Source organism: Dryas octopetala, chromosome 8, assembly GCF_963921425.1.
Source record: "Dryas octopetala chromosome 8, drDryOcto1.1, whole genome shotgun sequence".
In the NCBI taxonomy this organism is placed as follows: Eukaryota; Viridiplantae; Streptophyta; class Magnoliopsida; order Rosales; family Rosaceae; genus Dryas; species Dryas octopetala.
In genome coordinates this window covers 17,811,248-17,955,426 of record NC_141373.1, presented here as the reverse complement: position 1 = coordinate 17,955,426, position 144,179 = coordinate 17,811,248, and the positions used below count along the sequence as shown (strand labels likewise).

At 37.1% G+C, this 144,179-nt stretch overlaps 4 protein-coding genes, 1 long non-coding RNA gene and 4 other non-coding genes across 13 annotated transcripts; 7 read left to right on the top strand and 2 right to left on the bottom strand.

Annotated features, from left to right (window-relative positions):
- Nucleotides 1-12,362: 12,362 nt before the first annotated feature.
- On the top strand, nucleotides 12,363-15,160 carry UMAMIT22 (nodulin MtN21 /EamA-like transporter family protein). Its single transcript, XM_086254353.1, has 7 exons — nucleotides 12,363-12,597; nucleotides 12,679-12,741; nucleotides 12,862-12,978; nucleotides 13,070-13,316; nucleotides 13,540-13,698; nucleotides 14,474-14,625; nucleotides 14,806-15,160. The coding sequence occupies exons 1-7, from the start codon at nucleotides 12,389-12,391 to the stop codon at nucleotides 14,924-14,926; spliced, it is 1,068 nt and encodes a 355-aa protein (XP_086110479.1). The 5' UTR covers nucleotides 12,363-12,388; the 3' UTR covers nucleotides 14,927-15,160.
- A 17,407-nt stretch (nucleotides 15,161-32,567) lies between these two features.
- On the top strand, nucleotides 32,568-32,674 carry LOC147277725 (small nucleolar RNA R71). Its single transcript, XR_015124148.1, has one exon. It is a non-coding gene; the product is annotated as a small nucleolar RNA R71 (small nucleolar RNA).
- A 17,206-nt stretch (nucleotides 32,675-49,880) lies between these two features.
- LOC147277724 (uncharacterized) lies at nucleotides 49,881-50,799 on the bottom strand. The gene is given in 2 exon segments (XM_086255703.1): nucleotides 49,881-50,417; nucleotides 50,419-50,799. Coding segments are annotated over 2 exon segments (918 nt in total).
- A 10,056-nt stretch (nucleotides 50,800-60,855) lies between these two features.
- LOC147277723 (tubby-like F-box protein 8) lies at nucleotides 60,856-66,594 on the top strand. 3 transcript variants are annotated; one of them, XM_086254529.1, is made up of 6 exons: nucleotides 60,856-61,061; nucleotides 61,507-61,601; nucleotides 62,157-62,617; nucleotides 62,826-62,913; nucleotides 64,754-64,886; nucleotides 65,493-66,594. In XM_086254529.1, exons 3-6 carry the CDS (start codon nucleotides 62,270-62,272, stop codon nucleotides 66,202-66,204), a joined length of 1,281 nt encoding a protein of 426 aa, XP_086110655.1. In that variant the 5' UTR covers nucleotides 60,856-61,061; nucleotides 61,507-61,601; nucleotides 62,157-62,269; the 3' UTR covers nucleotides 66,205-66,594. The 3 variants fall into 3 exon arrangements, with proteins under 3 accessions (XP_086110655.1, XP_086110656.1, XP_086110657.1); XM_086254530.1 differs by having other exon boundaries at nucleotides 61,507-61,682; XM_086254531.1 differs by lacking the exon at nucleotides 61,507-61,601.
- A 20,215-nt stretch (nucleotides 66,595-86,809) lies between these two features.
- Nucleotides 86,810-86,896, top strand: LOC147277722 (small nucleolar RNA snoR118). Its single transcript, XR_015124113.1, has one exon. It is a non-coding gene; the product is annotated as a small nucleolar RNA snoR118 (small nucleolar RNA).
- A 2,334-nt stretch (nucleotides 86,897-89,230) lies between these two features.
- LOC147277721 (small nucleolar RNA snoR118) lies at nucleotides 89,231-89,317 on the top strand. Its single transcript, XR_015124112.1, has one exon. It is a non-coding gene; the product is annotated as a small nucleolar RNA snoR118 (small nucleolar RNA).
- A 1,795-nt stretch (nucleotides 89,318-91,112) lies between these two features.
- LOC147277720 (small nucleolar RNA snoR118) lies at nucleotides 91,113-91,202 on the top strand. Its single transcript, XR_015124114.1, has one exon. It is a non-coding gene; the product is annotated as a small nucleolar RNA snoR118 (small nucleolar RNA).
- A 15,399-nt stretch (nucleotides 91,203-106,601) lies between these two features.
- Nucleotides 106,602-107,903, bottom strand: LOC147277719 (uncharacterized). Of its 2 annotated transcripts, none has more exons than XR_015123909.1 (3): nucleotides 107,516-107,903; nucleotides 107,236-107,441; nucleotides 106,602-106,774 (listed from the first exon to the last, which is right to left on the bottom strand). It is a non-coding gene; the product is annotated as an uncharacterized LOC147277719 (long non-coding RNA). The 2 variants fall into 2 exon arrangements; XR_015123908.1 differs by having other exon boundaries at nucleotides 107,524-107,903.
- Nucleotides 107,904-108,504: 601 nt separating this feature from the next.
- Nucleotides 108,505-118,474, top strand: LOC147277718 (uncharacterized). Of its 2 annotated transcripts, XM_086254533.1 has the most exons (14): nucleotides 108,505-108,667; nucleotides 108,793-108,858; nucleotides 109,618-109,683; nucleotides 109,771-109,846; nucleotides 111,525-111,602; nucleotides 112,887-112,984; nucleotides 113,757-113,830; nucleotides 114,597-114,684; nucleotides 114,780-114,937; nucleotides 115,192-115,234; nucleotides 116,111-116,176; nucleotides 117,270-117,347; nucleotides 117,958-118,109; nucleotides 118,219-118,474. In XM_086254533.1, exons 1-13 carry the CDS (start codon nucleotides 108,569-108,571, stop codon nucleotides 118,060-118,062), a joined length of 1,095 nt encoding a protein of 364 aa, XP_086110659.1. In that variant the 5' UTR covers nucleotides 108,505-108,568; the 3' UTR covers nucleotides 118,063-118,109; nucleotides 118,219-118,474. The 2 variants fall into 2 exon arrangements, with proteins under 2 accessions (XP_086110659.1, XP_086110658.1); XM_086254532.1 differs by having other exon boundaries at nucleotides 117,958-118,474.
- The last annotated feature ends 25,705 nt before the right edge of the window (nucleotides 118,475-144,179 follow it).

The following is a 144,179-nucleotide window of genomic DNA, read 5'->3' as shown; positions in this document are numbered from 1 at the left end:
TCACAAATTTAAAAATGTAACACTTTTAGCCGATAAGTTTTGAAATAACGTTAAATCAATTGTCAGTGAACACACCAAATGAATTCTTAAAACATTTCTAAAGTAATTTAGTAAGAATTTTCCGAGGTCTTTCAAATTTTGTTTCCTTATAAAATCTCTTAAAATGAACAAAGTTGAATAAAAATTTTCAAATTTTTAAAGAAATTTGGGTCGGGTTGTTACATCCGATGACCATCTCGTATTGGGTGGAGTCGCGACGTCGGGTACATCATTATTTAATTTAAGACATATATATTTCTTAGTATTGTTTGGGTTTTTGACAATATTATTTTCTTTTTCAAGGCAAGTCGCAATTCCCGGAGATAAGCACTTTCGGGGATATCTATGCCCATCCCGACTGTGATGCGGCTAAGGCAAAACATATTAGTTTTTTATATTTTAATTTTTTTCACAATTTTTTTATATTTATCTTTAATTTTCTAATTGGTTATTTGTGTATACAACATTTTGAAGGATGAGATGGTAGCTAACTCAGGAAGATATTTGGAGAGCTTGGGCGAGCAAAACCCTCCGAGTACTCCGTTGGAGTTGATCCTAGTACCCGATCTCGATGTCGGACTTCGTATTATGATAGACTCACTGCATGTTAGGCCCGGTAAGGAGATATGCGGCATAGGATATGGGCGGATTCGTGACGTCTGGTCCTCCTCGTCTTCGTCTTTTTCTAAGCCATCTGCAGTCGTCGCAGGGTTGTCCGCTCAAGTGCAGAAGTTGCAGGAGGACCTACAAGCCGAGAGAGCGGAGAAGTAGGCGTTGTACGCTGCGTTGACCAAGGCGATACCTGGGTTTGTCTTGCCACCGTCCCGTCATCAACCGCCACCAGACATGAATGACGATGACACTACCGATTTATAATAGATTGACCAATAGGGTTATTACTACTTTGTACGGAATTATAATTTTGCTAATTTGTGTTAATATAAATTTATTAATAAATTTTGTGTTATTTAGTTTTTGGATAAAAAAAACTTTAAATAAAAAAAAAAACATTGGGCTACGAATTCATGATATTTGTCGCCTAAAGGTCACTTTAGGCGACGAATGATGCCACTTTGGGCGAAGAACATGGTTCGTCGCCTAAAGTGACCATTTGTTGCCTAAGATCTTGAGCGATGATTGGCTTTGGGCAACAATTTGAGGCGATGCATTTTCATCGCCCAAACCCTTAGGCAACAAAATCAAATTTTGGGCGACGAAAATGTTTCGTCGCCTAAGGTATTATTTTTTTGTAGTGACTGTACCTTTTTTTTCTTCTAATATATATTGCTATCAAGGCTTGAACCTAATTAGGTCTTGAAATAGGTTCGACCAATTCTATTAATTTGACTAATGCATGAAAAAGGTGAAGAGACCAAGATGAAATAGAAGTTAAAGATGCATATTGCATGCACCTCTGACAGCATGAAAAGGCTTGAACAATTGATGAATTTCCATTGATTGTTTTATTCAAACTTATACAATGGTAAGATCTAGATCAATTTTATTAATGTTAATTAGGAATTATCTTCACCTTAATATGATTTAAAATCTTCATTTTGATCTGATCTGATCTCTTAAGATGAAAGTGATTTCATCTGATTAAAGAGCTAGATATCTTATATATATATATATATATATATATATATTAGTCTCGTTCAAGTATGATGGTCTAAAAAATGGACAATTCGGATTCTAAAATTACTCATGTAGTAGGCCCAAAAACGTGATTAGCTTCGTATAAAGTTGATAATCAATTAACTCTATATATATATATATATATCATTAATCCTTTAGATATATGTCATTAAGGGATCGAAAGAACATGTATGTTTGTTTATATAAAGAAAATCACACATCCATAAAGAAAAGTGAGATATGGAAAGCAATAACGCATTATGTAGCTTTTATACATGTCTATGAAATGCAAGACAAACTTTAAATATTTTATGTATGTCTACCATCCCACAGTATAATAAGAGAACAGCTGAAAGTACGGCAGATCTCACTTGAAGAACATGATCAATATATAGCAACCATAACTAGATCGAGCAGTGTAGGAGGGTTTCTGTAGCAAGCATTTTTGCTTTTGTGAGAAGTACATACATTTGTTTTTATTAAAAATCATAGTACTATATGTAGATGTATTTAAGAAACACTTCTTGAAAAAACACATACTAGCTACTTCTTCAAGAAGCACTAAAAATGCTTTTATATTACAAATTCAGCTATTTTTGTCAAACTGTAACAAAAACACATCAATAAATCCTAAAAGGAAAATTTTATCAAAACGACTGTAACTGTACCCTATGTTGCAGTTCAAGATGCCAATTAATTATTTTCCAATTGAGGATACCAACTTTCGGTTTTGTTCAATAAAAGATTTTCCATCAAAAATTAATCACGTATCAAGCACATGACTAATTTTTGAGGGTTAAAACGTCTTTTTTTCTCTCAAAAATAATTATAAAAAATAAAAACTAAATACTAAAAGAACTAAACAATTTAAAAATAAAACGAAAAGAAAAGCAAACAAAAATAAGTGCAGAAACCCTCCCACACCCCACCTCCCTCTCCACTTTTTTTTTTTTTTCAATTTCTCCATAGCTAATACTTTTATGGCAAAGACTGTTCTATATGTACACCACCACTACCTATGATGTGTTGTAATCGAACATGTCTCTTTTGCTAAACCCTAGGACGGTGAACACACCCTTCACATAAAAATTGTGAGGATTTTGTCTACCAAAAAACAAGAATAAAAGAAAGTGTTCTTCGGGTAAATTGGTCAATAAAGATTCATATGTCTCATCTAAATCTTCGGAATGATCGAACGTAAAGCTTCTCTTTTCTTCATTACTATTATCCACCAATTCAAACCAACGATTAACACAGAAACCACGTTCTATAAATTAGGTAATCTGGACCATTATACATATTCTTTTATCTTTTCTAATTATATATTCAGACTTCTTGATAGGCCATTTTAAAGCATTCATGATATATCATAACAGCCAAAAACCAAAAGGCATGCATGTCCTCTAAGGGAAAAAAATTACAAAGCAACCAGTGGACAGATGTCAGCATAGAAACTGGATAGAATTATTGGGCGATCCACCTCTCCACTGCTGCATAATTAATGGTAGGGATCGATGTCAATAGTACTTCAAACATCAAAGCTTTTTCTAAAGTTTCAGTTAATGATAGATAGTTTTAGTTAATTGCTAGGACCACTTTCCAATATGATCTAATGATTTATTTAGATCTTTAATTAAGAATTATTCCAGTAAAAAAAATATTAAATAAAAAATTGTTTAACCATTCCATTATTAAACATAGTCCTTTTAGTAATTATTAGAAATAATATTATGTTCATATTTGTATTTAGTATTTTTTTTTTATAAGAATTAATGAGAATTTAATAAATAAATAGTTTGAATTATTAGATTGCATTAGGGATTGTGTTCACATGCAATCTCTTTTGTAATAATTAATATGTTATTATTGCCTAATAGATCTGTATAAGCATGGGAAAACCATCGAATTTCAAGATCATACTTATGCACGATCCCATTCTCATGCTTATAGGAGATATGACTACATATAATATATCAAACAATTAATTTCTTTTATAATAATTAATTCTTTTTATAAAGCTAAGAAGCACGTGTTCTTTTTAAGAAAGCATTGAAGGTAGTGACTATACTGGATACTGGCCTTAATTATGAAAGCCAAACAATCATTATATATGGTTCATAATTTGTTCATTGACTCATCATGCAAATATTAATGCTACAACAGTGGCAAGATCTACCAAGCAAATCCAATCAATATCCATGTAGCTGATACATACTATACTATTTATCAACCAGATTAGACAAAGTGAGGTATTATCAATACATGGTCAGGCTTGCGATGGCTGTTGGATCAAACCATATATACATGGTGTAGGTTAATTCCATCTTAAAAGATTGTGTGAGAGTTCGATCTTCAGTAGTAATCTTCTTTTCCTCCTTTGGTTTAGTGGAGTTTTATCGTCATCGGACATCAGCGTAGCCTAATTTAGAGTAAACATAATTAATTGGTGTCCACTTTCTTAATTTGTTTGTTATTCACTTATTCTATATATTAAAAAATCGAGCTAATTAGAAATACTTCCATTTTGGGAGATCCAATTTGATATTACGTACTTCATTTTTTTTTTTAAGAAAATTAGATATACACCCATTTTTTAATTTGCCACGTAGGATTATCCATTTTCTGTAGAAAATTCATTTGAATAATGCTATACTTACCACATTCTTATACCACATTTTTATACCATCTGACGTGTCATTATTTTATTGGACAATGTTTTTCTTTTTCTTTTTGGGTTTTTCTTTTTATTTTTTAGTATCCAATGTATGAATGCCATGTAAGTTGCCACATAAGGTGGTATGAAATTATGGTATAAAAATGTGGTATATGTAGCACTACTGAATTCATTTTGTGATTTTCTCTTTTACCCTTTGAGTTAAAAAAATGTAAATTTTATTTTTGTCAATTAATGCCTATTTTCAAGGTATTATCATGAAAAAATTTTGTAAATAATTGCCATTAATTTATGAAGTTGAATATTAAGATTTTTCATTTCTAGTTTTCGTTTTCAAATTTCAAAGTTTATTGCGTTTTCCAAATTAGTGTGTATTAACGTCTTATTTAAAGGTTTTGTCATTTATTTTTTTGGTAATTAATTCTCATTTATGTTTGACTTTGTAAATTAAGTATATCCTTTTTAATTTTGTTTTCAAATTTCAAAATAAATATTTTTTTGTCCAAATTAGTGTATTACGACCAACATTCAAAAATTTAGAAGAAACGTCATTTACATTTTCCAAACATCATTAAGCTTTCATCCTCACTTGTTCTTTAGGTTAACAATTTCAAAAGTTCAACATGACGTTTTTTATAGTGTTTTTCAAGTTTTTTTTCATCCTTACATACAGGTAAGTAACGTGTTATTTTGTTCTGGTGTTGTATTTGTGGTTTTTTTGATCTTCTTTTTCTTTATTTATTTTCTTCTTATTATATTTTTCTCCATCTTCTATCCTTCTTCGATCATCATCAATCTTCGATCTTCTTTTTCTTCCTCTCATCTTTTTCTTCGATCTTTTTTTCTTTTCAACACCAAGCCCTCCATGATTGTGGTTTTTGTTTTTCTCTTCCACATTTTTCCACATGAGTAAGTGGTGATGAAACCATTGGTATATATACCTCAAAAAGAGGTTGGTAATTATATGTACATACCTCAAAAGGAAGTTGGTAATTATACATTTTTCTTGACCTGATCGATATGTACGTATCTTCTTAATTTTTTGTCTTTTGTTTTATATACCTAAGTCCAAGGTATTGGTATTTGTATTTATATATCTTAGTGCTATATTTGTATTGTGTTGGATTTGTTATATTTTTATTAGATATTTCTGTTTTTTTTTTTTTTTACCCAAAGTGGAGCCTTACTGTGTTCATTTTTTTTATCTATATTATAGGTATATTATATGTATATTGGGTGTTTAATTTTTTTGTATTTGAGTGTGTATATGTTCATGTTCATAATTGGTAACAATTTTTTGTTTTAAATTGGATGTATGAATCATGATATTTCATCAATTAAAACATTCAAAATTAGGAGTAATAAATGTCTCAAATCATGGATCTTTAAATATTGCTCAAATTGGAGCAATAACATTTTTTGTAAATATCCACAAATTCATGCCTAAGTTATTATTTGACGTGAAAAAAAAAACCCCACACACATTTACCTACTGGGCCTACTCTAAAATAGGGTATTCAAAATGGTGTTATATCTAAAAGACCCTAAAAAACAAATTATGATCATGAACTAAGAAGTCACCCTTATAAGCTTCCATCATTTTGTTAGAACGTGTGATGTATTTAGACCAATTTCAACTTCAAGTACTTAAATATTCAATCACCATATGATAATTACATCTCCTATACGATCAAACTCCTCATCACAATCCATCATGTCATCATCGCCCCAACTTGTGAAAGGTGCCTCAACAGTTTCCAGATGTGTTGGCCAATGAAAATTTTCTCTCTTTCGAATACATCAGAGCAAGTTTATTGTTTATATTTAAAATTTAACTATCATATTTTAAATATATATTATATACAATTATTCTCTAGAACGGATGACCGCAAACTCTTTTGTTTTGGTGGATTTCCAATGCCAAGCGATTAGGATCCATTGTCGAAAGCTCACATTGCATTTTTTTTGTTTCCCTGAGCTCTTAGCACTAATTTGTCAGCTGCATGTTACGTTTTAATTCTGTGATTTTAAGCCTACATAAGTCATTCTACACCTTATGGAAATAAACTGTAGGAGAAAGGGTCAAAAACATATGAGGAAGCGACACCATTTGCTACAAAAAGCGATGGGCAATTTAAAAAACAAAAGAAACAGTGTCAAGCGCTCGGTGCCACTGCTGATCATTCAGCACCATAAATTCGAAAAAAAAAAAAAAAAAGTTTACAAAAATAATAAATTTGCGGTCTCTGCTCTAGATAATTTTTCATATTATATATGAGTTATAATAGCCCAATCAAGTCATTTAATTATATAATATTGAATAAATGTGAAATCATTCCTTCCAAATGACCCCAAGCTTCCCTTTTTAAGAGACCGGAGATTCTAAGTGTACCTTTTTTCTTCTCATTGGGTATCTTGTGTTTCTCCACTGTCTCTTGTTAAATAAATTATCTTCAATTTCTCATGTTAATCTTCTAAATTTTTTGAATCTAAATAGATATTACATATTGGAGTAATACTACTCTCTAATTTGATATTCAATATACTATGTCGTGAGATTGTAAATTTAACATCATACATTAAAATAAAAATCTACTTTGATCAATGATTCATGTTGGGAGTCAAGAGCATATTGACCCCAAATATATGTATCAAACACAATTAATGACATTTATTACAAAATCTTTCTTTATTTAAAATCTAAAATATTATCCATTTAAAAGGTTGCACGAACCACTCGATGACCCAAGAACAGGACGAATCATTCCCTTATGAATTTGGTGAGATATATCATTAGTTTGTCACAATGTTTGGGTGTACATATAGTGGAATGTTCCCCCAATGGGATTTTTCGCAAGCTGATATTTTGTCTAGTGCACACCCACTCAACCATCTTTAGTGGTCTTCAATTAATGGCACTAACTCGATGGGATGCCTAACCAGTCGTATCGCTCTTCCTTGGTTTTCATTACAGTGCACACATTACTCAAAAAATGAACAAAAACAAAATCAAATCCTTTGGAAATCAGAAGAACTCTCGCTCACACCACTCAGGAATTTTGGACACGTGATGAATAAACTCTCAATCAACCACACGTACTACAGTGTTGCTTGCCCTTTAGAAACTCAGTTATTTGTTTGAGATATTTTATCAAACACATTACTCTCAACTCTTAAATAACAGACCAAAAATTAAAGGACAGTACTTGAGCCACCTCACCTCTTAAAATTGCAATTTTGATAATGTCGCAGTATGATGGGAACCGTTCATTTTTTAGATTATTTATTATAGATCATTTTTGTAAAAAATTAAATCAATCGAAAATCGTTTGGTTATATAACTATTCTCAATTAAGTAGAAAAAATCAATGATTTCTGATTAAAGAGTGATTTTCTGACCAAACCGTTGATTTTTTCTATTTAATCGACAACAGTTATATAACCAAACAATTTCCGATTGAGTTGTTTTTTTGCAGAAATGATTTATAATAGGTGATCCAAAAAGTGAACGGTTCTAATTATGCACTGGCATTGTTGAAATCGAAATTTGGGGGGTGGGATGACCTTACCCGCAAGGGTGACCCAAGTACTATCCAAAATTTAAAGCACACACCTAAATCAATTGGAATAAAATGTCAATTGACCCCTTTCCTCTTAATTATGGTCCCTTCAGATTATCCTGGAAGTGAACTTGTTTGACAGTTAAAGCATTTTATCACACCTAATATTGTATTTTTTCCACCTGAGTCTACACAGATTAATTATATGGGAGACATAGAGTCTATTCCATTTTATGAGTCTTTCTTAAACTAAGACTGGTAGTGATTTAAGGTTTTTAATTAAGTTCTTTTATATTTTTTCTTTGATGGCTTTATGTTAGGTTTTAACTTCAAGATTTTGGGTTCCGTCCAAAATCTCGAAGTTAAAACCTAACATGCAGCTTCTACAAAGCCCACTCTACACCCTAGAAGGGGAAATACTCTTCAAATAGAGGGAAATACCCTTCAAATTGGGGAAGAACTTTATTATGAATTAACAGGATTTTCTTATAAATTATTATGAATTAAAAGGATTTTCTTATAAATTTTAAAACACCCCGGTCTCCATCTAAAAACTGTTTTTCTAAAGAACCTAAGTCTAATTATTTATTAATTATATAGGCTCGTTCATTGATGATGCTCTAATAATAGATTGATCCTGAAAGTGGACTTAGTTTAACAGTTTAAGCATTTTATTACACCCAGTAATATTGTATCCACATTAGTCTATACAGATAATTATTAGGCATATAGATTATGCTCTAATAATGAAACATGCATTAGTGCTTATGAATGGCACATAGCCATTTGCCTATATATAGTAGGAGTATGTGAATTGGCTTTTTGTCGCTAAAGATATTGCCTATATAAAGGAAATGATCCCATTTGTTAGTAGGAAAGCTTGGGTCTGTATCCCATCAGCTTCATTGGAATCTGATTAATTAACAAGTTCTTTTTTCTTTTTCTTTTTTCTATTTCTTTACTTGCTACCGGGTTTTGTTTGTTGAAGTTTAGAAAATTACATATTGTGGTGTTTGGCTTGACATACACGATGTACAAAATACAAATTAAGTTAATTATAACAATAGTCCATAAATTATATTCCGAGTATCACTTTAGCTCATGAATTTCATTTTAAAATTCTAGAGTCCATGAACTATTGCATAAGTGTAAGGGCTAGATGAGACATTGAATGAGGGAAAGGAATTAATTGTGAGGACGAAAATACCTCCGAAATATGGGACACGTTCGGCACATGGATGTTTTAGATAGAAAATGTAACATAAGTTAGAAAAATAAAATGACTAAAGTGATATTTGTGCATGCAATATATAGTTTATGGGCTTTAAAATTTTAAAATGAAATTCATAAATTAAAGTGATACTCGAGATATAATTCATGGACTACAACTATAATTAAATCAAATTTTTATTATGCATGTGTGGTGTGATTGAGTCAAACAGTACATGGATTAATTATATATATTAAATGACATAAAATACGTGTAGAGATGATACCAAACTTGTCGGTCTTGCTATCATTTTAATTAAGTTAGTATATTCAACTCAATTCAGGGCCGGATCTTAGGGGGGGCGAGCTTTGCACTCGCTCAGGGCCCCACCTCGAGAGGGGCCCCCAAACATTTTGGGCCCACTTATATATAATATTGTAATATATATTAGAGTTAATTACACTTACACCCCCTGAGGTCTATCGTCTTTTCACATACACCCCCTGAGATTTCAAAAATTACACATACACCCTCTGAGGTTTCAAAACTATTGCATATAACCCCCTACAAGAAAAATAAATAAATAAACAAAAAAGAAAATATTTGTATTAAGGTTGGACCTTACACCTTGAGTAATCTTATTAGGCCATTTCACCCCTTAACATGTCTTTTTGCATAATTTCTCATCATTTTTCGTCTCACTATAGGGGTTATATGCAACAGTTTTGAAACCTCAGAGGGTGTATGTGTAATTGTTGAAACCTCAGGGGGTGTATGTGAAAAGACGATAAACCTCAGGGGGTGTAAGTGTAATTAACTCTATATATTATATATATAATATACTAAAGTTTAAAAGTATAAAAATGTATATATGTATATTACTGCAGTGAATTTTTTTTTTGTTTATCAACGGACAAAATCAAGCCTCTCCTCGTCTTTTACTAGTTTTACGTACTTTCTCGGTTCCTCTCACTCCTCTCTCTTTCTCACTCAATTTTCAATCCCTGCACTCTTATATGTTCTATTCACACTCCTTTGTTTAGTTTCTCTCTCTTTTGTCAATTGATCTAGAAAAATGGGTTAACTTTGATTTCGATTGAACATGAATTACTAGAGAAAGTTGATTATGAAAGATTGATTGATAATTTTGCATCTAAATGTGCAAGAAGAGCATCAATATTCAAGTGAAATTTTGATTCAGGTTTGCACTCTTAAGATTATTAAAAGATGTTGGTAATTTATGATTGTATTTGCTTATTAGATGATGATTTTGTAATTTGATAATGCTTTTGTTATCGAATGCTAAGTTTTAGTTATTTTATTTATCGTATGCATTCAATCAATGAATTTTTCTTTTGTAATAATTTTTTGTGATATGTTAGACTCTTAAGATGACTCAATTTTTTATTTTTGCATAGGGTCCACAAAATCTCAGATCCGGCCCTGACTCAATTGATAATAAATAAAAACTCAAGATAGTAGATGTGCTATGATATAAGACGACATACCCGATGTGGGTTCTCAACATGTTTGAATCTAAAATCTATGACTTTTCCACCTAACTCTAATGCTAGTACTTGAACACGAGTTAACCGGAGATTTGATTAAGAAGTTACGGGAGAAAATTAAAAATGAAAAGATGAGAGTATGTCCAAAAGAATAAAAAAAAAAAAAAAAACACGAGAAGAATAAGATGGATACTTGCTAAATGCAAATCTCAGGGTGCTTCCTTTGTGCCATACAAGGCAGTACCAAGCTTGCGTGTGTAAAAATTCTTGCTAGCCTGCCTCGCTAAACCCTAAACCCCCCCCCCCCCCCCCCAAATATATGTAAACAGAGTGAGTGTACCTCACTTGCACGTAAATTTTTATCGATTTAAAACTTAATTTGATATTATTGTGATAAAAAATAGTTGTGAAGTAAAAACAGTTATGAAGAAAAATAGTTGACTGTTTAATAAAATAAAGCAATTGTGGGTAGTGGGTGTGCAATTTCTTTTTTAATTTTTACCTAATATTTCAATTTATAGCTTTACCTTTATAAATTATAGTTTTTATTAAAAAATTATTTTAGTAAAAGGATATTTTTGACAATCATTAATGGGTGAAGCTTGTAACACTTAGGGCTCGTTTGGTTCAAGTTTTGAAAATGTGGGAATGAAAAAATAGTTTTGTTACCATGTTTGGTAAGTGCAGACATGCGAAATGGTTTTCTGACCCACAAAAAATCGGATGCACCCGAAGGAGGGAAAATGAATCCCCCCTCTCAGCTTGGGTTTTGTTTTCTCTCCCCTTAGGTGTCTTCCGGCTTTATAATAGTATAAATATAGTTTTATTAAAAAATTATTTTAGTAAAAAGGTACTTTTGGCAAGGAAAATAGCTTTATTAAAGGAAAACAACAATAGAAAGGAAAATATCAATAGAAATTATTAACAAATTGCTTTAGTAAAAAGGGTGTCTTCTGATATTTTATAATAGTATAGATTTGTAAGATGGATCCACATGTGGTCCTTTAATATTCATGTGAAAGAAATCCTCTATTTATAAGTTTTTCATATGCATTTAAAGGAAGATGAAATTACAGATTTCATTCACTTATTTTATACCTAGTTCAATTTTAGTCAACGATTTTTTTTAAGTTCTGTTTTGGTCCACTAATTGTTTCACTTGTTTAATAAAAGTCTAGATTTGTGACTTTAAATTCTTTGGGTTGTGTTTTCTTCAATTATAATTGAAGTATAAGTTATATTTCATCATTTCTTAGTCATAGGAACCAATTTAGAGTATTAGAATCTAAGAGAATTGAGATTGGGTGAAATTTGAAAAATTGGCAGTTTTGGGTACCCTATTTTGGGGTCAATTATCTTAAATTTTAGAACTTCAATTTGAATGATCTTTATATGGTTGTAAAGAAGAGATGCATAGCTTTTAAACAAGTATATGTTTGCTGAATTTAGGTGAGATCTGATAGGATAAAAGACATGCTAAATTTGAGAAAACAAATCTGGACCTTTATTGAACAAGTGAAACAATTAGTGGATCTAAATAAAATTTAAAAAAGATTGTGAACCAAAATTGAACTAGATATAAAATAAGTGGACTAAATATGTAATTTTCTCTTTAAAGGAAAATAGCAATAGGGACTGAAAGCTAACCGAAAGCTTTCGTGCAAAGCGACTAATAAGAGCAACCCTTCTCTATATATTTGAATCTCCTAGTTCTCAAATCAGATGCAGCAAATGAAGGTTTAAAAACATTACATACCCCAACATGAAGAGTAGTTTACTAGGATCGTATGCTATGGTAATGGAGAGGCACAAGGCTTATCTTGTAATGCTCTTCATACAGTTTGTGTATGCAGGTATGGCCTTGTTCTCTAAGGCAGCAATTGCCAAAGGAATGAACCCTTTTGTGTTTGTGGTTTATCGCCAAGCTTTTGCCTCCATAGCTTTGGCTCCATTTGCTTTCTTCTTTGAAAGGTATATATTTAGTGTAAATTTTCATAAACCCACTTCAATTTAAGTGAATATTGTTTAATTTTTTACTGAATTACTTTGCAGGTCAAAAGAAGTTCCTCTTTCCTACACCTTACTCTGCAAGATTTTCTTTGTTTCTTTATTTGGGTATGATTATGAACTTGGTTTTGTGCCATAATTAATTCGAGCTCTCAACATTTCAATTATGTGCTCTAGTTTTGTTCTAGTTGCAATCATTCACACTGATAAATTTAAGTTTAATTTTAGGATCACCCTGAGTTTAAATCTTTACTATGTTGCAATCAACTACACCTCTGCAACATTTGCTGCTGCCACCACCACTACAATTCCTGCAATTACTTTTGTCATGGCAGTTTTACTAAGGTAATAATTGGCAGTTGACTAGCAAATGCTTCTTCTTTTGTGGATTGAAAATGAAAGAAACTAAAATGGGTTTTGAATTTTTTATCATCAGGATGGAAAGCATTTCTATAAAACAAGTGCATGGTGTGGCCAAGGTGTTGGGTTCTCTCACAAGCCTTTCTGGGGCATTGGTATTTGCTTTGGTCAAGGGGCCTCCCATAAGGTTCATTAACTGGTCTCCAGCAAATCAAAACCTGCAAATTAATCCACACTCATCTTCTACCAGAGAGGATTGGATAAAAGGTGCCCTCATCATGCTCTCAGCCAACATTGCATGGTCCTTGTGGCTAATTTTGCAGGTAATTCAATTTTTATACAATATTTTACTTTCTTAAAATACAAGAAAATTCTAACTCTCAGTTGTCTTTCTGCACTCAGTTTGCATGTACTTGAAAATTGATAAAATATTAATTTTGGACTGCATCAGGACAAACAAGGATAATATATTTTTCTCATACCCCTTGTTAATTTTGTTGGCCATTATACCCCTTGTTAATTAATTACGTGATCCTGTACTTCTAGGGTCCCATTCTGAAGCAATATCCGGCAAAGTTAAGGCTTACCACTCTGCAGTGTTTCTTTAGCTGCATGCAGTCAGCTTTTTGGACCATTGCAGTAGAGAGAAGGCCTTCAGCTTGGAAGATTGGATGGGACATTCACCTTCTCTCTGTGCTCTATTGTGTAAGTCATTTCTATCCACCAAAATTAACATAAATTCTTGCATATAACAGCTATATATACACAATATTTTTTCATCATATAAAGGGGGGCAGTCATATCTAGGCACAAAGCAGATTAGAAAAAGCAAAGACTATCTTAAAAAGAAGGAAAAAAAAGTTGGTTTGCATTACACTATAGGATGAACTTATCTAGATTGGTCAAAAAATAGGATGAACTTATCTCTTTCAGATGTAATTAGACCACTTTTGTTGCATTATTAGAGACAATGAGATATAAATGCGGCACTAGTTCCTAAGCCTTTCTAATATGTATATATATCAGCCACAGGGATTTGTAATAAGCTATTTAAACTACTATTTGGAAATTAGCTTGGGTTGATATATATATGGTTCCCATTCCCTCCAAAGAGATAGGATAATGACTCATTTTTTTTGACTTATTGTTAGAGTGGTCATCATCTAGTGATTATGAGATGTAACATATTGCTCCAGCATCACATCATCCATTGATTGACCATTGGTTCCTTCCTATGTGTATTAATGTATATTAAGCCTACAACTATAATTTGTAGGCATGACATATACATGCCCACACGAATATACATATAAGGTAATGTTGATCTCTTACCGGGCTGTGAATTTTAAACCACACAGTTCCATTAAGATCTAATCTAGTCAATAATTCATATTCATGATCTAACAAAACAAAATTAGTAAATACATGTACGTACATGTTTGGTTTCTAATTGGTGATAACATATGGGTCATGGCTTCAGGGTGTAATTGTGACTGGGATTACTTACTGGCTGCAAGTTTGGGCCATAGAGAAGAAAGGCCCAGTTTTCACTGCAATGTTCACTCCATTAGCACTTATTATAACAGCAATCTTCTCAGCAATCTTGTGGAAAGAAGCCATCTACTGGGGAAGGTCCATATATAGTCCATACCAACTTTATCTTATATCATAGAAATTATCTTTTTCTTGCAAAATTCTTTTAAAAGGAAAGACAAGGACATGCATGATCGGTCCATACTTGATTTGATTGTAACATTTGATCATGTGTAAAATGAAAAGTCCATATTCATTAGCAACTTTAATTTGTTGCAGCATTGGTGGTGGTATGTTGCTGGTTGGAGGTCTCTATAGTGTTTTGTGGGGAAAGAACAAAGAAGACCAAAAAAGCACAGAAAGTGACCAAAAGCTACAAGAGAACGACGAAGTCGTATAAGGCTGCATTGCGTATATCATTGGCTGATCATCTCATCTTTTGTAACCATCAAGTTCTAAAGTTGCTCTCTTTATTTCCTCTTTTATTTTTTCTTTGAGGTTTCGTCGATTCTAAATTTGTATTGCAATAGTTATATGTATATAAACGCTATAATTCCTATTAATTTATAGTTAATTTGGATGCAAGGTTAGAGTAAATTATATTTTAGTACCCCAAGTTGGGGTCATTTTTCAATTCGTACATTTGTGTTTAGGTCTATTGCTTTTAATTACTAACTTTCAATAACTTTTTAATTTAGATACCAAAATTAAATAACATTTTAAATTAGATAATAGTTGAAAAGTCAAACAAAATAATAAAGTAAAATGTATTAGAATTTACAAATATTACATCACATGCTACTATAATAAAAAAATAAAAATAATATTACATCACAAATATTACAATAATTTATACTATATTGTATTTAAAAAAAAAATCAATCCTGTCACAACTTAACTGTGACTGTTTTGGTAAATTGAAAGAGACAACTCACACAACTATACTATGTATTATTTTGAGTAAAAGTATTGTTTTGACCTCTATTTATATTATATTATAGTATAATTTCTCTAAAAAAAATTCAATTAAGTCACAACTTAAATGTGACTGTCGTTCAGTCACAACTAAATTTGAAGTTGTGAGTGTCGTACAGTCACAACTAAATGTGAAATTGAGACTACATTAGCAAATTTTCAAGATAATATAAAAGCCTCAAGGGCAATTTTGTCAAAACCTTATAAATTTTAACTAACATTCATCATATGTGGGGCAAAGGACAAAAATGTCAAATGAAAAAGGCTCAAATCAAAAGGGCCAACATGTTTGTGACCTAATCTAAAAAACTAGATTTAAATTTAGTAGTTCAATTGAAATATTATATGGTGTTCATGCTATACCAAAAAATTATTAGGATTTGGTATTTAGTCCTAATTTTCTATTTGTGTTTTAATCAAGGAGTAAAATTTCAGATTTTGCAGAAATCTCAATAAAAATTTAGACGAAAATTTCGAAGAATTTAAAATTTCAATACAAATTAGGCATAAACGACATAAATTTTGAATAAAACTTTACCATATGTTTATTTAACATATTATCTACTACATTGATAAAAAACATTAAAGAAACTAAATTATATAGTAGGTTTCATGTGATATAAGATGAATATAATACGCGCTGAAGGCAAATACTGTTAAATAAAATTAGTATAATGAATAAATGAAATTAGTATATTCTTTATACTCTATAAATCTATAATTTATACGCTAAATCCTAATTCTAAACCCTATATACTCTATATACCCTAATACTTTTTATACTCTATAATTTATACACTAAACCCTATATATTCTATAATCTATACTCTCTATTATTTAGGATATAGTATATGATATTAGAGTTTAGGCCTTTTAGCATATTTTTAATTATTTTTTATATAGAAATGTATTAGGGTTTAAAAACAACTAAACGAAACCTCAAAACAGCCAAATCAAATCCCAAACCTTTTTTTTTTTCTTTCCAATTGTCCAAAGGCCTCAAACCCCAATCAACCCTAAAGACTTTTTTTTTTTTTTTTTTCCTCTTTTTTCTTTTTTCTTTTTTTTTCTTTCCTTTTTTTTTCTTTTTTTTTTCTTTCCTTTTCTTTTTTTTTTCTTTCCTTTTTTTTTCTTTTCATTTTTTTCTTTTATTTCTTTTCTTTTTCTTTCTTTCTCTCCTTCTTTTTCCCCGTGACTCTCCACTTCTCTGGTCATCTTCCCTCTCAATCTCTCATTACTTCATTAGTCACCTTCTCTTTCTCTTTCCCTCAGTCAGTCACTCCCTGATCTCTTCTCTCAGTCAATCAGTCACTCATTCCCTCTCTGATCTCTTCTCTCTCCTCCCTCTCCCTCCTCGATCTTCCTCTCTTCTCTCTGCACGCCGATCTATTCTCTCCCTGCGCCGATCTCTTCTTCCTTTCTTCCTCTCTCTCTCTCTCTCTCTCTCTCTCTCTCGCAACGAGAGGCGACGAGGTTGGATCTTCTTTTCCTCCCATCTCTCCCTCTGGTCGCTACCTCCCTGGCTCCAGCCGAAAATTTTGCCAAAATTTTGAGAATTTCGAGAAATTTTTGAAATTTCGGCCAAATTTTTCGAAATATGTTTAATATGGTGTTAAAATTTTCATACCCCTAAAAATCAAAATTTTCGACAAAATTTCAAAATTTAACACCTTGGTTTTAGTAAATGGTGGTTAACTTCTAACGTCACTCTTATGTGGCACATGCAGACCCACTAGGCGTTATCTTTCTTTTTTCTACTAGGGTCGGCAAACTAACTGAAGAAAGAAGAAAGATAACGCCTCCAACTATACAAAAAAATAAAAAATAAAAAATCAACATGTTCAACCCATGCAAAGTTCTTGTTCAAGTTTTTATTTTTATTTTTATTTTTTGTATTTAACACAATCTTCTTTCTCCACCAATATTTCTTACATTTCTTAGGTATTTGTGGTATGATCAATACCCTGAAATTTTGTTAAAAAATTAATTTGGTGTTATTTGAATCTTTTAGTGATTTCTAGATCTGTATAGAATTTATTTGTGAATTATTTAGTGAAATTAGAAAATTACCTCTTTGCTTTCGGTTTTTAAAATGAACACGTACGTCATTTGTATAAAGTGAGACTGTAGGAAAATAATACTCGTCATTGGGAATCCAACGGTTTCAACGTGTGTCCATCGAAGTTCAGGATAAAATTTTATGAATTTATGAAGTTAGACAATTATTGGAAATCATTTTCATTTTCCAAAATTTATTTTGAGGGGTTTGAATTTTTATAAAAATTATGGAAGTCAAATTATTATTTTGAGGTCTTAGATAAACAATACACAATATTGAGACGAGTCCATAGGAGAAAAAGGAAAACATAGGAAAAAAAATAGGCGCTGACACATGGCGACATCACAAGCACATTTGGATCCAATGGCTAGAACCGTGCAGCTAGTACAGCGACATGTCACATTCTCTCGCTCCTTGCACACGATGTGACATGTCGATCTGTTTCTTCCTGGCCCATGTCCTCCCAAACTAAGTGGCCCACAAGCATAAAGCCAGCACCCTAAGCCCCTTCTGCATATAAGTTAATTTGGGGGTATTTGATGAACACTTGATTATTACAATAATATCTGTAGTTTTATGTTTGTTAGCATTTTATTTAATTTAAAATGAGCTAATTAGATATAATTTTCTATATTAGACCAAAGCCCGAATTATTCCTCATATTTGATTAATTAACTGGGCTTGGCCTTTATTTTTATTAATCATTCATTATCTTTGCTTAATAGAAATGAGGATATTATTATATTTGAGTTAATCTAAATAAGTTCAATACTTTCATTTACATGAGCAGGGTGTGTAGGTGACCTTTTGGCAATTGGGTTGGAAATGAAAAGCAAGAAGAAGAGGAAGGCTAATATATATATGAGAAATTTTATTCAATAACCATTTTAAATACCTGTTAAACTTTTTTGACCCCCTAGCCCCAAAATTAACTTTTATGACCCTTTTATCTGTGAAATACCCATAATACCCTCCATATAAAACTTTTTTTTTCTTTCTCTTCCCCAGCCAACCATTGCCCCTCCTTCCCTCCCCAACCAACCACTGCCCCCTATTGTTATCCTACCTCAAGTGCAAGGTTGTCAAGTTTTAGTATGGAAATGGAAGTAGGGGGTTGTCGTACCCAAGAGATTGGATTAGGATTTCAACGACAAACTAGATTGATTTTAGGGTTATAAAACTAACAAACAACCTACTATGAACTATGCAAAGCCAAGACTAAACATAATCGTATGTGCAAATGTGTAGTGTTGAGTTGTTGTTTGGTTGATTGATGATAAGTAACATTAGAATTTGAAACTAACAAATGGAAATACAAGCAAATTCAAGTACAAATTAAATTCAATGATGATGAAGGATTTGAGGTTATTAGGGGTAGGTTCACACTAACCCTCCCTTGTAACAAACAATGCAATTAGTGATTATGCCAAATTAGATAGATTAGATTCCCTCCTAACCCCCGATCAAGATAAATTATGGCACATCATTTTTCATGTTATCAACTATCCCAACCAAAGTGATAGGTAACTACCTAAGATTAATGTCAGAGCAAACTCTAAGTGCATAAAGTTCTAAGGATGAGGAATCCAAGCAATTAAAACAATCCAACCAAGGTACTTTTAAATTACCATGCTCTTATGCAACAAGCTTTAGAAACTAAGGATCTGTTTGGTATTTAATTAAAAAAAAAAAAATTCAAAAACATGGATCCATTTTTGAAATATGAGATTTTAAATTCAGTTTTTAAAATTTGAAAACTTGTTTGGTATGAAACTTAAAAATTGTTTTTAAATTTTAAACTATTTGAAAACTTGTTTGGTTGAATTTTTTTTTAAATAAATTTTTTTTTTTCCAATATGTTGTTTGTATAAGGATTTAGGCTTTAAAGTTTGAACTCAAGACTCAATACCCAACTCTCGAGACCCAAAATTCGAGAACCAGGGCCCAGAATCCTGGACCTGAGACCCGATACTCTATACACAAGGTCTGTAACCTAAGATCGATAACAAAATTTTATAGTACAAATTCTAGAATCATTCAAATAATACAGAGTTTACTTCAAATTAACACAAATTCAAGAATCATTCAAACATTCAAGATAACAAAAAGTTCAATTTAACACAAATTCTAAGGCCGATTATTAACATAGTCTAGCCACATACCTGGGGCTATGTGATCTCTAATATATTCATTTGATTTTCATCATTCAAGTCCATGTTTGCCCCTTCTTGACTTGCCCTCGAGCTTTCTTCATCTCCCTTGCTATAAGTTCTTTTCCCATTTTCAATGCGTGCCCCAGAAGTGAGAAATTCAATCTATAAATCTCTCTCATCATCATAATTTGGAATAGAATGAGTAGATGCATGAGACATTTGTCCAATGCCAGTGGTGTTGTTGAAAATCTCACCACGCACATGATAATGTGGACATCATTTTTTTGAAAACGGCTCGCAAACTTGTTTTTCTGTAAAGTTGAAACAATACACAATAAAAATATGTAAATAAAAAGCAAACACCCACCCCAATAAAAAAGGAATGCCAAACATTAATAATTTAATGCTCTAGAAAGAATATATAATATGCAATTTCTAAATAGTTTATGACACCAGGGATATATTGTTTGACAAGAGTGCAAAATTATCAACAGAAACAACTAGATATTGACACTATTAGATTAGCATTAAACCTTACAGTAGATTTCGTTGCATCATGGCAAGGCAACCCAACATCCAGCAACAAAAGGCAAATATTAAGAGCAGTTTTTGACATATAAATAAATTACAACTGCAGTAACAATATCAACAACAAACAATGCCTTTGCAGTATCATCAGCTAGCAGTCATGAAAGGTAATTTATGCATACCTTACTGTAGGATGCCCAAATCTCTTCGGATGCGTGAACTATGTTGGCATTCGGGTCCCACCCCATTCCCGTATGAGCCACAATCTTTGCAAATTCACGATGTAATTTACGCAATCTATTATATTTGGACTTCATCTTCTCACGAGAGTATCTCTTACCAAATTTAGTAAAAATGGAATTTCCTATGCCATCCCATTCATTCTTATCCAAAGTTGAGGTTTGTAAGCCCTTTTTTGCCGATTCATGCAATAAGTGAATCAAGTGCTCCTCAATAAAGGGTGGCCATAGAGCCGTATCATCAATGTCAAGGTCTTTTGTGAAGCCATCTCGTACACTCAATAGCCTAATGCAAAATACAAACATACAAAGAGACATTAACCACACTCAATCCCCTAATGCAAAAAAAAACATAATTATAATTTAGATGATTATCAAAACACTATATGAGAATAAAAGAGTTGAAAAGAATCAGATCGATCACACTCCAATATATTAATAAGAGAGTCACTATATTAGGCTCTCAGCATGCATGTAAAGAGGGCTGCTATGTTACTCGTAAAGAAGTCATGGAGGTATATGCCTATTTTCAATTCTTCGACAACATCAAAGATAAAGCAACACTAGCAATTGCAATGAAAGTAGCTCATTTCCAAAGGAAACTTTGACTGGAAAAAGAGAGAAAGCAAAATGAAGATTGTTATGTTAAATTTTAAAATAGTTGACTAATTACTAAATTCATATAATATGCATGTTGCTTTCTATCTATCTTGTAATGTAATGTATAATGTACTTGCAGGAAATAAAACAAATCAAGGAATTACGATCCTAACTTTAATTTTTGTTTGTTCTCTTATCTATATATTTCATAAATGTTTCAATAAGAAATTATATACTACAAAAAATCAACCCAACAATACTATAAGACTATAAGAGCAGTCAACATCCATTCAAACTCAACCTTTCAAAATCAACAACAGAACTGTGCACACAAGAGATATATCAAGGAATAATAGTGTACAAGAAATCATTTATATGCCAAGCACAATGACTAAAATGAAGAAATGAAATCCATGTAAAGCAGTCATCACTCATCACAGTCAATCTGTTACAAGTAATCAAAATATAAATTATCTGTGAACATTCAGATTTGATGTACAACAGAAAATATCTGTAGTCGATCAGCTCTTAGATTATATTTCTAACCAATGCTTTTTCCCATATAGGATCACCAACAATTCTATTACCCAACAGAGAGAATGTTGTCCTGATCACCAACACTTCTATTACTCATATAGGATCCACTACATTTATATGTCCTAGACCAATAATAATTTCAGATCATGCTGGCAGATCATGTAGAACACATAGACGAACAAATTTACATAAGGCAATGGACAATTACATGTACCCAACAACCAGATTGGCATAAGGCAATGGACAATTTTCTATACCTAGAAACCAAAACATAACCAAATGAAAAAGAAAAGGAAAATCTCATTAATTCATTGTTTCAAAAAACCTAAATCAGAAAATAACAACCAAAATTAATAGACATAAGAAAACCAAAAACCAAAACCCAATCTCAAGGTGAAAATCAATTTACGTTGATCTTTGAATTGGAAGAGATTGCAAGCATAGAGAAAGAGCTAACCAAACAATCTGCCATTGTTTGGTTATTTTCTCAGTAACCAAACGACCCAATTCTAGTGCGATAACCAACAGATCGAGGGAAAAGAGAGATGAGGATGAGGTGAATGAGCACTGAATCAAAGTGATTTCTTACATTTTGATTTTCTCAGTAAACAAACAATGTTTAGGTCAATGGGAGAGAGAGAGATGTTAGATCGAGGGAGGGATAAGGCTGATGCGAGAGAGGTTAGGTCGAAGGAGAGAACAGGTCGAGGCTAAAAAAAAATGACGAAAACGATGTTTAAAACTTAAAAATGATATCCGGGTTTTAAATACAAAAAACGCTTTTTGAATAGGGTACCAAACGCAGCCTAAAGGTTACCAATCTCCAATTTCTACATGACAACATTTCTCATATGCACAAATGGTAAATTCACACATACAAGTCGTGATCTTTAAACTAGCATAAGAGCATATATATCCAAAAGGGCATTTATATCACAAATCACAAAGTCATTACATGGTTGGGCTAGGGCTACATCCCTAGCCCCAAATCAAGAAACTACTCACTAGCCATAAAAGTTACAAACAACATCACAAATTGAAACATAAATAGAAACAAGAAGGAAAAAAAGAAAACTGTAGATGTTGAAGCCAAGCTCCCAAGGGGTGTCACTCCTCCAAGGATGCCCAAAATAGCTTCTTGTCCCAAGTGCCTCCAAGCTCCTCGTGCAATAATGGTGATGAATATGGTAGATGGATGTTGTGATGGTGTTTGGCTTTTTGGAGAGGAAGAGTTGATTGAGGAAAGATGGAGAAAAGAAATGATGAAGAGAGATGAGAAAAAGCTAGGGTTTTGGAAGATCGAAGATGAGATGTGTGTTTTTGAGATGAAATGATGGAATGAATGATGAAATAAGTGAAATTAGAGAGGATGGAGGGGGGAGCTCGAAATTGAGAGAGTGTTTTATGGTTTGGGTGAGTTGTTATGTCTAGAATATGTGGCTAGGATTAAAAGGAAATGAAGGAATAAGGTTTGGTTAATTCAAAAATGAGAATATTTCATCTTATCCCTCAATAGATGATCCTTAAAGGATGTTGAGATAGGTAAATGTTCTCTTTGTCACATTTAGAGCCTTCACATTGTAGTTTCTGAATTTTGCTTAGAATAGGCAAACAAAGGGGAAGGAAAGAGAGCATGTGATAGGCAATTACCCAAAATGGAAAAATGTCTTGAGACCACTTTATCCTTTTGCTGATAGGATTTCTAAGCTGTCTTTGGAGAGTAATTTGGAGGCCTTAAACAACTCCGAAATTTACGTTTTATATATCAATAGAAAGCCCTGGATGTCTTCGTTCCAACCATATATTATATGCCTCAATCCAAGCTCGAACCAAAACGTTATGCCCCACATAATGCAGCTGACTCAGTTCTCCTTGGGTGCAGTTTTGGGCTGACTTTGAAATTCTAAATGAACACCTTAAAAGTCTTCAAATGTCACGAAATTTAACCTGGAATAACTTCAAGGTGTTAGCTTCTATCTCCAATTGGATTCATGTTAAAATCTATTAAGGAGAATAAATGGTGAAATTTCTCATTTTATTGCTCGGAAGCTAAAAACACAAAACTAAATGAAATTTAAAGCTTTTAATCAAATGAACTCACAAAAACTAAGTAAGAAGAATATAAAAGGATGTGACTTTATGAACATATCAAATACCCCCAAACTTAGGTTTTGCTCGTCCTCGAGCAAACAAAACACATAATAAAGAAAAATACAAGATAGGGCTATGAATTTCATAAGCACAAAATATTTCCTAGATTTTCCTCTAGTGCTAATAACAAGACATGAAACACATGCTTAAGTGAGTGTGTGCATTATAAACCATATGTCAATTCAATGCATTCACAAGATATGCAATTCAAACTTGGATAACCAAACACTCATTGAAATGCTCTCTATTTTCACACAAGTATTTAAGGGTTAGTGTATGAAAGTTTGTATTAAGTGATTTATCTACCTAATTAACTTGAATAAATCCACTGTGACAAGGAAGGGATTATGCTTATTGACATGACAAATGTTATGCAAGAACCTTTTTGAATATCAAGGAGAGTGTGACAAGTAATGTTAAGACCTTTCACAATGGTTATTTAAAAACAAACGAAACTACTTAAATCGAACAAAAGAAACTTAAACAATGAAGCACATTTAACTACAAGGGATCATGCATGTGTACAAATGCCAATTGACTCCGGAAGACTAATGTGCTTTGGATTCTCTAAAGCTTTGGTAAAGATGTCTGCAAGTTGCTTTTCGGAAGGAACAAAAGTCAAAGTAAGAGTTCCACTCTCCACAAGATCTCTAATGAAATGATGTCTTATGTCAATATGCTTGGTTCTAGTGTGTTGGACCGGGTTCTTGGAGATGTCTATAGCACTTATGTTATCACAATAGATGAGAAAGGTTTTCTCATCAATTCCATAATTGGCTAACATTTGTCTCATCTAAATGAGTTGTGTACAACAACTCCCTGCTGCTATGTATTCAGCTTCAGCAGTCGACAAAGAGACAGAATTCTGCTTCTTGCTGTGCCAAGACACCAAGTTATTCCCGACATAGAAAGCACCACTGGAGGTGCTCTTCAAATCATCACTACACCCAGCCCAATCGGAGTCACTAAATCCAACCAATTTAGTGTTGGTATCATGAGTATACCACAACCCATAGTCAAGAGTCTCACTTACATATTTGATTATCCACTTTGTTGCAAACAAATGAGATTCTTTGGGATCACTTTGGAATCTAGCACACACTTCTACCGCAAATGCTATGTCCGGTCTACTAGCCGTGAGGTAGAGGAGACTCCTTATCATGCTCTTATACAAGGTTTGGTCCACTTGCTTACCACTTGGATCCCTATGAAGTTTGGAGCTTTTAATCATTGGAGTATTAGCCACTTTGGAAGACTCAAGCCCAAACTTTTTGACCAAGTTTCTAGCATACTTAGATTGAGAGATAAATATCCCGCAATCTTCTTTCTTAACTTGCAGTCCTAAAAAGAAATTCATTTCACCAACTAGACTCATTTCAAATTCATTAGACATTACATCAATGAATCTCTTGACATGAAAATTTGAAGTTGAACAAAAAACAATATCATCCACATAAACTTGAGCAATCAAGACATTATTTTTTAACCTTTTTACAAATAGGGTCTTGTCAACCGACCCTCTTTGATACCCATTGGATAACAAATGATGAGAAGTCTCTCATACCAAGCTCTTGGAGCTTGCTTCAGCTCATACAATGTTTTCTTCAATTTATAAACATCATCTCTCATGTGAGGATCCTCAAAATCCTTTGGTTGTTCTACAAAAACTTCCTCATTCAAGTAACCATTTAAAAATGCCCGTTTTAACATCCATTTGATACAATTTGAACTTAAGATGACATGCAATGGCACAAAGTAACCTAACGAACTCAAGTCTAGCAACGGGTGCAAAAGTCTCATCAAAATCAATACTCTCTAATTGAGAGTACCCTTGAGCAACAAGCCTAGCCTTGTTTCTAACTACATTCCCAAATTCATCAGATTTATTTTTAAAGATCTATTTGGTTCCAATGACATTTGTGTTGGCTGATCTTTCTACAAGAGTCCACACTTGGTTTCTCTCAAATTGGTTCAATTCTTCATGCATTGCACTCACCCTTTCCTCATGATTGAGTGCTTCTTTGACATTTTTAGGTTTAACAATGGACACATAACACACATGAGTAAGTTCATTTGCCATTTTTTTTCTAGTCCTAACTGGCTGGTCTATAGATCCTAGAATTACATCTTCACCATGGTTACATCTCACCCATCTTGGTTTTTCAGGTCTGTCACTCAGAATTTTGTCATTTTGATCGCTCTCTGACTTATCAAACTCAACAATTTTAGAGTCATCAGTAAATTCATCACTGCCTAACTTGGACTCATTTTTAACCAAATTATCCTCTTTTGGATCAGATTGAGGGAACAATCCATCCTTATCTGCAGCCATTTCAATAGATGCATCATGATCATCTATTTTCACATTTATGGACTCCATCATAGAACTTGTTCACAAATTGAAAACTCTGAAAGCTCTACTGTTCGATGAATAACCTAAAAACAGACCATCATCACTTTTAGAATCAAATTTCCCCAAATTTTCTCTATCCCTAACGATGTAACATGCACTCCCAAACACTCTAAAGTGTGTAACCTTGGGTTTCCTACCCTTTCATAGTTCGTAGGGAGTCTTTTTGGTTCCCGGCCTAAGGTAGACTCTATTTATGATGTAACATGCGGTGTTGATCCCCTTAGCCCAGAAATGTTTAGTAAGATTTTTGCTATTCAACATCACTCTTGCCATTTCAATCAAAACCCTATTCTTTCTCTCAACAATTCTATTTTGTTGGGGTGTTATAGGAGCTGAGAATTCATGTTTGATACCCATTTGACAACAAAATTCATCGAATTGAGAGTTTTCAAACTCAGTTCCATGGTCTGATCTAATTCTGAACAGGGTTAACAGACTTGACATACCTTCACTTTTCAGCAATTTCACAATCTTGACAAAATGATAAAAAGTCTCCGACTTGTCCCTAAGAAATGACACCTAAGTGTACCTAGAAAAATCATCTACCATGACTAGAATGTATTTCTTTCCACCTATTGACAAAGTTTGGACAAAACCAACTAAATCCAAGTGAACTAGTTTAAGTGTCCTAGAGGTGCCTATGTCTTTGACCCTTTTGTGTGGTTCTTTGGTTTGTTTCCCCATTTGACATGGACCACAAATAAAAGTTTCGAGCTTTCTTATCTTTGGTAGACCTCTAACAACTTCATGCTTAGACAACTTGTAAAGGTCATGAACATTAATGTGACCAAGTCTTTGATGCCAAAGAGAGCTAGTGTCATCAATAGCTCTATTGCAAGTATTCTCAATTTTTCCAACATTGCCATCAAATACATAGCAATCATCCCTAGACCTAGGGGCATTCAAGATCTCCCTTCCTTGGGAGTCAACAATTCTACATCCACTCTTGGACATATACACTTCACCACCTCATTCATCACATAGTTGACTAATACTAAGCAAATTAGAATTCAGCCCATCAACAAACCTTACATTTTTCAATTCGGGTATACTGAGAATGTGTACAACCCATTTTCCACTCACATAGAACTTCTCTCCTCCTCCTCCAAAAGTCACACTATTACCATCATAAGGAGCAAGTGAGGTAAAGACTTTCTTATCTCCCGTCATATGTTTGGAACACCCACTATCTAGGTACCAAATATTCCTCTTAGTGGCTGAAAAAGCGGTCAAGAGGTAAAGACCTTCTTATCTCCCGTCATATGTTTGAAACACCCACTATCTAGGTACCAAATATTCCTCTTAGTGGCTGAAAAAGTGGTCAAGGTTACTAGACATTTAGTGGAGCTCTTCACAACCCATCTTCGATGTGGACTTGACTTATTTTTGGGAAGTGGGGTAACAAGTAAGGCAATTTTGGTTACCTCTTTGAGTAGATTGTTCACTTGCGCTTGTAGAGAAATATTTCTCTTTGCTTCATTTGATTTCTTTCTTCTAAGTTTGTTGCAATTTGGTCTAATGTGACCCTTGACATTACAATGATGACAAACCGGGACAAACCTTGTTTTTCTATGTGAAGTAGAACAATCAATTTGTGTGACACTTGGTGTAGTTTGACTTGACTTAGAATGAGATGCATTTTGACCAATGTCAATGAAACATAGACCCTTTTTGACACCATGATCAGATTTTGACTGGATAAAAATTGTCTTTGTGTTAGATACACTTGAACTATTTTCACTAAAACCCAAACCGGTCTTGTCCCCATGATGCTTCCCTATCCTAAGCATCCTATCAACTTTTTCAGCCCTAATGTGAGCTCAACAATACTCTCATTTGCATCATTCACTTCTTTTTAAAGTTTCTCATTCAAAGATTTAAAGTAGATATTGCTCTCCTTGAGCACTTTGACTTGACTTTCTAGATTTTGTTTCAAGATAGCCACACTTTCTAATTCATTCTCTAATGATTCAATCTTCTCACTCAATTTCAATTTAGCATTCTTTATTTTCTGATTTTCTTCCTTTATGCTAAGTGTTTCGGTAAAAAGTAAGTCATACTTATCACAGAGTGTAGTGTAAGACTCATCATCAGGAGCAAATTCTGAGTCAGACCCATCATCAACTTGTTCAATCTCCTTGATTGATGCAACAAATGCAACGTCATCACCCTCAATGTTAGAAGAAGACTCATAATCATTTGAGTTCTCACTCTCACTCTCACTATCACTCCAAGTGATCTTCATGACTTTATTCTTACTTGAGGAATAATTCTTTCTATTATTTGCACATTCACTTGCTGTGTGACCTATTCCACCACAAGTGTAACATTTCACAGCTCTCTTGGTTGTTCTTCCTTCCTTAAAGTTAAACTTCCTCTCTTGTTTTTTCTCAAATGAATTCTCTCCTTGAGGTTTGAATTTGAACTCCTTGAAGTTGTTACCACTAGTCCTTGCTTCTCTCCCTTTATTTTTATGAATTCGCCTAAACTTTTTGACAAAAAGGGCAACCTCATCATCGAACATTGATGATTTTTCACTCAAGTTTTCACTCATTTCTTTGACACTTTGCAAAGCAATATCCTTTGACTTCTTGCTGTTCCTTTCATCCATTTCAAGCTTCATCTCAAAAGTTTTAAGCTTTCCTACCAATTTACCAATTTTGAGTTCATCCAAATTTTGGACTTCTTGAATTGCATGTTTCTTAGATTGAAATCTCTTAGGTAGAGATCTAAGAATCTTTTGGACAATGGTAGACTCCTCATAAGGTTTACCAAAAGACATGGCTTCATTTGTGAGGGCTTCCAACCTTTCATAGAACTCGGAGAATGACTCGGACTCTTTCATCCTAATTTCTTCAAATTTGGCATGTACCATTTGAAGTTTAAGTGACCTAACTTGTTTGTCTCCTTCATGAACTACCCGAAGCTTATTCCAAGCTTGCCTAGCTGTGACACAATGTTGTATGTGTACAAATTGTGAAGATGATAATGCAGTGACAATAGCATTTCTAGCCTTCTTGTTGGAGCTAGATGCTGTGATTTCAGCTATAGACCATTTAGACCTAGGCTTAGGAATTTCAATTCCATCTACAGTTTTAGTGGGAGGAATCCACTCAATAGTGAGATATTCATATGCCAACTCATCATAGGCATCAAGGAAAATTTCAAATTTTTCTCTCCAAGCAGCGTAGTTGCTGCCATCAAAGAATAGAGAAGAGTTGCAAGACCCTGCAACTCGATCTCTTTTCATCTAGACACATCTAAAAACCAATAACACCCTAGGATCTCTCTATTTACTTTTAGAACTTTTAGAGTTGCGCTCTGATACCAATTGAAAGTTTGTATTAGGTGATTTATCTACCTAATTAACATGAATAAATCCACTGTCAGTATTCGGACCTCAATTTTTATTTTATATGATCATTCAGAGACTAATCAAGCAGACACAATTTTGACGACACAGTGGTTAAAATCTGAAAACACAGATTGACTTGTAAATCAAAAATTAACTTATGTAACTAACACAAATCAAACACACCTAAGGATTGAGTGACAACCTATGTACTCAAAGGATCCATCAGTGTAGGCATCTCAGTGCTATCAACAACTAAAGTGGTGTGTGGGCAGATTATCCAACTTTCATTTAGCATTCAAAAGGTTAAGTTAACATGCTAAAGTGGAGTGTGTGATCTTGTGATACAATTTTCAAATTAATAATAAGCAACACAATATAAATGAACAACAAACATGGCACAAGATTGTTCACCCAGAAAACCACTAACGGTTAAAAACTGGGGGTCTTTTCCAGCTGACCAAACAATCCAATATCAAGGGTTTCAATACAAGCAATCACACAACAAGCTCAATCACTTTAGTCCTAATACTAAGTGGCAGCTTCTTACCATTATGCATCCTTGTGCAAACACCTTGAAGCTAGCAATCAATCATTCATGTCGTTGGCAGCTCCTCTTTGAGCTCTTCAACGCACGGCACCGATCGTACCCAAGTAAGTGGATTCCAATGATAGTGTTGTGAAATGATATGCAAATTTAGATTCTATAGAAATCAGCCTTCTCAAGCAAGAGACATGAAAAGGCTAATGGAGAATCCTTAATCTAACAATCTAAATGAAAGTGTTTATGAATATGTGAAAAGATTTAGAACAACACTCAAACCCATTCAGATTTTAGAGGAAAAACAAGTTAAGAAAATCATTTAGTTTTTGAAAATCAGAAACATTTTCTTACTTGAAAAAGGATGAGCACTCACACAAATTACCCAAGCTTGAACACTCAAGAATACCCACAGAAAAATATGCTCATCAACACACAAAGGAAAAACTGAACCGATACACCCATATACCCGTACAACACACACACACCCTCACCGTGTCTACCCAAGCCACGTGGAAGCCAATCAATGGCTGTCCACAAGAGACAAATGAAGGGCATATTTCTTTTGTTCTAGAGAGGTATCCTAGTACTGCTAAGGATATGAATGAGGAGCTGTAAAATCAGATATTTCTTTATTTTGCAAAATTCAGAAATGGGGAAGATGATGAATAGTGCTGAGGTGTGTAAGTGAGTGGCGTGAACGTGATGAGAGGCAAGATCTGATCTGATTGATTTAGTGAAGGAACCAAATCATGAACTATGCACATGCATGTTTAGAAAAACAGAAAGGGGCTTTAAATGAAATGGGCTTTAAGAAGCAAATCCCAAAATGGCCCCACTGAAGTGACTGTCACTTAAGTGTTAACCACTGTACGTGAAAAACATTGTCCTTATGTTCAGTGAATGACTAGTCAAAGAGACAAAAAACTATTATTTTCATGAAATACATGAAGTGCAGTATACCTTGGGTCTTTGTGCATTGTTACTTTATTCTTGACTTCTTAAATACAATTGATCTTGCCCTTAATTCTAGCCTAGAGCTTGTGAGTGATTAAATACAATTAAATACAATGATTTTGACAAGGAAAAGCCAATATATCAAATCCTAGAAACTAACAATGTATGCACTCAATGCAATGTTGTGCATATGCCTCCATATGCTTACTACTCAATCTCATTTGCACTAGTCATGCACAAAATATCTTGGATCAAAAGAACTTTTATTAGGTTGTAATGGGGTTTAGGGTGAGGGGTTAAAGAAATGAAAAGGAAAGATTATCACAAATTCCAAGAAACATAATGAGCAATTCTCTTGTTGAGATTTAAAAACTTTAAGGACTTTAAGATGTTTGCCAAAACTCAACCCTCAAACCATTCCCCCAAACTTAAACTAAAAACACTTTTTATTTCTTGAATAAAACTTTTTTTTTTATCCAATTTTTTCAAGCCGGACATGCAATTGTATTATCAAAGTTATCACATCTACACCCTATTTGACAGTTGGACATGCAATCAAAATCACGATTTTTTTTTGTTTTTTGCATACATAGAACACCCCCACACTTGTCTTTCCCAAAACCCCCAAACTTATTTTTTTGCAAGCACCTTAACATAACTTATTCTCATATTGCTCACTAGTTAGCTTGGAAAGGGTAAAGCTAGTGTTTAAGCAAAAGGGTATGATATTTGTAGTGGAAAGAAATGAAAGGCTAACATAAAGGCACAAAATGATAATCTAATGGATATAACATATTTAGGGATCATGCTCATTTGGCCATGGTGGATTCCTAATGCCTAGATCATTTCCAAGATGCATTTATACATGACACAAAACTTTGAGAGATATTAAGCAAGTTCTAGAGATGCAATATGCACAAGATTGATCACACATGAAGAACAAAGTGCTAGGAAAAATATATGCACTTTCATTAGGCTCAAAACTCACATATATGGCATAATTGGTTCACACAAGTCTTACTATGTTTCTCTCATTACAATGCACCAATTTGACAAAGTTTGTGTAAATAGATTTAAATAAGGTCTCATAACTCACTATTAACAAGAGAGAAACTTTTAAAACCTAAACATGTTCATTCTCTTCTTAGCCTTTATTAAACAAAATTAAAAATTTTCAACAAAAGTTACCTTTCTCCCACACTTGAATCTAACATTGTCCTCAATATATGTTAAAAAGTGACTTTGAAAGTTTTTCAATGAAAAATTCATGCATGGGGTGAAAGATAAACAACACACAACACAAAACACAACAACAACACATAAAACAACAAAGCATAAATAAATAAATTTAAAACAAGGTAAGGGTCAAGAAAAACTCCCCCTTGTTGATCTCCATCACTTGAATCTTAAGGTGGCATGAACTCTCATTCAAGTGCAAGACGATTGCAATTCACCTTGGAGATGGCTCCACTCTTCAAATCTTTAATCTCTTGAGTCAATCTATTGTAGAAGAAATTGATAATCATCCACTTGGTGAGACCATGATTAGGGCAACCATTTTCCATATCTTTGAATCTCTCCCATGCTTCATGAAATAGTTCATTAGGTTGCTCCCTAAATTGCATTAAGAGTTGCCTAAGAGCATTGGTCTTTGATGGTGGAAAGAACTTTTGGAGAAAGCTCTTTTGCATTTCCTCCCATGTGTGGATACTTGAGGCCGGCAACGTGTATAACGTACCATTGCTTAGCTTTGTCCTTCAACGAGAATGGGAAAAGCCTTAACCTCAAGTTGTCCTCATTAATTCCATTTAGTTGTACGGTTGAGCAAGCTTCACAAAATTCGGTGATGTGCAAGTAGGGATCACTACTTGTTATTCCATGAAAGCTAGGTAACAATTACAATGTACCCGGCATGATCTTAAATGCATTTGCACAAGGTGGAAGCACAATGCAATTAGGATGAGTGGCCAAAAGAGGTAGTGTAAAATCTCTCAAGGGTCTTTCTTCCTCTAGTGGTGGTGGAGATGGATTCCTATCCCCCATCTTTGCTTCCTTTGGAGGTGATTTTTCCCTTATCTTCCTTGTACCTCTTTCTCTTGATCTACCCCTTGTACACTCTATCAAATCCTTCCCACTTTTCAAAATAATGTGTGAACTTGAAGTGGTTGAGTTTTCACTCATACACCTATCAAGAAAGCAAGAACACTATAAGTCACAAGGATAAGAGAAAGAAACTCAAGATAGCATCCAATGTCAATAAAAGAAAAGGGTAACTAACAAATGTACACAAAGTAATAGACAAAAAGTGAAACAATTAAACTAAAACGCAACAGAAAACTACTTTATGACCTCTGCTCAGTTTTTAGTTTATAACTTTTAAATCGCTCTGATTTTGACGTTCTTTATATGGTTGGATTCAGGACGAAAAAATAAAGAACCCTATGCGGACCAAATTCGCAGAACAGCAATCAAACAAATAAGTTTAATCCATAAACAAACACTACGTTTTTTAACAAAATAAAAACAAATTTAAAACTAAAAATTCGAAATTTTTTTTTCTTTTCTTTTATACTAAATAAAATTAACCCTAAATGCAACCCAAACTTAGAATCAAAGTCCTAAGACTCCAATCCCTGGCAACGGCGCCAAAAACTTGTTGTTATCCTACCTCAAGTGCAAGGTTGTCAAGTTTTAGTATAGAAATGGACGTGCAATAGGATGAGTGGCCAAAAGAGGTAGTGTAAAATCTCTCAAGGGTCTTTCTTCCTCTAGTGGTGGTGGAGATGGATTCTTATCCCCCATCTTTGCTTCCTTTGGAGGTGATTTTTCCCTTGTCTTCCTTGTACCTCTTTCTCTTGATCTACCCTTGTAAACTCTATCAATTCCTCTCCACTTCTCAAAATAATGTGTGAACTTGAAGTAGTTGGGTTTTCACTCATACACCTATCAAGAGAGCAAGAACACTATAAGTCACAAGGATAAGAGAAAGAAACTCAAGATAGCATCCAATGTCAATAAAAGAAAAGGGTAACTAACAAATGTACACAAAGTAATACACAAAAAGTGAAACAATTAAACTAAAACGCAACAGAAAACTACTTTATGACCTTTGCTCAGTTTTTAGCTTCTAACTTTTAAACCGCTCTGATTTTGACGTTCTTTATATGGTTGGATTCAAGACGAAAAAATAAAGAACCCTACGCGGACCAAATTCGCAGAACAGCAATCAAACAAAGCAGCTTAATCCATAAAGAAACACTACGTTTTTTAACAAAGTAAAACAAATTTAAAACTAAAAATTTGAAATTTTTTTTTCTTTTCTTTTATACTAAATAAAATTAACCCTAAATGCAACCCAAGCTTAGGATCAAAGTCCTAGGACTCCAATCCCCGGCAACGGCGCCAAAAACTTGTTGTTATCCTACCTCAAGTGCAAGGTTGTCAAGTTTTAGTATGAAAATGGAAGTAGGGGGTTGTCGTACCCAAGGGATTGGATTTGGATTTCAACCACAAGCTAGATTGATTTTAGGGTTATAAAACTAACAAACAATCTACTATGTACTATGCAAAACCAAGTCTAAACATAATGGTATATTCAAATGTGTAGTGTTGAGTAGTTGTTTGGTTGGTTGATGATAAGTAACACAAGAATTTGAAACTAACAAATGGAAATACAAGCAAATTCAAGTACAAATTAAATTCAATGATGATGAAGGATTTAGGGTTATTAGGGGTTCACACTAACCCTCCCATGTAACAAACAATGCAATTAGTGATTATGCCAAATTAGATAGATTAGATTCCCTCATAACCCCCCGATCAAGGTAAATTATGGCACATCCTCTTTCATGTTATCAATTATCCCAACCAAGGTGATAGGTAACGACCTAAGATTAATGTCATAGCAAACCCTAGGTGCATAAAGTTCTAAGAATGAGGAATCCAAGCAATTAAAACAATCCAACCAAGGTGCTTTTAAATTACCATGCTCTTATGCAACAAGCTTTAGAAACTAAAGGTTACCAATCTCCAATTTCTACATGACAACATTTCTCATATGCACAAGTGGTAAATTCACACATACAAGTCATGATCTTTAAACTAGCATAAGAGCATATATATCCAAAAGAACATTTATATCACAAATCACAAAGTCATTAAATCATTGGGCTAGGGCTACATCCCTAGCCCTAAATCAAGAAACTACTCACTAGCCATAAAAGTTATAAAACATCACAAATTGAAACATAAATGGAAACAAGAAGGAAAAGAGAAAACTCTAGATGTTGAAGCCAAGCTCCCAAAGGGTGTCACTCCTCCAAGGATGACCAAAATAGCTTCTTGTCCCAAGTGCCTCCAAGTTCCTCTTACAATAATAATGGTGAATATGGTGGATGGGTGTTGTGATGGTGTTTGGCTTTTTGGAGAGGAAAAGTTGATGGAGGGAAGATGGAGAAAAGAAATGATGAAGAGAGATGAGAAAAGGCTAGGGTTTTGGAAAATGGAAGATGAGATGTGTGTTTTTGAGATGAGATGAGATGATGGAATGAGTGAAATTAGAGAGGATGGAGGGCGGAACTCGAAATTGAGAGAGTGTTTTATGGTTTAGGTGAGTTGTTATGTCTAGAATATGTGGCTAGGATTAAAATGAAATGAAGGGATAATGTTTGGTTAATTCAAAAATGAGAATATTTCATCTTATCCCTCAATGGATGATCCTTAAATGATGTTGAGATAGGTAAATGTTCTTTTTGCCTCATTTAGAGCCTTCACATTGTGGTTTATGAATTTTGTTTAGAATGGACAAACAAAGGGGAAGAAAAGAGAGCATGTGATAGGCAATTACCCAAAATGGAAAGATGCCTTGGGACCACTTTATCCTTTTGCTGACAGGATTTCTGAGCTGTCTTTGGAGAGTAATTTGGAGGCCTTAACCAACTCTGAAATTTACGTTTTATATATCAATAGAAAGCCCTGGATGTCTTCTTTCCAACCATATATTATATGCCTCAATCCAAGCTCGAACCAAAAAGTTATGCCCCACACAATGCAGCTGACTCAATTCTCCTCGGGTGCAGTTTTGGGCTGACTTTGAAACACAAAATGAACACCTTAGAAGTCTTCAAATGTCACGAAATTTAACCTGGAATAACTTCAAGGTGTTAGCTTCTATCTCCAATTGGATTCATGTTAAAATCTATTAAGGAGAATAAATGGTGAAATTTCTTATTTTATTGTTCGGAAGCTAAAAACACAAAACTAAATGAAATTTAAAGCTTTTAATCAAATGTACTCACAAAAACTAAATAAGAGGAATATATGGATCTGACTTTATGAACATATCACCCCCCTCGCCACCCCAGTTGTTGGCGCCCCCATTCCCCGCCGCTGCAGCAAACCCAGCAAAATCCATTGAAAAAAACCCACGTCGCCCAACAAAACCCACAAAAAAAAAAAAAAAAAAACCCTCGCATCCCCCCTCGTTGCCCTGCAAAACCCACAAAAAAAAAATCTAGAAAATGGTTGATTCTTTGAGAGATCAGATCTATCAATACCAAACAATGGAGAAGAAGAAGATGCAAAATTTTCAGATCTGAGTTTTTGGTCGACACATTGTCAAATTTTTGGTCAACACATGGTGGTGCTATAGCTGTAACACCCTTAATTTTCAGCTTATGTTAATTTTTTTACTTAAGCTTTACAACCTTGTTTTTAAGCTTTGTTTAAAGGGATTAACGATTTCCTTAACTTTGTTTTAACTAACCAAGACCTTTGATTGTAGTTCTAGAGTTTAGTTGCTTTGAAGTGAATTTTGGAAAAAAGGAAATTCTAGAGTTTGGTGATTATTTTATTTATTTTTATTTTTTCAAAATTAAATTATGAGAGGAGAATTTTTCATAATTTTTTAGGAAGTCATTTAACTATTTTGAGTCCATAGGATTTTTCAGGGAATTATTTGGAGTCCCCAGCTATTTTTGATGAATTTCCGAAGTTGGAAAAATTAGAAAAATAGGAAAAAGAAATAAATTAAAGTTTAACGTTGACTAGGCCGACAGCCTCCATGTGGCGCGCTGCCATTCGCCCAGCCAGGTTGACGAGGCTCCAAAGGCGTTGACACGCGCGAGTGTACGAAGACGTAGTGTGTTGCGTTACACCGGATCCGTCGCTCTTCTAATCTGAGCCGTCCGGATTCATTTAACCTAAGCGATCTCAGCCGTCCATTTCAATTGAAGATCGGTCCAATCCAGCCAACCCATTTGACCCGTGTGTTTTGAGTTGTGAGACAAAACGGGTAGTCTAGCCAGTTTATCTTGACCCAATTCGACTTTTTTCCTTGTTTTTGCACTTTTAGTGCAATTTGTCTCACATTGGAAACTCACAACTTCTTTCCACCTCCTTGTGCCTATAAATAAAGATCATTGTACCTCATTTCACTTGCACCATCTGTAACGACCCGACCCCAAGTTTAATTTGAACACCAATTTTCAGTTTAATTGTTGGATTTTATTTAAGTCTTTGGAGAGTAGTTATAGCGTTTAGAGGGGTGATTTAAAAATGAAACTTTGGTCAATATTTTTGAGATGATTAAATAGAACTTGAATCCCTGAACACATGGGCAAAAACGGCTTTTAAATCGGAGTTTTGGTGTAGATTCTTCTAGAAGGAGTATTTTAGTAATTTTAAACTCAACTCATTATTTTAAAAAGCTTAATTACACACACACACACACACACTCTCTCTCTCTCTCTCTCTCTCTCTCAGAATTCTCTCTCTCTCTTCCCTCCCGCTCACTCTCTCTCTCCTCTCCTGCACATCCCACTGTGCAACACTAGCCACCACCACAAAATCATGCCGCCAGCCACCTCCCTCTGATCTGGACTCACCGGCTTGATCCCCACAGGCCGACCACCACCTCCCCGTCACTCCCTTTGTCAGCCAGCACCCACACACGCGGGAAACATGCCAGAAAACCCACAACCGCCGTCCCTCTCTTCGCCGAATTCCGGCCACCTCCGGCCTCCATCCAACTCTTTTTCAGGTGGGTTTTCTTCCCTCCATGATGGGTTTTCACTCTTTTATGGCTTAGATGTCTGATTTTGAGAAATTATTGAAGATTAAATATGGGGGGGTTTAGGACCATTTCGAAAATTCCATGGGTTTTCCAATTGGAGGACTGTTCTTGTGGTTTTGTTGGACAAATTTACAATTTTAGGAAGTCCAATTGATATTTAGAATTCAGAAATTGAATGGGTTCTATTGAATTCTTTTTAGTTGGCTAAATCTGTCGTGAAAAAAGTCACTTTTAACAGCACAAGTGGTGGTTTCACTCCTCACTGCTTTTTCGTGAAAAATAAGATATGTTTTAGAGTGATTTTATAAATGGGTTATTGATTTTTGGCTGGTTGAGTGTGGTTGAAGAAGCCGATGTTGTTTTGGGGCGAAAATATGAGACTTTGCCGATTTCGAATTACTCTAAAACGAACTTTTCGACCGAAATAAGTCTTGTACAGATCTTCTTCTAAGTTTGAGATTGGTTTTGGATGTTTGGGTAATGTTGGTTTGAGCCGGGAAGCTTTCGGGGTAATGTAACGACCCGACCCAAAGTTGACTTTTAAAAATAATGGACTTTCGTCTTTGACTTTGAGCACGTTGAAAAGGGTCTCGAGTCCACGAGTTCGTAGACACGCGGCACGCGTCAATCGGAGTTACGGTTTGAAAGTTATGGGTGTTTAAAGCGAGGGGCAATTTCGTAAAATGACAAATTTGGAGTTTAAAAATTCAGATTTCTAGAAATTTCTCTCTCTCTCTAGAACACTCTCTCTCTCCTTTATATCTCTCTCTCTCTCTCCCGCACACTCACTTCTCCCTCTCTCTCCCCGACGCCCCTCCCCTGGCACCCTCTCATCTCCGGCCTGCTCCCCTCGCCGTCCGGCCAGGAGACGGCGACGACACCACCTCAGCCTCCCCCTTTCTCTCTCTCTCCTCCCCCGATCCCTCTCTCCCCGCTGGTTTTCTCCCTCTCGGCTGGCTCTCTCTCTCTTCCCCGTGACCTCTCTCCTCGAACCTCGGTCGTCCGGCGCCGGAATTCAGTGATCCGACCGGCGTTGGACTCGCCTCCACGCCGCCGACCTCCCAGTGGGGTCCGATCAGCCAACCAAGCCGCAACGGCGGCGCAGCGACGCCGTTTCTGAAACGAAGCTCTCGACGGCGACTCAATTTTTCCGGCGAGTTCGAGGCCGATGACCACTTGGGTTCTCTTCCCCAGGCTCCGGCGAGTCCAGCAGCGTCACTCCCTTGCTCCGGTGATCGCTCACGGCGGCGAATCGACGATACAAAAGCCGGCGGCTTCCGCCGTCGATTCCGGCGTTTCTGGCGACTTTTGGCCGTCGGTCCAGTTGACAAAATCGATCCCCTAGGTACGGGTAATCTTTCCCCTAAAGTGTTGAAGTTCAATTTTGAGATTTTAGAAATTCGATTTTTGGGTTTATGTCTATTTTGAATATCTTGAAATCGGACTCAAATTTGTGATGTTTATGTGCAATTGAAGGTTCTATTATTTAAGTAGGATTGTTTGGAGTTGAATTGGGATGTTTCTAGGTTTGTGCCGCCGCTGCCACCGACGGCTCCGCCACTTGTGGCGGCGAGTTAGGTGGTTTTTCTTGTTAATCAGCCTTCCCAGGACTCTTAGAGGCCAACCCTAGGGTATGTTTACGTGTTGGTGAGTATTGTGTGTAATTTGAAGCTGGGCAGCCACCGTGCGTGGTGGTTACCGCCCATTTCGGTCATTGAACGGCCAAATTGTGAAACCTGAATATTTAAATATTGGTTGTCTGGTCTTAACAGGTATACGGATTCAGGAAATATAATTCCCGATGCCGTTATGCTGCCAGATTTGGTATCCGAGCAATGGCACTGTGAAAGGTAGGATTTGGATCATGAGAATACATTGATGAGGATCTGAGGTTAAGGAATTAATTTGGAATTTTTGAGTTTGTCCCGGGGATAATTGCTGAATTAGGAAAGAAATGTTTATGGTCGAAGTAAATAAAGGATGATTAGGTGATTATTATACCGATTCGATCGAATTGAATATTGAGGAAGTATTGGTATGATTTGAGTGACAAACAAGTGAAAGGTCGTGAGTAGGAATCAATCTCGGAAAGGTTTCGGTGTAGATCGGAGTAAACAGTGAGTGGATTTTGTTTATGATTGATTTATTTATCCAATGATGATTAAGACGTGATTTGAGGAGAGACACCTCCTTTTGGATGAGTGGGTTTGATAAGGAGAATTTGGAAAAGAATATTTAAAGACTGTTGTGTAAATGCACGTGGTGACCGGTCGAGCCTGCTCGTACGGAGAGACCCCTCCGTATGAGATTGTGGCTAGGATACGAGCCTGCTCGTACGGAGAGACCCCTCCGTATGAGATTGTGGCTAGGATACGAGCCTGCTCGTACGGAGAGACCCTTCCATATGAGATTGTGGCTAGGATACGAGCCTGCTCGTACGGAGAGACCCCTCCGTATGAGATTGTGGCTAGGATATGAGCCTGCTCGTACGGAGAGACCCCTCCGTACGAGATTGTGGCCAGGATACGAGCCTGCTCGTTCGGAGAGACCCCTCCGTACGAGATTGTGGCCAGGATACGAGCCTGCTCGTTCGGAGAGACCCCTCCGTACGAGATTGTGGCCAGGATACGAGTCTGCTCTTACAGAATGACCTCTATGTGCGAGATTATGGCTAGGATTTGAGCCTGCCCGAGCACGGGATTGTGGCCAGGACATAGTCTACAGTACGGGTGCAAGTATAAGTGTTTTGAGATATCAGTTTCCAAGGATAAATTCAGTTCAGAGCTTGATTTATAGTTAAGGGGATTTAAAAGTGGTTTTAAAAGGAGATTTTTGAAAGTAGTTATAAAGCTGGAGGATTTCCAAGGACGAAGTGTGTGAAATTAGATAGATGGTTGTTGGGTTGTTGGTATTGCATGTGTTTGCTAGGACTTAGTAAAGTCTAGGCTTGAATCGTGAGGACGGAAATGATGGTGTCTATGCATTGAGGATATTAATTAGAATGTGAATGAATGAGGTTGAGGTTAATGGTTGATGATTAGGCAATTAGCTGAGCGGGGCAGCAGCGAGGCGAGACGTCGCCCTTTTTCGAGTACTACAGCGGGTGGCCCTAGTCAAGGATCATCCAAGAGGGGCAGTTTTATACGAGCTCTAGTGAGCTTACCGGGTTTGTTGTATAACTCGGTACACCATGGATGCGGTGTAGAAATTGTGTTTTACAGATTAAGCAGGCTGAGGAAGCAGTGGGGGGAAGACGAGGCAGTGGGACCCAGAGAGATTAATTTAATTGTTTTTACTCAGTGGTTTGTTTAAAATGTTTTTGACAGAATTATATTTACTTATGTTGTTGTGTATGGCTCAAAAGTAAGAGAAAGCAGATTTAGCAGTTTGATGTTCAGTATTTTCATGGACTCGAGGTTGTGGGGCGTTTCAGGTAATTGAGGAGGTGTTTGTGGGTTTAATTTGTGCGTCGTAAATCGTTGTGCCAGACGAGAGACGGGTGTGACGTTAGGTCTTGTATACACACACACTTGTAATGTTGTCGAGTCGAGACTAATGGTGTTTTATTATTTATTATATAGCGAGATGACCGTGGCTCGTGACAATCCAGCGGAGGATCGAAGTTAAATTTTCTCACTGTGAGTGGACCTTGATCTAAACAATTTATGTTTTCTATGTGGTTTAAATTCCATTAATTTTAACTTGGATTTATCTGGAGTTTTAATTTTAAGTGTCTCTCAAATAATCATTTATTTTAGTTATATACGCCTATCCCGGATTTCATGAATTTCACAATCAACAAACATCTCAACATGCTTTTAGACATAATTCATGTTAAAAGTACCATGATTTGCAATAGAGCGTTTAATTTCGACTTAGTTATGGAAAGATTGTTTATATTTCGTATTCTTTCATCTTGATGGTTAGTTGTACTTGTTGTGATTAGAAAAAATGCATATTATAATGAGTTTGGATTTTTAAAGAGAAGTTTGAAAGGAAAAATGAAAGAAATTGGGTTTTGGTTTTAAATGTGGTTACGATTTGCTTTTGGTTTACAAACCACTCGCTTTGTTACCCTCTCAAATTGTTGGATTGGATAGGTCTTTGGGACCCATTCCAGTACACACATAGGCTTTGGGCCGTGTGTCGGGATGTCTTGGCCTTTGGGGGCTGCTCTGCATGCACGTATGACCAGATGAGCCTGCCTCGAAAGTGGCTAGACCTTAAGCTTGCCTAGGAAGTGGCTAGATTACGAACCTGCCCTTGTTTCGAGTTTTCTCTGCATGAGATGTGGCTAGATTATTTGCTTACGAGCTCGGGTATGAGTGTGGTGTGTGTTATTTCATTTGTTTGAGATTTTGCGAAGTTGAGTTGTTAAAATGTTAAGAAGTAAATTATTGTATTATTCGCTAATTTTACCCGATGACTTTAAACTTATAATTCTAGCCTAGCGAATCTAATTAAAGAACTTTAAAATCTAGAGCATACTTGGTTTATTTAAATTATTGCATGGAATGGCTTTATCTGTTTAAGAAAGGTTTTTCAAAAATGATTTTACAACTGGAGGATTTCAAAGAGCGACGTGAGGTGTTAGAGTTAAACTTGACTTTCTTTAAAGATTCGTGAAAAGATAAATAACAATTATTTCTCCTTTTTAAAAATTATCCACTCACTGAGTTTATCTCACAATTTATTTGTTTTGTCTTAAATTGTTCCCCCCAGGCAGTAGCATTGGTGGAGGTCGAGCCAATCATGTCGAGGCATAACGCCCATTTTCTTTACTCGGATCTTGTAAGCGTCGCTTCCACTCTGAAAGTTCCTTTTAACTTTAACTGTAAAATTGTTGTAATAGAAGTAGTGGCTCTGATAACCATACTAGAACTTTATGATCATGTGGTTTTTGTTTGGGTCTGAGACCCTTTTTGGTTGTGGTAGAGGAGGTTGTGGTATATTAGAAGTGTTCTTTACAGGTTTATAAATTTTGGGTTAGTCCATTTTCAGGAGAGGTTCTGCAGAATTTTCGGTAGGATTTTCCTTGGATTTGGATCCCACAGGACCAGTCCGGATTTTAGGGCGAAATCGGGGGATGGTCCTGTCAACTAAAGTTTGAGAGCTTCTCACACTAACTTTGGTTTTTCTTTTCTCTCTAGAAAATTATTATTCGTTCTATTCTGGAGCAAGCTTATATTTTTTAGAAGCTCCCTTCTAGTAAAATATTTTGAGATCTTCTTTTAGAGGAGAAGACCAAAGCTTGGAGAGCTTAGTAGAGTTTAGCTTTGAAGGTCTACAACCGGATAAGTATTTTATTATTTATGCTTTGTTTATTTTTCTTAGGCTTTAATATTAGGTTGCATGCTTAGATTAATTAAGTAGGATTTATTTATTAATTAAGCATGCCTAAGTTTATTTTGGAGATTTAATTGCTTAATTTATTTTGTTAATTAAGCATGATTAGTTGTAACCTTAATTTAGAGATTAAGTTGAATTTAATTTATTATTCAAGTTTGATTAATTAGTGAAATATTTTAGAAAAATATTAATTAATTAAATACTTGGATAGTATTTAGGTTTGATTTATTCTAACCTAAATTAATTTGTAGAATTGCTTTGAACTAAAGCAATTAGTCAAGTGGTTTGACTTTAAGTTAAAACTTGAAACTAGAAACTAGAAACTAGAAACCCTAGAAAATAGAGTTTAGTCCACTTAGGACCAAAGTCTTTAGGGTTTAGGGTAACAAGATTGTGTTGAACTTAATTTTTGACTAAGTTGTCGTATTGTCGGACACTATGAATACCAATTACCAAAGGATTTCTTTGTGACGTGACAAAACGGCGATGAATTTGAGATGGATGGGATACATAGGCTATGTAAAAGAATATATGAAGAACATTGGATTCCAGATAGAGGGATTTATCCTACATTCTTGACTATGGACTCTTGTGTGTATTTGTGTTTTTAAATTATTATAACATGCTATTATTATGATTTGTTTGAGAGTTAAGGTAGCCTCATCGGTGACCTTGAGTTCAAATCCCTAAATCTTCTAGAATAATTGATCAGTATATTATGAGGAGTTTAGCCAAACTAACACGTGGCTACGTGTGTTTGTGCGAGACGGGGACCCACGATTAGAAGATGGAGTTTAGAAGACCCGCAGCTGCTCCGACAGCTTTTTCGGCAACCCAGGTATCGATTTTGGTCCTCTCTTCGTGCTCTTGCTATTGGGTGTGATGAATTAAGCTAATTGTTAATGAAATTAAAACCCCAACTGGAACCCACAGCCACCGCGCTTGGTGGCTGGGTTTGGCTGGCTTCACTCAATTTTTGTCTCCTTTCAGCCTATTAAACCTATATGAATTTATTACTTGCTTGACCGTTATGGTTGAAATTTGGCTTATTAAATAAGTCACATGATAAATTGTATTATTGTTATTGAAAATTCCTATAATTATAAAACTCATATGAGATACAGAGGAATAGGCTATTCTTTTTTTTAAATTTCGCTAACCAGAAGATGTTGAAGCTGCATAGATTATTTGAATTGTGCCCACTATCATCAACCAGGGAAAAAATATAGAATGGGCATGGGGTAATAATTCCATATTGATCCGAATCAATCCATACGCTCCCATTTTTAATAAGATTATTCAATTAATTGGAATGATATCCAAAATGGGTGTGATGGCACATTAGTTGCCAATTTGCTTTGCTAATAGAACAGATTTGTGATGGCATAACTAGTTTCCAGTAATGCTCCTTTTGAGCTATTTTCTATATGAATTAATACTGGCTATTGTCTTGGCATTTGACTTGGTGGTTTACAAGTCGTATATTTATTAGTGAATTAAAATGAGTTAGGGCACACTCTAGAGACTTCACTTAAGCTCTTGTTGTTGGGTGTGTGAGACCCTACTATATATCTCATAATTGGATATCATAATTTGACTAAATAGTTACTCGGTAAAGACGATTAATGTCTGTTAGAAAACTATTGTTTATTTGTGTCCTTCATTTTCATCTTCTGCTGCGAGCTTTTCATATATGGTTTTGCAGAATGCATCTTCTTGTTGCTTTTCAATAACTTTTTTTCTTTAAGCTGGGCTGAGCAATTAAATTACAAAGATAAGTATCATTGTTATTGGCGTCAACGTATAGATCATATTCACGAATGGCTTCTACTGTAACGACCCGACCCAAATTTTCACTAGAAAATTTAAATTTAAATTTTGTTCAATTATGGTTTTAAGAAGTTTTAAAGGATGTTGAAATGTATTTTAAAGATTTTGGGATTATTCGGAAAACAAAAAGGGTTTTGATTTAAAGTTTTGATTTATTTATTTTTGTTTTAATTTGAGCTTGACCAAAATTTGACTTTTAAAATAAAAGGGCTTTTGATTTTGACTTTGGGTCCGTTAGATAGGTTTCGAACTCACGATTTCATAGACACGCGGCACGCGCCAATCCGAGTTACGGTTTGGAAGATACGGACATGTGAAGTGAGGGGCAATTTTGTAAATTTATAAAAGTGGGTTTAAATACCCAAAATCAGAAAAAATTTCTGATTTTTCTCTCTCTCTCTAGAAATTTCTAGTGGCTTCTCTCTCTTCTTTATCTCTCTCTCTCTCTCCCGCACTCCCTCACTTCTCCCTCTCTCTCCCCGAGCTCACTCACCACTCCCCTCCCTTTCTCTCACCAGCGCAGCAGCTCCGGCCACCTTCCCGACGCCCCAAGACCACCGGCGAGTCGGCGCCAACCCCCCAGACCAGCCCCCTTCGCCAGCCAGCCACCACTTCGACGAGGGCCACAACACACAGCCTGCAACCCACCGCTGCACGCACCTGCCTCAGCCACCTAGCCACGTCCGATCACTTTTTCGGCGACCTAAGGCTCCGGCGAGCCTCCCCCGACGCCGACCAGCTCAGCTCCGGCCTTCCTCCAGCCCAACCCAGCTCCCCTGCACATCGGAAAAACTCGCCAGAAAGCCATCCAGCCGCCACCCTTCTCTTCAGCGATTTCGGCCACCTCTGGCCTCCGTTCGAATTGATTTTAGGTGGGTTTTCTCTCCCCCATCTTAGGCTTTATTTCCCCTGTATTTTTAATGGTTAATTTCAAGTATTCAGAAATTGAAAATTTGGATTTGTAGTGATTTCGGGTTCCCCTTTGTATGTAGAGATTATGGGTTAATCTTGTTGTGTTTTGGATAATTTTCACTCTTAGGAAGGTTGTTCTATGTTTAGCATCAAAAATCAGAGTTAATTTGGAGGATTTTGGACATTGAGAAGTTTGATTTCAGGGGTTGGAACCCAGTTCGGATTTGCTATGAATGGCTGAGTTTTGTGGAAATTTTTGGAGTGGTTTTGGATAAATTTATCCACTAGTAAACCTCTAAGTGTCGACCCTAATGAGAAACTTGAAGAAATTAGGAGTTTGGGTGTGGTTGATGCTGGTGTGAGCCGGGAAGTTTCGAGATGGTTAGGAATAGGTTAGAGAGCGTATAGTTTTGAGGAAGATGATTTATAACCGTTACTCGAGCGTGAGTTTAGCGAGACATTAGAATTAACACACACAAAATTAAACGTATTGGAGTCGAGACCAATTTCATATTTTATCGTTGTGTTATAGGCGACACGATCGGGGTTCGCGACGATTCGGCGGAGGATCGACATTAGATTTTCTCACTGTGAGTGGAGTTTATTTTGCAAATGCTTTTCTAAATTCATGATTTATTTATGTGGTTATTGAATTTGTTTGAGAGATAATAGAGGTTGAATTGGATCTGTGATTTGGAAGTGTTTTCTTAAATTATGATTTTATTATTTGGTTATCATGAGTCTTGAATTGGAAATATTGATTTGAGTTACGAATTTTATGAAGATAAATGAGCAGTTTAAAACCGTCATATTAGTACCCCATTCAGCAGGTAAATATTGCTCTGCACTAGCCTAGAGATGACTCGGCGGTGTATGACCAGCACAGGTACATAATTGCTCTGCACTCGCCTAGAGATGACTCGGCGGTGTATGACCAGCACAGGTGTATATTTGCTCTGCACTTGCCTAGAGATGACTCGGCAGTGTATGACCAGCAGTTTCCCGGGTACTAGTGTGGCGTGAGTTTTCAGTTGTGAAGTGTTTTGAGAAAATATATTCCACCAGTAAACGTTTTAAACGACAGTTTCATTAAGGCATTTTATTTTATTTCAGATATTTTAATAATTTTACAGCTTGAGAGTATTAATTGTTTTTCATGAGTTTTGTAACATTTTTAAGACTTGTGAAATTGTTTTAAAACTGGGGGATTTCAAAGAGCGACGTGAGGTTTTAGAGTTAAAAATATTTAGACTTGACTTCATCTCCATTTAACTGTCCACTCACTGAGCCTATCTCACCGTTTCTTGTTTTGTCTTAAATTGTCCCCCAGGTAGTAGCTTTGGTGGAGGTCGAGCCAAACACGTCGAGGCAGTTACATCCATCTCTCAAGTTGGACCGTGTAGGCGCCAATCAATATTCTTGTAAAAATATCCCTTGTATTAGGATAGTGGCTCTGATGATCACACTTAAAATTCTTAGATGGTTTTTCTTTAAAATTGTTGGGTCTGAGACCCTATTTTGGTTGTGGTAGAGGTGGTTGCTGTTAGAAGTGCTTTTTAACAGGTTTGAATTTCTGGCTTAGTCCATTTTCAGGGAAGGTTCTGCCGAATTTTCGGTAGGATTTTCCTTGAATTTGGATTCCCGCAGGACCTCTCCGGGTTTCAGGGTGGAATCCGGGGGCGGTCCTGTCATCTACAACCTTCCACTTCTGAATCAGTAAGCTTCCCACCGTTCCTTGAGATTTTCTACTCAATGCGTCTGCGATTACGTTAGTTTTTCCTATGTGATAATGTAGTCCAAAATCATAGTCTTCTAAATACTTCATCCATCTTCGTTGTCTCAAGTTAAGCTCCTTTTGAGAGAAAAGATACTTCAAACTTTTGTGATCGGAATAGAGTTCAAAACGTTCGCCATATAAGTAATATCGTCATACCTTCAATGCATGAATAATTGCTGCAAGTTCCAAATCATGTGCAGGATAATTCTTTTCATGTGACTTTAGTTGTCAGGAGGTATAGGCTACGACCTTGTCAGATTGCATTAAGACACCTTCTAATCCTTGTAAGGAAGCATCAGTGTATACTACATAGCCTACATCTCGCTCATGAATGATTAGTACAGGAGCAGTGGTTAATCGCATTTTCAGTTCCTGGAATGAATTCTCGCACTCCTCGTTCCACTCGAACTTTGCCCCCTTACATGTCAACTTTGTCATTGGGGCAGCTAGTCGGGAGAAATCTTTTATAAATCTTCTGTAGTAGCCGGCTAGCCCAAGGAAACTTCGTATTTCAGTAACATTTTTCGGTTGATTCCATTTCAACACTGCATCAACTTTGGAAGAATCTACTGATATACCTTCTTTAGAAATTACATGCCCTAAAAATTTTACCTCTGTTAGCCAAAACTCACATTTGCTAAACTTGGCATATAACTTGTGTTCTCTTAGCATTTGTAAGACGTAATGCAAGTGTTGTTCATGCTCTTCTTTAGATGAGGAATAGACAAGAATGTCATCGATGAATACAATCATGAACCGATCCAGGTAAGGTCGGAAAATTCGGTTCATCATATCCATGAAAGCTGTTGGTGCGTTCGTTAAACCGAATGGCATCACCAAGAATTCGTAATGCCCGTATCGAGTTTGGAAGACTGTCTTTGGTACATCTACCTCTTTGATACGAAGTTGGTGGTATCCAGATCAAAGGTCTATCTTGGAAAATAATCAAGATCCTCTCAGTTGATCAAATAAATCGTCGATCCGAGGCAGTAGGTATTTGTTATTAATCGTGACTCTATTCAGTTGGCAGTAGTCGATACACATCCTGAGAGATCCGTCTTTCTTCTTCACGAAAAGAGCTGGTACACCCCATGGTGATGTGCTGGGATGAATAAACCTTTTTTCTTGCAATTCCTGAAGTTGAGTCTTCAACTCCTTAAGCTCTGTTGGTGCCATTCGATGTGGAGGTATGAAGATAGGTGATGTGCCTGGATAAACTTCTATGGTGAACTCTATTTCTCTTTTAGGGGTAATCCGGGCAAATCATCAGGAAATACATCTTCGTATTCTCGCACCACTGGGATGAATTCAATCACGGGCCATCTTCTTTTTCGATCTTGAGGTTAGCGATTAAGCTCATAAAGTCATCATCTTTTAAGTTAACAGTTAATCTAGGATGGTGAGTTTCCCTATCCCCGAAAAATTTAAATGTTTGTTCATCCGATGTACTTACTGTTACCATTTTTCTCCTACAGTTGATAATAACTTGGTATTGTGTGAGGCAATCCATTCCAAGGATGATATCGTACTCCGACATGTCCATTATTATCAAATCAAAATATACTTTATGACCAGCTATTTCTATCATGCAAGTTTTACATATTCTATCGATTTTTCTAGCACCTCCTAACAGAGACCCAACTTTCAGTGGAAATTTCATGAATTCAGATTCTAACCCAAGGATGGATGCAAATGACTTTGAGATGAAAGAATGTGTAGCGCCAGAGTCAAACAATATTTTAGCCTAAGAATTAAATACTAGGAATGTACCTTTCACTATCTCTGATTCTGTTGATTCCGCCTTTGCTCCCATAGCATCCACTCTTGCCTGGGCAGGTTGTTCAGAACATTTTATACCGGGTGGAGGTTTAGGTCTTATTTGAGTGGGTTGCCTTCCGGGACGTGGTGGCTATTGTACCATTGGTGGCCTCCATTGGTTCTGTTGTGGCGGGTACGGAGTACGGTACTGGAATTGAGGTGCGTGAGGAGCCTGGTATGTTTGCAATTGTGGACAGAATCGTTGGGAATGCTCAGCTTGCCCGCAGTGGTAGCAAATTATCGAGTCTCGGTTTACCATATTTGATCTTGGTGGCGGAAGTTGAGAAGGTCCAAACCTTGGGCGCTTGCTGCTTGGTCCTTCACTTGCATTCTTATGAATCCAATTTTTCCTTACCTTTGGAGTACTTCGTTCAGCTATAAGTGCTCGATCTACGACATCTGCATAACGAGTTAATTTAAGGATATCCACTTTTTCTTTGATTGCAGGTCGAAGACCTTCCTCAAACCTTTTTGCTTTTGTAGCATCATCAGGTATCATGTAAAGCGCAAAACGTGATAGTTCTTCAAATTTGGCTTGATACTGGACCACAGTCATTTCCTTTTGGAGAAGGTACATGAATTCACATGCTTTTGCTTCTCGTATAACTCCAGGAAAATATTTTTCCAAGGAAAATCCTCTCAAACTCTTGTCAGGTCATATTTTCTGTGTCTTGCATCACTTGAATTGATTCCCACCAATGATATGCATGTCCCTCAAGATAAGAACTGGCAATAGTCACTCGTAGTCCTTCTGGTACCCTCTGATTAATCATACTTCTCTTGATTTGACGTAACCATTCTTCTGCTACTATTGGATCTAGTATACCCTTAAAGACATGGAGTTGAGATTTTCGAAATTCTGCTTGAATTCGCATGACTCGTTCCACTTCATCTTCTTTGTGGCGTCCTTGGTTGCTTTCACGAATCGCATTTGCCATGTTTTGAATAGCGGCGATTACTCCATCCTTTTCATTCAACACGTGGTTCGCATCCTCTACTCCTCCGGCCATCTTAATAGAATAAGAGTTAATACTAGTTAGCATTTCTACAAAGATAAAATAATTTCCAAACTTATTTACCCTACCGCAAATATATATATAATCTATAACCATACAACAAAATGATTAAACAAACATTTAATATCATAGTTAGACATCCAGTATATTGTTTTTTTTTTTTTTTTTACTTTGTCATCTTTTACAACTCCTACCATCCATTTTCATTATCCTAGTGTCTAAGTCAAAATATTTCCAAAACATTCCCCAAAATATTTCTAGTTGCCAAAATCAACCCCCTTAAATACGGTCATCTTTAAGTTAAGTTCTAGTGCTCTCCATCCTACTCGTCGTCGGAACTATCATCTGTGACTGGTGGTGGGGGTGTGTGGGGCTCGCCACAAGCTAACTCTGTAGAAATCTCTGACATAGGTGCCACTGCTGCTATACGTATTGCTTCCATAACCTGTTGTTCTGCATGTAAATTTTGTGATACTGCTATCTCACGGGAAATTTCATAAATCTCATCATCCATAGCCAACTCTAATGCCTCAACTAAAGCCCGAGCCTGTCCTCTTACACTGTGTCGAACCATTTCCCTTTGAGATTCCGGTGCAAGGTGAGGAAACAAAATCAAGATATCTCTAATCTCATTAATCAGAAAGTTATGAGCATCCTGATTGACTGCTTCATCGTATACCGCTTGGTTAAGAGGAGCTATCCCCTCATGACCAATGCGATAACCCCCCCATCTATCCATTCCTTCAATTACTTCCATACTGTCAATATAATTAATTTGTCCACAGGATTAGTAGAACATAAACAAATAATTGAATGCAACCAGCAAACAAAAATCAATCATATGCATACATATATTATTTCTTCTACCTTTACCTTTTAAATCGTAGATGAAATATAATCCTACCAAATTAATCCCATTTCTCAAACTTATAAGCTCTGATACCAACTTGTCACACTTTACTCCGAGATATTATATTTTATTCAGGATTGGGGTGTGACAAAGACGAGCCTCCAATGACATAACACAAGAGTGCCACTCACTTTAATAATCGAGGATTAAGTATATGAATTTTAATTGAGAAGCTAAAACGACCAACCTACCCTCGTAGCGTAACCGAGGTCCTATACTCAATTTTCATAATTAATCTCAACTTATCAACTCAACTTAAACCAAACATACAAAACCAGCTTATACCTCTTTTGAGAGCTTATTCGATAATCGATACGGGGTCGGTTTTGCATTGAAATTGAAATTCAACACTCGATCAGTTTCTTTGCAACCTGCCCACAATAACAACGTGTACTAATTATTTCCATCACATATATGACAACATGGCTGAAAAACAGCCGCCACGCACAGTGGCTGCCCAAACCAAAACCCACACAAACAGCAGCTAACCCGAGTTCTAACACTCAAATTTCATTTCACAAATATCATTTGAGTCGAAAGGGGACAAAAATCAAGTAAGGAAGTCCAAACTGGCCACCACACACGACGAACTCGCGGTGGCCGTTGGTTCCAAAATATAGGATTCTCATATATCAATTTCCAGTCCAATCCAAATGCACAAACATGTAGAAAATAGAGAGAGGATCGATTTCGATACCTAGGTCACAGCTAATAGCTGCTGGAGTCGCCGGAAGAATCGCCAGAACAGCCGTAGGTTTGTTTCTTCGAACCGATGCCATGGTTGATCGGATGAAAAATCTGAGCACACCATTGTGCTTAGAACGTCAAGAGGAAGAAGACATGGGTGGTCCGACAACCCAACTCTGCCGGAAACGGCAAATCACCACCGGAGGCTTGAATTAGACTTTGGCTGGGTTGTGGGTTTCTGGGGGAACAACGGCCATGGGGAGAAAGAGGGGAAGGAGGCGAGCTCGGGGTGGGTGGTCACGCCCCTATCCATGGCCGGACGGCCACACACTTGCTGGAGAAAGCTCTTGGCGTGAAGGGGAGGGAAATGAGAGAAAAGAGAACTCGGGGGGGGGGGGGGGTGTGTCACGCCCCACTTCCAGGCCTAGGGAAATTGAGCTCGTGGCAGCCAGCGTACTCCTCAATTAACATGAACTTGACCGTTACCCCCGACGGCTCAAACTCACATTAACTGAGAAGCACAAGCCTTAAGTTTACAATTCTACCCATATATATACTAAATAGGTAGGCAGAGTTAACTAGCGGAACGTCCACTAAATAGTGAGCTCGTCGGAAGGTGTGTTTCTAATTTTTTTTTTTTTAATATTAGGCCCGAGTTAATTATTCCCAATTACTTTAGGTAAGATTCAGGATCTAAGTAACTTGGTCGACCTAGGTCAGATAGCCAAATTACAAGTCAAGTAATCCGGGGTTAACCCGACACACCCCCGAGAATAGTCTTGCAATAGATAAACCTCAAGTAAGCCAAACATTTGTAACACTAATGAGCCAAAGACAAACAAAGGATAAGTACAAGAGTCTAAGACATTGGTCCGGTACTCACTCGCTCATGAGGGAACTGCTAGAACTCGAATATCCAATTGTCGTCGAAGTAGGCGGTGTCTTGTCATCAGATATCTCCACTAGTATCACCATAATTCCGAACCTGCAAAATCTATGTAGGGGTGAGCATCACCAAACCACCGGATCCTTTGCTCGGCTCACCCGACCCAAAAATGTGTCTACACAATCTCAAGTTTTATCTTACTTAACAAGCAAGTCGTTTAAAAACAACCATACCCAAACAGGGCTCTACACCATAAATCACAATTCGTACAAAAGCGTAATAAATCACGAGATAACATGCTATGTCAAGTTCATCATGTAAGGCATGTCATTTTGTACTTACATGGCAAAAATGTCAGAGATACATGCAATAAATATCTTATGCACGCGTACCTTTACCAATCCACAAAAGCACATATCACTACCTGTTAAATAACAGTGGACCACCATAGCCTATACCGCAGTACCATCACTACCCGGCCTACCCTCATGCCGCAAATTAGTGATAAGAACGGCCTTCACGACCCGTGGTACCTCCACGGTCACAAACCCAGTATACTACCAAATCAAATGTATCCACGCGGTCCGTACTATCCCAGTACGTTCTGACCGAACCTGGGAGCTGACCAGGGGGCCGACTGCTCACTGGGTTTTCCACTGTGGTTTAGGGAATCGAAACCCAAGGTCGCTCACGCAACCCCTCGTTCTAAGACTAGGTGTCCAAACATTGAATTCTCATTAGTTTCACAAATACTCAATGAGAATAATTATGATGCATGAATGCATAATCCACTAGCATCAACCTATGCCAAAATCAAGTCCATGTAGGAATGCACATGCTCAATATCAATTTCAGTGTTCAACGTATAACGACATTATCAACCCAAAACCATTACATAGTTAAGGGTTCTCATCAGTAGCCATTAATCATAGAAATGATACAAGGTTCTTCACATACTGAAATATAAGTCACACAAGTAGTTCAAAGGGGATTTATAAGCCTCGTTACCATTTTTAATTTAGTTAAATTATGAGGAATGATTCATTAATCAAGCTGGCCGGTTGCAGAGCAAATAAGGATAAATCACCTTTAATTTTTAGAGTGACTCTAATCCGATAATTCTATTTCTTTTAATCATCAAATAGCACATAATTTTCCCTAGGCGTTTAGGCCTTTAATCTAACCATTTATGAATCCTATAGTTTAACTAGAGTTTGCAAATAGCAATTAAGCAAGTACTAAGCCTGTAAGTTCCAGATTTCACAACAATTAACCACCATAGATGCAAGTGTTACAATTACAATGTACATACACAACCAATCATGCACAAGCACAAGCAAGACTCTCCAATTGTTAGTTTCTAGAAAATTAACTTGGGCAAGTCCCCCTACCTTCTCTAGTAGCTGCCCCCAAACTCCAAAGCTCTTCAGAAACTAACAAGGCCCCTGCAACAGTACACAAAACACACCAAGTCACAACCAAGTTCAAGAATAGGGTTTTACCGAGTTAACGCACTTTTTTGGCAAGTTAAGATTGTCCTGGACACCAAATGAATAATCCAAAGAGTGAAAACATTTAAATGAATGCTAGGTGGACTTTAAAACAAATTTATAATTATGTAAATAACTCAGGTGGTCAAATGGATGAGTTTTAAAAGGAAATAATTAGAAGGTAGCTGACTACCAGCAAATAGGATCACTGGAGCAGGGTGTAGTCTCGGATTTTAAAAAAAATAAGTAACAGTCCAAAAGTTTTGAAAATTGGTGGGATGATTTTAGACATGCAGAGGGTCACTCCCAAAAATTATCAAGTGGTTTGGAGTTGTGGATCAATACAGTTTTGCCAATCAATCCAGCCTATGATTTGGGAGCAATGCTCATCCTCCAAATTCAAAGGTGGAGTGACTAATGTCTTAAAACCTCAAACCGCATGATCTAATATAAGAAAACCAATCAAACAGGTATAACATCATCCCATCAACCTCATTTTAGGTTAAAACCACTAGAACATAAGAGAGACTCAAAAACTTAGACTAGTAAAAAGGAAATCGTTGCTGTCAGGTTTCAGAAATTCAGGGTCAGCTTAGAAAATTCATAACTAATTCGTCAGAGGTCCGATTGAGGTGTTCTTGGTCTCTAAATGACCGTTAGGATGTCTAGTTTATGCATACCAAAAATCAGGTCGAAATACTTTTTCAAACAGTACAGTTTTTAAAAATAGTAACTCGGGGTCAGGAATTACGAAAACCAGAAAAATAAGGTTTTTGACAGAAAACTCAAAACTCTTGACTCCTTTGCCAAACCAAGCAGACCAACACACCCAAAGCAACACCAAGACAGATTCACAAGGTTCACAAATAAGTTTAGAACTTCTTACCCCAAAGCACAGCTTGGTTTCACGAGACAGTACCCTCAAACCCGCATGCAAGTGCACCAAATCCCTTTTCTGATCTTGCATGTATCAAGGATTGTCACGCCCCGAAACCCAGGTACGTAACAGAGGCACCTATCTTGAGAATACCAGAGACTACAACAACCAATCCCCCGGTGTTATAATCCCAAATATCCACAAAATAGGTTAAGCTTTTTGGTTTAGTAAAAATGGGTTGGATCAGAGTGCTTGAGTTTGCAGCGGAAAGTTTATTCAGAAATAATTAATTCATAATTAAACCAACCCTCGGAGCTACTATTGTTTAGAGTAACTTCAAAGAAACTGTTTATATAGACTCGATAATTCAAAAGTAGACAACCCAAGGACTCAGTGCATATACAAGATATGACCAAGGGTATATAAAAATAGTAAAAGGACACCAAGGACCTGCCCAAGGAAATATACTGACTAAACAGGAACACAGGAGTTGACAAGCTCGAGACCGCACCACCACCCCCTTAATCGAGGCCGTCAAAGTCCACACGCGCAGCACCTGAGAGGGAGAAAAACAACAATGTAGGGGTGAGCATCACATACGTTCATTGCTCCCCCTCAGAGAACTCCCTGCTAGGTTTGAAAAATAGTTTGAGATAATTTAAAATCAAATGCACAACACAAACCAGTTGTCAAGCTTTGTAAAACGAGTAGCATGCTCATACAATTTTCAAAATACAGTTTTCCGAGCCCAAGTTCAGAATCATACCTGTTGACCAGCCGTTAGGGCTAACTACCCTCTCACAAAAGCATAACAAAGTCCTGCAGTCATTTGACTGGGACAGGGTAGCGAAAGTGGCCATTTCATGGTTATACCGCCTAGACTGGCCTCCCAAGAAGGACAATCGACCAGTCCGTCCGTACAACCCCTCATGAGGTTTTGGGGATCGAAACCCAGGGTCTACCGTAAGGGACCTTTCACTCTCAAGTCAAACACAATAACAATCTCACGAGAATATGCATAACAGTCATCATTCTCATCATCATAAAACCAAGCAGATATGCCAATCAAAAACATGCATCTTTATCATACAGTATTTATTATATAGTACATGCAAGAAATCCACTAGTCAGAGTGTGTTGTCCCCCTATCTAGCGTCCAAAGCTTTTGCCTGTTTTCGAGTACAAATCACAATTTGCCACGTCGCAACGATCTCTTTTAGGTAACTGGAGTTCCTAGTTTGACAACAACTGGTGTTAAAAACGGTCTTCACGTAAATCGATGACCTTGTCTGTTAAGACCAGGTATAATTCAGAGGTTTGGCACTAGCGTAACTGCTAGGCTTCTCTGAATTCTTAATCCGATATGACCTTGCACCCCGAGGCAAACAGTCATGTCAGACCGTGTGGTTTCTATATCTATTTTAATTTATTGTCGAGGAGGTTGATCAGATATGAACCTACAACGTGACCAGGTCAGTGCATGGGGAAACTGAGGGAGCTCTGTCTCAGTACCCAACGCCTGTATGCTCATGGACTGACCTTAGTCATCACGTTATTTAGTTACCACTGATATGGCCTCAATATTTATTAAGTTCATTTGATAACAACAGTTAAACGGCGTTTCGTCTATAACCACAACTTAAATAACTGCAGATTAAATAAGCTGGGTTAAGGGTATACCTGTTGAAGACTTCCCACGAGCAGAGTCTCGGTACTACTAGACTTGCTAAGTAATAAGATTAAAATAGCCTAATTAACAAGAGATTAATTTAACAAAATTTTAGCAGAAATTCGACGGGGATCAAGAAATTACCTATGGAGCTCAGAAATGATTTTTTTAAAACTTCACCAAAACATAGCCTTCACATTACTAGAATTGAAGAGCTCGTCGCCACGATCGCGTAGGTGAAATCAGATCGTCGATCGGAGCTCCAGAACTCAAGATAAACTCAAAACAAGATTGAAGAAAAGAGAGAAAGGAGGAGAGAGGAGAGAGAAGCTCTCTCTTGGGAAGCGTGCGGCTGAAATGTGAGGGATGAGCTGGGGGGTGCGCTGCTATTTATAGGGAGAGTGAGTGAGTCAACTCGGTTGACTCATCCGAGTTGACTGGGTTGACTCAAGTCAACCGTCACAAAATGGGCCAATGAGGAAGTGACACGTGGCATGTGCACTAACACTTGGCTGCACATGCAGCCATCAGATCTTGCTGTCATGCAGCGATGGACGGCCCAGATCGTGCCACGTGGCGCGATCTGGTGATTTCCTATTTTATTTTTCTTTTTTATATATTCCCCAACTTCAAAAATTAATTAAAAATAGCTCGGGACTCAGAAAAATATCCCGAAAAATACTACGGACTCGTATCGACTAGTACTAATTAACTATGAGGTCAAATTACCAATTTACCCTTTAGAAAAATTTCGAAAATTTCAAGCTCCACAAACTAAGAAAATTTAGGAAATTCATAAAATAATCTCCCGGACTCGGAATAATACGAGACTTGCACCGTTGGGTTCGTGAGTAAAAGTACTACCTTTTAAAGTTCTAACTTGGGTCAAAACCCTAGTCAAAATTGGTCAAACAAATTAAAGCTCAAGGTGAAAAAAAAAATAGATTTTCTAACAAATAAATTCTATAAAATTTTTTTGAAAATACGGAAAAATCACAAAATAAATTTGAAAATTTCCGGGTCTCACAAGGATGAAACCCTTAACAGCCTATCAGTCTAAACAAGTAAAAAGAGAAACTTGACTCACAAATAAGGGTAGGAACTTACCAAGAAAAACAGACCTACTCTCGGATCGCACATACATTCACAAAATACAACACATATTAGTGATCAGCTTGAGAATGACCAAGTTCTGGGCTTGATCAACAAAATGAAAGGTTTTTGGGAACGAAGTCAGAAATGAAAAGAGGATTGAGAAATCCAAACCTTCCTCAACCAGTTGCTGCGCGCTCTCCTTGAGTGTAACAAAAGTCCAGCAGCCCCAAAACACAAATGAAGGTATCAAAGTTAGTTCAAGGCCTTGGTGAAATTTCTAACTTCAGAGAAAGAATCTGAAGGGCTATTGAAACGTAAGGAGGTAACATGCAAAAGGAAAAACTACCCAAAATCAGTCATCACCTCTTCTATTCATGTAACTCAGAGACGATGGCCTTCGACTTTTCTTTCTCGGCTTAAAAAGTTCCTCACCCAGTGAACTCGAGAATGCTGTCTAAGGTTTGGTTCTGTGGTTACAAGACTGTTTGGCTACAGAGGAAATGGAAAGAGAGAAAAATGCAGAGAGAGAAGAGTACACAGACAAAAAGGAAAAGAGGAAGGTGAAAGGGTTGCGTACATGAGTTTACAAATGATGGCTGGTTGGGTTTCCAAAACTAACAGCCATCAGAATTTAAATAACGTGTTTGTGGCTGTCTTAGAGGCTAGGTGGGCTGCTGATTGGGTTTTGGGCCTAGGCTAACCATCTTTAATTAAAGAGCCCAGCTGGTTTTAATTTTTCATGCCAAAGGAAATTAGTTGGGCTTGGATTTATGTACTAGGGTCCAAAATAAATAATTAGGTTTAAGGGAAAAATTAAATGGGCTTCCTAAGAAATGGGAAGCCGGCCCCTCTTACCACGTGTCACGCCCTTAAGTTCGGGTCTAAGAGTTCGAGTGTGAAATTACTACATTGTCCCTCCAAGGTTACTACCATTAATCCTTGTCTCACTAGCAAGGCACGAGCAACAAAATAAAATAAAAAGAAATTAACAGTAACAAGGACAAGGGTAGTTCCAACTATAAGCAAAAGTACTACGAGTCACGTTTACAACTGAAATAGAAATGGTGGTTTGACCTACAAGTCAACCATGGTCAAGTAATACCGCGAAAAAAAAATTCGCTCCAAATATTTTTTTTTTTTTTCGGGTATCACAGGAGGTGTGTCTGCGCGTTAGTGAGGAGAGAGAGAAGTCAGAATTTTTTAAAAAATTAAATGCATCTTTCTAGAGCAATCTCTAGAATGCCAACAAGTCTAAAGTGCCCTCAGACTTTGTTCGTTCGTAACTTTTAAACCGTAACTCCGATTTACATCGCGTCTATTCGCTCGTGAACTCGAGACCTTCCCAATAAGCCCAAACTCGAAATCAAAAGTCAATCTTTGGGTCCAACTAATTTAAAAATAAAATTTAAAACTTAATCTAAAATCTTTTATTTCTCAAATAAATTTCTAAAATATTTAAAATACTTTTCAAAATAAATCTTGAAAAATACAGGATCTCACAATTTAAAACGAATCATTTTAAACCCAATAAACTTTAAATAACGTTAAATTAATTTCGGTGGAAACGTTAAATAAATTCTCAAAAACTTCCAAAGTAATTTAGTAAAAAATTTTAAGGGGGCACAACTGAACTTCCTTTAAAGCCTTTTAAAAACTAAAGTTAAGTAAAAATTTAAATTTATAGTGAAATTTAGATCGGATCATTACAAAACTTTTTTTTTTTTTTTGAATAAACTTGGAGTTTGAGATTATGTCAACTAGCTCTAAGTCTTCCATCAGGCCAAAAAAAAAGGCAACAAAGATGAAGATATACTCAAGATAATGGGTTTGCTGACGTGGTCAGCAACCCTACTCAGCTGATAACAATAAACACGTGTCAGGAGCTGCAGCAGTGCAGCTTCCTAGTACGCTCCAAGCAACTAGGAACACCATTGACATACTCTAATCTAACAGAGGTAGAATTGTCATTTCACTACCCAACAGGCTTCAATCATGACAGCGTGCTAATGTTATAATCTTTTCCACATGCACAAACCAACCCAAATCCTGAGAAATTCCACAAAATCAACGGTCCAGACCAATAAGTCTATTGCGTCCACACCATAATGGGGTACAATGAGAAGCACTAGGAAAATCTTATAAGTAAAAGCTAAAAAGTACGGGATATCGTAAGCGGTGGATGCTATACTACGCGGAGCTCAAACAAGGGGGTTTTGGTTCGTGCCTCGCCCACTAAATACGCCACTGCCCGTTAGCTGGCTAACGGAAACACAGGGAGTTGATCTGAAACGGAAAAGTCAACCGTCAAGGACATAATGGTACTTTCGGTTCGGTTCAAGTGGGTGAAATTAAATAAATTAAGACAAAAAAGATAAATTAAATAATGTGGGTTAAGTTAATAAAGCTATTAGTTCGTGAACTGGATTGAATAAAGAGTTGAAGTCCGGGTCAGAGAGAGAGAGAGAGAGAGGGAGAGAGCAGAAGATGGTGAGCTGGTTCTGATCTTATGGTATCTGTGGTGTTTAGATCGCAGTACTGAGTCTCGTCAGTTTCAAATTCCTGGACTTTCCTTTTTCTGTTTGTTTCTGGGGAAGAATTTGCAGGCCCACCTGGTTTCGTTTCTCTGATTGTTGGTTGTCAAGGTTTGTTTTCTGGGTTCTTACTTTTCTGTTCCAAAAGGGTCTTAGAAAGTCCGGTAACTCCGATTCTTGAAACATTTTATGGGTTTTCTTTAGTTGGAATGTAAATCCTCTATGGATATTATCTGAATTTTAGATCGTTTTTCCTGCAAGGGTTTTGAAGCTCCACATTTTGAAGTGTGTTCCACACTAATTTTGCATAATTTCATGGATTTTAGTCTTTGGTTCATTTTTTTTTGTGCAAGAATTTTTTGGGTTTTTTTAGTAAATACGGATATCACGATTTATTTATTTCTTCTTATGTGACTTTGTTTCATCTATTTTTTATTATTAGCGATTGGAAAAAAAATAATAATAATGTTGTTGTGGTTTTTACCTTAACTGTTTTTGTGGACTAAATTTATTACTTTTTTCCGCATTTCTAAAATTGCAGTATTTATATTTACAGGAATTCTACCAGAAGGCTTTGATCGTTGCAAGTTGTTCACTGATCTCTGAGAACCTTACTCGTGAAGCAATGTTCTCAGACAGTCTTTTGGAAATGTAATTTAGTTTGGTCCCTTTCTCTCTCCTTCACTTATTAAACAGACTCTAAAAGTTTTAAGGATTTGAGCAGTTAAATTGGTAGGCCAAGATGAGTTTACAACTTATTTTTTATTCAGATTGGAGTTATCTTGTGGGTTCATAATTTATGCTGTCTATATTTGGAATAGGTTTCTTTAAAAAAAAAAAAAAAAAAATTGGAATAGGGTTTACTATTTCTTTCTTTCTTTAAAAATATTTTAGATTTCATTTTCTATGTGGGTTTTCTTTTCTAAGGTTTTCATCTGGATCAGACTGAGCCAAACAGAAATTTGGGTTTGAATTAATTGTAGTGTGCGTTGTACAAGATCAGCTTTAAAACCCGCCAAAAGATGTATCTGATTAAAGTCTGGTACTTTAGGCTGCTTTAAGTCCATGTGTGAGACTGAGACTTTCTTTAATGAGAATCTCTCTTTTTTGCTTTGTGCTTTTCTCAATCATTCTTCTTCCTTTTTTCTTTCTTGGTTTTTAAGCATTGTAGCAGTAATTTTGAATCAAGTTTGGTTGATTTTGCAGCTGAACCCGCTCTTAATAGTTTTCTGGTCATCCTAACTTAAAAGGGGAATATTGTTTATGCTTCTGTATTGAAGATATATATAACATCTGGGGCTATTGGCACACCATAGTAAATGTCGTTTCGCAGTATAGTTCGTGATGTAAGGGATGGGTTTGGAAGCTTATCAAGACGGAGTTTTGAGGTAAGACTGCCTGGCCATCACAGGGGGAAATCACATGGCTCAGTCCATGAGCTGCATGACCAACCTCTGGTAATCCAGAACAGCCGTTGGGCTAGCCTTCCACCTGAACTACTGCGTGATGTAATCAAAAGATTGGAGGCTAGTGAGAGTACATGGCCTGCTCGCAAGCATGTTGTCGCTTGTGCTGCTGTATGCAGGTCATGGAGGGAAATGTGCAAAGAAATTGTCAAGAGTCCTGAATTCTCTGGGAAGATTACCTTCCCAGTCTCCCTAAAGCAGGTGAGAGCATCATGGGGTATTGACTTGCTTATGAGATACACTTAGTGAAAAAGAAAAATGCCTAAATGTTTATCTCTTAATATCAGTACCTGTTTTTTCTGTTTTAAGTTATTTGTATCAGTATATATGTACTTAGATTCTTTCTTAAAAAAGGATAGTTTTGATAGCTGGGTAGCTGACACATTGTTGAAATCACTGTCTTTTACAGCCAGGATCTCGGGATAATATGATCCAGTGCTTTATCAAGAGGGACAAATCTAATTTAACTTACCACCTTTTCCTTTGCCTTAGCCCTGGTAAAGTTCTCTCTAGACTAGAATTTTATCGAGTTCAATGTGACATTTCATGTTCTGTGATTGTTTGGGATTTTAAATATATTTATGATCAAATTACTACAAAATCCTTTTCAAAGTATCAACTTACAAGAAAATATGTTGTGTAATATTATTGTGAATAGCTGCTCATGCATTGTACTGAGTCTACTGTCCTAATAAAACAGTTTCACAAAGGTCATGGATATTAAATTTTGTGCTTTATGCCAAAACTAAGAGTTTCTTTTCTAGTTAATTGGTACTTAAATAACTCTTACCTTTGATGAGTATACCTCATGTTTATCAGAATCTGGCATGAATCCTGTGGATCCTAATTTGCAAATAATACTAATCACTCTGTTGTATTCGTTGTGATTTCTCACTCCCTATTTAAACCAATTTTATATATGCAATGCCCATATGGAACATTATTGGAACTTTCTATCATTAAGAGCATCCTTCTGGCAGTGCATGCTTAATCTAGGCACTAGCAAAGTTTTGTTTAGGACTGGTCTCTTTTATGTGACATCTAGTGCCATCTCTGCTTTTGATTTTCTTTTCCCATGTTCTAGCATATGCATAATCTTCTTGGTGTTATTAGACACTGAATGCTTATTTTTTAAACTAATAATTGTGCTAATTTATCTCTTGCTTTTTAAAACTGACATTCCATTTTTGGAATGATTGATAGTAGAGTGCAGGGTTGTGCGGAATTGTAGAATTCTAGCTTTAATGGATTTAACTTGATCCAATATCTTAAAATATCTGTTTAGCAAACTGATTATTGTTCATATTGGACAATCATTGGACCCCAAAAACTTAAGTTGTTAGGAAATGGACTGACTAACAATGTATGTCAAGCTGACACTCTTCCTCACAGAAAGTCTCATCATGTCGTCCTGCACCTACATGTAGAGAGAGGCAAATAAATATAGACATAGAGAAACATATAGGTGCAACCCCACCTTACAACTTTTAAATAAACAAAGAAGTAGGAAATGAAGATTGGAGGTTTCAAAATCAGGACCTAAGCTCCAATACCACGTGAGATAACTACTTGACCTCAAAATCTTAAGCTGTTACAAACTGCACCAACAGTGTATGTAAAGCTAACAATATATCTTGTGGATACTGCCTGATGTACCCATTTTGTAGGCCAGCGGAGTCGACTTGATATCTTTCTTGAGTTCTCCATAGATGCCAAACAACTCATTGTTGAACTATGTCAACTTAATATCAACCATCTCTTCTCATGCTGTGTATTTTCATTTCTATCTTCTTGCAACTCATTTACTTGTGCATTCAGCCCCTACTTGCTGATGTCTAGTGCATCTATGTCCTCAATGCCCACCACAGTGGGATAGACCTGACTTGAGAAGTGCTTATTTGGTTTTGTGACTGTGTCAGCCATACTGTCCTGTATTGGGACCTGTGGTTAATTTTTGCTGTTTACAATTCAATGTGTTTGCTCATATAATTGCAACTTGCAAGTGATTTACTAGGAATATTTTATCAGCCATCTCTGCTCGCATTTAGCTTAATGCTAAGGTGGTAGCATTTCTTTTTACCTTTTTAGTTACAAAAAGAGAAGGGTTCCCAATTTTGTAGTATTTACATTAATTGCCACAAGTGGCACAAACTAATTAAAATAAAGTTATATAATAAAGGGGTTGTATAGTAATAACTGGACCTTGAACTTTATGGAACATTTCTTGTAGTAAATTTTTTTTTTTTCACTTTTCAGCAAACATTTTTCCTTGTGATTGCTTTACTGCTGGTGATTCTATTTTACGGTGTCATGTTGATCAATGCCATGCCTTTGCAGCTTTGCTTGTTGAAAATGGGAAATTTCTTCTGTCTGCTAAGCGAACGCGGAGAACGACCTGCACAGAGTATGTGATCTCCATGGATGCGGATAACATATCAAGATCAAGCAACACTTACATTGGGAAACTGAGGTGGGTTTTGTTCCACTTTCTTAAGCTGTTCTATTCTGTGCTGAAATTCATCTATCAGCAACTCCAGAAAAGACAACAATGTATGCAACTTAAGAGCTTAAAAAATGTGCCATTCTTTGAAACTTTGGTATGAAACTGTAGCTGCAAAATTGGCCATATTTTAAATTTATTGCGCACAAATGAGGGATCTAGATTCTAGACTAAATTAATTTTACCTTTTCTGGAATAGTATAGTAGATATATGTAATCTTTGCTATTTCAGCTGAACCATCTTTGTCTGCCACTTTGCATGCTGTCCAAAGTTGGTGCTCCTAAGTTCTCATAGATGCATTGATATTTTGATGATTTTTTTTAATTTTTTTTTGATGTATTGCTTCTATATTGCATTAATTGTTGGAACATTTATTTATTACTTATCTAGTAGACAAGTTTCTTGACTTTTTGGCAGTCCATGCTGATCAATTTATTGATGCACAATATATTGATCAAGTTGTTATAAGATATTATTCCCCTATGATTTTGGTTATTGAGGGGCCCAAAAATAGTTTCCATCTGGTTTTTTCTTTATACTAATTTTGTATCTTTCATTTTTTTTCTTTCTTTTAGGTCTAATTTTCTAGGCACCAAATTCATTATTTATGATACCCAGCCTCCATACAACAGTGCTCAGCTTTCCCCACCCAGCCGAAGCCGTAGGTTTTACTCTAAAAAGGTTTCTCCCAAGGTCCCTACTGGAAGCTACAATATCGCCCAGGTGACATACGAATTAAATGTGCTTGGCACTAGGGGGCCACGCAGGATGCACTGCACCATGCATTCAATCCCTGTCTCATCCCTGGAGCCTGGTGGCAGTGTCCCTGGCCAGCCTGAGCTTCTCCAACGCTCCCTTGAAGACTCATTCCGGAGCATTTCCTTTTCAAAATCAATTGATAATTCAACTGAGTTTAGCAGTTCTCGATTCTCTGATATTGCCGGGTCTCGTTATGAAGATGAGGGAAAGGAGAGACCATTGATTCTTCGGAACAAGGCACCAAGATGGCATGAACAGTTGCAGTGTTGGTGCCTAAACTTCCGTGGAAGGGTAACAGTTGCTTCTGTCAAAAACTTTCAGCTGATAGCTGCAACACAGTCCGCTGCTGGTGCACCAACACCTTCACAACCACCACAGCCAACCCAATCTGACCACGACAAGATCATACTTCAGTTTGGTAAAGTTGGCAAGGATATGTTTACTATGGATTACCGGTATCCGTTGTCTGCATTTCAGGCCTTTGCTATCTGCTTGAGCAGCTTTGACACCAAATTAGCATGTGAATAGAGATTATGACAACAAATAGAAAGTGTAGTCTGTGCCATCTTTTCTAGGCTTTTACTATAGATTGTGGTTGTTGTATGAAGTCACGGTTACAACTCATAGTAGACTGAAAGTGCAGAACGAGAACAGTGCACACTGGAGGAGCGTCCCTACCTCGTTTTTTTAATTGTTTTATTTCGAATTTGTCTCCCTTTTGTCAAGACTTTTGCTCTATTTTATGCATTGAAATGAACAGTCCAGACTTGGTAGACTCACGCTGGGATGAGGGGATGAGATGAGAGATTATTATGCCGAAAGGGATCCAGATGAGAGATATTATTGGTTCTGTCATACCAATTTCACTGAGATTGATAATGTGCCAAGCATAAGATCTCTAAATACAGTTATTAAGATTTATATATATATATATATATATATAAGGTATGAGTAAATTTTTCAAACTTAGAAACAATTTTTATAAGTAAGGATGTTAATGGAGGAATTATCCTGTATAATCGATATATTGATACATGGTATAATCAGTCTGTGTTATAATATGAGTGAATGTTATTAATATTATATTTTATTAATATAAATACATTTTTAATAATACTCTTACATATCGGATTGGTTATATTACGTGGCAGTATATCGGTTATACCTTATAATTTTTTATGTTAATGATAATGAAAAAAAAAAGGAAAGAGCACATTGTATAGATGTAAATAACGTAGTCTGCAAAGTGAGGACTGTAGCTTCAATGGTTTGTGAGCATTTATCTAACATTAAAGTAGGAGCGGGTCCTCTCTGATTCACTCTCTTTTAATTTTGACAATTTATATTTAGAGATAATTGTCATTCTGCTTTTCAGATTATTGTACTTGTATCAATTTTCTCCACAGACTTCTAATTTAAAAAATTAAAGTACTTAACTTTTTAATTTTGTCAATTAAACTACAACGGACTATTAAACCCTATAAGGCAAAAAAAATTGAATTTTTCTTCTTTAATCCCATTATCTCTTAGTGGTTGGGACACAAAAAAAAACTCAAGACATAATTATGAATAAGGGATTAATGCTATTTTACTCCCCAGACTATTATACATGTATCAGTTTGCTTTCCAAACTTCTAATTTGAAAAATTAAGGACCCTGACTTTTTCAATTTCGCCAATTGAGGTTATTCCGTCAATTTACACATTTTTCATCCAAATCTTTGAGGGCAAATGGTCTCTTCCATTTAGATCTTACATTATTCAAAGATTTAGATGGAAAATGTGTAAATTGACGGAAAAACCTCAATTGACAAAATTGAAAAAGTCAGAGTCCTTAATTTCTAAATTAAAAATTTAGGGAGTAAACTGATACAAAAGTAATAGTCTAAGGAGCAAAATTGTATTAATCCCTTATGAATAAAGGTAGAGTGTTCATTTTTGAATCCCTTCTTTGATTCAAGATCCAAGATGCACACACCTTGGGTACCTTCATTCCTCTTCTTGATGAACTCAAATGCTCTCCTTGGTGTGTTTCTCATATTCTTGGTATGGTTCTTCAAGAATGGTTTTTAAGCTCCCCAAATGTAAAGCCTTTAAAGTGTATCAGCACAATAGGCTCCAATAAAAGCTTAATTATTATCGTGCCACCTAAAGTATTACATGAATCTCACTTTACCACCTGCGACTTCTTCGGTGGGTCTTTGCGGATTCTGGCCGACTTCGACCACCATTAGCCTTTATCCAGGTTTCAAAATCGAACCCCTCTTCATCCTTTGCCATTACATATTTCGAAGCATTGATTTCTAATTTATGAGTTTTAGCAGTATGGATTTATTATTATTTGTCTTGTGTTGTAAAATTTTATTTACTCGTAAATATACGAGTCTAGTAGTATATTAACGAGGTCGAACCTCAAGGAGTGATGAAAAACAATATACTAAGCTTAAACTTAAGTTAATTTAAAGCTCACCTAGTTTGAAAATTTTGTTGGTTTGTGAGGCAACTTAAAATAAAATACAACTAAATTAAAAAGCAAATAAAGTAAATGAAAAGAGAATAAGGTAAATAAAGGTGCAAGAATTGAAATATTAAATCTAGAAAGGAAAATAACAACTTTTTGGTTTTAGAAACTAACCAATGGTATAAGAACCAAGGTTAGGGTTCCACACCACTTATGAATATATTAAATGAGATTTTTAGTAATTTTCTCAAAAAGGAGGGCACTCAAGAGTCACTTGATGCCCTCTTACAAAGATAAATATGAATTAAGCACAAAAATTGAAGATTTATATGGTAGATCTTGATTTTTCTTAGAAAGTACAAATTTTAAGCAACTCAAGTGAACTAAAACTAAGGAACAACTAGAGTTCAAAAAGTTTGTGTTTAAAACAATTAACCATAAAGCTAAAATGTGGAAAGAAGATCTAACAACCCATAATATATGACATTATGGGTGAAAGAGGATCTCTTTCTCATTTTAATATCAAAATCTAGAACTTGTAGAATCTTAAACAAGGGAAAATTTAACATAAAGATCTCACTTAATAATGTTCATGGTGGTGCTTCCCCCTTACCAAGGTAAGGGGGTTTAGTGACCACCCATGAGTTTATATCTTAGATAAAAATAAAGAGAGAGGTAAATGAGCATGAAATTTAAAGAACAATAAAATAAATAACACTACTAACAATAAAGTAAAGAACTACATAAAATAAAAGGCATAAAATAAATAGAGGATTAGAGAAGAGAGAAGAGAGAAGAGTGACATAATATTAAAATTTCATTAATTAAAATGCAAGAAAATTACATCCTATTCTCTCTCAAACATCATAGCCAAATGACTTGAGAGAGAAATCCTAGGAGAATACTAGAAAAGGCAGCAAATTAAATTCTAGGGTAAAAGATATGGTAAAGGGGCTGAATGCTTCCTTATATAGGCAAAGCTTAGGGCTAGAAATGAGGAAAATATCAGCCCAAAGAGCTGGAGCAAGGCTGAAAATATCTCGGATTTCTACCACATGTCGCGCAACTACAGGCTGGGAGGAACAACTGTAACGCAATGACAGTAAGAGAGAGAAGTGCTGAGATGCGAAAGCAGCTGGAGAAGTCTGGAAGGTGGGACATGTGTCGCCTGCTGGTTGGTTGAAAGAAGATTAATCAAATGCAATTCTGCTGGGCGGAAGGAAAAGAGAGTCGGCTTGCGGCTACCATGTACAAACTAGCCACCATCTGGCATAGTGATATGTGCAAGTGAGTAGTGTTTTGGTTTGTTGTGGTTTGATTGACAAAGGAATGCAAATTTTGAAAATTTAAAGACAAGGCAAGCTTAACTACAAATTAAAGTTTGATGATAATATGAGATTTGAGGTTGTTAGGGGGTTCACTCTAACCTTTCCATGTAACAACGACACATTAAGTGATTATGTCAAATTAGATGTATTATATTCCCTTCTAATCATCAACTAAGGTAAATTAGGGCACATCCACATTCATGTTAGCAACTACTTCAATCAAGGTGATAGCTAATTGACAGGACCGCCCCCGGATTCCACCCTGAAATTCGAAGAGGTCCTGTGAGATCCAAAATCAAGGAAAATCTTACCAAAAATTCGGCAAAACCTTCCCTGAAATTAGATTAATCCAAAAATTTATAAACTTGTAAATAACACTTCTAAAATTCAACAGTCACCTCTACCGCAAACAACAGGGAGTTTCAGACTCAACAAATAAAAAAAATAATATATTCGTAGGATCCAAATGCGGTTATCAAAGCTACTAATACAACAAGTTTCATACTAAAGCTAAAAGATATAATAAGTTGGACATGTCGCCTACAATGTCCGATAGAGGTGTCAAACGGGTTAGGTCGAGCCAACCAGAGCACGACACGGCACGGCACGATTAAATGGGCCGGGCCAGACCGAAGTTTTTAGCCCATCGGGCACGGCACGAGCACGACACGGGCCCATCACGGCACGAGCACATGCACGAAATGAGCCCGAATTAGGCACGACTATTTTAACATTGTTTTTTCCATTTTTAAAGAACTTTTTATAAAAAATATTCAATTTTCATAAAAAATAATATAATATTTAATTATAAATAAGAAAAAATATTATAAGATCACCTTAAAAATAAAAATAAAAAAAGTCTGTGGGCCGGCCCCTTTAAAGCACGGCACGAGCACGAGCACAAATGGCCCGCGGGCCGTGCTGGGCTTAGGTCTTAACTATATGAGTTGGCCTGAGCACGGCACGAAAGCACGATGAACTCAACTTAAACGGACCGGGCCGAGTCGGGCCGGCCTGTTTGACACCTCTAATGTAAGAGGAATGAGAATAGAAAAATTATGCCTCGACGTATATGGCTCGACCTCCACCACCGCTACTACCTGGGAGAAAATTTTCAAACAAAATATAGAGGAAAAACATGAGATAAATTCAATGAATAGACGAGTTGAGAAAACGAAACATAGAATTTAATTATTCTTTTAGAAGTTTTAAAATAAAAATCTCTAAAACCTCACAATCGTTCTTTGCAATCCCCCAGTTTTAAAACTATTTCGCAATCTGTTCTAAAACGTCATAAAACCATTTAACATAAGATACATGAATAAAACCGATATACAGTCATTCATTGAGAACTTTCTAAATAGAAGTATCATGCAAAACTAGAAGTCCAAGAATCAAGATAAAGCATAAAAAAACTTATCGTTTAACTTTTGTAATAGAATTCCTTCGAAGAATAATGAAAATACACCATACTCGTACCCGTACTGTAGACAGTGTCCTGGCCACAATCCCGCGCACGGGCAGGCTCAAATCCTGGCCACAATCTCGTACGGAGAGGTCACTCCGCACGAGCAGGCTGTTATTCTGGACACAATCCTGTGCTTTTTTTTTACACAGGCAGACTTGTCCATTCAGTACTTGTATTTACACAGCAGTTTTTAAATACTCTTTAAATCTCTACTAACTTTGAGATAAATGGTTAAACATTTTTCAATTCCTTCCAAAACTCTCCTTAACAAATCTAACTCTGTTAAAGTATGCATTCTCAAATCACAACATCTCACATCCCAAAAATAAATAATCATTACGATAATCATACCAGATATAATAAATCCTCCCATAAACAAATTAAATTTGAAACATGCCATTTCCAATCAAGGTACTTTCCACAAGAATACACATATAAAACATGTTGAAACAATTCTTGATCGTAAAATTTATGAAATTCAAGATAAGAGGAAATCAACGAGTATAAATGATTATTTGAGAGAAATTTCGGATTTAAAACTCAAGATAGGTTCAACTTAAATCAAAGGGATTGAAATCACATAGCAAAACATAAATTATTAAAATCAAGGTCCACTCACAAATTGGGAAATTTAGTTTCGATTCTCCACCGGATCGTCACGAGCCACGGTCACCTCGCCTAATAAAAAGCAAAAGTATACAATTAGTCTCATGTCAACAACCAATAAAGTGTGTGTGCGTACAAGGAACCCGACGTCCTAGCTACTTCACGTTCTTCCCTATGGTTATAAATCGCCTCTTTAAAACTATGACACTCTAAAACCTATTCCAAAAACATCCTCGGCTCAGCCCACGACACCCAAGATTTCAAACTAGACCAAAATCTCGAAATGAACCCTGCACGTGGCTCACCTAAAACAAGAAAATCATTTGAGGATAGCTTCGTTATCTAAAAAGTGTCCAATTTCGATCTCAAATAAACTGTGGTCCACCCGAACAGTCTCCATCTACCAAAATCGACAACCAACTTAGTAAAGGTATTCAAATTGATGCTAGATAATCAACATGACAGCGGGGTAGTCAGAACCACCGCTGTCGCCGCTCAAAGTGGTGACACCACCATCGAATTCCACAATTTCTCCAAATTCCACAACCTTTTCGATCTTCAATTGGGGTTTCAAATGGATGAATATTGTCCAAAAATTATCTAAGAATAATCCTCAAACCCAAATTTTTAGGCAAACCTGAAATGGCTTGTAAACCTCTAAAAATCAAGTTCCTCAATACCCAAAAACTATCAATTTCTCCAATTTGCTTCAAATTTCCAAAACTAGTCATAAATTAAGGATTCCTAGGGGTGAAAAATGTCCAAACACGTCCAAGAACACCTCCCAAAACTGAAATTTAAAGGGACCCCAAAATGGGTCTTAAACCCCAATTTTCCAAAATCACAAATACTCAAAATTGACAAGTAATACCATATGGGTTTGGAAGCCCATGAAAAGAGGAAGAAAACCCACCTATCGATTTCGTGATCGGAGCTCGGTGGTGGCTGGAATCGGCAAGAAAGGTCGGTGGCATCACTCCCCTTCCTCGCGTCAATTTGCTGCACGTGGCGGCCGGTCCGCAACGGGGAGGGGTGGGTTGAGTCGGCGGCGGTTTAAGGAGCACACCGGTGGTCGCCGTTCGTCGAGGGAAGGCCAAAGCAAGAAGCTCCGGTGTGTAGCAGTGGCTGCGCGCACTGCGCACATATTGCACTGCGAGAGAGAGAGAGAGAGAGAGAGAGAGAGAGAGAGAGAGAGAGAGAGAGAGAGAGAGAGAGAGAGAGAGAGAGAGAGAGAGAGAGAGGGCTAAGGCGGTGGCGTCGCCGCCTCTTGGCCAGACGACGAGGGAGGAAGGGCGAAGAAAGAGAGATAGAGCGCTCCGGGAGGGATGGTGCGTCGGGGAGAGAGAACGGGAGGGAGAGTGAGTCATGAGAGAGGAGAGAGAAAAGTGAGTTTTAAAAAAAAAAACTGATTTTTTTTTTTGGGTTTTAAAAATCGTTAAATGAAATTTTACGAAATTGCCCCTCACTTCAAAAGCCAGTAACTCTCAAACTGTAATTCTGATTTACGCATGTTTCGTGTCTACGAACTCGTGGACTTGAGACCTTTCCAACAAGCCCAAATTGAGATCGAAAACTAATTAAATATGATAGTCAACATTTGGGTCAAACTTTTATAAATTACAAAATTTAAAATGTTTAAAAAGAATAATCCAATTTCCGTCAAATTCATTTTTTTTGGTGAAAACATAAAACAGGCTCAACATCTTATAATCCAATTTATAAATTTGAACTTCCCACCATCTCAACATCTTATACGCTTCTAAATAAAATTCTAAAATTCAAATAAGTTTCTTATAAAAATAATTAAAGTCTAGAAATTCCCAAAGTAATTTAGAAAATTTTTCCGAGGTCCCACAAACTAACTTCCTTTAAAGCCTTGTAAAGTCAAAGTTAAATAAAAATAAAAAATAAAAAAAATAAAAATTTTAAATTTCCAGTGAAATTTGGGTCGGGTCGTTACACTAACTACCTAAGATTCATGTCATAGCAAACCCTAGGTGCATAAAATTCTACAAATTAAAGTTTGATGATGATATGAGATTTGGGGTTGTTAGGGGGTTCACCCTAACCTTTTTATGTAACAACAACACATTAAGTGATTATGTCAAATTAGATTTATTAAATTCTCTACTAATCTCCAACCATGGTAAATTAGGGCACATCCACATTCATGTTATCAACTACCCCAATTAAGGTGATAGCCAACCCTAAGATTCATGCCATAGCAAACCCTAGGTGCATAAAGTTCTAAGGATGAAAAATCCAAGCAATTAAAACAATTCAACCAAGGTGCTTTTAAATTACCACACTCTTATGCAACATGCTTTAGAAACTAAAGGTCACAAATCTCCAATTTTTACGTAACAACATTTCTCATATGCACAAATGGTGAATTCACACATACAAGTCATGATCATTAAAATAGCATAAAAGTATATATATATCCAAAAAGACATTTATATCACAAAATACAAAGTCATTACATGGTTAGGCTAGGGTTACATCCCTAGCCCCAAATGATCAGGAGACTACTCCATAGCTATTAAAAGTACAAACAAAATCACAATAAGAAACATAGATAAAAGTAAGAGGAAATAGAAAAGCACAAGATGGTGAAACCAAACCTCCAATGTCGTTTCACTCCTCCAAGGATGCTTAAGATGGCTTCATGGCTCCAATGCTTCAAGCTCCACTATTCTATGGTGATAGAGGTGATTTTTGGCTATGGTGGATGGAAGATGTATTGTAATGATGTTTGGCTTCTAGGAGAGGAAGAGATGATAGAGGAAAGATGGAGAAAAGAAAATAATGGAGATGATGGAAAGAAGAGAAGAAAGGGTTTGGTTTGGTGAAGGGAGAAGGCTAGGGTTTGTGTGTTGAGAGATTAGTGAAGTTGGAGAGAATGGGAGAGGTAAGTTCGAAATTTTTGAGAGAGAGTGTCTATGTGATATATGGTGATGAGTTTGATGTGGCTAGGAAAATGAAATGAAGTGATAAGGTTAGGTGAGTTAAAAAAAAAATGAAAATATTCTATTTTATCTTCCTAGGTTTGATCCTTGATGGTTGTGGAGATAAGTAGATGCCCAATTTGCCTCATTTAGAGCCTTCACAATGTTGGAATCAAAATTTGCTTAGAATGGCTAGACCAAGAGCATGAAGGAAAACATGTGATAGCTTTTACCCAAAATGGAAAGATACCTTTTTGACCATTTATACTTTGCTGATAGGATTTCTGAGCACAATTTGGAGGGCTTAACCAACCCATAATTTTACATTTCATATATCAATGGAAAGCTCTGGATGTATTCTTTCTAACCATATATCATATGCCTCAATCCAAGCTTCGGCCAAAAAGTTATGCCCCACATAATGTTGCTGACTCAGTCCTCCTCGGGTGCAGTTCTGAGCTAACTTTAAAATTTAAAATGAACACCTTACAAGTCTTCAAATGTCACGAAATTTAACCTGAAATAATTTCAAGATGTTAACTTCCAGCTACAATTGGATTCATGTCAAAATCTATTAAGGAGAAGAAATTGTGCAATTTCTCATTTTATTGCTTGGAAGCTAAAAACACAAAACTAAATAAAATTTAAATTTTTATTCAAATGAACTCATAAAAATTAAGTAAGAGGAATATAAAAAGATGTGAATTCATGAACATATCAAATATCCCCAAATTTACTTAGGTTTTGCTCGTCCTTGAGCAAACAAAACACACAATAAATAAAAACACAAGATAAGACTATGAATTTCATAAGCACAAAATATTTCCTAGATTTTGCTCTAGTGCTAATAACAAGGCATAAAACATATGCTTGAGTGAGTGTGTACATTATAGTCCATATGTCAATTCAATGCATTCAATCCAGACAAAAGTATATTACTCTTCGAAGTGAATTGTCGCTATGTCAAAATCCAAAAGGTGACCCACAAACTACTATCTCGAAGTTATAGTGATGGTGCGCCTTGTAACTCGTTAGGTAAAACAACTAAAAGTTTTATCACTCTACCAAAAGAGTAGGTCTTACGAATAGGTAACGAGGGAGCATTTCCATGTACATCCAATAAAATTCACGGGGAGATATCAAGATCGTTATCAGCGCATGATCGTGTACTGTACTGTCTCCTTTATTTTACTTAACTTATAAATCCTCAACTTGTGTGTCCAGTAACTGTAGCCCATATAATTAACCCTTTGTCTTGATCAAAAAAAATTCGAATTCTAGCCCAAGCTGTCTCATTTCCTCGCTAATGCCTCTGTTGATCACATGTTAGGGTGATTTGTCTAAGTCTTGCCACGCTTCCGCTGCCCACTCTGATTGACTTTGTAAGCTCTAAAAAAAATCTAATATTATTCAAGATAGAATCCGATGAAAATCTTGAGCATCGTGATTTCATTCATCGAGAAATCATTAACCTTTAGTCGTGAAAGTTTAGTGGGTCACTATAAATTTTCGGGTTCACTCTTAACTTAATTCACCCCTTCATATGCTACTGACGAACAATGTACTTCTTCCCTCTTTTTCTTTTATCAATACTACTTGCATTCATTATCTTAGGGCTGTCACTTCCTAGATGCTTACTACCTCCTAATTTCTCTTATCGTTCTTCATCTAAGGTCGTGTCACCCTGTTCAGTTTCCTTAATTCTCCTCCATGAACTTCCAAAACAAAATCAAACCATAAAAGTACTCTTAATCATTCTTATAATATACTTAATCCAATCCATAAACATGAAATAAAATTAACCAAGTGCCACCATATAATAACATTAATCGCAACTTTCCCTCCACATTTAATTTCAAAAATTTGTCTCAGTTTTACTCCACACTTCGCTTGATATTGGTTTACCCAAAACATCATTTTGATCACAAGTGAAATTTTCCGTTAAGAGTTTATAACCTTCCATAACATATATGAACTTCTATACTATCACTATCTCAAACATACACGATACAAAGAATTTAAATCCATCAACTTCCCTTATGTTTAACTATGTTACTTCCTCACTATTTAAACTCACTAGAGTGAATCAATAAATATTCAACAACGTTATTCTCCAAAAGATTCAACCTAGCTAATTGCTCAAATCAAGTTCAAAGCGTCGTGTCAAAACTTTTTAAAAAGCGCTTTTAATGAGTACGATCAACCAACTTTTCTAAGGTTGAAAGTCAAGGTAGTTTCCACTATCTCAATTCCTCATGTATTAATTATCGAAAAGTCGTCACAAGTATGAGCCAAGATTGAAATAGGCATACCGCAAATGTAACACTCACGTTAATTAAACAAACTATCCTCCCCAAAACTCACCACAAACTTTTCTGAGGTCAGCCACGTCGAGGAGGCATATCCATCTTTTAAGAGAATAAACGTTTCTGAACACTAGGGGATGCACACTAAGTGTAGAGTCCACAGGAATTCAAACCTAATGCTCTGATACCAAGTTGACAGGACCGTCCCCAGATTCCACGCTGGAACCCGGATTGATCTTGTAGAGTCCAACACCAACTGGGTGTTAGGCCCACTAATCTCCACTGTGATCCAAAATTTGTATCTGAATTTAAATAAAGCATAACTAAATAGAATTTTTGCAACATCAAATACATAAAAACAAATAAGACAAGAATATTATGCCAACAATGTTGACAGACGAATGGTATGGAAAACTGAAGCCTCGACGTGGTTCGATTTGACCTCAGCGATCTCTAAAACCTGGGGGGAAACGTAAAAAAAATAAAACATGAGAATAATCTCTGTGAGTGGACAAAAATGAACTTTAAAACACGACCCTTGAAAACCATTTATAAAACTGCTCTTTTACTTTGAACTCATTTCTTTAAAGATCCCCCAGTTTTAAAACTATTTTTCAAATCCATTTTTAAATCCCCTCAAAGCTGTAAATCAAACTCTGAAGAACAAATAACACTCTCAAACTGTAAAACTATTAAAATGTCTGAAATAAAACACAATGCCTTACTGAAACTGTCATTTAAAATATTTACTGATGTAAAATCATTTCTCAAAAATATTCCACAACAGAAACCTCACGCCACACTAGTACCCGAGGAAAAACTGGTCATACATGCACACAGAGCTAATAATGTTAGTCATACACCGTCGAGTGATCTTTAGGCAAGTGATGAGTAAATATATAATGCTGGTTGTACACCGCCGACTAGGTAAGTGCAGAACAAATGTATAATAATGGTCATACACCGTCGATTAGGCAAGTGCAGAGCAAATATATAATATTGGTCATACACCGTCGACTAGGCAAGTGCAGAACAAATGTTGGTCATACACCACCGAGTCAAATACTCATCCAAATAAAAACTGAAAATATAATTTCTTCAATAAATCTGCTTAAATTAAATCATTCTCAAATCGTGAAAGCTGTTCGATCAGAATCTTTTCCCAAGAAATAGAAATTTTAATCATAAACAACTTAGAATAATACCCAAAAACCTTTCTCATAAACCTTTCTTATGAAAATCATGCAATGCGACCAAAATCTCAAAATCTCATTTCCTTAACTCATATCAAAACAATTGACAGGACCGCCCCCGGATTCCACTCTGAAACCCGGAGAGGTCCTGCGGGAATCCAAAATCAAGGAAAATCCTACCGAAAATTCGGCAGAACCTCCCCTGAAAATGGACTAACCCAGAAATTCCAAAACCTGTTTAAAAAGCACTTCTATCCTAAACAATATAGAATATAGATTAAAAAATATATAGGGTTTAGTGTACAGATTATAGAGTATAAATAATATATAATTTTATTTATTTATTATAATAATTTTATTTAAAAATATTTGTCTCCAGCGTGCATTATATTTATCTTATATCACATGAAACCTACTATATAATTTGAGTTTTTCAATATTTTTTATCAATTTAGTAGATAATATATTAAATAAACACATGGTAAAGTTTCATTCAAAATTTTCGTATTTTGATAGCAATTTTCGTCTAATTTTTGTCAAAATTTAAAATTTTTTGAAATTTTCATCAAAATTTCTATTGAAATTTCTATCGAAATTTTCTCGAAACCCGAAATTTTATTCCTCGTTTAAAATAAACAAAGTTAAATAAAAATTTAAGTCAGATTGTTACATTGCATGTGTAGTACGTTCTTGTCTATATATGAAGTATGCATTTGTTTTCTAATGTTTTTGGTTGTTGTTGTTGTCTTCTTTTCGGTTTTCTATTGTTGTTGCTTGGTCCATGACTCCATGTGTAAGGCCTTCCACTATGGTAAAGCCATTTTTTGTGACCCAAAACCCATTTTGGGTCACAAATAGTGCTGTGACCCAATTCTCCCATTTATGGTGCTGTGACCCATTTTGGGTCACAGTGTTTTATACATATTTAAAATATGTCTAATATTGATTAAGTGATATTTAATTGATAATTTTAAATTTAAAGTATAATAAAAATGATTCTAGTGATCTTATTTTAATGAGATCTTTAAAATAAGGTCAATATTGAATATATTTAAAATAAGAAAATTTCATAAATTAGACAACATAAGCCTTACAACATCGGGACTTCAACAACCACAAACAAGAAAAACAACACGATGATTTAAAGGAAAAACAAGTACAACATGATCACTAAAAGGAAAAAAAAACAAGAACAATACGATGATTTAAAGAAAAAACAACAACAACAATCATAATGAGAACAATATTGACGAACCATGATCCAGGTCGTCAATATGTTGGGGCAAGTGGTGGGTTCCCCTCTCGGATCCAGATGTGCTCAATCAAATTAGTTTTTAGGGATTCGTTGACATTTCGGTCCCTAAGCAAATTCCGACGAACATTCATCTCAGGTAATGATGATGGAGCGGCACCGGTCGGACATGGTTCTACACCTTCGTATTCAGCTTCTGCCCTTCTAGTGCTCGCTTCTGGGTCTATTGGGTCATCCCTACCGTCATCCTCAGGGCGCTCATCCTCCACGATCATATTGTGCAATATTATGCACGCCTTCATGATATACCCAAGCTCAATCGGACGCAAATAACGAGCAGGTCGTTTTATAATCTGCCACCGGGCTTTTAAAATTCCGAACGCCCTCTCCACATCCTTCCTGTATCTCTCCTGTCGAGCGGCAAACAACTTATGGTGGGGAAGAACGGGACTGTGCAATGTAGTGATAAGAGTTGACCATTGAGGGTAGATCCCATTTGCAAGAAAGTATGGAATGGTGTAGTCTATCCCATTCACAGTGAATTTCACCCTGTGGTTTCGGCCGGAAATCATATCATCAAAGAGATGAGAACAGTCCAGCACATTGATATCATTATTCGACCCAGGTATACCAAAATTTGCATGCCATATCCACGTGTCGTACCCAGCAACGGCTTCAAAGATAACTGTTGGGACACGATAATGCCCACGGTACACAGCTTGCTCGGCCATTGGGCAATTTTGCCATACCCAATGCATGCAATCCAAGCTACCAATCATACCTGGAAATCCTCTACGGCTCCCCTTTCGCAAAAGTTCCCTCAAATCGGTCGGAGTAGGCCTCCGGAGATACTCTGGTCCGAAGACGTCAGTGATGGCTCTCACGAACTTCAAGAATGATTGTCGTATGGTGGTTTGGCTAATGGTCATTGACTCTGAGACCAAATCATATGGAATGCCATATGCCATCACCCGCAGTGCTGCAGTCACCTTTTGGTGAGGTGTGCAACCCACTCTACCGACGGCATCAACTGTTGGCCGGAAATACTCATCCTGGAGGCAGACCGCTTCGAGAATTCTATTGAATAGCGGTTGGTGCATGCGGTATCGCTTGCGGAAAGTCACGGTGTCCTCGATTGGCGAGGGGATGAAGTAGTTGTCCATGAGACGTTCGTGGGCGGCTTCTCGATTCCGGTGTGTGTACCGGCGATTTGAAGAAGTACCGCCATGCCTTGGTGTACCGGCGACGACGGTATGACCCATTGACACAATCAACTTACCCACCATCTCCCTTCCATCCTCTTCCCTATCTCATTCAGCATCAGAGTCCGAAGACGAGGAGGAGGATGAATACACATACAAAGTATTCATTTGGGTGTTTATGGAATGAGAAATGATCCTGAAATAAGATTGAGTGTAACATGGTAAATATAGTGGTATTTATACTGAAACCACTTGCATTTGAGATAAGGAATGAATGGTCCACATTCATTTGCTTTATGATGGTGTAGTCATTTCATGCATCAGTCTTATCTACTGTAAAGCATGCATCAGTCTTATCTACTGTAAAGCATGCATCAGTCTGTGGTTAATAAAGGAGAATCCAATGTTGGGTGGAAATGCAAACATTAATTGAATAAATAGCAAACCATGACTTAAAACAAGATTGACGTTCAAATTAAAGGATACAATTAAAGAGCAAACATAATTTAAAACAAGATTAACATTCAAACTAAAAAACACAATTAAAGAGCAAGGTCTAATTCTAATTATTAGGCGGGTACCCCTGGTTTGAGTGAGTGAGGTTGGAAAGATCCGGGTAGTATCCAGATAGAGTGGACTCCGAATGGTGGTTAGCACGCATTTGCCTCCTTGCAATGACTTCAGCCATCTTTTGCTCCCAATACATCCGTTGCCCATCATTCATTTTGGAGAGGTCTTGGCCCATAATATTTTGTTCTTCCCATTCTAGCTGCCTCTCGATCCTCATCCTTTCTCTTGCTTCCTTTGCGGCGTCTCTTTCACTCCTTGCACGCTCTCTGTCAACTCTCGTTTGTATGAAAATCCTTGAATTTTCATTATAATGATCTACTGCCTCAACCATATGAGTTTGGACGGGCTCGGCTGCCTTGGCCCGTTTTGCATGGTTTCTCCCTGGTGGCCTTGGCCGCGAGGAACCGAATGGTTGGAGTGGTGGTGGGTTTTCGTCCTCGCCAAGTGGTATGACTGGATCGGTCTCCTCGGGATCATCATCGGCGGGAGTGTCGGCATCGTCGGTGGCGGGGGTCTCTGAATCACTAACCCGAACAGGAGCATGAACGGCAGCATACTTTGCACTTTCCTTTATTTTTTCCCAAATGTGCACCCATGGAAACTTGAATCCAGTCTTGTTTCGAAAGCCTTCAAGTGCTTGCGTAAACTACAATAATAAAATTAAAATTAAAATATATAAATTTTCTTGTGGAAATGCAAACATAACTTAAATAAATAGTAAATTTGCTACATTTATAAACAAAACAAAAACCATAATCATACAAATATATAAATATGCTTGATAGATAAACAAAATAGTGAAAATACAATATAATAATATCATTATACAAATATGCTACATTTATAAACACAACCAAAAATAATCATACAAATATATAAATATGTTTGATACATATACAAAACAATAAAATAGTAATACCATTATACAAAGTATGCTTCATTTATAAACAAAACATATAATAATTATACAAATATATAAATATGCTTGATAATTGGATAAAACAAAAAATAATCATGCAAATATATAAATGCATAAAAACTTACCACATTGGCATCATTTGCACCGCTTGCACGCATTCGCTCGGCCTCCAATAAGCAAACATAAAATTTGTTGCAATCACGCGCAATATCTTTGAATCGTGCTTTAACACCGCCAACCTTACGAATTGTTTCACCCCCCATGTTACGCTTGAAAATTTCATAAATTTGTTCCCAAAGCATGGCGGCTCTAATTTGGGCACCAAGACAACCGTCGGGAGACCTCTCTAGGTATGCCATCACTAGGGCTTCATCTTCAGCTACCAACCAAGCACTTCCTCTTGGAGCCATGACAAAGAAAAAAAAATTTTGTGTAAATTTGGTAAACAAATGTTGTAAATTGTGATGAAACCATATGAGTGTTGTGTGATATATATAGGCATCCTTGAAAATATAGCTGTTGGAGGGTTTGGGGAATTTTTTAAAATTTTTTCGAAATTTTTTGGCAATTTTTCGGATATTATATCTATTTTAAATGATTTATTAAATATTTGTTAAAAAAAAAAAGGATATGGCCGATCTGGACCGTTGATTATCAACGGTCCATTAATCTCAGCCGTTGATCCATTTCCGGCCCATCTAAAAAAAAAAAAAAAAAAAAAAAGCCAAAACGCAGCAGCCGTTGATCACCAACGGTCGGCCGATCTGGACCGTTGGTGAGTATCCCATTCAGCCACGCGTCAAGGAACGAAGGAAGGCAGCGCTGCAACCGAGTTTGCTTGCGTCAGCCGACACCTGCGTCAGCAACAGCAGCCGCTCGTCAGCTTTGTCAGGCGCGGGGCCCACCTCTCTCTTCAGCCCAAACCGGTTTCTCTCTCCTTCACGTGGGCTTAAAGTTGATTTGGGTCATAGTTGATTTTGGGTCACACTGAAACACACATTTGGGTTACACTTTGGGTTACACCCTCTTTTGGGTCACACATTTCGGCCCATAGTGTTAGGGTGTGACCCATTTGTGGCCCAAAATGGGTTTTGGGTCACACAATCCGGCAGCATAGTGGAAGGCCTAAGAGTAAACAGCCAAAAAGGTAGAAGTGATATTAAAGCTGCAAATGTCTCTATAGTGGATTTATTTTGTAATACCCTTGCTGCAGTGGACTGCAAGGGTATTTACTCTAAGTTTTGGGGGTTTATGATTTTTTACCCTTTTTTATTTTAAATAAAAACTAAAGGGTAGTTTCGGCATTTCAGAAGTCTCTATTATAAAGGCCACTCGAGAGTCGAGACTCCTAATACCTAATAGCTTTTCTTTCACGCCTATGGCGTCGTCTTCGAATCCTTCTCTGCAAAAATGTTCCCCTTCTATCTCTCTAATAGGGTTTTGCATTTTCTTTTTCCTTTTTTTTTTTTTTTTTTTTCAAACTTATCAGACTTATACTTTTCTGGTTCAAGTATGATGCCCGATGATGACAGATTAAAAATCTAAAGAGCGGTAGCGTGGTTGTTTCTTTTCATTACCCTTTACTCACTACCACCTCTCTCTCTCTCTCTCTCTCTCTCTCTCTCTCTCTCTCTCTCTCTCTCTCTCTCATACATACATACATACATATATATATATATACATACACACAGACACACATACACACACTAACACAGAGTATCGTGGAGTGTAAAGGCTTTTGATGAACGCCACTGGCTTTAAACCGTGAATGACTCGTTCAAAGCTATGAGATCTGAGGGCAATTTCATTTATTTCATTACCCATTTGGGGTTTTGTCCCCCAAACCTGATCTATATTCCGCAAGAAGTCAGTTTGACCCTTGCATGTGTAATTTGGTCCCAAATTTCCCTTATTTTTCTAGTTATGCTTTCTATTAGCTCCTGATTGCTTGTACTGCACTAGTACTGAATGGGGTTTCATCAACATCGTTATTTCTTTTGTGTACGGCGTTTGATGTTTAGTTGGTCCAAAATCCTCTTATGTGCATGTCTATGCTTTGTATTTGTGGCTGGTAGGTTATAATGTTATAGTTTTGAAAGGGAGATTTTCTTAATGGGTAGTGGGTGTTTGGTGTTAACTGTTAAGTGGGATTGTGGGGAATGATAATACATGCACTCGCTGCAATTATTGATGTAAATGCAGCCTATAATTGTATTTTTTATCATCATGCTCCTCTAAAGTCTCTTCTGTCTTGTATTTACCACAGCATGGACATGCTCTCTAAGGTTCCCTCGCACTGCTAATTCAATTAATTTTATGGGACTTCAATTAACTACAAGTTGTAGTGGTGTCCTGTAATGCGGTTAACTTGACATTGGCACTTTGTTTTTCTTTTGGTTAGGTATGTACTAGGTGAAGTTATTATGTATGATTCTTGAACATTTGCTCAAGTGAAATCTTTCTCATGCAGACTCATTCTTGGTTGGTTGCTTTGATTTTCATTTTGAGCCTTGATCATCACTTTCGGTTTTCTACCATCAGAGTAGCCAGCTGCTCTTTGTGGTGGTGGTGGTGGTTGTTGTTGTTGTTCATGTCATTTAAGATGTGGATAGGCTTCAAATGAAAATCAAAGCCACACCATCCTTGAATAATAATTTTGGATTATGATGTATCTGTCCTACACGTTGTCAAAAATATATCTTCATCTTTCTGTTTCATGTGTTAGCACGTATTTACATTCACGTATTATGATCAGTCATTAGCTTTTGTGCTCCCCTACCCTATTACCAATGACCAAACTGCCTTCATTTCTTTCACCTCTTCATTTTCTATATAAACCCTTTGCATATATGTACACACACACACACATGTGTGTGTGTGTGTGTCAGTGTGTGTGTGTCGGTGTGGGAAGGCTTTTGGTAGATTCGATTAGCATTAACCAGGTAATGATTTGATGATAAGAGATCTGACAGAATGTTACTTGAGTTAAAACTTAACCTCCTGCACTCCTATGTGAGTGCATGGATTGGATGTAGGAAGTTTATTTTGGAGTGCATATATATATATTTTTTTTTTTTGTGGCGTGTTTGACAAGATTGCGATTGATTGAATGGTTTTTTATTAAACAGTTCCTTATTATCAGTTTTTAAGTGTAATCCTGTTTAAGCTGGTGCCAAGGTTTTGAATTTTGAACGGTTGATTGCTATAAGATTAATTATAGAACACACTACCTTGTTAGATATCTGCTTTGAGTAATTCTGAGCTGAATATATCTCAATCATTTTTCAGTTAGATCGTAAAATGTTCCTTATAAAAGATCATTTGTGTGTATTTGTTAATCCATTTTCCCTTTTCTTTTAAATAATGATTGGAAAGTGTTTTTACCAGTGGCTGATTTTCCATGAATTATGTCCATGCACAAAAACACACACACATGCATCTTCATGTCTACAAGGTGATGCATGCTATGTATAAAAATCAGGGTGCCCCCACGTAAATTGTGGTTTCTTTTGGTAATGCTTTTGCCCATTCTTTTTTATCAATAATGCTATACTTGCCACTTTTTTATATCCCCAATGATGGAAACTCTTTATTAGGATGTATTTATTTTAAGCCTCCATTTACTGCACTACTCTGACCATCATCATTGCTTGCTGCTGCTGCTGCTTCTTCTTCTTCTTACTATTATTATCAGTGGTGATGGTCCGGTGGTGTTCCTAAATGTAGACTGGCTTTCGGTGAAGCTTCACTGTCTCCAGCATTTTATTCCTATGAGGTCTGAGGGCTCAAAACTTTAATTTGGTTTTTTAATTTTCAGTGAAAGGTAAATGGGTGACCTGTAATGTCTAAAGCTAAGGTGATGATCTTCTCATTAATATCCTGCCTTCCAAGTTTCCTTTTGCCTTTGGGTAGAGAGGCAATCTGAACTGGCTGCTGACAATGTGTCAATCGGTAATTCTTATGGAGTTCTTCAACGCAGGAAAGTATCCTCCCAGAGTGAACAATTTCAGAGCCTCTAACAGTCGATACGATAAGCAAGCCCATTGATTTGGTGTGGGTTTGGTTTAACCTTGTACTGTATGTATAATCAGGTGTTGGAACCCTGTTACTTTGAGCTGAACTTTTGAAACTATTGAACTCTTAGAGCGCCCATCAAATTATTTGTTACTTGTTTATATGTCAAGGTAGGAATGGCTTAATGAAGTTTTATAATTTAGATGTACATTGCATTTGTGATCTGGATTTTCATTCTTTTTTGGTTCAATTATGATGCCTGATGATGGACAAATTGAAAAACTAAAGAGCGGAAAGCATGGTTGTTCTTTGTCATTAGCCTTTACTCACTACCACCCTCTCTCTCTCTCTCTCTCTCTCTCTCTCTCTCTCTCTCTCTCTCTCTCTTATACATACACACATACACACACTTACTCAGTATGTGGAGTGTAAAGGCTTTTGATAAATGCACTAGCTTTAAACCGTGAATGACTCGTCAAAGCTATGAGATCTGAGGGCATTTGCATAGATTGTATTGTATGCAACTATCCATTTCGGGATTTAGCCCCAAACCTGATCTAAATTCTGCAACAAGTCAGTATGACCCTTGCATGTATAATAGGGTCCCAAATTTCGTTACTTTCATAGTTGTGCTTTTATTAGCTACTGACTGCTTATATGGCACGAGTTCTAAAATGTGTTTTCATCAACATTCTTATTTCTTTTACCTGCTGTACGGCAGTTGGTGTTTAGTTTGTGCAAAATATTCTTATGTGCATGACTATGGTTTGTATTTGTGGTTGGTAGTTTATAATGGCATAGTTTTGAAATGGAAATTTTTTTTAATGGGTAGTGGGTGTTTGGCGTTAACTGTTAAGGGGGATTGTGGGGAATGATAATACATGCACTGGGCTCTGAGCAGTTTTTAACTGCAATTATTGATGCAAATGCAGCCTGGAAAACTATATATGTCCCTGGTTGAAATCATTTTGCACTGGTGTGGTACAGGACGGTAACAGGTGTTGCAATGTTAAGGTGATTTTTGTATTCTGGGACTTTAAAGCAGTGATGCTGGGCTAATGATCAGATCTATTAATCATTTGTGTGTTCCCTTTTTTTGCTTGTTTGACTTGTGGTTGCCTGAGTTTTTTACTAATTACCATGTATTATAATCTAACTAATTTAAAACCTCACAATAATATTGCAATCTTTATTAGCCTAATGATGGAAAACTCATTTGTGGGAGCAATCATGTGGATTATTAATATGAGTCTTTTCTTTCATTTTCCTGTACTAGTCATCATCACCTCTCTCTCTCTCTCTCTCTGTGTCTCTCTGTCTCTCTGTCTGTCTGTCTCTCTCTCTCTCTCTCTCTCTCTCTCTCTCTTTCTGGCTTGTACTGTTGAGGATGTTAAGAGGCTCATGGTAATGATCCAGCGGTTGACTGTAAATGACCAGATATAGCTATGAGATCTGAAGGCTTGTCATTGGACATTTTTTCCCCTAAGACATTCTTATTGAAACTTAAATTATTCTTGTTCCTAAGTTATTGGTATAGGTAGATTACATGTTACTAGTATCATCATCCATTGAACTAATCTCTGTCAAAAATGCAAATGAATAATGTGTTATTATTCTAGGTTTGTGTATTTGGGATTTTAAAACAATGATGTTGTGCTAATGATCAGATCTACTTGTCATTTATGTGTTCTGTGTCTTTGCATGTTCTACTTATGATTGTCTTGAGTTTTTTTTTTTTTTTTTTGGATTACCATGTATTCTGATCTAACTAATTTGCATCCTTAAAATAATATTGCTAAATTTTTATTAGCCTGATGATGGAAAATTCATTTGTGGGAGCGGTTCAGTGGATCACTTTTAGTAGCCTTTTTTCTATCCTTTTCCTGTACTAGTTGTCCTCATCATCACTCTCTCTCTCTCTTTCTTTCTTTCTGGCTTGTACAGTTGAGGATGTGAAGAGGCTCAAAGTGATAATCCAGTTTTTAACCGTCAGTGACTAGATATAGCTATGAGATGTGAAGACTTGTCGTTGGACATTTTCTTTTCTTAAGATATGCTTATTAAATCTTAAATTATTTTGGTTCCTTAGTTATTGTTATAGTTTGTATTGTATTGATTTTTACCTATCTATCATGTTTCTCTCTTCTGTTTTGTATTTACCACAGCATGGACATGCTCTTTATGTTAGTTTTTTGGGGCTTTAGTTTACTGCAAATTGTAGTGGTGTCCTGTAGTGTTGACTTTGGCACAATTAGAATATCAATCGTTTTGTATTGCTTTTGGCTTGCATATATGCTCAAGTGCAACCTTACATATTTTCCCAATGATGCAGACTCGTTCTGGGTTGGTTGCTTTGATTTTCATTTTGAGCCTTGATCTTCACTTTCGTTTTTCTACCATCAAGATGGTGGTGGTGGTGATTGTTGTTGTTGTTGTTGTTGTTGTTGTTCTTATCATTTAAGATGTGGAAAGGCTTCAAATGAAAATCAAAGCCACACTATCCTTGTGGCTGAGGGCTATTTATTTGATATTCTTGGTTTTATGGTGTTGAAGAATGGCCGTCCTCAGACTGTCAATTAGTGAAAAATCTGGACCTTGGATACATGAGTTTTGCTTCTTTCTTTCGGTGGGTTGATGTCGTCCTATTCTTTGTCATCTCAATATGTGTTGGCCCATCTTGACCCATTAGCCTTTATACTCCCCTACGCCATCACCAATGAACAAGCTGCCTTCATTTCTTACACCTCCACTATCTATATAAATCCTTTGTGAATGTATGTGTGGTATACACAGTTACACACCATTGTGTGCGTAGCTGTGGGAAGGCTTTTGCTATACACGTTGTTTGACAAGATTTTGATGTATTAAATGGATTTTTTTTTTTTTTTTTGGGTTTAATAGTATAGTTTTCTTCTTACTTTCAATCAGGCTTTATTTTTTTTTAGTTTAATCTCGTTTATGCGGGTGCCAAGGTTTTGAATTTTGAACTGTGTATTGCTAATTGCAGATTATATAACAGTCTACCTACTTTACTATCTGTTTGAGTAACTCTGTCTTTTTTCAATTAGTTTGTGAAACCTTATTAAAATAGCCATCTGTGTGTATTTATTATTCCATTATCTTTTCTTTTTTTAATAATGATTGCAAAGTGCTAACTTTACCAGTTACCAATTGCTCATGAATTATGTCCATGCATACAACACATGCATCATTGTTCTGAAATGGGATTTTTTTATTTTTAATTTATATATGGGTAGTGAATGTTTGGTACTGTTTAGTAGGATTTTGGGGAATGATGATACATGCACCGGGCTCTGAGCAGTTTTTACCTGTGATTATTGATGGAAATGCAGCCTAGAAAGCTATATATGACCCTGGTTGAAATCATTTTGCAATGCTTTGGTTTAGGTGTTGCAATGCTAGAGTGAAATTTTTGTTTGTTCTAGCAATAGTTTAGATATTAAGGTGTGGTTAACTGCATTAAATATCAAGTTACTATTTTCAATTTATCGTCATCCATTGAACTGATCTTTGTTGAAAATGCAAATGACTGGTCGAGTTATTATTCTAGGTTTTAGTATGGGGCTTTGGAGCAGTGATGCTGTGCTAATGATCAGATCTTCTTGTCTTTTGTGTGTTGTGTTTTTTCATGCTCTACTTGTGGCTGTCAGTTTTTTAATTACTTTTTTCTTTTTTGTTATTACCATGTATTCTGATCTAACTAATTTGCAGCCTCAGAATTTATTGCAATTTTTTTCAGCCTGATGATGGAAAACTCATTTGTGGGAGTGGTTCTGTGGATTATTGTTAGTAGCCTTTCTATCCTTTTTCTGTACCAGTCGTTGTCATCACCACCACTCTCTCTCTCTCTCTCTCTCTCTCTCTCTCTCTCTCTCTCTCTCTCTCTCTCTATGTATCTATCTATCTATCTATTTGCTCTCTCTCTCTCTCTCTCTCTATGTATCTATCTATCTATCTATCTATCTATCTATCTATTTGCTCTCTCTCTCTCTCTCTCTCTCTCTCTCTATATATATATATATATATATCTATCTATCTATCTATCTATCTATCTATTTGGTCTCTCTCTCTCTCTCTCTCTCTCTCTCTCTCTCTCTCTCTCTCTCTCTCTCTCTTTCTGGCTTTTACAGTTGAGGATGTGGAGAGGCTCATAGTGATAATTCAGCGGTTAATCGTCAATGACCAGACATAGCTATGAGATCTGAAGGCTTGTCATGAGACATCCCCCCCACATATGCTTATTAAATCTTAAATTATTTTTGTTGCTTAGTTATTGCTATAGTTGTATTGAATTGATTTCTACTTATCCTCTGAGGTGCCATTGCAATGCTAATTCAATTAGTTTTATAGGACTTCAGTTACTGCAAATTGTACTGGTTCACAGTTAGAATGTCAATGTGTTTGTTTTTCTTTTAGCAGGGTATGCACTATAAATGGGGAATTAGTATGTATCTTGCATATATGTTCACGTCAATCTTAGACATTTGCCCTATGATGCAGACTTGTTTTCTTGGTTGTTTGCTTTGATTTTCATTATGAGCCTTCATCCTAACTTCGGGTTTTCTACCATGAAGAGTAGCCAGCTGCTCTTTGTGGTTGTGTGGTGGTGGTAGTGCTGATGGTTGTTGGTATTGTGTTTTTGTTCTTGCCAGACTCTATAAAAGTATAATAAAAGCCACCTTGATACTCAAACCCTTACAGCTTGTCTTTCATGCATTGCTATATGTGTTGTCATCATTGAATCCTTTCATTTTCTTATGTTATGGATATTATACCTTTTTGTTATATTACTTTCTTGGGTCAATTATAATGCCCGATGTACAAATTGAAGATTTAAAGTGAGGTAACCATGGTTTTCTTCATTAGCCTTTACTCACCTCTACCACCACCTCCTCCTCCTCTCTTTCGTACTTATGCTTTTGTTTGGCAACTGGTTGTTTATTCTGTGTTTGTTGTGAAATGGGTTTTCATAAAAATTGTTATTTTCTCTGGTATTTGGAATTTGGTGTCAAGTTGGTTCAAAATCGGCTTATGTCCATTACTATGGTTTCTACTTGTTGCTGGTAGTTTATAGTGGCATAATATTGAAATGGATTCTTTTTTCTCCTCTGTAGTAGGTGTTTGGTGTAACTTCCAAAGTGAGTTTGTGGGGAACAATGATAGCACTGGGATCTGAGCAGTTCATAACTGCATGTATTGATGAAAATGCAGCCTAGAAAACTATACATCACTCTGATTGAAATCCTTTTGTACTGCTTTTTTCAATGTTAGACCCATTTTTTTTTTCTTTGTTCTAGATTGGTTTTTTAGCTGTATGCATTAGATTCTGTAGAAATAAACTGTGGACTTTGAAGCAGCAATGCTGTGCTAATGATCAATCTACCAACTTTTTTTTATTATCTGTCTTTACATGTTCTTTCTTGTTCTTCTTCCTCTTACTTTTTTGCTTGATGATGGAAAACTCATTTGTGGGAGCAGTTCTGTGGATTATTATTATGAGGCTTTTCTATCATTTTTTCTCTACTAGTCACCACCACCACTCTCTTTTGTACAGTTGGAAGATGTGAAGAGGCTCATAGTGGTAATCCAGCAGTTAACCATCAATGACCAGAGTCACCAGATATAGCTATGAGATCTGAAGGCTTGTGCAGGGACATTTTTTTTTTCTCTATGATATGCTTATTGAATCGTTAATCATTTTTGTTCTGCTTTTCTATTATGCTCTTCCTTTATCTGGGAGTAGATCTCTTGTTTTACTGTCATCCATTGGAATATTCTTTTTCAAAATGCAGATAAGTGTTGATATATTATTCTAGCTTCGAGTATTTGGGACTTTGAAGCAGCAATGCTACGCCAATTATCCGTTAATTCTCTTTCTTTACATTTTTCTTCCTTTACGTGTTTCCTTCTTCCTCTTTTCTTGTTTGCAACTTGCAAGTGAGCCAATTTGCAGGCTCAGAATAATATTGTAAAAGGGTCACTCAAATATTTGTCCACCTCATTGCTTATCTCGGAAGTCTCATCCTCCATTCTTTTTTTTTTTTTTTTTTTTTTTTTTCAATTTCAAATCAAACCTAGAAAGGCCAGTTTCTTGCATGTCAAGATTTGTGGTTGTAGATGGAACAATGTTATTACTATTTGCCCCTTTGTATTCATTATACAAATTGAGCAAGTGTTTTTTTTTTTTTTTATCTCACCTACCATGAATTCAATCTTTTGACTATTTGGCTCAAGTTCCTTAAAAACTGTTTTGATGCCTTGAAGCTTGTATCTCGAGTTTAGCACATGTGCTACATATACAAGCTTGTTGACAGTTTTAAAAGACCCCTAATACATGTTAAATTTTACCAACATTGAATCTGCCACCCTTTGCAACACAAGATTACCAAAATCTTGTTTTTTTTTTTATTTTTTCCAAAATCTCCATGTGTAACTCACTTAATGTTACAAATATCAAATGACTTGTGCATGTCTTGGTTGCACTAAGCACCAAAGTACCATCATAGAATTTTTTTCAAGAAATGCACAAGGGCAGATGCCTTATCCCATCTTGATTAGCTTAGTTTGTTGGTTTTTTTGTAACGTAGAGTTAAATGCACTGTTTGGGATATGGCATATGCTTTATAGGCCATTTATGACCTATTTTGGTAAGAAAGACAGATGGAAATGAGAGAGTGGTGCCTCCAACTACAACAAACTAATCAAGCAATTCTAAGTTACTAACTACAACAAGCGTACAATCATTCTAAACTAGTAGGCATGCATAAATCATATCATACTATTAACTATTATCCAATTTCAATCAAACAGTCAAAGTAATTATAAGTAGAGTTAAATGCACCGTTGGTCCACTTACTTTCACGTTTTTCCCAAGTTGATCCACGATCTTTTTTTTTTGTACCAAATTGGTCCACTTTCTTTTCGACGTTTATCTATTTGGTCCATTTCGTCAATTTTTAATAGTTTTCCATCAAATGGAGGGCATAATAGACTTTTCATTCATTTTCCTTCTTTTCTTCTTCTTCATCTTTCTTCTTTCTTCTTTCTTCTTCTTCTTTCTTTATTCATCTGCAACACACCCCCAACCACTTTTATTATAGTTTTTTTAAAAAAAACTACTTGAAAGAAAAAAAGGGGTAAAAAGAAAAAAGAAAAAAAAAAACCCAAAAAATCAAACCCACCATCCCCTCCCCTCCCAAACCCATGCCCAGTCCACCCCACCATCCTCAACCCTCTATCCACCATCAGAAACTCACCCCACCAGCGTCCCCTCCCGATCACCCACCTGCACTGGCTCCACCACCACACCCGACCATTGACCCCCTTTTTCCTCTCCCTCTCTTTCTCTCTACCCCTCTGTTTTCCCCTATCTCTATTCCTTTCTCTCTTTAGATTTGCAAATCCAGCTTTGTCTTCTTTTTTTGATAATTGTTGGTTTTTGAATTATCAAGTTGTTTGAATTGGATCTACAAATCAAACTTCACAATCACTTCATGGTTTGTTGGATTAGTGGGTTTTTGAATTGGATATTTTTTATTTGGTTTTGGGAAAAGAGAGAGAAAGAGATAAAGATATAAGAAAGAGAGAGAGGGAAGAGGAAGAAGGGTTGTCGTCCGGTGTATAGGCACCGACACGTTGACGCCGCAAGTGGTGCCTTTTTGTGGCCAATGTAGATGGTGGTGGAAGGGAAGAGAAGCAAAGAGAGATAGGGAAATAGAGGGAGAGAGAAAGAGAGGGGAGGGGGAAGATGGGGTCGCCAACTGTTGCAGAGGTGGGGAGGGTGGTCGGTGGGTTGCTGGGCAGTGGTGGTGGGGTTGGCCAATAAGGAGTAAGGGGGTTGTGTGAGGGGCTGCAGGTGGGTTTGGGGTTTGTTTTGGTGATTTTTTTTAATTTTTAATTTATTTTTCTTTTTTAGTTTTAATATTTTATAAATCAGAAATAGAATTAAAAATTTATTTAATATAAAAAGACCATTTTGTCCTTCTTTTTAACAAAATTGATGGAATAGACCAAGTAGGTAAACGTCGAAAAGAAAGTGGATCAACTTGGTATAAAAAAAAATCGTGGACCAACTTGGAAAAAACGTGAAAGTAAGTGGACCAACAGTACATTTTGCTCTTATAAGTATTAACCAATTTGAATCAAACATTCATTTCATACTATTTCATACATTCAACCTTTAAGTCAATTTCAATTATCATCCTACTGTCTATTTCAATTACAAGATACAACAAACATAATTCACAACCTGAAATTAAAATAGACAATACTAACTACATTACCGCAATTGAAAACCATGAAATATACTGATATATATTCAAACATACTAACAACTCTGCAAGCAAGCAATCAGCAACCAAATGGATCCACAAGTAAGCAATCAGCAACCCTGCAATAAAAGCATCCAAATAAGTGAATAACAAATGTTAAATTGAGCCAATTAACTAGAATTGCAATAAAAGCATCCAAATAATTAACCCAGAAAGCTCTAATCCGTAAAAGCCCAAATCCCAGAATCAATTCAATTCATGATCAGAGCCTTTGATCATGAATTGAATCGATTATATACCTTACAAGCCCCAATCCCCAAATCCCAAAAGCCCCAATTTCAAAAAACCCTAAAAGCCTCAATCTCAAAATCAATTCAATTCAAGATCAGAGCCTTTGATCATGAATTGACTTAATTATATAGATTACAAGCCCCAATCCACTAACCCCAAAAGCCCCAATTTAAAAAAAAAAAAAACCCTAAAAGCTCTAATCCCAAAATCAATTAAATTCATGATTAGAGCCTTTTGATCATGAATTGAATTGATTATATAACTTACAAGCCCTAATCCCCAAACCCCAAAAGCCCTAATTTAAAAAAACCCTAAAAGCCCCCAATCCCATAATCAATTCAATTCATGATCAGAGCCTTTGATCATGAATTGAATTGATTATATAGCTTACAAGCCTCAATCCCCAAACCCCAAAGCCCCAATCCCAAAATCAATTCAATTCAAGATCAGAGCCGTTGATCATGAATTGACTTGATTGTATAGATTACAAGTGTCACGCCCCAATTCCGGGCCTGGGGAAATTGAGCTCGTGGCAGCCGGCGTACCCCTCAATTAACATGAATTTGACCGTCACCCCCGACGGCTCAAACTCACATTAACTGAGAAGCACAAGCCTTGAGTTTACCGTTCTACCCATGTACAAAATAGGTAGGCAGAGTTAACTAGCGGAGCGTCCACTAAATAGGGAGCTCGTCGGAAGGTGTGTTTCTAATTCATTTATTAATATTAGGCCCGAGTTAATTATTATCAATTAATTTAGGTAAGATTCGGGATCTAAGTAACTTGGTCGACCTAGGTCAGATAGCCAAATTACAAGTCAAGTAATCCGGGGTTAACCCGACACACCCCCGAGAATAGTCTTGCAATAGATAAACCCCGAGTAAGTCAAACATTTGTAACACTAATGAGCCAAAGACAAATGAAGGGTAAGTGCAAGAGTCTATGACACTGGTCCGGTACTCACTCGCTCATGAGGGAACTGCTAGAACTCGAATACCCAATTGTCGTCGAAGTAGGCGGTGTCTCGTCGTCAGATATCTCCACTAGTATCACCATAACGTCAAACCTGCAAAAATCTATGTAGGGGTGAGCATCACCAAACCACCGGATCCTTTGCTCGGCTCACCCGACTCAAAAATGTGTCCACACAATCTCAAGTTTTATCTTACTTAACAAGCAAGTCGTTTAAGGACAACCATACCCCAAACAGGGCTCCACACCATAAATCACAATTCATACAAAAGCGTAATAAATTACGAGATGACAAGCTATATCATGTTCATCATGTAAGACCTGTCACTTTGTACTTACATGGCAAAAATGTCAGAGATGCATGCAACAAATATCTTATGCACGCGTACCTTTGCCAATCCGCAGAAGCACATATCATTACCTGCTAAATAACAGTGGACCACCATAGCCTGTACCGCAGTACCATCACTACCCGGCCTACCCTCCTGCCGCAAATTAGTGATAAGAACGGCCCTCACGACCCGTGGTACCTCCACGGTCGCAAACCCAGTATACTACCAAATCAAATGTATCCACGCGGTCCGTACTATCCCAGTACGTTCTGACCGAACCTGGGGAGCTGACCAGGGGGCCGACTGCTCACTGGGTTTTCCACTGTGGTTTAGGGGATCGAAACCCAAGGTCGCTCACGCAACCCCTCGTTCTAAGACTAGGTGTCCAAACACTGAATTCTCATTAGTTTCACAAATACTCAATGAGAATAATTATGATGCATGAACGCATAATCCACTAGCATCAACCTATGCCAAAATCAAGTCCATGGAGGAATGCACATGCTCAATATCAATTTCAGTGTTCAACGTATAACAACATTATCAATCCAAAACCATTACATAGTTAAGGGTTCTCAGCAATAGCCATTAATCATAGAAATGATACAAGGTTTTTCACATACTGAAATATAAGTCACACAAGTAGTTCAAAGGGAATTTATAAGCCTCGTTACCATTTTTAATTTGGTTAAATTATGAGGAAAATTCATTAATCAAGCTGGCGGGTTGCAGAGCAAATAAGGATAAATCACCTTTAATTTTTAGAGTGACTCTAATCCGATAATTTGACATATTTCTTTTAATCATCAAATAGCACATAATTTTCCTTAGGCGTTTAGGCCTTTAATCTAACCATTTATGAATCCTATAGTTTAACTAGAATTTGTAATTAGCAAATAAGCAAGTACTAAGCCTGTAGGTTCCAGATTTCACAACAATTAACCACCATGGATGCAAATATCACAATTACAATGTACACACAAAACCAATCATGCACAAGCACAAGCAAGACTCTCCAATTGTTAGTTTCTAGAAAATTAACTTGGGCAAGCCCCCCCTACCTTCTCTAGTAGCTGCCCCCAACTTCAAAGCTCTCAAGAAACTAACAAGGCTCCTGCAACAGTACACAAAACACACCAGGTCACAACCAAGTTCAAGGATGGGGTTTTACCGAGGTAACGCACTTGTTGGGCAAGCTAGGATTGTCCCGGACACCAAATAAATAATCCAAAGAGTGAAAACATTTAAATGGATGCTAGGTGGTCTTTAAAACAGATTTATAATGATGTAAGTAACTCAGGTGGTCAAATGGATGAGTTTTAAAAGGAAAGGATTTGAAGGTAGCTGACTGCCAGCAAGTAGGATCACTGGAACAAGGTGTAGTCCCGGATTTTTAAAAAAATAAGTAACAGTCCAAAAGTTTTGAAATTTGGTGGGATGATTTTAGACATGCAGAGGGTCACTCACAAAAATTATCAAGTAGTTTGGAGTTCTGGATCAATACAGTTTCGCCAATCAATCCAGCCTATGATTTGGGAGCAATGCTCATCCTCCAAATTCAAGGTGGATTGACTAATGTCTCAAAACCTCAAACCGCAAGATCCAATGTAAGTAAACCAATCAAAACAGGTATAACATCATCCCATCAACCTCATTTTAGGTTGAAACCACTAGAACACAAGGGAGACTCAAAACTTAGACAAGTAAAAAGGAAAACGTTACTGTCAGGTTTCAGAAAATCAGAGTCAGCTTAGAAAATTCATAACTAATTCGTCAGAGGTCCGATTGAGGTGTTCTTGGTCTCTAAATGACCGTTAGGATGTCTAGTTTATGCATACCAAAAATCAGGTCGAGATACTTTGTCAAACGGTACAGTTTTTAAAAATAGTAACTCGGGGTCAGGGATTACGAAAACCAGAAAAACGGGGCTTTTGACAGAAAACTCAAAACTCTTGACTCTTTTGCCAAACCAAGCAGACCAACACGCCCAAAGCAACACCAAGATAGATTCACAAGGTTCACAAATAAGTTTAGAACTCCTTACCCCAAGCACAGCTCGTTTTGTGAGACAATCAAAGATCTGTTCACATGCAAGCTCCAAAAATCTTCTCCTCTGGGATTTCTCAAAGATTTTTAACTAGGATGTGGATCAGTCCTTCAAATCTGAAAACAAGGAGAGGGTTCGGTCCTTTCTTTCCCGAAACTTCAAAGGTGGCCTTGCATGTCACAAACCAGTCACAACAAGGTTGAATCACGTTGGCTAGAATGGAAATTAAAGGAAAGGGAGGTCTTGATCTCGAGTCTTACCAGGGCTTGAACTCTTTCTGCTCAAACTCAACATGCAAACAGGTTTTGTAAGAGAAAAAGGGTCAGTAACAAGAATGGTGCAACCTGATTGTGAAAATCAAAGGCTTGAAGGTAGGAGGCTCGGGTTTGGTTGCATTACCTGGTTTGAGTGTAGTTCTCACCACTCAGACTTCTTCTAGGAAGATTGCTCGCTGGTTGGACGTTGAGAAAGTAGAGGAGGGGTTAAGAGGTCACTGTAACTTTCGGACTCTACACCATGGCTAACAAAGCTTGGGTCTTTTATTTTATTTTTCTGGTGTGAGTCTAGAGCTTTGGGACTTCGGTGGCTAGGGTCTGGAAGGACCTTTGTTCTTCAATTCTCTGTGGCTTTCTCCTCTGGTTCAGATGTGTTTGGCTGGAGAGAAAACTCCAGAGCTTGAAACACAAAGAGAGAGAGTGGAAGACGAGGGGTCTGTAGCGTGTGTGGGTGGTGAAGTCTGAACTTAGGCTTTTAATAGAGTGTCATGGGCTTTGTGCTTGCCTTGGTTGGGGTTCTGAAATAATTAGGAATAAAAACAAGCCTCCAGGTGATCCTATCCAACGTGGGCTGGGTTCCAAGGAAAAATCCTTAGGCTTAGTTTAAGACCAATACTAGGTAGTTGGGCTTGGTTAAGACTCCAAGTAGTTGGACATTTATTTGTGGGTTTGTAGTTACTCACTAGGGTCCAAAACAAATAATTGGGTTTAAGGAAAATTAAATGGGATTCCTAAGAAATGGGAAGCCGGCCCCTCTTGCCACGTGTCACGCCCTCAAGTTCGGGTCTAAGAGTTCGAGTGTGAAATTACTACATTATCCCTCCCAAGGTCACTACCGTTAATCCTTGTCTCTCTCGCAAGGCACGAGCAACAAAATAAAATTTATAAGAAAAAGTAACAACAACAAGGACAAGGGTAGTTCCAACCATAAGCAAAAGTACTACGAGTCATGTTTACAACTGAAATAGAAGTGGTGGTTCGACCTACAAGCCAACCATGGTCAAGTAATACCGCGAAAAAAAATTCGCTCCAAATTTTTCCGGGTATCACAACAAGCCCCAATCCCTAAACCCTAAAAGCCCCAATTTAAAAAAACCCTAAAAGCCCCAATCCCAATCTCAAAATCAATTCAATTCATGATTAGAGCCTTTTGATCATGAATTGAATTGATTATATACCTTACAAGCGCAAATCCTCAAACCTCAAAAGCCCCAATTTAAAAAAACCCTAAAAGCCCCCAATCCCAGAATCAATTCAATTCATGATCAGAGCCTTTGATCATGAATATAATTGATTATATAGCTTACAAACCCCAATCCCCAAACCCTAAAAGCTCCAATCCCAAAATCAATTAAATTCATGATCAGAGCCTTTGATCATGAATTGACTTGATTATATAGATTACAAGCCCTAATCCCCAAACCCCAAAAACCCTAAAATTTTGAAAAATAAATATATATATATATGTTGGTATCAATATACTGACAGATCAGCCATACTGATACCGCCACCGCCCACCGCTCACCGCTCACCGTCGAATTGGTTGCAATACCGCCATTGACACGTCCGACACTCGTCGGGACGATTTTGGGCGGAGTGGTTGCATCGGTTTCTGTATATGTATATATGAAAATTTTCAAGTAAGGATGTCTTTACTTTAAGAAAGTAAGAACATCAATTTTGGACCTACAATTCAATGATCGAAATCGTTAATATCTTAGAACATCATTCAAAAATCAACCAAATCGGAAATTGTTTAGCCAATTTATTACAGTCAATCTCATTTCAATTTTAGCGTTCGTATTTGTTTGCATAGTTTTGATGACCAAACAATTACCGATTTGGTTGATTCTTTACAGGGATGACCCTTGAATTGATGAGGGATCTAAAACATGAATGGTTCCGATTATGAGACTACACTGTCAGGTAGTACCCAGAGAGGATGCTCTTATTTTTTTTTAAAGTAAGGACATCTGATCGACCAGGACTGATATATATATATATATATAGAGGCCTCTTCCGTAAGGTATACCTTATATTAAACATGTTGATGTATGGCTTGTGGGACCCACTCCGCATTATAAATTGACAATCCATGCAAAAAATTAGGTAAATCAGAAACTATTAAGACATCTAATTGTGATAGAATAAATAGACGAATATATGAATTTTATTAACACTTGAAATGATGGTCTTTTAATCAAATGGTTAAACGTTATCTAATTTTTTGTAATCCAATCTTTGTATATAGACTTAAAAAATAAACGGCTTCAATCATCAAATTATAATGCGGAATAAGTCCCACAAGCCATACCTCATTATATTTAAATTGAGGTATACCTCAACGGAATGGGCCTGTATATATATATATATATACAGAGAGCTTCAAGTGTGGGATCCCATATTTGTGGGATCCCAATGTGGGGCCCACTCCACATTATATTTCAACGATCTGAACCGTCTATTTTTTAAGTCTATTCAAAAATCATGCATCCTTGCAAAAAATTAAGCAAATCAGAAACTATTAAGTTATCAAACTTTGATAAAATAAATAGACGATTGCAGATATGTAAGTGTGTTGTCTTTTAATTGACGTGTAACGATTATGATATATTATGTGCAATATATAATATTCAAATATATAATAATCAATTGTAGGTGAGTGTTGATACTGTGGTGGAGCTTTTGGATATGAATGCTGGGGTGACATCCCTTTTGTTTTCCAAGTGCAATTCTTTGAGCAAGGCATGCAGGGAACTTGCGACCTAGAAAAGAGATTGTTGACCTGCAAACTTTTAAGGGTATTTATGACCGGCTTATGCATACGTTACAGTCACAGATTGTGAGTATTGGATAAGACCATGAATAAATTGTTGAATATAACAAAGCCATGACTGTTTATGATATCAGACATTCAAATACTTATGCAGAGTAGTGGAATTAGAGTGGGGACTTCTGTTGTTCAACCTAAGACCAAGGCTAGACAAAAGAAGAATGATATAGAGGAAGATGAGGAAGATGACAAGGAAGCGGAGAAGGAGGAGGAAGAGGCCATGAGGAAAAGGTAAAGGAAGAGGAGGAAGAGGCAGAGCATGAAGATGATTTAGAAGAAAAGGCAGTGGAAGAGGATTAAGAGGCAGCAAAAGATGATGAAGAGGCGGAGCATGAAGAGGAAGAAGAAGGGCTAGGGTGCGGGAAGAGAGTGTGCGGGAGAGAGATGAGAGAGAGAGAAAGAGTGACAGAGAGACAGAAAGACAGAGAGAATGTTCTGGAGAGAAGAGAGAGAGTGCTGGTTTTTTAAAATCCAGCTTTCCCAAAATTTCAATTATGTCCCCAAATCGTTAATTATCCAAAAAAAATTTTATACGTAGCTCGGAATCGAAATCTGTTTTCACCTACGCGCTCAGGAGTTTAAGGACTATCCAACCATATCAAGATTGTAATTTTTAATTAAATCCCTTTGAAAACCCAAAAATTTTCATTAAGGCCATAACTATCCACACCTTAAATAATTCACCAATAACGGATCCGGGGTCTGAAAAATGTTCCGTAAATTCCTATAGGTTTATCTTGATTTGTACTATTTTTTCCATCACCTCAACTTCGAAAACTTGGGTTCCCTAATTTTATTCCAATACATTCCAACATTACTAAATAGATGTCATTAAATTAAATAACTCCTCAATAACATCAATTAATTCCTCAAAAATCAAAGTAACCTCAAATAAATTTCCAAGAACCTCCAAAATTTATTATGTTTCCAAATTAGCTTACCAAAATTTTTCTTGGGTCCCACCACTCAACTTTACTTTGTACTTCTTAAGTCCACAACAAATAAAAATTCAAATTTCTAGTGAAATTTGAGTCGGCTCGTTACAGGACAAGTGCTGGATATGCAAGAGTTGGACCCTACACCAGCTGAATTAGAAGATGCTAATGCCAAGGTTCATGAACCTTTGGAAGTAATAAATCTCAGCATGGATGAGGATCCACGCCCAATTTTCATCAGCCAACTAATATCTGAAGAATTGAAGACACGGGTAGTGGCCCTTTTAAGAGAATATGTTGATTGTTTTGCATGTCACTATCATAAGATGCCCGACCTAAACAGAAGTTTAGTCGAGCATAGGTTGCATCTCAAAGAGGAGTTTAAGTCAAATACCCAGTCACCATGACGATTCCCGGCCTAAGTTTAGAGGAGAATTAAGGAAGAAGTTCGGAGGCTGTATGAGGCTAGGTTTATAAGGACTACAAGGTATATTACTTGGGTTTCTAATGTGGTTTTGGTTATTAAAAAGAATGGGAAGTTGAGGGTGTGTGTTGATTTCCGCAACTTGAATTTGGCTACACCCAAAAACAAGTTCCCAATGCCCATGGCAGACCTATTGATTGATGGGGTGGCCAATCATGAAATTTTGTCTTTTATGGATGGACATGCAAGGTACAACCAGATCTTTATAGCCGAAGAAGTTGTTCATAAAAAGGCTTTGAGATGCCCACCGCCTATTGAGACTTATGAATGGGTAGTAATTGTTGCCACTTTTCACACAACTTGTTTTACTTGAGATTTGAAATGAATACCAAATTGTAGCTCGCAAGTATACGAATTTCTGGGTAGAGTGATAGCGTATAAGTACGAGATCGATCCCACGAGGAATAAATTGGCGAGTCACACATCCACTTGACTATCATTTATTGAAAGCAATAAAAGAATGAGATTGAGAGGTGAGACTAGCCTAAGTGCATGAAAAGTAAATGGGTTGACATGCTAAAGTTTAGAATCCACCCTAATCTCAGAAATACCACCATTAGTGGCGCTATGCTCTACACTCAAAGTACCTAGTATTAAAGTTTTTTCTACCAGCTAGGTTTGGCTAGTTACTAGTGGCAACTGCTATTACAGATTATGTTTCCTTAAGCATGAACTTAGTTCTCTAAACAGTTTCCCTAAGCATTTAACTATACATGTTCCCTTTTCAGCTACGACCGGCTACTCAAGACTGTAAACAACTACCAAAGGTTTGTGGAGTAAAGTTGACCTAACCCATAGGTGTAACCTTTCGCTCAATACTCTAGAATTTGGATGATTATGAATTATTTTATTTCTATATTAATATATTAATGATTTCTAGATTAATGAATAGAATATTAAATTCAGTTAGAAGATATACATAGATTAAAAATTTAACACTTTAGCAGACATTGTTATCCGTGCATGACCTTTGGCTGGCCACTAAGTTTCAGGTCACATGTTTATGGTTTAACCTTGATTAGGGTTTCATTCTCAATTTAACATGTCAATTTAGACGTCTAATAGATCATGAATAACATAAAGAAATCCATAACTAAAAGGAAAACTAAATTAAATAACATCATGTCTACAAAACGAAATAAGAAATACAAAGAAAAACAAAAACAAAAGGAAGAACAAGAGAAACCAAATTGAAGGCTGGCGGCAGCAAAGACTCCAAGGGTGGCCGACGGCTAAGCCCCTTCCTTTTTTCTCTCCTTCTCCCTTCTCCTCTCTCTCAACTTTGAATGTGAAAGTGAACTGTGAATTGGTAAATGAATTAGAGGTGAGAGACTCTATTTATTCCTGTATAGGGGAATTCCTAGTGGAGCTAGGAAACTTGGAGCACAAGTAGGATGGGCGGTAAGGAAGTGTGGCAATGAATGCGTGTTGTGCAAGCAAGCTTGCTTGGGCGCCATGGCAAGGCCTTGCCTTGTGGTGTGCTCGGGCTGCCCCTTGGTGGGCTTGCGTATAGGCCTTGGGGCGGCTTGGTGTGGGCTTTGTGCTCAGCCCCTTATGGTGGCCCCTCGATCCTTATGTGGGCTGCACCCTTGTGTGGCCTTGTAGGGCTCTAGGCAGCGGCATGAGCTTTGTACTTGGTCTCATGTTGCTGTTTAGGTCCAATCTCATTTATTTCTTTGATTATAGTCTGTTTGCTCTCTAATTTGGGCCTATTTAGCTCAATTTCTCATATTTGCTTCTTAAACCTATAAAATAGAAAAACTAACAAACACTTACAAAAGTTTCAATTTCCTACAAGCTAAATGAAGGAGTTAGTGTATAAAAAGATGATACAATTTATGTCTAATAGTAATGTCTTTTGGTTTAAGAACGCATGAGAAACCTATCAGCGAGCAATGAATGGAATCTACTATAACATGATAGAGTCATGGTTAAAGTCTATATAGACGATGTCGTGGTGAAATCAAGCTCTAAAGAAATTTGGCTCACTTGAGGCAGGATTTTGTTAGGATGCGAGAACAAAAACTTAAAATGAATAAGGCCAAGGCTATCATTAAGGCACCTTCACCAAAGAACGAGAAGGAAGTCTAATCATTGTTAAGGAAGATTAACTTTCTACAGCCTTTTATTTCGAATTTAGCTGGGAAAGTGCAGCCTTTCATGGCATCGCTAAGTTTAAGACGAATGATGAATTCATTTGGGGTCAAGAACAACAAGAAGCGTTTGACACCGTAAAAGACTATTTAGCACGACAACCAATATTTAACACCGCCAAAACGAGGGAGACCGTTGAAGTTATATATAATAACTTTTGAAACTCAATTGAGAGTCTGCTTGCCCAAGACAATGATGAAAGAAATGAGCAAGCTATCTATTATCTCAGCCGAGTCTTGACGAACGTGGAAACAAGGTACACTCCAATTGAAAAGTTATGTTTATCATTATATTTTTCGGCAATGAATTTACAGCATTACATGCTGCTGACCACGGTCTATATCATCTTCAAAACGGACCTAATCATGTATATGCTCACAGAGCCTACAATACATGACCAAATTGGTAAATGGACCATGGCATTATTAGAGTTTACCTTTCGGTATGTGGCGCATAACGCTGTGATGGGCCAGGCTTTAGCGAATTTCCTTGCTCATCACACTGCTCAAGAAATTGAAGAAGTGGAAGAGTTATATGGATCAAGTCCAAACCATTCAGCCAGGGCTGAGATAATTATCAAGTCTCCAAAAGGGATGAGTTATACTTTTTCAGCTCAGCTTCCAATGCACCAACAATCAAGTCGAGTATGAAGTCTTAGTGATTGGGTTAGATCTATTAAGAGAGATATACTTATAATGTAACAACTTATAATTTAACATAGTATTGTCCATTTTCAATTGAGAGGAGAGATGGCTGAATGGACTAAAGCGTTGGATTGCTAATCCGTTGTATGAGTTTATCGTACTGAGGGTTTGAATCCCTCTCTTTCTGTTTTCGTTGATGACTTGGTATTTTCTTTATGAATTCTTCGCGATCTCTTTTTATTTATTAATAGTTAAAGATGTGGAATAGATAAAATCGTATAGGTGCAAAATTCGTAGTGGTTTATTGTGATTCACAACTGATGATCAATCAAGTAACCAGGAAGTTTAAGTGCATTGATGAGGTTTTGAGCTTGTACTAGTCCATTGTCATCCAGCTTGCCGAGGATTTTGAAGAAATTATTTTTGGATATATCCCACAAGAAGAAAACAAAGAAGCAAATGAGATGGCAAGTGTAGCCTCGAGGGTCAGTATTTCGTCAGGGGTTGAATCTCAGACCATTTAAGTTAAACACCGAGAATTACCGAAGCTTCGAGAACAGCAAAAGGCTGCCGAGATGGTGTGCATAGATGTAGATCAAGATGGCTGGAGATGGCCGTTTATTAAATACTTGACAGAACCAAGTGACATTCATCTAAGGAAAGTAAGGTATCAGGCCATAAACTATGTGCTTATTGATAAGACTCTTTATAGGAAGGGTGTTGATGAATTATTAATGAAGTGTTTGGGAAACAGTGATGCATGGCTAGCAATGGCTGAGGTTCATATTGGAATTTGTGGTGCCCATCAAGCCGAACACAATGAGGTGGTTGATTCATAGGCACGGCTATTATATGTTTCAGCTGTTTATTTGAATCCAGTTATCAAGCCGTGGCCATTCAGGGAGTGGGCTATGGATATGATTAGCAAAATCTACCCAGGCTCATCGATGGGACATAAATACATTGTGGTCGCCACATATTACTTCACCAAATGGGTGGAGGCAGACCCAATGAAAAAGGTAACCCATGTTGAAATCATTTGATTTATTAAGAAAAAGATCATACATCATTTTGGTCTAACAGAAAAATAGAACTATTGATAATGGCTAAGGCTAATTGAAGAGCTTTGACCTTTAGAGCTCTGTTTAAGATAACAAACAACTAATTTCTTCTTGATGTCTCACTCTTTCATTCACTCAGCCATTATATAGGCATGAGTTATAACAACATTGTTTTAAAAGTAGGAGCACATACAACACTTTCAACGTTAACATGAGTCTAAAAAGGAGATAACTGACTAACTATCTTATCCTAAGAGTCCATATCTGTAACGCCCCGATCCTATGGCCCAAAAATACACTGAAACTTTGTCCTTTAAACCTCTTTTCAAAGAATGAGCCATGCACTTAACATAATAATTAAATACATTTGGTAAATAAGAGTGTGAGCCCAAAACATTTATGTAAAATTTACTGTATAAAATCAGTTAAATCAAATTAAAATGGGTCCCACTGCCTCGTCTTCTCCTCACTGCCTCCTCAGCCTGCTTAACCTGCAAAACACCAATAACCACACTGTACCATATCCATAGTACACCGGGTCATTCAAACAAATAACCCGGTAAGCTCACTAGAGCTCGTATGAGTGAAATGACTTAAACAATAATTCTCAATATAATCTTTCAATTTCCATGCTAAAAATAATTCACAATAAAACCCATAAATATTCAATCACACAATAATTTCATCACTAATCATCCAAGCATCGAAATAAATCATAAATCCTCGTATTCAAATCAAATCCCATCAATATATAAAAATCATCATTCTGGCAAATCAATTACCTAAACGTCAACTATTAACCTCAATCTCGAAATCATTCACATCCTAACTCATAACCTCAATGCATAAACCATTCATCAATTCCATCCTCAAGATTCAAGCCTAGACTTACCCAGTCCTAGTCAAATCAAGTCCTAGCAGACAAGTGCACACAAGAAATCCAGCAAACAGTTAAACTAACTAATTTCACTCACTGTTTAACCACGTAAAATGACGAAAATGCCCTTCTTGGCTCCTTTGCTCGGATCTCAAATCCGGCAGCATAACGGCATCGAGAATGAGATTTCTCGAGCCCGTGTACCACAAGCTTCGGGTGACTGGCCAGAGGCCAAAAATCAACAATCCCAGCCATCGGTGTGGCCAAACGCGACGGGACCCGCGGTGGTCCGTGGTGGTCAACCTGCACGATTTTCAAAACTCAAAATCAACGTAAACGAATCACACAGTCACGACGGAGACGTCGAGAGGATCAACCTTTATACCTGGGTCGACGGCCAATTCTCGCCGGAAATGCTCAAAACTGGCCGGAGAAGTCGCCGGCCATCTCAGCCTTGATCCGCCGTCGGGGAGCGTTGGGTGGACGATCGGAGCACACCACCGTGCTCGGCTCGACGAGTAGAAGAAGATGAGGGTGGTCGCCGGCCTCGAACTCGCCGGAAAAGTCACGTCGACGCCGGAGCTCCACGGATCGGCCTTGAACTGGGTCTCGGGTCTCGGGCATTTCTGGGCTTCGCCGCCATCAGGGGAAGGAAGAGGGGAGGGAGACGACCTCGTCTGGGCTTCGACCTCCGGCAGCCGTCACCGGACGCGCCCTCACGCGCCGGTGATGGTGGCGGCTGCACTGTGCAGCGAGGGAGAGAGAATCGCGCGAAGAGAGAGAGAGAGAGAGAGAGAGAGAGAGAGAGAGAGAGAGAGAGAGAGAGAGAGAGAAATCTGACTTTTTGGATATTTAAAACCCACCTTTAAAAAAATTACAAGTTTGCCACTCGCTTCAAAAGCCCGTATCTTTCAAACCGTAGCTCCGATTGACGCGTGCCACGTGTCTACGAACTCGTGGGTTCGAGACCTACCTAACGAGTCCATAGTCAAAATCAAAAGCCCATTTATTTTGAAAGTCAACTTTTGGGTCAAGCCCAATTTAAAACAAAAATTAAAAATTAAACCAAAACCCTTTTTATTTTCCAAATAAATCCCAAAATTGTTAAAATAAATTTGCAAAATATTTAAAATAACTCCTTGAAAAATACGGGGTCTTACAATATCTCACTAACCCACTAACTAAAACAAACATACAATGACTTATTCAAAACAATGTTTTATTCAAAAATAACAATTAGAAAAAACATCTAATTATCTGTAACATATTGTTTCCGACGGACAAAACAAAAAGCACATAAGTTAGATGAAGAATTATATTACCCTGTTGACGTTGTTGTATTACTATAGCCGTTATCCCACTAGTGACAATTCCCGCCACCTAAGTCTATAGAGCCCCAAAACGCATAGCAATTTGCACGAGAGAGAGATATGTTGGAGGCCAAGAATTTGAGCAAGGCAGTGGTGCCGTCCTCTCTCATAGAGAATCCTTCTCCTGCTAATCTCCAGTCCAATCGCCTCGCTCTACATGTACTCCCCCAAACTTAATATCCTTAACCCTAATTCTTACCCTTCCCCTCAGTCAGATGTTTTCTTCTTTTTCTGTTTTCTTTTTATTTTGTTTTGTATAATTATTATTATCATTTCTTTCTCAGGTTAGTGAGGACAGGTCTTCTTGTTGGGTCTACATCGCCTCCGGTTGCCACATTTACAAGCTCCAGGTACATATATGCTTATATATATACATTCTATAATCACTACAAAAACTTGCATAACTTAGTGGCCAGAAATAGTCTTTTTCTTAACAAAAAAAAAAAAAAAAACAGCTTTTTTATTTATTTATTTTTGTGTTGTATCACTGTTTTGTATAAATATCATGTTGCAACTGTTTTTCTTTCTAAGTGTGCGAATTTTTTGGATTTTAATTTTTTTTTTATCAACTCCAGAAGTTCTGGCTTTATATAATAGTATAGATAAATGAAATTTCACACTTCTTTTCCTTGGGATTCAAAAAAAAAAAAGTAGGAATTTGAAAACTTTTGCCATCTCTTACATATATGTCATAATTTCACTCCCTTTTTTTTTTTAAAAGTTAATTCTGTATTATAGTCTTGAAAATTGGGTACTTGCTTTTTTGTTGATTGAATTTAGTGTTTGGTGTAGTCTTATTGGTGGTGAAGCTCATATCTAATACCGCATTTTGTTTAGTACAAAATTTAATGTCTTAAACCTGTCATTTTAGAAAATGTTGAGGGAAACATGAGTGAGATAGCCAAGTTCAAGTGCGAAATGTTTATTTTACATTCAATGGGATGGAACTTGCCACAATAGAGAAACAAAATTGCAGTTGAAAACAAGAGTAAAAATTTACTGGGCATTTATCTGAATGATGTTTGACATAATTTGCTGATATGCTACAAGTCAAAATTATGGTGGTTAAGCTAGAAGTTTTTTGAATATTTTCATTTGATTTGCTTCAGATTCCATTGGAAGATTCTCTGGTCAGCAAAGGGAAGGAAAGCCTTCTGATCCCTGTACAGAAGCAGGTATGTGATCTCATGAATTGAAGATGGACTATTCAGTAATCAATATATTCTGTGTTTATTCTTTCTCAATGCTCTGAATTCTTGAAGGTTATGAACTCATTTATGGTTAACCGCTGCCCTCATCGTTCAGAAATTCAGAGTATAGTGCTTGCTGAAACTGAGAGTAAGTGACAGTTGCGTTGAGGTTTGGTTTTTATTTTTTAGTAGGTTGTGCTTCTGCAGAATGTTATCTTATCCCATTTTGAATTTTCCGCCCATCCTGTCATTCTTAAATTTTGGGATCTAACATATTGGGTTTTCCTTATAGATGAAACGAAGGGGAAATGAAGGGTTCATGGTACTTTTCCACAATATGGTATGAAGGGAAAGAGGAATTGTGGAAAATGGGAGTGGGGTTACCAATAGAATTTAAGGATCAATCTCTTTCAACTATTCTTCTAAATTGGAAGGCAGCCTTAGGATAAATTCAGTGGACTTCTTGTCTACTGCTATTGTATCATTCCTTGAAAAGATTAATAAAGTTTGTTTCTTTCTAAAAAATGAGTCTTACTTTCTTTTCCATTTTTATCCCTTCCACCAAATTCACTAACATCAAACCTATGTTTGTTTTGTTTTCTTCCTCCCCCAAATGTTTTTGCAGATTCTATGTTCTCTATCTTTCCTAAACTGCCAAATAAACCTTAATCTGTTCAGTTAGTTGGTTGACTTTTGTGGGAATGAAAGTTTTGATAATGAATCTTGTGTAATGGTTGTTTTTATGTTGAAAGCTGATCACACAGTATATATATTGTGTATATATTATATATATTCTACCGCAATGCCACTCGAGGGGACCTTCATTTTTAGAGCGATGCTTGGAACCACTTAACCTCACTTTGTTTCTTCTTTTTCCTCTTAATTTGTTTTCTCGTTTAGGACATGGTTTACTACTTTAGGTATAGTGTGAGGTTTTATGCTCTTGGGTAAAGGCCGTATAGCTTCTTAAAAATGGATCCTGGATCCTACATTGTGGGTTCGTATGCTGCTCGATCGGCCCTTCATTTTTTGGAGGCTCAATCTCATTTTGTTTCTTCATTTTTTTTTCTCGATAAGTAGTTCATTACTCTAGGCTGTACAATGGGGCTTAGGGTTTAGGCTCTAAGTTGGAAGGGTGTTAACCAATTTAACTTTGATTCAGTGTTTTGTGGAGAAGAGACTAGAAGGCTGGAAGAAAGCTTTTTATTGAGGGGAGGTAGATTAACTTTGACTCAGTCTGTGTTAACCTGTTCTTCGATTTAATGCCTTTCTCCTTTTAGGATGTGATGAGGAATTTTAATGGGAAGGGGTTGAGGAGGGGAAAAAGGAGCATCTAATTAGATTAGATATAGTATCTAGAATTAAAAAAAAAGGGGGATTAGAGGTGAGTAATTTGGTGAAAAGAAATGAGGCACTACTTGGGAAGTGGTTGTGAAGAATTCCATTGGAGATGGATTTCTTTTGGCATGTTGTCTGAATAAGCGTATGCACGAGAATGATTGGGATTCCAAGACAGTGGTAAGAAGTTCAAGTCATTTCCCAGGGAAAGACATCTTTCCAAGGGAAAATCCGTTTTCTTGTGGCTTTGTAGTGAGAAATGGGGTTCGGGTAAGGTTTTGGGAATAATGTTGGGCTGAGGAACAGCTTTTTACACTTCTAAATGTATGTAAGCCTTTTAAATGCGGAAAATTTTATTTAGAGGCTGATGATCTCATTTCAGATATGTAGAGAAATCTTAAGAAAATGCACACAAAAAAAATTATTTCTGAATGGTTTTGGACTTTTTTGTAATTTACTTATAGTTCACTATCTTGATACAAATGCAGGCACTGGCTATTCATTGTTGGGAACTGTGGATTCTTATGGTCACCTTATCGTATCGAAACTAGACACTACTGGTAAAGGTACAGTTTTCTTTTTTGGACGAAGGTACAGTTTTCTTAGTTTTGGTTTATAGTGCAATCCCTTTGTTTTTTTTTTTTTTTTTAGTTTGTGGTGATATCCTTGTTATGAAGATTTGTTAGTAAGACTTTCTGGAATTTATGTTTTTTAAATAGGAAGGAAAATGAAATTGGTGGCCCTTATTGAATAATGAATCCTATTCAACTAAATCTCTGCCCTAAATTTTTTTTCGTATACTTAGCATACATGTTTCTTCTTACCTGAAAATTGGAGAAATATTGTGTTATCCTTTTGGTAGGTCAAGCTGGTTGGTTTCCAATGGCAAGCTGGTATCATGCATGCAGGCTAGTGGGCCTTTGTTGTCTTAAGTGGCTCTGACCTTTCCATTCTGTCTTTTGAAATGATGATTTCTTCTTTTTTATAAATAAGAATTTCATTCTATTGCATACAATGATACAAGATTTCAATCATGTAAGTGAAATGATGAGGCATATGGGCCTGCCTTGATTGCCTTTTTTCTGTTAGTGTGCTATAAGTGATCTTTGCCTAATTTAACCATTCTGTCATATAGGCTTCTTCAAAGCTTGTTAGTTTTCGTCAATTTTACTTCTACACTATTATCCAAAAGTGACTTCCTAATGCATATCCACCTTATGACATAAACCTAAATAATTCATTAGAATAAAAGATGCAGACAAAAGTATGTTTTACCCTCTCCTACTCTTGAGTAAGAGTAACTACCTTTGCTTTCCTTTTTGAACTTCCACAATCTGACCAAAAAAAACCTTCCACTATGAAAAATAAAAAAACACCTGTCAATGAGTTACCTTATTTGAGTGACTATGGAGTAGTAACTACATATTTTAAGGCATGACCATGAAAAGTTTAATTTCCTTTCCCACTCATGAGAAAATTCCTAATTTTTTTAGAAAAGAAAAGAAGAACTACCCCTTTATGTGTTTTGTCTTGGGATTGAGATAGTCTTGCAAACCCGGAGCATGTGCAACAGGCTAGTGGACATTACAATGGCCATCAGAGCAGATATTAAAATGCCAACATGGTTTGCCAAACCAGTCGGGTTTTTTGTTTCCGTATATTAATTAGATACATTTGATGCATCATTTTACCAGGTACAAGAGGCATGGATTTTATGGCATAAATTGAATTATGAAAAATGGTTTATTCTATGTTCATATTACTTGTTGCCTTTCTGGCTTCTGTTTCATTTTGTGTTTGGCTTACTAATTGTAGAATTAGCCTATTAATTTCTCCTGTTGAATTTTCAGATGTAGAGAGGCTTACATATTCAGTACTGCCTCGTGATTGTGGCATTGGAGAAAGTGGTTGGGCGGGACTTTGCTTCAGTCCAACACAGTGGCCTATGGTACTGAGTGATTTAGTTAATTGACTCTTAGTTTTGATATTTGATCTGAATTTCTACATGATGTTTCATTTTGAGCAGCCAGCTGAGACAGCTGAACCTTGTTATGAAAATACAATTAAGTGGTCTGTTTTCCATTCTTGACAATTTTTTTTTTTAATTATAAAAAAAAAATTTCTGTTAAATTTTATTTTCTAGTTTTTTAGTTGTGACATCTACTATCACCTGATATTTAGATGATTGAGGTTTTTAAGAGAAAGTTTTAGATGAAACCTTGTTTTTGAATATGTACTGGTTACTCACTTATCAGTAAAACCTTTCATTTTATTCTTAATTTTTTATGTTCCAATATTCTTTTTTATTCTAAGACCTTTTTGACAGACTTCCAGTATCACTAAGCTCTTGAAATTACATATCAAAGTCATTACAGTATTTGAGTTAAAAAAAAACAAACAGATTTGGAGTTGTAGGCGTAAGTGTTATTCAGAGAAGCTGAGTTTATAAGAGATAATGAAATGAAACTACTATAATTTTACATAATAAATCAAAGTGATGGGAACATTTTTTATTAATGTCATATGGAGACATCATTCCTGTGATTAATGTCATAAGAATGAAAGAAAAAAAGAACAGGACATATGTGCTTTTGTCTAGGACACTGTCCCTAACTTTCTGAATATTCAACTTAATAGTACTTGGGAGACTATGGTTTGTTCTCTGGTTAGTATTTCCTACCCTATATTTCTTTATCACACTTAATGACCTCTTATTCCAGGCTGCTGTTGCTCGTAGCTTCTGCAAAACTATTGATGTTTATGACCAGGATATCCATGTCAGGACATTATGTACGTAAGTGTTACATGTGGTTCCTGAATAATTTATTTTAAAAAATAAATAAATAAACTCCATACATTACTTGTATTGTCAAGAACATAGAAAGTTTGAATAAATCACTTCAGCTGGGAAATTCACAAATAGTATGGTCCGAGCCACTTCAGTATATGGCATACCATCTCATAGGGAGATGGGTGTTGAGTGGCTACATCACATAATTTTATGGTCTTAGTGTTTAGCATTTATGCTGAACTAATCAACAAACGAAAAAATCTGTATGACCAGTATTAATGCTTATAAGTGAGTTCTCATTGTGAAACGTTTCCTTACTGATACTTGTTGGGTTGAATTAAATCACAAAATTTTAATTTGTCCTCTCCTAGAAAAAGAAGCGCCCAACTGTCCTCTCTCTTCTTTTTTTCTTCTTCCCCCCCCCCCCCCCCCTCCCCTGCTTCTCTGCATGTGTGTGTGTGTCTGCACATTTGTTATCTCATTTGCTCTTTTAGTCAATCTTTTCATTCTCTCGGGATCTTTTGAGATGATTATTTTCCAGCAACCACTAATTGGGAAATGTCCTCTCTTTCAATAATTTTTTCCCTCTTTTTTTTATTTATTTTTTCTTCTGTGATGATAAGTAGTTTTCTATCAGTTTTTTATTTATTTATGTCTACAAATTTTGCATATGTTGTTTTTTGCGCACATTCCCCTTAATTTTCATCACTTACCTCTTATTTTTATTGGTTTTTCAGTACTCTTTGTTATTAACATAGCCATTTTCCAGACTCTTGTATCCATCATCTTTGAACTTCATGCAAAGTTCGCATTTTGGAAATGAAAGTTCTATATTAGCAGTCACTGAAGGTTGCCAGGTAGAGCTTTTATGCATTTTAGGATTTCAAATGTTATCACGAACTTTATCCTTCAGTTATTTGCTTGAATGCTTCATCTGTTGGACTAACTGTAGCTGACTATATGGGACATGAGAATGAAAGAAAATGGCGGCTGTTTACAACGAATATGTGGTTCCCTTGGTGATACCTTCTATGCTGTCTGCAGTTCTTCAAATGGGAACATTGCAGTTGGCGGAGCTGACCGTACAGTGACAATCTACGATCCTCGCAGGTTGGTACCATTTTGTTTAATAACCATGTCCAGTTTTTGTACTTATTTTTGCTATATCTGATTCTTGTTGATTAATTGTTAAATAATGGATGCAATAATATTCTGCTTGATAGTATTTTATGTCTTTGTTAGGCTCCATTTGGTATTCAAAAGTTGGGGAAAAGAAATGGAACATTTTTTTTTTCTCTTTTCTTTGGCCCTCTGCAAAACTGAGAAGTGAAACCTGATATATGATATATATTTATTTGATGTAGATGGTCAGCATTATCAAGATGGGTGCACTGCTCGAAATATGAGGCCAGTTTTAACATATAATGACATGTCTTTGTTTATGCTTCTTTTTACAGTTTCCTATTCCTTTTTTCACTCCATGTTTTTCTCCTCAGAATTCTCTGGAACTGCTTTTAAAAAATAAATTAAAGGACAATTAATTTGTTTATTTTAGAGTGGTGAACAGATGGCCTTTTGTATTGATTGTGCAACCACATTCATTCTTTCTCTAACAATGGCAAGTGGTTGCTCTTTCATGATAATATACCCATATATGTGGATTATTGCTTCAATACGTGGCTTGCAACTACAGAAGTTTTGTTGGCTACCAATAAAGGATCTCAGATCCCCTATACCTTACTTTCTTCTCCATTCATCCTCCCAGTTGTGGCTATAAGCCTTTAGTTGCACCCTATATGGCTTGCAATTTTATTTTGGAATCAACAAGAAATTTGATTCTTAGAAGAGATTTAGGGTTTGTTAAAGTTATGGTAATTGTCAAAAATAAGGACTGTTTTGGATTGGGACTTATTAATAATGACTGGAACTTTTGAAAACAGATTGCCCTTTTTATATCTGTGAATGTCAATAGTGTAGGATGCAAATCTCTTACCTACAGACCTTAGATCTTACTACAGGCGCTTTACCTCCACCTCATGCTTTATAGATCTCCCAGGTTCATAATCATGTGATCAGACAATCTCATTGATGAGATTTTTTAATTGGCATTCCAGGGTAACAATTGTCGTGTTTATGGTCAAATACAACAGTAATGGGCTGAAGTTAAACACCATGCTTAAATATAGTGAACTTCCACTGATTTGTTTAAGCTACAGAATTTCTTTGTTGTTTCATTCTTTGGGATATGGCTGCTGGAGATAACATCTTTTGTCACTAGTGCAGATAACTGGGCTTGCTTTCTCTTCGGTGGACTCTGACTATCTCTATATACAAGGGGTTGATTATGAGGTGATCACTTTTTTAACATTTATGGTAATGATGTCCTTTGTCTCTTAGTTGATTCTTTTACACGTAACCCTCATTTTCAGGTGAACTATTTCTGCTTACCCTTAGTAGTTTGTTACTTTCAATAATCACTTTCCTTGTTATTCCATCTGACATGGAAGTTTAATTTTTTTTATCAGATTGGTTGGATAGATTTATGTTGTTTTGAAAGAAAAACTAACAGTGCTTCCTTACTTTGTTATGAACACAAAGTACTTCCACTACTTATTAGATGATTCTTAAATTATTATGATATTTATCTTACAGCCCGGTAAATGATGAACCTGTTTACACATGCAACCACTTCTATAGATTGTATCAGGATAGGGCATGGAATTTTTTTATTTATTTTTCTGATGCAGTTCGTATATTAGTCTGTAGATGCTTATCAAAATCTGTCCTTGGGGAGTGGTGATAACATTGCTTTGCTAAATCAACCCCAAAAGAAGCAACTTGTTTTGCAACATTCTTTCTGGTTGTCTAGCACGGTTTAGTATGTAATAGCCCCATTGGACCATTGTCCTAGAAAAGCCATGAGATATATTCACTACCAGATAGAAAATCATTCATATAAATGGAGTAATGTAATTTTTAGGTGCATAAGATATAACAATAATTAAAATCCTAGTTAAATATATATATATATATATATATATATATAAGGAAAAAGAAAATCTGGAGACACAATAGACAAGCATAGAAATAAGTCTCATGGTTTTAGACCCAGCGTGTGAACATTTGGTTGCGTTTAATTTTCAAGAGGCTGGCCTAGAGGAAACTGCGTAATTTTTTCTATAATATTACTTCTCATTAATAAGCCTCTGGATATGGTGGGTCCTGCTAAAATTGCCTCACCTTTTGTCTTATCATAAATAATAAGGATGTCTATGTTTTGTAAGTTAGCAAATTGCTTTTAAATTTTAATAGAAGCATGACCCAAGTTACTTTGGTTATCTTGTGGTATTAAATATATATTATGCATCATTTGGACATCCTTCTTAGTAGTTGACTTGTTACTCTCAGTTCTGACTACATCACCCTATGACTGTGTTTGCAGATCTTTTGTGGACAGTGGAAAGAAAGCAGTAAGGTATTTTCATTTAGAGGAGATTCAAACTGGCTTGGTTTTAGCAAGGTATTGCATTCTTCTAATGCTCAGCATAGCTCGTATATAGACTCCCTCTCTTAGGCTAATTGTGTTGCCCTTTCAATCAAAAGCTGAAATTGGTTTGATTATAACAACTTCATTAATTTTAACCAAAAACAAAAAAACATATTTGTTAATTTTCTTCTGTTGAAAAGTATAGAAAAAAGTTTTTACCGAAAAAAAAAAAGTAGAGAAAAAAGTCTGATGACATAAACCTAACCAATTTAGATGGAATTGGTTTTCACTTGGGACCAGCAGTCATGATAGTTATTTTCTTCTGTAATAAAATTTTAGGCAACCCAGAGTTTGATATCAAATTTGAATATTTATATTTTTTTTAACTATTTATATGATATAATAAATTTGAAGTCTGTAATAGCATGTAGCACTATGTCAAATTACGCTTAAATTATTGAAGTCCAAATTGTTCTACCTGAAAAAACCAAGATGTTTTTTGACTGACCTAGGAGTGATAGAATCAGGTTAATTAGTTCTTGGTCCAACATCAAATTAGGTGTTCTTCTATTCCATACAATGACAGCTTTAATGTGCAACATAGAATCACCAGTGAAATCTCGAACTTCATGTGTTGTTGCAGTGCCAAAACAGGGATGTTCTGGGTGGATGGTGCGACTCGGGTAGCATCTTTGTGGCCGATGTTGTAGCTAAAGAGAGCGAAACAAACAATGAAATGTTTTGCTAATCGATTTCCCTTCTGCTTGTTCAACTCACAACTGTCATCTCATCCATGTAAGATGACTTTCACTTTCATGTAGTATTACACTTCAGAATTGTAAGCAGTCAACCCCATTAATTAATCATCTGCAATTTTTATTGCTACATGAAATATATGTTGAAGCTTTTCTACCTTGAGCAAGGCCAGGTGAGCAAAAAATTCAAGTGTGTTATATGAACTCTTTTCCTTTTGGAGTAAATGGTAGTGGTGGTTGTTAGATTAGATTCCTTAACTTGTGTATTTTCCTTTTTCTACGTTTCCTTGCCTTTTTATTTATTATCTAATCTTTGAAGAAGAGGTAGGGTGTGGGGGCGAAAGCCCATATCGACAACTTGGCACTACTAGAGCATTCATTAAGATTTTGTTTTGATTTCTTTAATTGTTTAGAGCTGTGACTACTGAGTACTGGCTGAGGCATTGTGGTCTAGTGTGGTCCTCACTTCTAGTGTTTTGAACTTGATGAATTATTGAATCTTTCAAAAGTCAAGGGTCAAGATACCTGGCAAGGTTGACGGATATGGCTATTTGACTATTATGCTGCTGAATAGTAAATGGAAAAAAAAAAAAAAAATGGTCCCACTGTTGAGATCCATCAAGTCAGTCTCCAAATAACAGCTTTACTAAGATCCAAATTGGATAGTTACTTGCTATTTTGGCGGAAGGTCACTTTTGGTTCTTGTAGTTTGGCGTAAGTCGTACTTTGGTCTCATCGTTTCAATTTGCACGTTTGTAGGACTATATTTAATGTTGCAATTAGGTCAAATTAATCAAAACCGAGTTGAAAAATGCCGACGTAGCACCACCTGATTGGCTATGAAGTAGACAATTTTGACATAATTGATTTGATTGTGACATTAATGAAAATATGGTTCTTAAAAAATTTAAATTGAAATGACACGACTCATCCATAATACAGGGACCAAAAACATTTTTTGACTTGCTATTTTTTATATGGGTTCCAATTCTTTAAAAAATACTAAAAAGTCCCTAAAAACTTTTAAGAAGACTCAAAAGTGAGAATATATTATTTTTAACTCACAATGACAAAACATATAACAAAAACGCGTTGATGGATGCATGTCTGTGTTTTATCAACTCAGTATCGAATGATGAGTGTTTGGCCATGTTCATCAAGTGCTCGCTCGCCTATTGGAGTATAGTAACAGTTTCAAATGTTATTATAGTGCAAAAAATCTTTTTTTCTACATGTTTGTTGATATATTTTTTTTGTTTGGTCTTATTTGAGTGGATTTATATATGATTTAGTATGTTATGTTTTCAGGGATTCACGAGGTTAAGATTTAGAATTTTGAGTTTTTTTTTTTTTGATATATAAGTGTAATTGCACCGCCAAAATGTTCACAAAAGTGCTACTTGCAACGCCCCAAAACACGGAAACGCCACAACGGTACCCACTTTGAAAATGCCCAAGGTTATAACACCCATACCCCGAGTTTTATAATTTCGAACATTCCCAAAATAGGTTAAACCCCTTTTGTTCAAGTAAAATTGAAACGCCCCACAACCTCGAGCCCATGAAAATACTGAACATCGATCTGTTAAATCTGCTTTCTCTTACTTTTGAGCCATACACAACAACATAAGTAAATATAATTCTGTCAAAAACATTTTAACAAACCACTGAGTAAGAACAATTAAATAAATCTCTCTGGGTCCCACTGTCTCGTCTTCTCCCCACTGCTTCCTCAACCTGCTTAACCTGTAAAACACAAATCCTACACCGCATCCATGGTGTACCGAGTTATACAACAAACCCGGTAAGCTCACTAAAGCTCGTATGAGTGAAGTTACATAATAATAATTGTCCTCAATAATTTCTTCAATTCCATACTCAATAAATAATCCACAATAAAATCCATAATTATTCAATTGCATAATAGTTCCATCACCAATCATCCAAGCAACAAGATGAACCAAATTCCTCAAATTCACATCAAAATCCCACCAATAATATTAATAATCATTCCAACCAATCAATTGCCTAATCATCAACCATTAACCTCAACCTCAATCATTCACATTCTAATTAATATCCTCAACGCATAGACACTATCATTTCCGTCCTCACGATTCAAGCCTAGACTTTACTAAGTCCTAGCAAACAAATGCAGCAACCAAACAACCATCTATCTAATTTCACACACTTCGTTTCAAGGAAATCCTCCAGCTTTATAACTACTTTAAAAAATCTCTTCTTTCAAAACCATTTTTACATCCCCTCAACCGTAAATCAAACTCTGAACTGAATTTATCCTTGAAATCTGATATCTCAAAACACTTATTCTTAAAACTTACATCATTCTCGTACCTATACTGTAGAAAATGTCCTGGCCACAATCCCGCACTCGGGCAGGCTCAAATCCTAGCCATAATCTCGCACATAGAGGTCATTCTGTAAGAGCAGGCTCGTATCCTGGCCACAATCTCGTACGGAGGGGTCTCTCTGAACGAGCAGGCTCGTATCCTGGCCACAATCTCGTACGGAGGGGTCTCTCCGAACGAGCAGGCTCGTATCCTGGCCACAATCTCGTATGGAGGGGTCTCTCCGAACGAGCAGGCTCGTATCCTGACCACAATCTCGTACGGAGGGGTCTCTCCATACGAGCAGGCTCGTATCCTGGCCATAATCCCGTGCATTTTACACAGGCAGGCTCGATCGGTCAACACGTGCATTTACACAGCAGCCTTTAAATATTCTTTTCTAATTCAGCCATTATCCTCAGAACAAACTCTAAAATTCCAAATTAACTCCTTAACCTCAGATCCTCATCAATTCATTCTCATGATCCAAACCCTACCCTTAGCCTTCCTAACATAAAGCAACAAACACATAAAACAGACCATTCAATAATAGTACTCTACATTAAAATCCGATAAGTATCATTCATAGTTCAACTACGTAAAAGACCGAAATACCCTTCACAGTATCATTGCTCGGATACCAAATCCGGCAGCATAACGGCATCGGGAATGAGATTTCCCGAGCCCGTGTACCTGTTAAGACCAGACAACCATGTTAAGACCAGACAACCAACTTAAATATATACATAATTCACAATTGGTCGTTTAATCGTCCAAAACGGGCGGCCGCCACCACACACGGTGGCTGCCCGGCTTATACAACACAGAAATTTCACAGAACTCACCAAACAACCTCCAAGGATCTCCTAGAAGTTCAATGTGGGCAAAAAGAGACATACGGCCGCTGACCCGCCGCCACAAGTGGCGGAGGTAGCGGTGGCTGCGGCGACACAATCTAAGAAACTGATTTTTCAACTAAAAAAATCAACCCAAATTCAACCTAGGCACTTCAATTGGATGAAAAACAACTCAGAAATCATTCAAGTAGGCTCAATTCAAGGCAAACCTGAAATGGGTACAAGCCCTAAAATTTCAAATCTTTAGATTCTCAAAATTGACACGCAATAACAAGGGGGAAAGAAGGCCCATACCTCGAGGTTCATTTTTGACAACTTGACCGACGGCCAAATCTCACCGGAAATGGCCGAAAACGGCGGCGGAAGCTGGCGGCCGACTTGGCTTCCCGAGCTCATTGCTCCGTCGTGGAGCATCATCGGAGCAGGAGGACACCACGGCTGAACTCGCCGTGGTGAGGCGAACAAGACCCAGTGGGTCCGGCCACCCAAATCTCGTCGGAACAGTCATATCAACGGCGAGGCTCAAATCGGGTCTAGGCTGGGTTTCGGGTTTTCGGGGCTTTTCTGGGTTGAACGGAGGCCAGGGGTAGAGAGAGGAGAGGGCGGCGATGCTGGTGGGCCGAAAACCCAGCCCATCCGCCGCCGGACGCGCCGCCACGCGCCAGTGGCAGATCGGCGAGAGTGAGAGAGGGAGAGACACGCGGGAGAGGGAGAGGATCGGGGAGAGAGGAGATAGAATGTCCAGAAATTTCTGGATTTTGGGTATTTAAAACCCACTCCTACCAAATTACAAAATTGCCCTTCCCTTCAAATGCTCGTATCTTTCAAACTGTAGCTCCGATTGACGCGTGCCGCATGTCTACGAACTCGTAGGCTCGAGATCTATCAAACAGACCCAAGGTCAAAGACGAAAGTCTCTTAGTTTTAAAAGTCAACTTTGGGTCGGGTCGTTACAACCTTCCCCCCTTACAAAAATTTCGTCCTCGAAATTTAGCATATATCGTAACAGACAGGTGATGCCCAAACTCGTACCTCCTATCAACCTCGCTGATCCCTCTATTGACCACGTGCCAACGTGATTTATTTAAGTCTCACCATGCTTCCGTTGCGCCACTCTGATTGACCCTCTGACCTCTTATTAATAAACTTACTAAACCTTCCAACTTTTCTATCTTCAAACCTCATACTAAGTCTCAAACTTCCAACTTTCCTGAACTTGCTGAGGAGCAGAGAGACAATGACAGTGCAGGGGCTATTTCTCAAAACTTTCTCAAATATTTTCATGGCTCAAATAAAATACATTTCTGAAATCACTCGAAAATCATTTTATTTCTCAAAGTGGCTTCTCAAACCTTCTGTAACATTACCAATCCTCACCCGGGCAGTGTGGGATCACTCACTTGTCCTCACCTGGTGGCTCGCCACTGCCTCGCGCAGCCGCCCACTCAGGGTCTTGGTCCCTGGGTCTTGCAATCCACACACTTCCGGCCGGGTCTTGCTCTGATACCACTTGAAACGCCCCACAACCTCGAGCCCATGAAAATACTGAACATCGATCTGTTAAATCTGCTTTCTCTTACTTTTGAGCCATACACAACAACATAAGTAAATATAATTCTGTCAAAAACATTTTAACAAACCACTGAGTAAGAACAATTAAATAAATCTCTCTGGGTCCCACTGTCTCGTCTTCTCCCCACTGCTTCCTCAACCTGCTTAACCTGTAAAACACAAATCCTACACCGCATCCATGGTGTACCGAGTTATACAACAAACCCGGTAAGCTCAGTAAAGCTCGTATGAGTGAAATTACATAATAATAATTGTCCTCAATAATTTCTTCAATTCCATACTCAATAAATAATCCACAATAAAATCCATAATTATTCAATTGCATAATAGTTCCATCACCAATCATCCAAGCAACAAGATGAACCAAATTCCTCAAATTCACATCAAAATCCCACCAATAATATTAATAATCATTCCAACCAATCAATTGCCTAATCATCAACCATTAACCTCAACCTCAATCATTCACATTCTAATTAATATCCTCAACGCATAGACACTATCATTTCCGTCCTCACGATTCAAGCCTAGACTTTACTAAGTCCTAGCAAACAAATGCAATACAAGCAACCAAACAACCATCTATCTAATTTCACACACTTCGTTTCATGGAAATCCTCCAGCTTTATAACTACTTTAAAAAATCTCTTCTTTCAAAACCATTTTTACATCCCCTCAACCGTAAATCAAACTCTGAACTGAATTTATCCTTGAAATCTGATATCTCAAAACACTTATTCTTAAAACTCACATCATTCTCGTACCTGTACTGTAGAAAATGTCCTGGCCACAATCCCGCACTCGGGCAGGCTCAAATCCTAGCCATAATCTCGCACATAGAGGTCATTCTGTAAGAGCAGGCTCGTATCCTGGCCACAATCTCGTACGGAGGAGTCTCTCTGAACGAGCAGGCTCGTATCCTGGCCACAATCTCGTACGGAGGGGTCTCTCCGAACGAGCAGGCTCGTATCCTGGCCACAATCTCGTACGGAGGGGTCTCTCCATACGAGCATGCTCGTATCCTGGCCACAATCTCGTACGGAGAGGTCTCTCCATACGAGCAGGCTTGTATCCTAGCCACAATCCCGTGCATTTTACACAGGCAGGCTCGACCGGTCAACACGTGCATTTACACAGCAGCCTTTAAATATTCTTTTCTAATTCAACCATTATCTTCAGGACAAACTCTAAGATTCCAAATTAACTCGTTAACCTCAGATCCTCATCAATTCATTCTCATGATCCAAACCCTACCCTTAGCCTTCCTAACATAAAGCAACAAACACATAAAACAGACCATTCAATAATAGTACTCTACATTAAAATCCGATAAGTATCATTCATAGTTCAACTACGTAAAAGACCGAAATACCCTTCACAGTATCATTGCTCGGATACCAAATCCGGCAGCATAACGGCATCGGGAATGAGATTTCCCGAGCCCGTGTACCTGTTCAGACCAGACAACCAACTTAAATATATACATAATTCACAATTGGTCGTTTAATCGTCCAAAACGGGCGGCCGCCACCACACACGGTGGCTGCCCGGCTTATACAACACAGAAATTTCACAGAACTCACCAAACAACCTCCAAGGATCTCCTAGAAGTTCAATGTGGGCAAAAAGAGACATACGGCCGCTGACCCGCCGCCACAAGTGGCGGAGGTAGCGGTGGCTGCGGCGGCACAATCTAAGAAACTGATTTTTCAACTAAAAAAATCAACCCAAATTCAACCTAGGCACTTCAATTGGATGGAAAAACAACTCAGAAATCATTCAAGTAGGCTCAATTCAAGGCAAACCCGAAATGGGTACAAGCCCTAAAATTTCAAATCTTTAGATTCTCAAAATTGACACGCAATAACAAGGGGGAAAGAAGGCCCATACCTCGAGGATCATTTTTGACAACTTGACCGACGGCCAAATCTCACCGGAAATGGCCGAAAACGGCGGCGGAAGCTGGCGGCCGACTTGGCTTCCCGAGCTCATTGCTCCGTCGTGGAGCATCATCGGAGCAGGAGGACACCACGGCTGAACTCGCCGTGGTGAGGCGAACAAGACCCAGTGGGTCCGGCCACCCAAATCTCGCCGGAACAGTCAGATCGACGGCGAGGCTCAAATCGGGTCTAGGCTGGGTTTCGGGTTTTCGGGGCTTTTCTGGGTTGAACGGAGGCCAGGGGTAGAGAGAGGAGAGGGCGGCGATGCTGGTGGGCCGAAAACCCAGCCCATCCGCCGCCGGACGCGCCGCCACGCGCCGGTGGCAGATCGGCGAGAGTGAGAGAGGGCGAGACACGCGGGAGAGGGAGAGGATCGGGGAGAGAGGAGATAGAATGTCCAGAAATTTCTGGATTTTGGGTATTTAAAACCCACTCCTACCAAATTACAAAATTGCCCTTCTCTTCAAATGCTCGTATCTTTCAAACTGTAGCTCCGATTGACGCGTGCCGCGTGTCTACGAACTCGTAGGCTCGAGATCTATCAAACGGACCCAAGGTCAAAGACGAAAGTCTCTTAGTTTTAAAAGTCAACTTTGGGTCGAGTCGTTACAAAAATGGGTTTGATCAGAGTTTTTAGTGTTAGTGGAAAATGAATGTTTAAATACAATATTTTGCAAGATAAACATTTTAAATATAATAAACCAATTCACCAAGGTCACAAGTTCGGTAGATGTAACTTTGAGGAACATTTACAAGAAGATGTTCAAATAAATATAACCAACCCAAAAGCTATATGACAAAGGTCTGAAATAAATACAAGAGTATGACAAATGATAACACTAGATAGCAAAAGGAATCAGCAATGATGTAGGCTTGCCCGACAGAAAGGATCCAAACCAGATTAGAGTCTTGCAATAGACAAGAAGCAAGGTCGTGCTCTCAATCCGAGTCGTTAATTGGAACGTGATCTACACCCAACTGGTTAAGCATTACATACGTTTATTGCTTCCTCTCAAGGGACCCTAAATAGGTTTGAAAATAGTAATTCAAATATTTATTTCATATAAAGACAAATCATTCTTGGATCAGTATCTTGAAATTAGAGAATTTATATCAGTTTATCAGATGCCAATTGCATGCTTACACCGCTTTCGCAAACCATTCTTGGATCCAAGCTTAGAATCATACTTGATGACCTATCCATATGGAACAACTATCCTTACTAGATTATCAGTAAAAACTAAATTGTAGTGAGACTGTGAGAGTATCTGTGAGTCCCCGAAAATTTTTCGTGTTGTATTTTCAGGTTATTCTATTTTCAAAGGTTGGTCTAGAGCTAATACAAAAATAGCTTTATTCGCTACTGTAATACCCTAGATTTTACCATATTTTAATTTTCGGTTTATTGTATTAGAATTTGGTCTTATTCTTAGAATTGATTAATTTTTTTTGAAATCCAAGTGAATGTGGTTAGACCTTAGTGACGTAGAGCTCGTTTTTTTGAGAATAATGACGTTTGGTTCGTCGAAATCGGAGTTCAAACGAAAGAATTACGGATTTTCAAAGCTAGAAAATTGTTATAGAATATTATTTGATTTTTCAGAATTTTATTTGGATAAGTAGATTCTTCACAAAAATTCTAAGTACTACTTATCATCCGGACAGATGGACAATCTGAAATAGTGATTCAAATTCTTGAGGATATGTTACAAGCTTGTATGTTTGGATTTTAGTGGCAAATGGAGTGAGTATATGCCATTAACCAAGTTCGTATACAACAACAACCATCAAAGAAGTATTGGCATGGCTCCCTAATTTTGAAGCTTTGTATGGACGACCTTGTAGATCACCACTCTGTTGGACAAAAACTGGTGAAAAGGTCCTATTGGGATCCGAAATTGTCGAAGAAACGACTGAAAAAGTCAAAGTGATTCAAGATCGATTAAAGACTGCTCAGAGTCGACATAATTAAGTCTTATCTTGATCAAAGAAGAAAGTCGATTGAGTATCAAGTCAGAGACTGTTTTTCTCAAAGTCAGTCCGCGGAAAGGAATCCTTCGTTTTAAAGGAAGAGAGAAGTTATCTCCTCGATTTGTTGGACATTTTGAGGTTATTGGGCGTGTAGGGCCAGTTGCGTACAGGCTCGAGTTATCACCGCAATTATCATACATACATAATATTTTTCATGTGTCCCAATTAAAGAAAAGTGCACCTGAACTTCCATAAATTATGCCTGGGGTATATTTGCCTTTGGAGCAAAGTGTGTCTTACGTAGAAGGCCCTGTTTATATTTTGGCTTATGAGACAAAGCAACTAAGAAACAAGAAAGTGTCGTTAGTTAAGGCACAATGGCAACATCATGGAGTCGAAGAAGCAACCTGGGAACTAGAATCGGACATGAGGAAGAAGTATCCTCACCTCTTTGAGTAAACAGGTAATCTAGAGGACGAGATTTATTTTAAGTTGGGTAGATTGTAAGACCCTTGCTTATACTGTATTTTAATTTTTAGTTTGTTTTATTAGAATCTGGTCTTATTCTTAGAGTTGACTAATTTTTCTAAAATCCAAGTGATTGTAGTTAGACCTTGGTAACGTAGAGCTCGTTTTTTTTTAGAATAACGATGTTTGGTTCGTTGGAATCAAAGTTCGGACGAAAGAATTACGGATTTTCAAAGTTGGATAATTGTTTTAGATTATTATTTGATTTTTTCAGAATTTTATTTGGATCAAGGTATTAAATTTTGTTTTTTTAGGGTTTTGAAATCGAAACACATATTTAACAATTTTTCGTGAAGATTTAACTGAAATTTACCGAAATTTATCGAAATTTATTGAAATTATCAAAATTTTCGAAATTTTCTATTTTCTCCAAATTCATAAATTCACCAAAAATAGCTGGAGACTCTAAATAATTCACCAAAAAATTTTACGAACTCATATTGATGAGTACTAATTTCCTATGACCTCAAAATAGTCAAATTTCTTTCTGAAAAATTATGAAAAATCATACTCTCATAATTTAATTCTGAAAAAAATAATAATCGCCAAATTCTTGAATTTTCATTTTCTAAAATTTATTTTCACACAACTAAGCTCTAGAACCACAACAAAAGGTCTAAGTTAGTTAAAATAAACTTAAGGAAATTTCTAATTCATTTAAATAAATCTTAAAACAAATTTGAAAAATTTTAGCAACAAAATTACCATAAGCCAAAATTTGGATTGTTACACTCAATGAAGACAAAACTTAGCTGGGTAAGAGGCATGGGAAAAAAGGAAAGAAAGATTAAAAAAAAAAAAAAAAAAGACTAAAGAGAGAGGCACATGGAAAAAAGTAAGGAAAGGAAAAAAAAATGAGGGGGGGTTTGGGGCCTTTGGGCAATTGGAAAGAAAAAAATATGTTTGAAATTTCGTTTAGTTATTTTAAACCTTAAACTCTAAAGAATATAAAGTATATTCTAAAGGGCCTAAAACCTAATATCCTAAAGAATATAGAGTATATAAGGTTTAATGTATAGATTATAGAGTATAAAGAGTATTAGGGTATATAGAGTATATAGAGTATTAGGGTTTAGATTTTAGTGTATAATTAAATTATACAGTATAAAAAATATACTAACTTTATTTATTCATTATACTAATTTTGGCAAATTGTGAGGAAACTCTGCCAAATTTTATGTTGGCCTTGGTAAGGTCTTTGGGTAAGACTCTTGAGTTCAGTTAAGTGATTTCATTTTGAGGTTAATTACTTATTAGACTTTAATTTTTGTTTTAGCAATTATATTTGTGGAGATTAAGCTAAGGAGGACTACAACCAGGTATTTTAATCTTTACTTTCTCTCTAAAGTTTTTATGCATGATTAATTAGTTAAGTTGGATTTATTAAATTAATTAATCATGTCTAAATTAGATTTAATTGCATAATTAGTTGATTAAAGTTGGATTAATTACAATCAATTAATTATGTAAAATCAAATTGGATTATGGGAATTGCTATTATTAAAAGAAATTAGTTTTACTAAGAAGCAAGCAAATAAAGTTAAAGTTTGATTAAATTACTTTTCTTGCATGACTAATTACTCGTTAATTAATCAATCTAATAATGAATTGAGGCCACCCTATTAAACTAACCGAACATGTGATGTCGAGATCAGCATCGGCTATTGTTGTTCTACCGACTTAAGGATATTGAAATTGATCCCCCAAGATCCCCGATACTGATCTGGTCATGTTGTTGGACTTTAATTGGTTAAATTTTCAGACTTATAAATAAAATCAGACTTTAAGTAAAAACCCTAAGTCCCGACAATACAGAGACTTAGTCTTAGTAAACTAGTTTATGGGATTTTCCAAGACATGACCGAAAGGAAAGGTCATGTCGAAACTCTGTAAATTTTACCGTTTAACTAAAGTCAGTATTCTGTTGGATTTGGATTTTCAGTTTCCCAGAGACGAATTTAAGGACATTAGTGCTGTAGAAGTGCACAAAGGTTAAGCTTGGACACTAGGTAGGGGGATTCTCACACCCTGACTATTGAGACTGTTTTAGTGCATGTATGTATGATAATAAATATATTGCTTGTGAACTCTGCATTGTTTTTGTATGCAATGTTGCGTGGTTTTGTTGTTGATGATGATCTGAGAGTAAAGAGTCACGAAAAACGGTGAGCTTGAGTTTTAATCCCTTAAACTTTCGGAAGGGGTATGTACGAACGAGATAGTCGATTTGTCCTTCTGGGGAGGCTAGCTTAAGGGTTACTACCATGGTAAAGGATACTCTTGCTACACTGAGTATGGATGCGGTAAATGTAGTTGGCCGTTAGTGATCGATCATCAGGTAATGATACTTTGGGATCTCATAAACATTTTAAAGAAGTCGCATGCTCATCATCAAAAGTTTCGTGGATTTCAACGATTAAACTTTGATATTGGATTGTTGGTGAATCTTTATGAACTATCTTATAACTGGCTATGATCATATGTGATGTTTACCTCTTAAGTTGTTTGGTTTGCTTTCATCTGTGATTGCAGATAACGTTCTAGTTGATGATCTTAATTAAGAAGTTGCACGCGCGAGGCACTCGTATATCTTACTGGGCATCCTCAGGTCTTCCTCATGTTTAAACGTGTTGTTTTGTTGGGTCTTCTACCCGTTTTATTACTATCATTTTATCCGTTTTGTAATTACTCAGAACATCTTTCTAGTATTTGGTTGGTATCCCGCTTTGGGTTTTATTTCACAAACATGATTTTTACTAATGTCATGTTATGCTAAGGGTTATTTTGTAAAACCCTAAATACCCTACTGGGTTGGCTTATTTTAATTATATTTTGAGGTATGTTTTTATGATTTCCTCTGTGTACTTTATTCTCTGATCCAGCCCGTTTTCCATTAATAAAAGACTTAACTCGTCTTCAGAAACTTGGAATAGTGATGCTAAGGCGTGATATCGTATTCTAAGGTTGTTGGGGCGGAGGCCTCTGCCTAGGCCCTAGTTTGGGGCCTGACAACGTCAATGCCAACATTTCTCTTAATTTCTTATTTTCTAATTTCTCCAAACTTCAGTAATTCACCAAAAATAGTTCAGAAGTCTGAAAAATCCTACAAACTCGTCTTAGTGAGCAGGTTATCTATGACCTCCAAAATAATATTTTGACTTTCTGTTTTTTTTCTAAAAATTTCAATCCCTCAAAATTAATTCCGAAAAATCAAAATAATTTGTATCCAACTTTGAAAAATTATAACAATTTCTCCTGAACTCCTATCGACACATCCAAAATTTGTTTGAATTCACGAGTACTTTCCCATCATGATCCAACTTTGACCATTTGACTTGGAAAACGCAATTAATAATTTCTAATAATTCACCAAAAAAATTCATTAGTTATAAAAAATCTATAATATTGCCCAAAAAGTTCAAATAACTTGAAAATAAATTAAAAGCAATTCAAGGTGTCACATATTGATGTGCAATGCCGAGCACTTTTGTCCTTAAGAATGAAAGTCCTTCCTATGGTGATTTTTGAGTAGGTTAAATATGTAGTCGAGGCTTTTTCAATCAAAAGCCTTTTTTCCATATAAAATCTATCTTTTGTTAGACAACTATTGTGCCAAAAAATCCTAAGTTATTAGGAAATAGGCCAATAATATATATAGTCTGTAATTTTAAACCTCCTAACTACTCAAAAAATTTGCCTAAACCCCCCCCCCCCCAACCCATCTAAAAACTCTCTCAAAACCCCCTATAACTTATAATCCTAAATTACCCTTCTGACGGACGCTGACACATGCTGACGCACGCTGACGTCATTGTAACTGAATTGTACTGTAACTAAATTTTTGTGAAACTAATTTTTTCTGAAACTAAATTTTTTGCTAAAACTCGATATTTCGCTAAAACTAAAATCAAACACTGAAATTGAATTTCAAGAATTCAGTTACACTGAAATTGAATTTCAAGAATTCAATTACACTGAAACTGAATTTAAGAAATTCAGTTACACTAAATTGAAGAATTCAGTTATGAATTCATTTACTGAAACTGAATTAAGTGATGAAAAACAATTACACATTGACTAAAAAGCAATTACCAGCTTTCACAACAAAATTGAGAAAAAATGACAATGTACCATAAAATATGTCAACAAATAAGGTGACAGACACATACTCTGAAAGATCTGCCACAAATTAATTACTCAACATAAAATCTCTCTCCAGTCATGAAGCTGTATCTCTTTATCTTCATTATCAATCTCTGTATAGTACAAATTTCCAAATATCATGGAGGCCAGCCTCTTTATAACAATCAGCAACCTACTCCACAGAGTCATCCCAAGTCCCTTCAATGGAAGCTAGATCCAACAAGAAAGTTGCTTCATCCAATGCAACCTAAAAAAGATGTAAATTTGAAGATAGAAAATCCTTTTAATGATTTTTGGAAGTTCATAAGCCATAATGATTATGAAAACCTGAGCATGGGTTTTTCCCGTCTTAAGTTCTGTTTGCCTTCTCTATTCAGTCACCCTCCCCTTAATGTATTCAATTTGCTCATCCTCCCATTGTGCTATATCAGCAACTTCCTGAATTTAAAGTATTCAACTACATAATGTCACGAAAGAATTCTAGCAGATTTTAAAGCAATTACACCTTTACTAAAATAATACACTGTAACGACCCGACCTAAAGTTGACTTTTAAAAAAAATGGACTTTCGTTTTTGACTTTGGGCACGTTGGAAAGGTCTCGAGTCCACGAGTTCGTAGACACGCGGCACGCGTCAATCGGAGCTACGATTTGAAAGATAGGAGCATTTGAAGGAAAGGGCAATTTTGTAATTTTGTAGGAGTGGGTTTTAAATACCCAAAATCCAGAAATTTCTGGACATTTTTTTTTCTCTCTCCTCTCTCTCTGATCCTCTCCTTCTCCCGCGTGCCTCACTCTCTCACTCTCGCCGCCACCGCCACCGGCGCGTGTGGGCGCGTGCGGCGGCGACTGGGATCGGGCTTTGTCTCCCCGCCATCGCCGTCCCTCCCTCCTCCTTCCCCTGGCCTCCCCTTGCTCCGGCAACCATCGGCGACAGAGAAATGACGCGAGACAGAGAAGTTGTCCTCGCCGGCGATCTGTGTTTTCCGACGGAGTTGCGGCGCCGGACCACCTGGGTTCTCTTCCCCAGGCCACGGCGAGTCTTCCCATGCCCTTCCCTCACGCCGGTAACGCTCCACGACGATGATTCGACGCCACAAGGGATGCGGCTGCACCACCACGATTGCACTGTTCCGGCAGAAATTGGATGGCCGGACCTACTGGGCTTTGTTCCCCTCGTCGTGGTGAGTTCAACCATGGTCTCCGTTCGTCCATACGAGGCTCCACGACGGAGCAATGAGCTCGGGAAGCCAAGCCAGCCGCCGGCTTCCGCCGCCGATTTCGGCCATTTCCGGCGAGATTTGGCCGTCGGTCCAGTTGTCAAAAATGATCTTCGAGGTACGGGCTATCTTTCCCCTAAGGTGTGTTTTCCCAATTTTGAGAAATTGAAAATTTGATTTTAGGGTGTTTGTTATATTTCGAATTTCTTGAAATTGGACTTGAATTTGAGTGGATTTTGTGCAATTGAAGGTTTTATTATGCAATTAGGATTAATTGGAGTTGAATTTGAGTATTTCTAGGTTTGTGCCGCCGCTGCCACCGTCGGCCCCGCCCCTCGTGGCGGCGGGTTGGATGGTTTCTTGTATTTTTCCACTTCCTTAGAGTTCTAGTAGCTTAATTTTAAGTTCGGTGACTATCTGGGGTTATTTTTGTGTGTTGTTAATGGCCGGGCAGCCACCGTGTGTGGTGGTTGGCCGCTTGTTTCGGTTGTTTGACAGCTAGTTAAAGAATCTATTGTATATTGTTGGTTGTCTGGTCTTAACAGGTACATGGGCTCGGGAAATCTTATTCCCGATGCCGTTATGCTGCCGGATTTGGTATCCGAGCAATGGCACCGTGAAGGGTATTTCGGTCTTTTACGTAGTTAAATTGTGAGTGAAACTTATCTGCTTATATTGTAGAGTACCGTGGTTTAATTGTCTGTTTTATGGATTTGCTGCTTTACGTTAGAGAAGACTAGGTGTAGGATTTTGAGTTAGGAGAATGAATTGATGAGGATTTGAGGTTAGGAAATTATTTAGGAATTATAGGGTTACCCGAGAATAATTGCTGGATTAGAGAAGAAACACTTATTGTCGAGGATTAATGAAAATGATTAGGTAATTATCTTACAGAATAATCAAGTTACTTTTGAGGAAGCATTTGGTATGATTTGGGTAATAAACAAGTGAAAGGTCATGAGCAAGAATCAATTTCGGAAGGGATTCCTTGATTCGGCATAGTTCGGAGTAAACTGAGAGTAAATGTTTAAAGAATAAATTGTCTGACAACAAGTGTTGATGATGATGCATATGTAGAGATGAATCTGAGGAGTAATACATGGGGGATTTATACATTGTGAAACAAGGATGGTTATGAGATGGTTCTGAGAATGTTGTGACTTAAGTTGTGTGAGAAATCCTGCCTGCTCGTGCATTGATTCGCTCTGCATGAGAAGTGGCGAGCATTCCTGCCTGCTCGTGCATAGATTCGCTCTGCACGAGAAGTGGCGAGCATCCTGCCTGCTCGTGCATTGATTCGCTCTGCATGAGAAGTGGCGAGCATTCCTGCCTGCTCGTGTATAGATTCGCTCTGCACGAGAAGTAGCGAGCATACCTGCCTGCCCGTGCATCGATCCGCTCTGCATGGGAAGTGGCGAGCGATTTACAGTTTGTGGCGTAAGATTTCAGTTTGTGGGGCATTTTGAGAAATGAAATTACATCAGTAAATATTTTAATAACAGTTTCAGTAGAGCTTTGTGTTTTTATTTCAGTTATTTTAACAGTTTTACAACTTGAAAATACTATTTATTCTTCAGAGTTCGAATCACAGTTTTGAGATGACTTAAAAATGGATTTGAAAGAAGAGATGGATTTGAGAAATAGTTTTAAAGTTGGAGGGTTTCAAAGAGCGACGTGAGTGAGATTAGGAGGATTTCAAAGAGCGTCGTGAGTGAAATTGGAGAAAATGTTTGTTTATACCGTGTATTGTATGGCTTTTGTTCGTTAGGACTTGGGCTGGTTAGAACTTGGTAAGGTTTAGGCTTGAAGCTTGAGAAGGGAAGCGAGGGTGATTATGTCGTGAGGTTATTCATTAGGATGTGAATGTTTGAGGTTGATGTTGAGGTTGATAGTAACGATTAGGCAATTGATTTGTAAGAATGTTTTATTATTATTATTGATGAGATTTAATGTGCATATGAGGAGTTTTTTTTGATTATCTTGATGCTTGGATGGTTGGTGGTGGAATGTTTTGTGATTAAGTAATTATGGATATTTTGCGGATTGTTTTTGAGTTTGGGGATCGAGAAAATTATTGAGGACAATTATTATGTCATTTCACTCATACGAGCTCTAGTGAGCCTACCGGATTGTTGTATAACCCGGTACACCATGGATGTGGTGTAGGATGATGTTGTTTAGGTTGAGCAGGCTGAGGAAGCAGTGGGGAGAAGACGAGGCAGTGGGACCCAGAGAGATTTGTTTAATTGTTTTTACTCAGTGGTTTGTTTAAAATGTTTTGACAGAATTATATTTACTTATGTTGTTGTGCATGGCTCAAAAGTAAGAGAAAAAAAGATTTAACAGTTTGATGTTCAGTATTTTCATGGGCCCGAGGTTCGGGGCGTTTCATACACTTTCACTGAATTTAGTTTCACTGAAAAGAACACAGCAACGTTATAAAAAAAAAAAAACAACACAACAAGCCATCGAGATGGGAGGAGTAGCCAACACAGCAACCATCACACAGCCAAATAAATAATTGTAGCAGATCTACAAAAGGAATTAGCAACCATAACTACAACATCACACAGCCAATGAACAACAATCAATTTAATCGCATACAAAGATTTACAAGCTAGATCTAGAAATTATTACGAGCATAAATACAGATCTAAAAGCGATGAGGAGCTTAATTAGATCTTACTGAAGATCTTAGTAGCATCTTCGATCAACCTCTCCAATCTTAGAATCTTCGATCTTAGCATCTGTGATCTTAGCATATTCAATCATCATCCCCAATATCAAACTCAAATCCTAGGCTCTCAATCCCATCACCATGTCTCGTAGCGCTTTGTAGTATGACTGCCTCCATCTCGAAGTGCAACCTACTCGCAAGTAAAAGGGGAAGGAAGCGAGTCATCGTCTTCGCTCTCGCCGGCATCGGCCGTCGGACGATCAAGGATTGACGGAAACAGAGGGATCGGTGAGAGAGAGGGAGAGAGAGAGCCCTGATTCAAACAAAAACTATAATTGTTTTAATTAATGTATGCAATGAAATAAAAGAAAAGGGCAAAATTGATATTTTCAAATATAAAAAGTCATCAGTCACTCAATCTGTATTGACTTAGGGGGGTTTAAGCAAAAATCTAACTAAATTTAGGACACTATAAATTAACTGGACTATCATTAGGGGGTTTATAATTATTTACTACAAGTTGTGCAAATATCGTTTTCATAAATCAAATTGGTGAGAAAATTAGGCTCTATTTGGAAATAAAGTTTTCAAATTTGAACAAGAGATTTCAAACTTGGGATATCTTCTAACAAAGTTGAGTGAAAAAACTAAAATGGATACATGGATTCAAATGTTTCAATATATAATCATTTCAAATTTTACATTGTATCTAGTGTTTTCAAATCTATTTAATTACAATGTATTCAGGGTTTTGATATTTTATTTTTTTTAAACTAATCTACTTTTCTTGTCCAAAATCCTAATCATGTTATGTAAATTATTCTACACAAATTGTATCATAGTTGAATAGCATGACCAAGAAATTTAAAATAAAATAAAATGAAGATAGCTTTGCATGAACAGGAAGACTACTTCTCAATCATTTAGTGAATGGCGTCATATAGTTTGACCCTCTATTCTTCTCCTTAGACTCATTAGAATGACAGTGGCCCACACGTCCCATTCCATCCTTAGCATCAACTGAAATTGCCCAATGATTCAACGACCAATTCTATTGGAATCGCTATCTCTCGTTTGGAAGGTTTTGCCCCTAGTCTCTTGACTCTTAAGTCTTAACCTAGAAAATTACTTTGGTCAAAACAGAAAAAACCTAGAAAATTAGGGTGTGTTTGATAACGTTTTACAAAACAGTTTTTCATTTTATAAATTTAAAAAATGACAAAAATGCGTTTGGTTGCAATATTGAGAAAACAATTTTTAAAAAACACAAAATAGAATTTTTTGTTTATAGTGTAAATTCAGAAAACGACTAAATTGACAGGACCGCCCCCGGATTCCACCTTGAAACCCGAAGAGGTCCTGCGGGAATCCAAAATCAAGGAAAATCCTACCGGAAATTCGGCAGAACCTCCCCTGAAAATGGACTAACCCAGAAATTTCAAAACCTGTTAAAAAGCACTTCTAAACAGCAGCCACCTCTACCGCAATCAAAAAGGGTCTCAAACCCAACAATTTCACAGAGAAACCAACTTAATATTTAAAGTGGTTATCAGAGCCTCCATTCTATTACAAGTAAGTTTTACAAAGTTAAAATGATGCCTATAGTGTCCGAGTAAGGATATGGATGTAACGGCCTCGGCGTGATTGGCTCGACCTCCACCAAAAGTACTACCTGGGGGGGGGCAATTTAAGACAAAACAAAAGAAACTGTAAGATAACTCAGTAAGTGGACAGTTTAATGAAAATGTAATCAAAGATTTAATATCTCTTCAGGAAACCCTTCTCAATCACTTTTAACTCTAAGACTTCACGTTGCTCTTTGAAATCCCCCAATTTTAAATACTATTTTCAAAATCATTTTCGACAATCATCTCCAATAGACCTCACTATACTGAAAAAGCAATAAAACTTTCCAAGCTGAAAAAATAGCAAATATGAACTGAAATTATCTTTATAAACTGATATCTCAAATACTTATACTTAAAACTACACCATTTTTGTATCCGTACTGTAGACAATGTCCTGGCCACAATCCCGCGCACGGGCAGGCTCGAATCCTGGCCACAATCTCGTACGGAGGGTCGCTCCGCACGAGCAGGCTCGTATCCTAGCCACAATCTCATACGGAGGGGTCACTCCGTACGAGCAGGCTCGTATCCTAGCCACAATCTCATACGGAGGGGTCGCTCCGTACGAGCAGGCTCGTATCCTAGCCACAATCTCATACGGAGGGGTCACTCCGTACGAGCAGGCTCGTATCCTAGCCACAATCCCGTGCATTTTACACAGGCAGGCTCGACCGGTCAATACGTGCATTTATACATCAGTTTTTAAATACTCTTTTCACAATTCCCTTTTAACAACCCAACTCATAAAACATGTGTCTTTCCTCAACTCACAACATCTCAATTTTTAAAGTCATTAGTCTCAACCAGAATATCATTTGAAGAAACTTAAATAATAATTCTCAACACAAATCCACCATTAAATCAATGAAATCATAAACATTTAGAAACATAAACTTTTATAAAAATAAAGTCCACTCACAAATTGGGGGAAATCTAGTTTAGATCCTCCGCCGGATCGTCACGAGCTACGGTCGCCTCGCCTAATAAAAGCAATAGCATACAATTAGACCCATGTCAACGACCAATAAACTGTATGTGCTTACAAGAAAACCCGACGTCCTAGCTACTTCACGTTCTTCCCTATGGTTAGAAGTCGCCTCTTTAAAACGATGAGACTCTAAAACTTATTCCCAAAACATCCTCGTTTCGACCTACGACACCCAAGATCGCCAACCAACTTAGTCAAAATATTCAAATTAATGCTAGGAACTTAGAATGACAGTGGGGAATTCAGAACCTCCGTCGTCGCCACTGCTCAAAGTGGCGGTTCTAAGATCAAATTCCACAATTTCCTCAAATTTCACAACCTCTTTAAAATTCTAGATTCCAATTAGGTTTCAAATGAATAAATATTGTCCGACGATGGTCCAAAAATAATCTCCAAAACAAAATTTACAAGGCCAACCCGAAATGGCCCATAATTCCTCAAAAATCAAATTCCTAAATACCCAAAAACTATTCATTTCTCCAATTTGTTTAAAATTCTCAAAACTAGTCATAAATTAAGGGTTCCTAGGGGTGAAAAATGTCCACACACATTCAAGAACACCTCCAGAAACTGAAACTTAAAGGGAACCCGAAATGGGTTCTAAACCCCAATTTTTCAGAATCACAATTACTCAAAATTGACAAACCATACTATATGGGTTTGGAAGCCCAAGAATAGAGGAAGAAAACCCACTAACCAATTTCTTGATTGGAGTTCGAAATTGGCCGGAATCAGCAAGAGAAGCCGGCGGCTGGGGAAGTTTTCTCCGGCTGTCTTCTGCTCGAGGGGGCACCGGTCGGCGGAGGGGAGCTCGAGGGAAGACGGCCGGCCCACAGGGGTCACGCTGATGGCCTCGTACCACTGGGACAGTGGCCGGAAGCTGTCCTCCGATAGTGGTGCTGCGCGCACAGAGGGAAAGAGAGGGGAGAAAGCGTCGAAGAGAGAGAGAAGGTTGACTCAAGGGGAAGGTGGTCAGCGTCGGGGTGCTCGCCGTAGGTCGAGGTCGACAGTGGCCGGCCGGCGATGGTGACTGGGAGGGGGCGTGTGCGCGGGGAGGAAGCTTCGAGAGAGAGAGAGAGAGAGAGTAGTCTGTGAGAGGAGAGAGAGAAAACTGAAAACAAATTTTCAGTTTTTGGGTTTTTAAAACTTAGGCTGAGCAAAATTACAATTTTGCCCCTCACTTCAAAAGCCCGTAACTCACAAACCAAAACTCGAATTGACGCACAGTTCGCGTCTATGGACTCGTGGGTTCGAGATCTTTCCAATGGGTCAAAAGTCAAAATCAAAAGCCACCTAATTTTAAAAGTCAACTTTGGGTCAAGCCCAACCCAAAACCCTTTTTATTTTCTAAATAAGTCTCAAAATCTTCAAAATAAAAATTCAACATCCTTAAAAAAAAAATCTCTTAAAAACATAGTTAAATAAAAATTTAAATTTCTAGTGAAAATTTGGGTCGGGTCGTTACAACCTTCCCCCCTTAAAAAAAAATTTCGTCCTCGAAATTTAGATGTCTTGAAAGGATAGGTAGAAGCCAAAAAGCATAATCTTGCCAACTAGTTGTAAATCAAACTTCTAGATTCTACAACAACCCTTAAATGATAAAGGAAAGTGTGTGGTATCAGGGCCCAACAAAATACATGCATTTTGCCCAAAGATAGAAATCGTACCCATTATGACTTCCGGTGAAGCCAAAGCATCCTGGTGCGTCATAGCGAAGACTCTGCCCTGGTCCCTGGGACGTCCTGGCTGACCCCTCTGCTGTCCTCCGCCCATGCTGACATAGCTGGATTGAATACCACCACTCGATGTAGTACCCGCAGTCTGCACTACTCTTTGCCCCTGACTCTGGCCCCCGGAAGTCAATCCCAGAGGAAGGGCTGAACCTGAAACTCCTCCAATACCCTGTTGTAACTTTGGGCACTCCCTCACAAAGTGACCCGTCTGCCCACAATGATAACATCCAGCACTACTCGCGTGACATACCCCAGTGTGGTACCTACCACATGTACTACATTTTGGGTGATTTGTCCCACGATGGCGTCTATCTTGGGACCCGCTCGACTGTGCTGAGCCTCGACCCGAACTACTCACAGACTGATGGGTATGACTCTGTCTATGCCCAGATCCTCCACTATCCCTAAAGTCACGTCTTAAACCTCTGAATTCCCCGCTCCCAGAAGAATTGGAACTGAAACTGGCCCTCTTGGATGGTCCTTGACTAGGACCACCCGCTGAAGTACTCGAAAAAGGGCGACGTCTCGCCTCGCTGCTGCCCCGCTCAGCTAAAGATCTCTCAACTCTCATGGCAGCATCTCTCAGTGAAGAGAAAGTGGAGTGGTTAGCTGCAGTGACTGCCGTGCGAATGGAGTCTTTCAAACCCTCTTCAAACCTTGAGCATCTGTCTGTCTCATCTGCCACAAGTGCTGGGCAAAATCTAGAAAGCTCAGTAAACTTCCTCTTATACTCTGTTACTGTCATAGAACCCTGTCTCAACCTCAAAAACTCCGCCCTCATCTCGTCGCAATAAACTCTGGGATAGTATTTCTCATAAAAAGCTCTCCTAAACCTATCCCAAGAAATCTCAACTGCCGTGAGTCCCAATCGCTCCGAGTCCCACCAGTAATAAGCATCACCCACTAACAGGAAGGTAGCCAAGACTAACTTCCGGTCATCGGGACATCCCATAACCTCAAAAATCCTCTCGAGTTGTATCATCCACTCGTTAGCCACACTGGGATCTGAAGTACCCGAAAAATTTGAGGCCCCGAGCTTACGGGCACGCTCAATGCTGAATTCTCCTTCAGGAAAAGCCCTAGTACGAACGACAGCAGCCACTGCCTCTGCTAGCCTATCAATAGATTGCTCGAAACCCTGTGTCGTCTCATCGACACCTTCGGCTACCCTATGGTGGGTCCCCGGTGGTCGGCCACGTCGTCGAGGAGGCATAATACCTATAGGAAAACCAAACTCTTATCAATAATTAGGGATGCACATTCAGTGCAAAATTGAGGAATCCAAAACCTAATGCTCTGATACCAAGTTGACAGGACCGCCCCCGGATTCCACCTTGAAACCCGAAGAGGTCCTGCGGGAATCCAAAATCAAGGAAAATCCTACCGGAAATTCGGCAGAACCTCCCCTGAAAATGGACTAACCCAGAAATTTCAAAACCTGTTAAAAAGCACTTCTAAACAGCAGCCACCTCTACCGCAATCAAAAAGGGTCTCAAACCCAACAATTTCACAGAGAAACCAACTTAATATTTAAAGTGGTTATCAGAGCCTCCATTCTATTACAAGTAAGTTTTACAAAGTTAAAATGATGCCTATAGTGTCCGAGTAAGGATATGGATGTAACGGCCTCGGCGTGATTGGCTCGACCTCCACCAAAAGTACTACCTGGGGGGGGCAATTTAAGACAAAACAAGAGAAACTGTAAGATAACTCAGTAAGTGGACAGTTTAATGAAAATGTAATCAAAGATTTAATATCTCTTCAGGAAACCCTTCTCAATCACTTTTAACTCTAAGACTTCACGTTGCTCTTTGAAATCCCCCAATTTTAAATACTATTTTCAAAATCATTTTCGACAATCATCGATCTCCAATAGACCTCAATATACTGAAAAAGCAATAAAACTTTCCAAGCTGAAAAAATAGCAAATCTGAACTGAAATTATCTTTATAAACTGATATCTCAAATACTTATACTTAAAACTACACCATTTTTGTATCCGTACTGTAGACAATGTCCTGGCCACAATCCCGCGCACGGGCAGGCTCGAATCCTGGCCACAATCTCGTACGGAGGGTCGCTCCGCACGAGCAGGCTCGTATCCTAGCCACAATCTCATACGGAGGGGTCACTCCGTACGAGCAGGCTCGTATCCTAGCCACAATCTCATACGGAGGGGTCGCTCCGTACGAGCAGGCTCGTATCCTAGCCACAATCTCATACGGAGGGGTCGCTCCGTACGAGCAGGCTCGTATCCTAGCCACAATCCCGTGCATTTTACACAGGCAGGCTCGACCGGTCAATACGTGCATTTATACATCAGTTTTTAAATACTCTTTTCACAATTCCCTTTTAACAACCCAACTCATAAAACATGTGTCTTTCCTCAACTCACAACATCTCAATTTTTAAAGTCATTAGTCTCAACCAGAATATCATTTGAAGAAACTTAAATAATAATTCTCAACACAAATCCACCATTAAATCAATGAAATCATAAACATTTAGAAACATAAACTTTTATAAAAATAAAGTCCACTCACAAATTGGGGGAAATCTAGTTTAGATCCTCCGCCGGATCGTCACGAGCTACGGTCGCCTCGCCTAATAAAAGCAATAGCATACAATTAGACCCATGTCAACGACCAATAAACTGTATGTGCTTACAAGAAAACCCGACGTCCTAGCTACTTCACGTTCTTCCCTATGGTTAGAAGTCGCCTCTTTAAAACGATGAGACTCTAAAACTTATTCCCAAAACATCCTCGTTTCGACCTACGACACCCAAGATCGCCAACCAACTTAGTCAAAATATTCAAATTAATGCTAGGAACTTAGAATGACAGTGGGGAATTCAGAACCTCCGTCGTCGCCGCTGCTCAAAGTGGCGGTTCTAAGATCAAATTCCACAATTTCCTCAAATTTCACAACCTCTTTAAAATTCTAGATTCCAATTAGGTTTCAAATGAATAAATATTGTCCGACGATGGTCCAAAAATAATCTCCAAAACAAAATTTACAAGGCCAACCCGAAATGGCCCATAATTCCTCAAAAATCAAATTCCTAAATACCCAAAAACTATTCATTTCTCCAATTTGTTTAAAATTCTCAAAACTAGTCATAAATTAAGGGTTCCTAGGGGTGAAAAATGTCCACACACATTCAAGAACACCTCCAGAAACTGAAACTTAAAGGGAACCCGAAATGGGTTCTAAACCCCAATTTTTCAGAATCACAATTACTCAAAATTGACAAACCATACTATATGGGTTTGGAAGCCCAAGAATAGAGGAAGAAAACCCACTAACCAATTTCTTGATTGGAGTTCGAAATTGGCCGGAATCAGCAAGAGAAGCCGGCGGCTGGGGAAGTTTTCTCCGGCTGTCTTCTGCTCGAGGGGGCACCGGTCGGCGGAGGGGAGCTCGAGGGAAGACGGCCGGCCCACAGGGGTCACGCTGATGGCCTCGTACCACTGGGACAGTGGCCGGAAGCTGTCCTCCGATAGTGGTGCTGCGCGCACAGAGGGAAAGAGAGGGGAGAAAGCGTCGAAGAGAGAGAGAGGGTTGACTCAAGGGGAAGGTGGTCAGCGTCGGGGTGCTCGCCGTAGGTCGAGGTCGGCAGTGGCCGGCCGGCGATGGTGACTGGGAGGGGGCGTGTGCGCGGGGAGGAAGCTTCGAGAGAGAGAGAGTAGTCCGTGAGAGGAGAGAGAGAAAACTGAAAACAAATTTTCAGTTTTTGGGTTTTTAAAACTTAGGCTGAGCAAAATTACAATTTTGCCCCTCACTTCAAAAGCCCGTAACTCACAAACCAAAACTCGAATTGACGCACAGTTCGCGTCTATGGACTCGTGGGTTCGAGATCTTTCCAATGGGTCAAAAGTCAAAATCAAAAGCCACCTAATTTTAAAAGTCAACTTTGGGTCAAGCCCAACCCAAAACCCTTTTTAATTTCTAAATAAGTCTCAAAATCTTCAAAATAAAAATTCAACATCCTTAAAAAAAAAATCTCTTAAAAACATAGTTAAATAAAAATTTAAATTTCTAGTGAAAATTTGGGTCGGGTCGTTACAAAATAATGTTTTCAGTGAATTTAGAAAATATAGAGAACACAAATACAAATAAAAAAAATTTACAACTGAAATGAAAAATGAAAAAAATGAAAAAACATATGATCTACACTTCCTCCCCACCTAGCCAGACCCACCTCCGGCGGCAGCCATACCCCCCGCCGCTGCCCACCTCACCCATCTCTCTTCATCTCTCCTATATTCCTTTTTTTTTTTCTCTCTACATATTTCTCAAAATATATACTTCATAATCCTTTTATAGTTTTCAATTCTCGCTTCAATAAACGAATCAAGACTTCCTGTAACATCCATGGGAAGAAGCTCACGAACCTTAACAACCCTTACATAGAGAAAATACATTCGTTTAACTAGATCATAGGTGCTTGCAGTCTTGTCTCCATTAATAATAAGGTCACCCACAACTTTTCCACCTCCAAG

What these genes read in the sequence shown, in the direction of transcription:
- LOC147277718 (XM_086254533.1), top strand. Translation starts at nt 108,569, where the DNA reads ATGTTGGAGGCCAAGAATTTGAGCAAGGCAGTGGTGCCGTCCTCTCTC. An exon ending in CCAATCGCCTCGCTCTACAT is followed by an intron (nt 108,668 to 108,792) that starts GTACTCCCCCAA and finishes TTTCTTTCTCAG; the next exon opens with GTTAGTGAGGACAGGTCTTC. An exon ending in CATGTCAGGACATTATGTAC is followed by an intron (nt 113,831 to 114,596) that starts GTAAGTGTTACA and finishes GCCATTTTCCAG; the next exon opens with ACTCTTGTATCCATCATCTT.
- LOC147277723 (XM_086254531.1), top strand. Translation starts at nt 62,270, where the DNA reads ATGTCGTTTCGCAGTATAGTTCGTGATGTAAGGGATGGGTTTGGAAGC. An exon ending in TTTCCTTTGCCTTAGCCCTG is followed by an intron (nt 62,914 to 64,753) that starts GTAAAGTTCTCT and finishes ATGCCTTTGCAG; the next exon opens with CTTTGCTTGTTGAAAATGGG. An exon ending in ACTTACATTGGGAAACTGAG is followed by an intron (nt 64,887 to 65,492) that starts GTGGGTTTTGTT and finishes TCTTTCTTTTAG; the next exon opens with GTCTAATTTTCTAGGCACCA.
- UMAMIT22 (XM_086254353.1), top strand. Translation starts at nt 12,389, where the DNA reads ATGAAGAGTAGTTTACTAGGATCGTATGCTATGGTAATGGAGAGGCAC. An exon ending in TTTGCTTTCTTCTTTGAAAG is followed by an intron (nt 12,598 to 12,678) that starts GTATATATTTAG and finishes ATTACTTTGCAG; the next exon opens with GTCAAAAGAAGTTCCTCTTT. An exon ending in TTCTCTCTGTGCTCTATTGT is followed by an intron (nt 13,699 to 14,473) that starts GTAAGTCATTTC and finishes TCATGGCTTCAG; the next exon opens with GGTGTAATTGTGACTGGGAT.